Source organism: Mus musculus, chromosome 4 (assembly GCF_000001635.26).
Source record: "Mus musculus strain C57BL/6J chromosome 4, GRCm38.p6 C57BL/6J".
In the NCBI taxonomy this organism is placed as follows: domain Eukaryota; kingdom Metazoa; phylum Chordata; class Mammalia; order Rodentia; family Muridae; genus Mus; species Mus musculus.
Window position 1 is genome coordinate 107,051,179 of NC_000070.6, and position 140,943 is coordinate 107,192,121.

General features: G+C 48.7%; 5 protein-coding genes across 39 annotated transcripts in view; 3 read left to right on the plus strand and 2 right to left on the minus strand.

The window, feature by feature from the left end:
• Positions 1-4,695: 4,695 nt before the first annotated feature.
• On the minus strand, positions 4,696-15,688 carry Mrpl37 (mitochondrial ribosomal protein L37). The gene is made up of 7 exons (NM_025500.2): positions 15,272-15,688; positions 13,409-13,592; positions 13,207-13,322; positions 10,705-10,890; positions 9,305-9,462; positions 6,194-6,397; positions 4,696-4,926 (listed from the first exon to the last, which is right to left on the minus strand). The coding sequence occupies exons 1-7, from the start codon at positions 15,615-15,617 to the stop codon at positions 4,849-4,851; spliced, it is 1,272 nt and encodes a 423-aa protein (NP_079776.1). The 5' UTR covers positions 15,618-15,688; the 3' UTR covers positions 4,696-4,848.
• On the plus strand, positions 15,652-36,829 carry Cyb5rl (cytochrome b5 reductase-like). 32 transcript variants are annotated; one of them, XM_006502959.4, is made up of 11 exons: positions 15,778-15,863; positions 17,434-17,645; positions 17,918-18,033; positions 18,938-19,369; positions 19,692-19,840; positions 22,695-22,782; positions 26,498-26,602; positions 26,845-26,970; positions 29,713-29,916; positions 32,083-32,237; positions 32,949-34,650. In XM_006502959.4, exons 4-11 carry the CDS (start codon positions 19,349-19,351, stop codon positions 33,064-33,066), a joined length of 966 nt encoding a protein of 321 aa, XP_006503022.1. In that variant the 5' UTR covers positions 15,778-15,863; positions 17,434-17,645; positions 17,918-18,033; positions 18,938-19,348; the 3' UTR covers positions 33,067-34,650. The 32 variants fall into 32 exon arrangements, 28 of the variants coding, with proteins under 28 accessions (XP_006503013.1, XP_006503010.1, XP_030109289.1 ...); XM_030253430.1 differs by lacking the exon at positions 17,918-18,033; XM_030253431.1 differs by lacking the exon at positions 15,778-15,863 and having other exon boundaries at positions 17,536-17,645; positions 17,918-18,018.
• An 8,883-nt stretch (positions 36,830-45,712) lies between these two features.
• Positions 45,713-63,045, plus strand: Cdcp2 (CUB domain containing protein 2). 2 transcript variants are annotated; one of them, XM_030253566.1, is made up of 6 exons: positions 45,713-46,608; positions 51,291-51,638; positions 53,881-54,216; positions 55,540-55,893; positions 58,542-58,720; positions 61,621-63,045. In XM_030253566.1, the coding sequence occupies exons 1-6, from the start codon at positions 46,530-46,532 to the stop codon at positions 61,945-61,947; spliced, it is 1,623 nt and encodes a 540-aa protein (XP_030109426.1). In that variant the 5' UTR covers positions 45,713-46,529; the 3' UTR covers positions 61,948-63,045. The 2 variants fall into 2 exon arrangements, with proteins under 2 accessions (XP_030109426.1, NP_766461.1); NM_172873.3 differs by lacking the exons at positions 58,542-58,720; positions 61,621-63,045 and having other exon boundaries at positions 55,540-56,570.
• Positions 63,046-82,983: 19,938 nt separating this feature from the next.
• Positions 82,984-127,188, minus strand: Tceanc2 (transcription elongation factor A (SII) N-terminal and central domain containing 2). Of its 3 annotated transcripts, XM_017320351.2 has the most exons (6): positions 127,060-127,169; positions 126,387-126,526; positions 125,296-125,446; positions 114,370-114,511; positions 96,337-96,530; positions 87,637-88,621 (listed from the first exon to the last, which is right to left on the minus strand). In XM_017320351.2, the coding sequence occupies exons 4-6, from the start codon at positions 114,470-114,472 to the stop codon at positions 88,433-88,435; spliced, it is 486 nt and encodes a 161-aa protein (XP_017175840.1). In that variant the 5' UTR covers positions 114,473-114,511; positions 125,296-125,446; positions 126,387-126,526; positions 127,060-127,169; the 3' UTR covers positions 87,637-88,432. The 3 variants fall into 3 exon arrangements, with proteins under 3 accessions (NP_079893.1, XP_017175840.1, XP_006503337.1); NM_025617.2 differs by lacking the exon at positions 125,296-125,446 and having other exon boundaries at positions 82,984-88,621; positions 127,060-127,188; XM_006503274.3 differs by lacking the exons at positions 125,296-125,446; positions 127,060-127,169 and adding an exon at positions 126,762-127,007.
• Positions 127,189-127,451: 263 nt separating this feature from the next.
• The window catches only part of Tmem59 (transmembrane protein 59), a 22,367-nt gene continuing 8,875 nt past the window's right edge, over positions 127,452-140,943 (plus strand). The window contains exons 1-4 of the mRNA NM_029565.3: positions 127,452-127,739; positions 134,600-134,705; positions 136,441-136,535; positions 139,357-139,509. Coding sequence (NP_083841.4) covers positions 127,551-127,739; positions 134,600-134,705; positions 136,441-136,535; positions 139,357-139,509 — 543 coding nt within the window. The 5' untranslated portion in view covers positions 127,452-127,550. The remainder of the gene's footprint in view (positions 127,740-134,599; positions 134,706-136,440; positions 136,536-139,356; positions 139,510-140,943) is intronic.

Below are 140,943 nucleotides of genomic sequence, written 5' to 3' on the forward strand. Positions count from 1 at the left end.
CTGGAGAGATCCCCTTGGCTGCCTTTTTTCTGGAAGCTGCAGTCAGAGAACCTGAGTCAGGGCTGTCTCTTTACCTGAGGACCTGGCCTAGGCCTGTCTGTAGGGCAGCAGAGGGGCTGCTCTAAGACTGCAGACCTCAGGAGTCTGAGCTCTAGGCACTTCGAGAGTCACAACTCCTTTTTTTGTTGGCCCTGACTCTTCAGTGGAGGAGAACCATCTGATCTCCAGAGGTGTGTGGCTTTCCAAGCCGTAGCTGCGGGCTGTGCAGGGAAAGGGGGGCTCGAGGGAACTCCAGCCCTGGGCTCACTGAGGGCTTAGCCTTGGACTTGGATGTTGGGGGCCGTGTATTGAAAAGATAGTTTAGTCTGTCTGCTGATGGGCAGAGACTTACTTCTGAGGTTCCTTTCTCTTGCAGTCACCCACTACACCTACCTGCTAAGCATCCTGTTTTAGACCTGGAAGGATGGTGCTACCCCGGGAGACCTGCTTTTGTGGGTTAAATTGAGTCAACTAGATAGTAAAGACTATGGTGTTGGGCCCGTGTTAGTGACCAACTTGAAGAGCTGTTGGCATTTGAATGACTGACGACTGGAAAACGGCTTAGGTCATCTAGAGAATAGATCAAGGTGGGTCCTCTGGAGTTCTCAGAGATGGGAAATGGAACTGGGAAACAGCAAAGGAGGGCATCTGGTGAACCCCCATAACCCCCTGCCCAGCCCTTGATTCCCTGGCAGTTTGTCACCTAAACCTTGGATCTCATCGTGCCTTCCTATCTGTTCCCTGGGACCAAGCCCCCAAAGCCCCAAAGGCTCCTCAGCTGTGGCAGCTGAGTCCCCAGGCCCTGTGCTGAGTCTTCTCCAATCCAGGGTCTGGCTTCTGGCTGGTGCTCAGTGGGTGTTTGCAGAGGAACACTGAAGGCTGCTGAGTCAGTCAGCCCTGGAACAGGCGCAGGACGACTGTTCCCAGTGTTCAGGCAGGACCTTAGGTGTGGGGGGGGGGGGGGGCGGGTGGCCTTGGTGAATATCTGTTACTGCAGATCCATAGGAGACTAGTTCTTGTCAGTGGCAAGACTAGGAACTCCTGGGGACAGGGACTGTGGCTCCCAGCTTGAGTCTCCCAACCCCAGCACAGTACCTTGCTCACAGTACATAGTACTAGAACAGTGTGAATGGCTAAGTTGCCAGGGATGTAGGGAGCCTCAGGACTCCAGTCCTGACACATTTGGAGGTCCCCACATCGGTCTGTCTGGGTTAGAAGCACCTGCTCTCCACAAGCTGAACTCCTGAAGCCGGGCATGGTGGTGCACGCCTTTAATCCCAGCACTTGGGAGGCAGAGGCAGGTGGATTTCTGAGTTCGAGGCCAGCCTGGTCTACAAAGTGAGTTCCGGGACAGCCAGGGCTATACAGAAAAACCCGGTCTCAAAAACAAAAAGCTCAACTCCCGAAAGATGGAGCCTAAATGGGTCGGGTGAGCAGTGGCCTGAGGTAGTAGATTCATGGAGCATGCTCTCAGGTGGCAGCATCCTCGACAGGAAGTGCTGGCCTTGCTCTGTCTGCCCTGTGAACTGAAAAATGGGGCCAGCCTGGGAAGGAGACAGCAGGCTCTCCTAGGTTCATCCTCCCCACCTCCAATCTTTTTAGGGAAAGCCCCTGCTGGGAGACTGTATGGCCCAGCAGGTAGAGCTGAGGCCCCAGCTACCAGATGGCATTCCTTTAGTGCCTTAAGGCTCTTACCCACCAGGACACCTGAAAGTTGAAAGGATGCTTGCAGAGGGTGCTTCCCCATGGGGAGCGGGAAAAGCCAGCTAGGACCTGGCTGTTGCATGTGTTTGAAGAGGTCTGGTTCCCAGGACCCAGGGTGGGTGTAGATGGCAAAGTGAAAGATACACAAACAGGCACTGGAGTTAGGGCCAGCTCACTCTAACATCAGACCTGATTTTGGCTGAATTGCCACCTCTAAAAGGTCTCTGGAGGCTTGGCTACCCAGTCGCTTGTACTTCCTCTTTTGGCAGAGATGCTCCATTGCAACTCTGCAGGCTGCTCCAAACTTTACCCAGCTCAGAGCTCACACTGTCTCCAATGCTTGCCCTCCTCTCCATTCAGGCCTTTACCCTGTATCACTGACTCAGAGACTGTCACTCCACGTACCCTCTCTGGCCTGGGAGGGCAGTGCTAACATCATCCTCAGCCGCCAGTGATTCACAAGTATGCCCCCTCCTGGGAACTGCCTCCTTCCAAATCTTATGGTCTCCTAGGCAGTGGTCAGTAGCTGATGTGGGCCAAGGTGGTGCTATCTTGTCCCAATGTAGAGGTTTTCTATGTAGGAATGCAAATCCTGTGGCTGCAGGGCCTATTTCGTCTGCTCAGCATCCACAGCCTTGGATCAGAGGTCTGGCACATACTAGACACTCAGGGAACTATTGAGAATGGATCTCATGGCTGCCAACTTGTCATCCAAGACAAGGAAGACATCCTAGAGTTGGCTGTAAGTAAATTCATGTCTCTCGAAGCTCCCAGGATGGGAGTGGGCAGTTCAGGTTTCCCCGTACCCTCAGCATTCATACGGGCATATTAAAAAGACAGTTTTTGGGTTCTATGCCTGCTTCAAGGGACTTGAATAAGTAAACTGAGCCTGGGTAGCTCCCTCCAGCCTTCCAAGTGAAATCACAAGGGATCTGGCAAGCATCGCCTGGGACCACCGAGGACTAGCCTCAGAGAAAAGTCAGCAGAAAGTGAACCCCTTTCAGCTGGGGCTTCTAAAACCTCCAAAGTGATCCGAGGAAAGTCTGATTAGCTGCAGCCCACCAAAGGTGAAAGATGGTGTGCAGGAGCTTAGTGCCCACTCTGCAGAGGACCTGGGGCAGCTGGATCCTGAAGGCTGTGGGGATGGCCTCCTCCCAGGCCAGGCATAAGTCCTGTGAGACTAAACTGAGCCAACCTTTCTCCCTCATCCTTAAAAATAAAAAAACCAGTATCTACCTATTTTTGAACTAGAGATGAGTGTAGCCCAGGCTGAGCAGGAATCCCCAGTGTAGGCAAGGATGAACCTGAACATCAGACCTTCCTGCTTCTCCCTGAGTATCTGGATCATAGGTATATCTCGGCTGTCAGAATGAAGGAGCTTTTCAATTGGCTGGGCACATTCACTATGAGACTATTATTTTGGCCCCAAGTGTGACCCTGCATCCCCTCTTCTTTCCTCCTCTACATAGCACTTCTTCCTCCACCCTCCATGTTCCACATTCCCAGGCACCTAGCCTGCCAGATCCCTCCATCTTTCCTATCCCCAAGTCCTGCAGCCCCTGCTAAGCCCCAAAGCTGGCTGAGGTGAAAGAGCACATGGCTCAGAGCTACTATTACCAAGCTACTAGGCCTCTCTCTGCTCTTCCCATAGGAGACCTGGGTATTCAGAGCCACCTCACCCAAGGCCTTTCTTCTGCGGGAGTGGCAGTTACCCATGTATGAGCCATGTGGCTCTCAGGTTCTAGGGACCCCACTGGAGCCTCAGGTGTGATCACAGATGCAGTGGGCAGAGCCATCTCTTCCATTTGTGCTCCTCACAGGTGCTGGGCCTAGGCTTTCTCCCAAAACACCCACAGGGTCTGTCCCCAGGTGTATACCAGGGAAGCTGACTCAGAACATCAGACGGGGGAACATGGGGACAGTTCTTATGGTTTCTCATCATGCCTTCCACATACCCATCACTCAGTACTTTTTTTTTTTAAGATTCATTTATTTTATGTATACAAGTACACTGTCCTTGTCTTCAGACACACCAGAAGAGTGTGCATCAGATCTCATGACAGATGGTTGAGAGCCACCATGTGGTAGCTGGGATTTGAACTCAGGACCTCTGGAAGAGCAGTCAGTGCCCTTATCCACTGAGCCATCTCTGCATCCCCCCCCCCAACCCCCCCCCCCCCCCGCGCACAATGTCAAGCCCATGAAGCAGAAAGCCAGGAATCTCTAATAATGAATGTTCTCTCAGAGCCTCTACAGTCACTGAGAGTGTTTACACAACCTGAATAGCCGAGCAGGTAAGAGCACTGGCTATTCTTCCAGAGAAGCCAGGTTCAGTTCCCAGCACTCACATGGCAGCTCACAACCAAACCTTTCTGGGCACTAAGCATCCATTGGTACACAGACATATATACAGATAAAACCCTCATATATTAAGAAGAAAATATTCCGTAAGAGCTCAGCACAGGCTTAGAGTACCTGCCATGAGGGAGGAAGACAGGCAACTCTAGAATCTCCCAAATTAGAAAGGTGAGCAGAGATGTGGCTCAGTGGTACAGTGTTCTTCGTAGGTTCAAGCCTCTGACAAGGAAGGGACAGTGTGTGCCACACGTCCAACAGTACTCTGGATGCTAACGGAAGAGAAGAGCAAAGCAAGGCAAGGCTGGCTACATAGCAATATCCTGTCTCAAAGACAAAGGAAAAAAGGAAGGAGAAGAAAACACGGGAGGAGGGGGGGGTGGGAGAGGGGAAGGGAGGGGGGATGGGGAGAGGGAGAGACACCCAAAACTCTAAAGGAAGTAATATTAGCTTCAGGATTTGGATGAAGAAACTCAGGCATCGTCTGAATTCACATGTGTGCAAAAGCATAGCTGCCCCAGGACCTGGTCTTTAAGAGGCAAGAAGGCATACGGTGTGGTCTGCATACAGCACATACTAATATCTCACAGACAATCTCACACCAATGCAATACTAAGACTTTATTTCCATAGAGACACCAGACCGTGGGAGAGTGGAAGGCTCGCCCAGGCTCCAGCACCACCGTCCCAGGACATGAGCTCTTCTGAGGCAGGAAGGTAGTAGGGCACCAGGCTCCAGAAAGTTCTTAGTTCACACAACACCATGCAAGTACAGAGCTAAAAACTTCCTGAACGTCTCCGGCTGGAAATCAACAGGCCCAACAGGTTCCTGGAAAAAAACACAGACCATTAGGATTCTACTACCATTTCATGGCAGCAAAGGAAATGGATCACTTCCTCAGAGTCACCAGTGCCTGGCGAGTCACTGTCATCTCCTGCATCATCTCTCGGTGAACAAGGACACCAAGGAGCCGGTGCTGCATATAGGCAGGGTTCCCAGCACCTGTCAGCCATGTCATCTGCTGACACTGCTCTGACCTCACTCCAGCCACCAGGGAATGACAAGAACCCCCAGTCTACTATACTGGTTTGCAGGTTCCTCTCTCACTGCTGGAGGCCCAGGAGGGATGTAGATCTGGCTCCTAACCAAGAAATTTCCAATCAGGTATTTCACTGACAAGAAAATGTGACAGATCTCATTACAGAGGCAATAGGAAGAGGCCAAGGTGTCTGTGTGTTTGACTGACTCACGGACTTTCACACACGAGGGCAAGTAGGAAGAAAAAGGAAGGAGGTTTAGACAGAAGAGTGCATTCGATAGCACAGGGGTACGAATGAAGGCAAGGACCAGGGCAAGATTAGAACCCAAGCCCATGGTGGTGGGGCTCAGAAGCTGAAGCTGAAACTGCAGAGGTCAAGTAGGAGCTCTGACCCACCATGGAGTTCATAATCTAGGAGAAAGACTAGGGGGAGATGGCACCAGCCACTGATGGGGGTGACTGGCAACTGGGTGTGCCACAGGGGGGTGGGGCCAGAGAAGGGCCCAGACTGCTACAGCATTTCAAGGGGAGACACATTGTCTGGCTGGAGAAGTACCACGGAACTGATTTAAACTTGAAAGGCCATTCAATCCCCCAAGTACACTGGCCCTGCGCGGGGCTTAGCGGGCCACACAGCCAACAGCACCATGCTCTGTCTATCCTGTCATCCTCAGAGTGCTTCTCGTTACATCATAGCCTGAGCTGGTTTAGACATCTTTACTGCCACTATCCAGTCATCAGGGTGGAATCTCAGCCAAGCCCCAAGTGTAGCAGAAACAGGGTCACAGGAGAACATCCACATGGCTGTCAGGGACTTCAGTGCCCTCTGGGGAGTTTAGCAGTCCCCCAAAAGGCAGCAATATGACTGTGCTGTAGCAGGGCCCAGCAAGGCCCTGAAGCAGGTGGGGAGCAGACACAGGAACATTCTCCCACAGGAGGAACCGAAGGCAGGGCAGGCGATGTGAGTGCTCAGTCCCTAGACCCCCTACCAGACCAGGCCCAACTGCCAGGAGTCAGCGCCCTGTTGTAATCACCAGCTGGGGCACCTGGACTTACCACCACCACCTTTTTTTTGATGACTGGGCGACACCAGAAGTGCCGGTAAAGGAGCTGGTCTGAGTCTGTCCATACCAAATTCTTGACGCCCTCGCTAGAAGCCAGATCTGTGGTGTTCAACTGCAGCACCAGGAACTGGAAGACACGGCCATCAGTGCCCACGCTCTGCACGACTATTGGCTGCTCCAAGACTTTGGCTGTGTTCTAAGGAAAGTAGACAGACATACAAACGGAATAGTGCACACAGGTCAAGCCCACGCCTCCCTTTAAAACACCCACTTGCTTCCGTTTTATGGCTTCACCTCAGAGCAGGTAAGGCAGAAGACAGAGCTCCACAGCCCACAGCCCAGCCTCTCTTCACCTGACTAAGCACCTCCTCCTGTAGCCTGGCCGCCCTCACCTTGCCGCCCTCACCTAGCTTGGCCTTCTCTGCCTCAAGGATCCCAGAATCTGCCCTGAAACTCCAGAGATAACTCCTACAGCTCACTGGCGATTACTGGACAAGCCTTGACGTTCAGGCAGACGCGTTGGGAGGTTAATGGTGGGAATCCTTCAGCTCGCCACCTTACCTGATAAGAGTGATGGGCTATCAAAGGCTAGTCCAGAGGTTTACCCTCGGACCTATCATTCAGTTCTCACTCCATCTGACAGATGAGGAGACAGACTCAACATGGTAACCTGACTTGTCTCCAGTCACAGAGAACATGCTGCCATCAGTCTTGCTCTGGAGGCTCTGGCATCACTGGGTACTTCTGAAAGCCCTACTGCCTGCTCTGCAGTCAACCGAGTTTCACTTGCTTACTGCAACTTACAGTGGGCCGTTCCTGGGGGATGTCCTCCCGGCACGTCACGGCCAGGGCCTGTCTGATCTCATGGTAACAGTAATGACACAACAGTTACGAGAGCTCACCCAAATGCCCAGGTCCCCTGCCTGACCTTACTCACCGCTCTCATAAATACAAGTATATGCCTGCTTCTCAAAGAAGCTGAGGTTTGGAGAGGTTTGTTCAAGGGGTGGCCTGAGGCATGAGGAAGTCAGGCAATCCCACTGTTCCAGTCTGCACGTGGTAGCCCAGCATACCTGACGGGAGAACCTCTTCTCTTCTGTTTCTTGTCTGAGCAACCCTATGGCCCGCCTCTGTACACTTCGTACCAATGCAGCCTGCTACTGGCCTAAGAAGCAGAGCATTCATACTGCAAAAATGCTGATCTTAGCCCCTCCAGGGTTCACCTGACTTTAGGACTAGCTAATGGAAGTCCCAAGTGTGGGCCACACCAGGGCTGCTGGTCTTATAAATACCTGTTCTTAGCTGCATAAGAGATAAATAAAAAGTGAAGTACATCTAAGTGTTAGCCGAGATTCCATATTGACTCTTCTATCTCCCTCTACAGATCAATAAAACTGCAGGTAGTACATACATTTCTCAGCAATTTTACCTTTTACATGGGGGCTCTTCCCATAACTGCGCAACTGCACAGCCCCAGGACCGATTTGTACCTGGAGACGGTGGGGAGGCTGTTTCTCCTATCTATCTGGGTAGCAATTAGTCAGCACTGCTGGGCAGGCCCTTCTGGCAACAGCTGGCAGACTGCACTGAGCCTGTGGGCTGGGACGTGGGAAGTGGTTGCTTCCTTCCTCCGCCTAAACTGAGGGCAGCACATCCTTTTGAAGCCATAGGAATCACAGATCAATCTCTGCTTTCTTACTCATGAGCCGTGGGCTCATGGGTGATTTACCTAAGGTTACAGAGTTCAGGAAGTATATAGGAGAAAGAGCCAGTTGCCCACCACCCCTCCCACATCAAGATCTAAGAAGGCCACACGAGGAACCACAGCTGCCAACTTTTCTGGTTCTGTTTCTTACCATGATGGGGACTCTGGGGGCTCTCACATGCTGGAAGGGTACTCTACCACTGAACTATACCTCCAACTCACACAGGAGCATAAATCAGCCTCACACTTTAGTGTGGGGTTTCCATACTAAGCTTGCATGAACTTCACTGGAGGGCTTCTTAAAGACTGACTGACTGACTGACTGACTGCCTGCTGAGTCCCACCTCAGAGCCTCTGATTCTGTGGGTCTGGAAAGCCCGTGTCCCTCAAGCTCCCCCATGAGGTCCTGATACCCCTCCAGAACTCTAGTTTAAGAATCACTGACATCAACAGCTTGTTAATATCTGGGATGTGTCAGGTGATCACTATAGGACAGTTAATCTACTCCCCACTCATGCAACCAACGAAACGCAGCCCCGCCAATACCCAGAGCAGGCAGGGTGGGTGCAATCTGAATGCCCTCACTCTCAGGAGTACTTTGGGCCTTAGGTTCTAATTGGGACCTGAGAGAACAGCAGGAGCTCTCAGAAACGTGCCTGTGTTTCCACCCCGGTACCCCAACCAGGCTTTTTCCCCATTTTGAGACAGTTCTCTATGACAACCTCTCACCCTCCAATCTACACCAGCTAGGTCTTGGGACTTCAACTTAATATTAAAGACTACAACCAAGTGGTATCTTGGGTCCCTGAGCTGAGGGTGCTCTGCTTGGGCTATCTGCAAGGCTTCACTTCCTAAGCCTCCCGAGAGTGCTGTGTGCTCCAGTTCTGACCCTGCAGAGCACACTGGCCCTGCAGAGCACACTGGTATATGGCCCTGCAGAGCACACTGGTATATGGCCCTGCAGAGCCCACTGGTATATGGCCCTGCAGAGCCCACTGGTATATGGCCCTGCAGAGCCCACTGGTATATGGCCCTGCAGAGCACACTGGTATGTGGAGCCCAGGCAACCACAGGCTTATGAGTAGGCTGTCCCTTGTTCCTGTCCTTTCCCCATGCTTCCTGCTGGAAAATGCAGGATGAAGTGATTATTCCCTGTCATCCTCTGGCATACTGGAAAGGGGAGATCTAAATGACACCTAGAGAGCCACTGTGTCTGGACAGAGCACCAGCCCCAGGACAGGTCAGCAGGTTGCTACAAGTTAAGCAGAAGTACATATTCCTACAATTCCTTAGTCAAAACCACAGTCAGTTTCCCCATGCCATTCTTCCTGGAAGTAGTCTTTATAGCAGGAGGCCAACTGGAGAGAAAGTAGTTTCATTTCTTCTCCACACACATACCCCATAGAGGAGCCTGGCCTGGGCCAGGGCATTTGCGAAAGCAAACAGGAGCATCTTAGCCCTTAGTTGTTCTGGAAGAAAGCGTTGTGGCCGTAAATTGGCCTTTTCCAGGAAATACAAGGTGTGGGGATGGGGGTAAGGATAGCCCTCCTGGAACCCTGCAAGAGAACAGACAGAAGAGTGAGGAGACATAGAACACAACCAGGCTCACAGATGTCGGGATGGCTACTGAGGAGCTCAGGCAGAAGCCAGAGGTGGCTGGAAAACCCAGAATGCTTTCAATGTTACTATCTGGCTAATCCCAGACGATGCTTGCCAACCTGCAGCAGGTACTTCCTACACACATCCTAACTCCATCCATTTGTGATTATCTAAGCGCACATGACAGTGATACTAAAACATGGAGAGCCATGGCTGCTACGAAGGCAGAAGGCAGTACTCTATCAGGAACAAAGGACTTGGCAACTTCAGACAAGACTGAGTGTTCACTGTCATGTCATGATCCTATTCTGAGTGGCTATGAATAAATCTCTGGTGAGCTGGGAGCTTCTAGAGTAGGTGCCTGGAATGGGTGAGTGTGGTGAGGAAGGAGAAGCCGCTGGGGACATGGGCTCTGAAAATCACAGAAAGGAGAGCCCAGGCTTCCCTGCACACCATGATCCTTGAGGCTGCTCCACTCAGAAGCCTGTGTGCACTGAGCTCTAGACAGGAAGTGAGGGGAGCGCAAGTGGAGGCCATAGCTGCCTGTGAGGTGCTCACAATGTAGAGGGGAAGATCAATCACATCCAAGCAGAGATGCGGCAAGGCAGTGTGACTCAGGGACCGACCGTGAGAAGATAAAGGAAAAGGCCCTGATTGATACTGAAGTCTGTCATTTCTGGGAGGAAGCAATTCCTAACGTGAAGTGCAAATGATTAAGAGTTAGGAAGCAGGCTAGAGAGATGGCTGAGCGGTTAAGAGCACTGGCTGTTCTTCCCGAGGTCCTGAGTTCAAATCCCAGCAACCACATGGTGGCTCACAACCATCTGTAATGGGATCTGATGCCCTCTTCTGGTGTGTCTGAAGACAGCTACAGTGTACTCATATAAATAAAATAAATAAATCTTAAAAAAAAAGAAAGAAAAGAGAGAAAGAAAGGAAGGGAGAGAGAGTGAGACAGAGAGACAGAGAGAGAAAGAAGCTCACCAAGATGCCAAGCCTTCTTTTAAAAAAAAAATTAAAAAAAAAAAAAAGAGGAAGCACAGGCTGCCACACAGATTCTAGAAGGTAATGCATTTGTATTATCAACCCCCAGGGCTGTTAAGTTTATCTTTCTCTAAAAAAAAAAAAAAAAAAAACGGAAGGAATAAAAACATATCCCTTTCTCCACACTGCTTAAAATCCAAAGCTTTGCTCCGTACCTGTGTCATCTTTCACTTCATAAACGTGGCATTCTTGAAGATCGATGGTAGGAGATATGGGATAGAAGGTTTCAAGAACATGACTTCTGGTAGCTTCAACCTCCTCCCTGGAGGCAATGACGGGCAGGGGATCCTTGGCACTCAGTATGGTACTACTAGTACCTCGGACCTGAAGGAGAAGAGACTCTAAAATAGGGAAAAAGAGATTAGTCTAACTGGGTCTTTGTACAGCTCTCAGAGTAAGAAGCCTTCACTACACACAAACCTTGAGTCCAGTCTGTTATAGGTTCTCTGGGTGACCAACCTGGTCACAGAGCACACACATGGCATTGGGACAATAATTCTGAGCCCCCAAGAGATGAGGAACTATCATATTCTTTTCTTGGGGTGCTCTTCTGATAAATCTCAAGGCTCCTGACTCCTGGGCATCTTTCATCTTCCATCAACTCCAAGCCAGGGATCCAAAAATAAGCCAGAATTAACCTTTCCTCTCGAGGAGCCCTTTAGGCAGCAAGTGTTGCTATGGGAAGCACAAGCCATATTCAGACACAGCCCTCTGCGAAGCCCGGAGCGCCTCCTGAAGGAAGCAACTCCTTAAGCCTGGGCAGTTGAAGCACCTAGGAGGCAGAGGCAAGCAGATCTCAGCGAGTTCAAGGCCCGTCAGGCTGCACAGTGAGAGTGCTACAAAACAACCGCCAAGGGTATCTGAAGTAGGAGCAGGTGGACCAGCTCACTCTCCATCACCGGGCTGGACTGTACATGTACGTGTTCAGCAGCAGCCTGGCCTCTGGCCACTAGAAAGTCCACCTCCATCCTCACTCGTGCCATCTGGGTCCATGATCAAAGCTGGCTTCAGACACTGCCAAACGCCTCACTGTTTCTGGTGAGGGCAGGAGCCTGCCAGGCACTGAAAATGAAGACTAGCACGCAAGAGCATGGAGGCACAAACCAGGGTGAGCTGAACATGCCACAGAGAGCAAGAGGCAGAGAAGGAGACGTGCCGTGAGCAGGGGCAGAGGAGATTCTTCAAACCCAGGCAAAGACCCAAACTCTTCTTAACAACGGAGCGAGAAAAGCCAGGCGGATCACAGAGCCTGGGGGAAGTTGGATTAACATGTATTCTACAGGTGGTCAGAGGAACACACACAGCTAACTAATCACTGAATTGTGGATATGTGAGTATGTGGAAATGTCACCTGTACTGTTCCCATGGGGAAGCCACATGCCACTACCAGACGAAATGTGTTTGGAGAGACTGTTGTCAGCACCCTGAGTGGCTCTGAGTGGCAACTGCCCTCTGCAGGTGCCTGGGTTTCAGAAAGAGTCAAAGCTCGGTGTAAAGGTGATAGATTAGGGCTGTTGTAAGATTAGAAAATGGTTTGGTCGATGGCATGTCATTTAATTAGCATGCAGTCTCCCAAGATATGTAAAAAAAATGAATGTTACATCTGCAGACAGATAAATTCTGCAGTAATTGCACCTCAAGATTAGTTTCCTAAGGCACTTCCTGTTTCCTTACACAAATGCCTGGACCTCTCCTAACCTTGGGTTTTAGATTCTCCCCACAGATCACTGTAGTGTGGTTTCTAATTCAATTCCCTCCACATCTCTCCTCCAGTGACAGTGCAAAATGGGGCAGTTTAATTAGAGGTAATACTTGACAATGGGCCAACAAGTACTCTCCATTAATGAGGTGCACTAATTTCCTTAGCGGTGCCATTACCTCTGCCAGGCTGACTGCTTGCCAGAAGTCCATATGCAGAGGGGGAGATGAGAAAACCGACTAAACTGATATCCCAAGTCCCACATATTCCACCGCGGGGTTCCCTGCTCCCTAATTCTATCAGTTAGACTCCTGGACTGACACTGCTGTCTGAAACGCCAGCAGGCACTGCCAAGCACACAGCATGTGCAGATAGGAAAGCTAGATACCAAAAAGCTCTACGGGACAAACTTAGTGATCTGGGGAGGGGGTTGGCAGAACAGGTGACACAGCTAGGGCTAGGTGGAGGCCACAGCACAGAGGGCCTGTTGTCCCATGACAAGTGACAGTGCTGGGTGATTTGCTCTGTGCATACGTGGCCCTGGAGGGTGCAGGAGTAGGAAAGGGAAGCAAAGCTACAGATTTGGTGAGGGAGAGACCAGTGTGCCCCACCATGTCCCCGGCTGTGGCATTTACACACTCCCGCATGCTCTGGGGACTCAACAGACACAGTCAGCCATCACTGGTGGAATAAAGTCTTAGAAGCAGGTAAAAACAGAAACGAGAAAGTTGGGCCTGGTGGTGCAGACTGGAGGATCACAAGTCTGAGGCCAGCCTGTGCTATGCAGTGAAGGGTATTTCTGAAGGAAGGGTGCTTCTGAACCCAAAGAGCATGTAGCAGGATGAGAGGGATGGGACCTGGTGGTGGGGCTGACAGTAAGAGAGATTAAGACACACAAATAAAAAAGCAACAACAACAAAAAGCCCAGCAAGGCCTTCTGGTATATAGGGTGACCTACCGCGGTTCCAGGTGGTGGCTAAGGTGCAGTTTTGGGCAGAGGTCCGCCTGGCTAGAGAAGGGTGCTTGAGAATCTGGGATTTACACAGCTGTATGAGGCTGTCCACAATGAGTGGGCTTGGAGGAAAGAAGAGATATTTGGAGACTTAAAGCAACATATAACTCCCAACACTCCTCAGTTATCTTATCTGGAGGAAACTTACCAGTAAGTCTCTCTCTTGGGGATGTCCTCAGTGGAGTGCCAAAGCCGGGCATGGGAGATGATATCCAAAACACGCTGTTCTTGGTTCTCTATGTGATTAGCTGGATCATCAACAAGACTAAGCACTTTCTTGGGGAGGCCTTCTATTAACTTGGTCTTAGTAAGCCAGAGAGCCTGCTTCATCCCTGTGGGACAACCAAAAGAAGAGAGAGAGAGAGAGAGGAGAGGGGAGGGGAGGGCTCAGGAAGAGATGTTTATGCCTGTCAGGGAGCACCAGAGAAAAGGCTGCCTCAAGGGACTCTGGTTTTGTTTTTGAGATATCTGAAAACCGAAACTTCCAGGTGGTAAGAGCAGAATACGGGGAATGAGTGCTTAAAAACAGGAGGAGTTCAAACCATGCTCAAGACAGCTGAGTTCCCTGCTGACTCCCCACAGAGAAATCAAAGCTGTGAGACTAGTTCAGTGGATACCAGCCCTTCAAATAAAATCCCAGCTCTGTGATGTTTTTCTGCTAGCAATCTCAAGCCATGTTTTATGGCTCTCTAGCACCTAACAAAATATAAAGTATTTAGAGCTGCCATTTACTGAATGTCACCTCCTGTGCCATGAACTTACCTACAAGTTAGATGGGATTCTGACATGAAGGGGGAAACTTGGACAGACTGAGTTTGCTTCAAGTTGCCTATCTTTAAGGTAATACAGGTAAGAGGAGAACCTGAGACTGTCTACCATAAAGTCCACAGTCTCTCTATAACCCCAGTCTGCTTCTCAGGGCCATATCTCACAAGGGTTTATTGGGATTTTATAAGACCTCTCTGTACATTGAGAAAGTGTAGGATAGAAAATACATTTTCAGACTGGTTCAATGAATGCAATCTTAACTTCTGATCTTTTTTCCTAAAGCACGGTTTCTCTGTGTAGCCCTGGCTATCCTGGAACTCACTCAGTAGACCAGGCTGACTTGAACTCACAGAGATCTTCCTGCTTCTGCCTCCTGAGGGCTGGGATTAAAGGCATGCACCACCATCTCCAGGTGCAATCCTAACTTCTGAAACACATCCATCCACTAGGCATTCGTTGTCAGGGTAATGCAAAGGGGTCGTGTCTGTGAGATCCTTCACAGCACCTCCTGAGTTCACAGAAAATGGTTAATGGCCAAAAATATCAGCTTGCAGGCATAGAAGTGGGCCTTTTAGGAGGCTGGCCTATGGCTATCGATTTTTCCAAACTTATGACTGATTCTCTTAATTTGGCTCCAAACCTTGTTGGGTCTCTGTATTTCCTAGTTATCCTTTGGAATCTCTGCTCCCACAGACTTCAGTTGTTTTTGGTTTTAGGATCTTCCCTATCCTCATCCTGATCCTGAGAGGGTTCAACTCTGGAAAACAGTTCCTGACACTCCTCTTAAGAAACAGAATGACTTTGAGACATTGATGTATCTCCCCCGCCTCCCCACAGGGTTTCTCTGTGTAGCCCTGACTGTCTTCGAACTCATTCACTCTGTAGATTAGGCTGGCCTCCAACTCAGGAAAAGGCTCAAGACATTCTGACCTGTTATTAAGTGGGTAGACTTTTGGGTGCAAATCCTTTCTTTGAAAACATATCCCAGGCCTATTTTAACAAAAGACACCCCCAGAAAAGGAGCGTTGTAGACCTGCTTTATTATCACCTCTCCACGCATGGAGACAAATCCCCTCCTCTCTGCACACATTCTCCATTGCTCCCTTTCACAAACACCTTGATCTGACAACTCTTGGAAGCCGGGTGTTACTCTATTCTACTTCCAGAGGAAGAAACTTCCCCAGGCTCGGGGTCACTGCTGAGCCTGGGACAGCGTCTCCTCCCGTTTGTCCTGAGACCTCACCCTCCAGGAGTCGGCAACGCTGGTGGAAGATGTAGCAGGGTTCTTCCTTGTACAGAGTCTGTTCGTGGATCGGGGCGGCACGGTGGAAGCGTGGGTCATTCCAGCCGCGCTCCCACGGCGGGAAGATCGGCCTCGCCAGCCACGGGACGAAGTGCTTCTTGCCCTCGTAGGTAATGGGCTCCAGACCGGGGATCTCGTACACCCTGTCCAGGGGGCGAGGCTCGGGCTTCCGCGTGGAGCGCACGCCCCACTCATACGCCCCACGTTTCGGAGTCCCGTAACCTCCGAGGCCGAGCCTTCCAGAGCCAGCGAGTGCCCGCAGAGCGGGCCCGGACGCCAAGGCCATACCGACTCCGTTTCTACAAAACCTCTACCTGGACGCCGCCATCTTTGCCCGTGCAGGGACTGCTGGGAGCCAAAGGGGCGGAGCGCAATGACGGGTTTTTGCGAATGACAGACACTTCACCCAATCACAATTAGAATATGCTTGCTTTGTCCCCGCCCCTCAGGCAGTTCCCATCCTTATTGGTGGAACCTGGAAGGTGCTCTTTGCTTGGGGTTTCTGAAGTGCCACACGTGAAGAAACTTGCTGGTAGGTAGGTGAGCGCGGTGGTGGAGCTCGCGGCCGGCGCGGAGGAGCGTAGGGACCTCAGATCTGTACTTTGCACGCCTTTGACCCTTAGGCATTTAGAACGTGAGAGGGCCCGGTCTCCTCGCTGTAAAATTAGGAGTTAAAATGCCTTAGCGGGTCCGACGCCTCATGAGTTCTGGAACTGCCATCCTTTCCGCCCTTCTCAGCGTTGCCCACACTTTCCTGGCTGCGGCTTCCCAGAGCCTGCGAGTGGCCCGGGTACCTCTTTCTATGCCAGCTTGGCGGCCGACTGCTGGCACTGCGGCTCGCCCGGCGCCGAACGCGAGTTACTTTTGCTCTGCTGCTGCTAAGTTTTCCGATTCCCGGAGGCGGGTCCAGTGCACTGGCTTCTGGCAGGCTCGCTGCGGGGGTCAGAGTGAGGACTGTGCTAAGTAAGCATCGGGTGGGCATAGGTTGAGGGACCACCGAGTGAGTACATGAGTGCACGACGTGAACGGTGGCAACACACACATGCTTCCTGTCCCTTAGGTCTTTTCTCTTGTTTGACCACTGTCAGAGTTGCATTGTTTAGTGACCGGCCCGTGAACTCTCCCTGGCTTCTAGAGCAGTTGCGTGACACACACTTTAGGTTAACAAATGAATACATAGTAGAACAAATAAGGTGCTTGGTAATGACAAGGGGAACACTTGAGAAGGTCTCTGAGAGGAGATGACCTTTCAGCCAAGGCCTGAAGAGTAGGGATAAGCATCCAGGGCGAGGCTGCAACAGGGATTGTGCCTCCCAGATGGGAAGGAACTTCATCTTTAAAATTGTGCATGAAGTGGCCACCTTGTCTACCAGTTTCCAAAACGACTGAGACAATAGGACTATTTAACCCCCATGAATGCAAAAGAGGCAGAGGACAATATGACTAACACTCAGACTACCCAGCAGTTTACAGTTAAAGCATTTTCATTTGTCTTAGTACATCTCCTTCCCAAATGCTAAGAGTAATTGCCATAAAGAGAGGCACCATTCACTCAGTTATCTGATGCACAGTACAGATGGAGTGACTGGATGAGTATAACACCGTGCTAGGTCTTAACAAGGACAGGGACCGTGTCCTGTGCCTTCTGCCTTACAACACCAAATCCTGTACCCAGCTCCCGGACTATAGAGGGAACGAACACTCACCAGGCCATGGGAGCTTCCTGTATGCCAGGTGTTTGGCAGAATACAGAAAGAGTGAGACACCAACTTCATTCTCACTGGTGGCCCAGCCTCAGAAACACACCAAAGTCAAAGAGCTCCTGCACAGTAGGAGAGGCCTTCTGAATCCAAATTCCCCGCCTCTGCTTAGATTTACACACACACAAAACCCCAATAGTTATAAGCAGTAAGCATGCCCCCAAATGACAGCAGATCCTCTGGTTAAGCCATCCCTGTCCCTATAGCCTGGTGGGCCTTGGGGAGAGTGTGAGAGAGAGAACAGAGTACAACCCCCACATCTTCTTTCTCCCAGGCGGACAGCAAAGAGAGGCCTGGCTTATTCACTTGTGTCCTCCCCCCTCCCACCCCCTATTGCCCAAGCCCCACTGACAATGGCTGAGACGGAGGAGGAGGAGGATTCTGAGGCTTGGCTGCGGTTGAAGCCTGTGGAGCCCTTGCCCTCCCAGTGCTGCGGCAGTGGCTGCTCGCCCTGTGTTTTTGACCTCTACTACCGAGACCTGGAAAGATGGGAAACAGCCCGAGCCAGAAATGACAGGAGCCTGCTGAGTGGGAAGCAACCACCTGAGAGCCAGGTGAGGAGTCCAGAGTGGCCATATCTATCTGGCCCTGCCCCGCCCTGCCCTGCTCAGTGCCCCTGCTATGGGAAGCCTTCCCTGACTAGTCAGTGGTGAGAAAGAAGTCCTTATAATGGAAGCAAATAGATCCAAGGACCTGAAATCAGCCTGTTAGCTATGTGGATATAGTCTAAGTCCCTTAACCTTGTGCCTTTATTTTGCCATCTATAAAATGGACCAAGTTATTTGTAATGTTTAACGCCAAACCTAATGATTATTTCACTCAACAGATATCCATTGAATACCTGTTATACACCAGGCCCTATAAGCCAATGAGGATTTGTGAGTGAGCAAGGCATAGTCCTTGCCCTCAAAAGAGCACACTAACTTGGTACGATACAGACAGGTAAATAGGGCGTGTTGCTGTTACTCTGGAGCCCAATGGCTTTCTCTTCCCTTTCTAAGCCTTCGTTCATTTTACAGTAGTTCTGTTCAGTATGTAGTGGCTCTGTAATCACCTGTGGTAACAGAAAATTACGCGGTATTACAAAATTTGGTAAGTCTTACAAAACAGCTCTTTTTTTCTCTCTCTCTCTCTTTGGATTTTCAAGATAGGATTTCTCTGTATAGCCCCGGCTATCTTGGAACTCCCCTCTGTAGGCTGGCCTCAAACTTAGAAATCCACCTGCCTCTGCCTTCTGAGTGCTGGGATTAAAGGTGTGCGACACCGCCACGCAAAACAGCATATTTCAATCTAATAATTTTATCTTTTAAATTGTAATGAAGTAATAATAATTTACTAATTTCCCTAGTAATTTACATTTTGGAAATGCATACACAAAATTGGGTGTGGTGGCGTACTCTTTTAATCCCAGCACTTAGAAGCTAGAGGCCGGAGAATCAAAGACTCAAAGCCAACCTTGGCCAACTAGGAGTGAGGTCAGTCTGAGCTACATGAGACCCTGTCTCAGAGGCAGGGGGTGAGGAGACAACAGGCAAGCAGGCAAGCTGGGTGGTAGCCGTGGTATTCAGAGAAGGCTTCCCATAGAAGACACAGGGAGGGCTTGGGATGTTAGGGGCAATGAGCATGAATTTGAGTCCCTGCTCACGGTTGACTGTTAGATTTCCACTAGGGACTTCTCAGGCCATGCTCACCTGCTGCAGCCTTTCTCTCTCTACCCTCACAGCTTCTGTGATGGCTGTCAGGTGTCAGGCAGGCTCCATACTGTGACTGTCTGTGACTCTAATTCTCACATCCCCAAAGGAAGTTTACTGAGGATCCTAATCAGGGCTACATATTATGGACGCAGGTTAACTGAGGGATGGACCTTTCTCCCTTCTCCTGCCTCCTGGGAATCAGACAACCTGACTGCCACTGGGTATCATGGCCTACTCATCAGCTACAAGACCTGAGACCTCCCTTTTCTCTCTGAAGCCTGTAAGAGGAACCCCCACTTAGCTTCATGAGCCTGAGCCTTCTTTGGAACTCCCGCCATAATATCTGCCTCTGCTGTTAATAACTCTGTTCTCAGAAGGACAGTCTACCCCAGCATTCCTCCTGAAATCCAAAACCTGAGACGTTTCAGGCCTCAGCGTCCCCATATGTGATACAAGGATGTTAGACTGGATCGTCTCTAAGGCGCCCTCAGTTTTTCAACTCTCTAGCTCTGGAACTGACTAGATCTGAAGGATGAGCAGGTGTTTTGTACAGGGGATACACTATGAACAATAAAGACCTTGAGGTAGGTGTGCAATGACAGGTGGCTTTGGGAGGGGGAATGAAAGCCTAAGGTCTGGTCTCTGGCAAATAAAATGAAGCTTGTAGTTGTCTGCTGCACCCTCGAATGTAGGCTAAGGAGCCTGGGCTTGGTCCTACAGTTGTGGGGAGCTACAGAAAGCTTACAAGAAGAGTAAACTCCATGTACTATGTATGCTGTAGATCAAGAGGAAGCCAGGGCCAACTCTCTGTCACATCAGGAGATGACGCTCATCGAAATCAGGGAAAGGAGCTAGGAGTGTGTTCCTTGGGTCTGACTCTTGAGGTCAAATCTTTTCCTCTTATAGAGCTGTTCTGCCAAGCTGAGTCCAGAGACTTTCCTGGCCTTCCACATCAGCACCATGGAGAAGGTCACCAAGGACACCTATCTTGTCCGGTTTACACTACCCGGGAACAGTCGGCTCGGCCTGCGTCCTGGACAGCACCTCATCCTACGGTACATGCAGGTAGTGGGAGGACCGATGTCTGCCGCCCTGCTTTGCCATTGACCAGCTGAGTAGCTGGGGGGCTTACTTGGCCTTTCTTAAGCCCTTGTTTGCCTGCTTCAGGGTGGACACAGCAGCATAAGATTCAGGGCCCTGGGTGTGGAGCTCAGTGATGTTTTTTGTGATATATAATGACACCAGCACTTTGATAGCACTTACTAGCCAAGGCATAGTTCTGTCTATTCACATTCATGAACTCATTTAACCTTCACAAAGTCCCCAGAGGACGCTAAAGTTAGAGAGTTTCAGGAACTTGCTAATACAGGAAATATTGGATCAGGATTTGAAAGCAAGCAGTCTGTCTCTGGAGCCATTGTAATTAGCATCTGATGATAGAAAGGACACTAAGAGTAAAGAACTCGAACATATAAAAGGTAGAGGCAAGAGAATTAGAAGTTTAGGGTCAGGCTGCAGAGATGGCTCAGTGGTTAAGCACACTGACTGCTCTTCCAGAGGTTCGGAGTTCAACTCCAGCAACCACATCGTGGCTTACATCCATCTGTAATGGGATCTGATGCCCTCTTCTGGTGTGTCTGAAGACAACGACAGTGTACTCACATAAAATAAATAAATCTTTAAAAAACAAACAAACAAAAAAAAAGTTTAGGGTCAGCCTTGACTATATCTCAAGTTTGAGGCTATTCTGGGCTCTATATCTTATCTCAAAAACAGAAATGATATAATAAAAGAGGAAACAAGCAAGCAAACAGAAAAGTTTCCCCGTCTCACACAGCCACCAAGACACGGGATCCAGATTGCAGCCTAGACAGCCTGGCTGCTGAAGTACACTAGTGTCCTTTCCTCTGCGCTTCCTTCTGACCTGTGTGTCCCCAGCATGAACATCCCCACCTGTCCTGGGAGAGCATCTTTCAGGCAGGCAGGGGTGCGTATGTGAGGCTCTCCAGAGAGATGAGTACTGCAGACATGGATCTGAACGATACCACACACCCAGACAGCATTCAGGAGCATAGTCATATGTGGGAAGGAAAATGGGCATAGGGCTGAACCCTAAGACACCTGGAGCTTATGGGGTTGGCAAGAAGAAAAGAAACCAACCAACAAAACAAAACACAAAACCCACAAGGCGTGGCCTGAAGACGAGGCAGGAGGGGACTGGAAAGAGCTTACTGCTGGTCAGACTGACCGCTTGCTTTCAGGTGCTCTGGCCTGTGACCTGGCTGGTAATCCTTGAAGTTAGCCATTCCAGCTGTCAGGAGCAGCCACAATGCAGGTTATAATGCTCTGCAGCTCTCCACCCATAAATTGGAGTTACCAGTACGCCCCACCTGTAGGCTGACTCCCCACCATCCTCTCTACCACCCAGTGACATTCCTGATACACGTGACCGTGTCACTCAGTAAGACAGATTCTGGTGCTCCTCGTTGCATCAGTACCTGACTCCAGCAGACTTCTGAGTTCACAGATGAGCATGCTCACGCTCTCTGAGACACAGCAGGCTTTCCCTGCTTCAGTAAGTGGTGTCACGCTCTCTGCTTCTGAGTCATGTTTGTTCCACTCTTGCTTTCTGCATGTACTTCATAAGCATTTCCTACATTCTGTCTAGGGCCTCTGCATGCGATGCATGTGGACAGGGCCTTTCAGTCTTCGTAGACACACTTCGTAGAGCAGACTGTTGTACTCACAATAAAACCAGAGAGTGGAGTTCTCAGTGTGCCTGCGAAGCTGTCAGGATTTTTGTTATTGTTTGGGTGTCGGGTTTTGAGTTTGTCTTTTATTGTGGTTTGTTTGTTTTTACACGGTCTTTATGTACTTCAGGCCAGCTTCAAACTCATGTTTTTCTGCCTCAGCCTCCCAAGTGCTGGGACTACGGGGTGCACCACCATGAGTAACTGCCTGAGATACTTTGGGGAGCAGAACTAAACTTGGATTTGGAGCCATGGGCCAGATGCTTGCTATGCAAGGGCTTTCCTTGTCTACACACTGCAGTCTGCATTTACAACAAGATGGTTTTTTGTTGTTGTTTTTTTTTACTTTTTATTTTTATGTATATGTATGTGTGTTGAGGGTATGTATGTGCACTGTGTGTGCAGTGTTCATGGAGGTCAAAAGGTGTCAGATTCCCTGAAACTAGAATTACAGGCAGTTGTGAGCCACTCAGTATGGGTGCTGAGAACCAAACCAAGATCCTCTGCAAGAGCTATGCGTGCTCTTAAGCTCTGAGCTATTTCTGTAGCCCTGGGTTGTTATTTCAAGTGAAATTATGTATGTAATATGCCTGATACGCACACAGTAGGTGTTCATACCTCATAGCTGTCATCAGGACTCAAGATTGCTCTCCTGACCCCAGTGTTGGTGACATTGTAAAAAACAGTCAGTACATTGGCAGGGCTTTGGGCTCAGGCCCTTGGAGAGCTCTCCCAGTTCTCATGCTTGCTGTCTCCTGTAATGTTCCATAAGCTGTCAGCAGCCGCTTTTCTCTGTGTTGTTTGTAGTGGAGAGGGAAACCACAGTAATGACCCACAGACTGCTCACAGCATCGGTGTACTCTCTGATGTACTATTCGGTCGACGTCCTGTGAAGTCACACCACTAGGACCTAAATGGCTACCTGTACGTTACATGAGGTGCTGCTGAGAGATTGTAATGTGCACAGGTCTCACAGGTAGCTAGCATGGGTAGTGTGAGCTCGCTGTTCTTCCTCTGCTGTTCCTTACCTGTCCCTTGCTGAGGACAATGTCATTCTGGTAATGACTGGGATCTGCCCTTCAAGTCCATTAACCTGGCAGGGGAGGTATCATTGTTAAATGGCTGACTACCTGACTTCCTGTGCACTTGTACTTTCCAGAGGTGTAGTAGATGGCTTAGAGATTCAGAGAGCCTACACTCCCATCAGCCCTGTCACTGCAGAAGGATACTTTGACGTTTTAATCAAGGTGAGTCAATTCTTTTTTTAAAAAAAAGATTTATTTATTTTATGTATATGAATACATTATAGCCATCTTCAGACACACCACAAGAGGGCATCAGATCCCATTACAGATGGTTGTGAGCCACCATGTGGTTGCTGGGAATTGAACTCAGGACCTTTGGAAGAGCAGTCAGTGCTCTTAACCTCTGAGCCATCTCTCCAGCCCGGTGAGTCAATTCTTATTGAAGATTCTGTAAGGTGCTATGAACTCGTATCTCCCTCTCTGGCTTGCTTGGGGTAGAGGGCTTCCCATCTATTGGCTGGCATGAGAATGGGCTGGCTTGAAGGAGCAATCATTTATGAGGGGCTCTCGGAGGAGGATGCTATGCCCAGAGGGCATGTTAGTGGGAGAGTTTAGGAAATCCCATACCTATCACCTTTTATGTACTGGTAGAAGGAGAGTACTGAGCTGAGAAGTGGGGAGGAAGTCCTTGTACCTGTGTGTGCTGTCACAAGGGTCCAGCCTGACCCGGAGGACCCAGGACAAATGATCAAATCAATACAGTGATGTTAGTCATGAGAGTAGAGACCCAGCCCAACAAAGGGAGCTATAAACAAGGAACCCAGGCCCAGCTTCCTGGTAGATGAGTGTTTGAGGACTGAGTAACAAGAGAAGTATGTGGAGAAGGCTCTGAGCGCTGGGACAGCACAGCAGAAGAGGCATGAAATGGGAAAGGCTTTTGTCCTGGCACAGAAGGGGGCAGGATGCAGAGAAACTGGGCATGAAGACCCTACAGACAGAACTACCCTGACATCCTCTCTGGGAGGTTGTCCTTGAAGGAGGAGTGTGAAGAGATGGTGATAAGGAATGAATGGCATTCCAGACTGAGCACTGCTAGCCAGACTTCGGAAAGGGGGACAGGAAACAGGCCTTCTGGGAACTACGTTCAGCCCAGGTGGAGGAAGAAGAGGAGGCCTGTGGGGCAGCTGGGCCACTGAAGAGTTGACAGGGCTGAGTGAAATGGGTTGGATACGGAATGCCCTTGGAGACCCAAGATCTGAGCAATAAGTTACAGTCACAGAGGCCCAGCGTGAAGAAACTAAAGAGGTTGTTTATGGACCTGCTGACAGTTGACTTCCAGCAAGTGACGCTCTGTGTGTGCCAACCTGCTGTAGCTCTGCTAGGCACGTCCAGCCTTTTGCCATCACACCTCGCTGTCATCTACAAAGTTCATGCTCTGGAACAATTGAATTAGCAAACAAAACCCCAAACAAAAGTACTGATAATGCTTTAAAATAAGTTTCAATTTTGTGTCAGGCCACTTTCATAGCTATCCTTAGCTGCTTGTGGCCATGAGCCACAGGTCTGACATGCCTGCACGTGACATTTCCCTCCTTAGGATGCAGTCCTAAGGAGCATCAAGAACAGCTTTGACATCCAAGCCTCCTTACAAGGCTGTGTCATTACCTCGTTCACTGGTCAGCAGGCTGAGGCCCAGAGGACCCAAGGTGGGAGAAGGAGTGATATGGGTGCACAAGCCCCTGATTCTGAGGCCTGGAGCCGACTTGGGCTCCTGCTTTCTTGCCTGCTTGCAAGCCTGAATGTTTATTCCTTCCCACATAAGCCTGGACGAGCTCCCTTCTGCACGCTACTGTTTGTCTGGGAGATTCCGCAAATCCTCTCCAAATGGCCTGCTTCCCTGTGCTGCTTGTCTAGGGCGCTTCTGCTGAGAGGATAAGCCTGGAGACAGCTCTCCAGAGCAGCTGGAGCCCTCCCAGCTGCAAGGCTGATTTTCTCCTTCAGAGCAGTATCTCATTATCCCTAAGCCACTGGCTGGAAAGAGCTGGAAATGTCTTTGCAAATTGGGAAGGCACTGGGAATTTGTGGGTTGACTTTCCCATGAGGAAACTAAGGAGGGCTCTGTTTTCAGGCACCTGCTAGGCACTGGTTACACTGCTGGTAACTGTTGTCATTTCAACTCCTGACCTCAAGAAAACCATATTATCCCCACTTTACCAATGAAGAAACTGAAGCTTAGGGGCCTCTTGGGTAGTAGGACAAAAGCTGTCTTAGTTTTTCTTAAGCATTTGCTCCAAACCAGGCTCTCTGTGGCAGAAGAATCTTTTCTTTGGTGCTCACCAGGGCCGCCAGGGCCATAGCTAGGGTTTTTTGTTTTTGTTTTTCAAGACAGGGTTTCTCTGTGTAGCCCTGACTGTCCTGGAACTCACTGTGTAGACCAGGCTAGCCTTAAAGTCAGAAATCCACCTGCCTCTGCCTCCCAAGTACTGGGATTAAAGACATGTGCCACCACTGCCCAGCCATAGCTAGGGTTTTGATTGTTTTGTTTTGTCTTGTGTTTATGGACAAGTGGTGAGCCACCATGTAAGTGTTCAGAATTGAACCCGGGTCCTCTGGAGGAAGAACCAGTGCTCTTGACAGCTGTACCACTTCTCTAGTTCCTATTGCTGGAGCTTAAAATGTGCCCCCACACAGTTTCCAGTAAAAGCTCTCCCTCCCGCTCATCTCCCAGGTGAGCCAGGTCTTCCTGAACCTCATGCAGACAGTGTTGGAGGTAGCCATGGACACTCAAAGGCAGGTCTGACACCAAAATCTAGTCTGTCCTTCAAGCTTTGGACCATCCCAGCCACCCTTCCATATTTGTGTCTCAGCATCCCCTGAGTCTACCCCATGGCCATCTGTTCTTCCCAAGGGAAGACCTGGGCTCTTGAACCCTTCCCCATGCTGACTCGAATTCCAAGAGTCTTTGCATGTCTCCCCACCCTGGGAATCCAGTTTTGTCCAAATATAAGTTTCCACCTCCAAGAAGACAGCCTTATTTCACTCCATGGGCTCACAGTTTCTCCTCATGGAGTGTAACGCTGTCTCTACTGTGTTTATGTCTGAGGTGTGTATATACAGCCCTCCTATACTTTGGGCCCTTTCAGAGGAGGCCTGACAGCATAAATTAATTGATTGGAATATTTAATGCCGAATGTTTGTGGCTTAGGCACTGGATGTCTTCACGATGTTTCAGGCCCATCTGTGTGTCTTGCTACCCCAGCATGGTGCTCAAAACAGTGCAGGTACAGTGTAGATAGTGTAGACAGTGCAGGCAGTGTAGACAGCTCACCTACTTAGTAGTCATCCCACTAGGAGGTGGTTTAGAATGAGCCAGACACTGAAAACTGAGTCCAGTGTTCAAATCTACTTGGCTTTAGTCTGCTCAGAATTGCAGAATTACAAGTTTATTGCTGACATTTCAGAAGTGGGAAGGTTCTCAATAAAAATGTGGATCTCCTCTATCTCTTGGAAGACTCCTGAGATCTGGCAAGATGTGCCTCACAAGCTACAGACTAGCTCCTGAGAAATAGCGTCCCCCTTAGAAGGAGCATCCCTTGGTAGACAGAACACTGTCTTTCTGACACTGCATGCTAGTTGCCTTTAGTCACTGCCCAGTTCTTTGTTGGGCTACACTCCCTGAATGCCCCCCTCAGGCATTTCGTTGTGTGACCTCTCTGAAGGTTGGTAGGTCCATTGGAGTCTCAGCTCAGCCTTACCATCTACCTTGTGTGGCTAGATGCCAGTGTGGACGATAGCTCCAGCATGTGGGGTGCAGAGGAAGCAAGGTGAGAGTCCCCCAGGAGGCACTGAGCATGCAGAGGGAGTTTCAAGCGTGAGTTGGGGAGGTTTGTGCAGCAGTCCATGCCTGTCCACTGACTGTCCCTGTGTTTGCCTCAAGTGCTACCGGACTGGGCTGATGTCCCAGTATGTGGAGTCATGGAGAACAGGAGACACAGCCTTCTGGCGAGGGCCTTTCGGAAGCTTCTTATATGAACCAAAGAAGGTCAGTGCCAGCACCTTCAGTCCTGGGGACCTTCCCCAGGTCACTGTGCTGTTCTTCCAACACTTAAGTCCAACCCCCAGAGTGTGTGAGGCTTAGACAAGGCGGGAGATAGACCGGCCCTAATAAACACTCCAAAACTGCTGATGGCTGCCCGTGCCTCAGTTCAGGCTTGAGGACTTAGAGTTCAGGATCCTGATGCCCTCTGTCTCTTAGATGCCGCTCCAATTGCACCTTCTCCTCAGGAAGCTACGTGCAGCCCACACTCACTGCTAGACTGGAAGGCTCTTGCCTTGTCCCCACAGCATGCTTTCCCAGAAAGAGCTGGTCGTTTCTCATCAGCTGCCTCACGCCTGGGAAGAAGTCCCGTCGTATGTATTGAGACTCTTGAGAGTCCTTTGACCCAGTAATTCCATTTCTGAAAGTCTATTACAGAGAAAGAACCCAAAACAAAACAGAACCAAACCCAAGTGCTGCTTCTTGTGTGTGTGTTATGTCATTTTTATTTATAACAACAAGAGACTAGAGGCAGCTGAGTGCCCACCAGAGAGACCAGTTAAGTCCCACTGGGTCACAGGTTCTTGATAGGACATTCTCCTAGATTTTAAAGATATGTTTTTAATGATGCTCTATGCTCATCCTATAAGAGCAAGCGACAAGTGCTAAGTACAAAGCAATATATACCCAGTAGGGAAACTAACTTGAAATGCACAGGAAAAATATGAAATATGTGAGATATTAGCAGGTTTGGGAGGGATTATGGGCAATTTTCATTTTCTCCATTATGCTTTCCAAATTATCTGGAATAAACACCTATTACCTTTATAATTAGGAAAACAAAGCCAAAACCAAAACAAGCGGAAAAGAATGAATCGTGCTTGCCTTGCCATTCTTTTTGTTTAATTTAAAAATAGCTTTTATTGTATTTCCCCTTATTATAAATGCAAAACATGTTCACTAACAAAAAAAAAAATCATCAGAGACAGACAAAAGGAAGAAACCCAAATGCGCCTGGAACCCCAGGACACCAGCCTCACTTGTAAACCCTCTCCCACACATGGGCATATGTACACACACACACACACACACACACACGCTTATATGAACATCATACCAGCCCTGTGAGGATGGGGTGTAGCTTAGTATAGAACACTTTCCTAGTAGCCCTGGGCTCCGTCCCAGTAGAGATATACCTCTGTACATACTGCCCAGCCCTCTGCAGTGCACCCTGTGCGGGCTCACCCAGCCCTCTGCAGTGCACCCTGTGCGGGCTCACCCAGCCCTCTGCAGTGCACCCTGTGCGGGCTCACCCAGCCCTCTGCAGTGTACCCTGTGTGGACTCACTCAGCCCTCCTGGCAGCTTGCCAGTGATTCACCCCCATCTTACACATATAGGTGTATATGCTATCCTTCTCCAGCAGTGTTCTGGAACTATCCATGCTCAGCTCTGCACTGTGTCCCCCTATTCTGTGTTCCTGCCTTTAAGAACACAGTGTGGATGTTGTTTCTTTCCCTGGCTCGGAGCAGATGGTCTTCTGACCATTTGTCCCATGAGGGAGCCTCCCAGTGCCTGTAACCTGCATCCTTGGGACATCAGAGCCTTTTGTTTCTCACCTAGATCCAGCAGTAAGGGCCAGGGTAATGCCTCCCACATTCAGATGGCCACCAAAGCTTTGCCAGGGCCTACTTTGCTCCTGGAGAAGGCCGAGGATCCCACCCTCTTTGCAGTCCTACTCTGTAGTTGTCTGATTACACACAGATGTTAAATCAAACATACAAATGCCTGTCTCTACCTTCATGCCATAGGCAGACACTAGCGTCTGTCCGGGAGGAGACTGGTAGTATTTGCCAGTGTATGAGGGAGGCACTGGCACAAGGGGACAGGAAAGGAAGAGCCCCCCCACCCAGCCCAACTCAGGGAAGGCATCCTAGAACACAACCTGAGCAAGAATGAGAGAAAAGGAGGGGTGAGACAGAGCAAAGGCCTGGAGGTTACAGGGACCACTGTGGCAGAACAAGGTGACCCAGCTCAGGATCTCAGGCTTAATCAGGGGAGAACTGAACTGGATTAAACCTCAACTCCACACCAGGCCTTTATGTTACCTCATCTGGTCCTCAGGGCAATTCTGAGCTAGGAGCTATTTTAGGAAAATTCTCTCATTGTTCTCCACCAGTGAAGAAATTGAGGTTCAGATTAGGAAAATAGTTTGCCCAGATCACATGGTTGATGCTTATATACAGATGCCTAACCTCAGGAATGAAAAGGTGAAGATTTTTCAGTGTGGGTCAGACATTAACCTTTAAGATACTAACTTTGAGAGCAGGGTGGTGGGGGCACACAACTTTAATCCCAGAACTTGAGAGGCAGAGGCAGGTAGATCTCTGAGTTTGAGGCCAGCCTGCTCTATAGACTGAGTTCCAGGACAGACAGGCAGACAGGGTTACAGACACACACACACACACACACACACACACACACACACACACACACACACACCAGGACAGACAGGGTTACACACACACATGAGAGAGACAGAGACAGAGATAGAGATAGTTAGTTTGAAAAGGCCTGCCCTGTTTTTTAAGGAACCTAGAGGAAATAGGAAATGGGCTTACTGAGGAGGGGTTGATGGTATTATTAGAAACTTCCCTTACGGTGCCATGCTAGGCAGAAAGAGGTATTCATTACTTCATTTACTTCAGAGAGGCTCAGAGTCCTAAGGCTGGGGTCCTAAGACGTTTGTAGAGCTCCCCAGGGTCAGAGGAGGCAGTCTGGTGAGCAGGCTGGGATGGAGTTGGAAGGGACAAGGCTTTGGTGTGAGAGGAAGTGGCTTTGGGAGGTAGTTGAGTTCCTTGACAGCTGTCAGCAGAGTCCTTGTAGAGTAATGTTAAAAGGCAGCCAATCCCCTTTGAGGTTGGGTTTTGCTCTCTAGGAGGCTTTCCAGGCTGTTCACAATCCATGTGGCTTCATGCACCAAGGGAAGAGGCATGGCAGAGACGGGTGGGACACTTGAGAAAAGCATTGCTGCCCAGCTTTGGCAAGACCCAGAGAAGACCCATGTGGGGTAGTGTGAGAGCCCGCCATCCACTGTGCTGTCCATCCTGCTCTCTAGTACGGCGAGCTCCTCATGCTAGCGGCTGGCACAGGCCTGGCCCCCATGGTGCCAATCCTGCAGAGCATCACAGACGACGAAGATGATGAGACCTTTGTCACCTTGGTCGGCTGCTTCAAGACCTTCGAGGGCATCTACCTGAAGACCTTCTTCCAGGAACAGGCCAGGTTCTGGAACGTGCAAACCTTCTTTGTCCTCAGTCAGGTGAGCCCAGGGTGGGGACCTCTCCCCTAACGAACTGCATTCCCTTTGTGCTGTCCTGAGAACTGGCTGTAGGCTCTGTGCCCTGTGCTATGTTAGTAACCCCAGCTGCTCTGTGTGGAATGTAGGCCTCCCCAAGTCCATCATACAGAGGAGGAAGCAGGCTTACAGAGGTGCTGGACCAAGGGGGAGCCAGGACTGGGCCTGTATGCCTCACACTCCTGAGCTTGTAGCTGCTGCCTTCAGCTGTGTCCCATCCATCCCCTGCGATCACTTGTGTGGAGTCAAAGCATCAGCAGTCCTGTTCACACCGTCACGGCTAAGAATGTGGGCTCACATACGCCATAGGGCCCAGCATGAGGCTGGGGCCTGAGCAAGGGCTTCATGGAGACTGGCTGGGCAGTGCCTTAGTGAGGTCCCTGCCACCTCCACCTGTTCCTCCACACAGCTGCAGAACAGCTACTGTCAGACTCAACGAGCTGTAAGTTCTCTAGCTCTAAGCCACCCCATGTCCTGCTCTCTGTGTCCCCATCGCCCCAACTCTCACCATAGCATGGCATATCTCAGACCAGGCCTTCCATTACCATTGTCTGCTTTCTAGGGGGTCTAATCTCACTGCTTCCTGTACTTCTTCGGTTGGGGTTCCCTGCTGCCCTATTTCCTTTTGCTTGAGGGTCAACTTTATATACTGCAGATACCCCCTCCTCAATTTCCTTTATGAGAAAATTCTGAAAACTCTCTGACAGCTTATATGATCCTCAACCAAATGGCTGGGGCTAGGAAACTGGATTGCTGTCCCCTCTAGAGCTTTGTAGATTCAGAGTCTACAGATCTGTCCACTGATGGAAAGCTCTTTGAAATGCACATGGGAGGGTATGTTTGGTGAACATTAACAACAGCAGAAAGTGCCTAAGGCAGGGCATAAAACAGAAGGCTGGTGTGAAGCAGAGGGGAAGAGGGAAGGCCACATGCCCTACAAAAGCCTGGTCCAGGAAGGGAAACAGGGCACAGGCACCCAGCAAACTCCTTGCCCTGGCTGCTGCCTGGCCCTCTTTCCCTCGGTCCTCAACCACATGAGAGATGCCAGGACCACAAATGAAGGTGAGACACTCCCTTGCCCTAGGGGCACGCACCTGTCTACAGGGACAGCTGGTTCTGCTGTGTCTTAGTTGCCTTCTATTGATAATAAAGCCCATGACCAGAAGCAGCTTGAGAAAGAGCAGGATTGCGTCAAGCCTTCGTCTAGTCCATCTGGAATGGAAGTCATGGCAGAAGCTGAAACCTGAAAACAGGAAGCAAAGCAGAGCCCATGAAGGAATGCTTCTCCCAGCTTGTTTGGTTTACTTCCTTGTATAGTCCAGGGCTCTCTGCTCAGGGATGGCACCACCACAGTGAGCCAGACCCTTCCACATCAGTTGCCAATTAAGAAAATGGGTTGGCATGATGGTACACACCTTTAATCCCAGCACTTGAGAGACCAGAGCAGTCAGATCTCTATGAGTTTGAGGTCAGCCTGGTCTACATAGTAAGTTCTAAGTTCTAGGCTAGCCAAAGCTATACAAAAGTGAGACCCTGTCGTGTGTGTGTGTGTGTGTGTGTGTGTGTGTGTGTGAGAGAGAGAGAGAGAGAGAGAGAGAGAGAGAGAGAGAGAGAGAGAGAGTGAGAGAGAGAGAGAGAGAGAGAGAGAGAAAGGGGGGACGGGGAGGGAAGGGGAGAAGGAGAGAGATTGAGTTCAGAGCACTTCAGTCCCCACTACAGTCTCATGAGGTTTGTACTGCTGTCCTGTCTTTCGCAGATGGGGAACCTGAGGTAACAAGGTAACAGCAATAGAGCTGGGTACCAGCTCAGCTGGTCCTGCACAGAGACCATTGTCTTAGTCCATTGGGATAGTACACATGCATGCTGGCCAGCATGTAGGGCAAGTGGGCTCAGGAATGCTGCAAGAAAGAGGTGGCACTTGAGCCTGGACTGGGGCTGGAAAGTTATTTGAAAGTTCACTTCCGGCCCTGCCAGGCTTTGATGATGCTGAAGGTTGGGCAGGGGAATGGGCCGGCTGGCTCAACAGCAGGAGTAAGGGTGACTATGGTAGCTCTACTCCTCCACATGCGCTCAGCACAGCTTGCCCCTTTCCCTTGCCTGAGCCTGGCAGCACTCCCTCTACTTCCTCAGCTGTCCGTCCTCCTGCGCTGCCTTGCTCCTAGCCCTTTGCTGGCACCTACTGTTCTCAGGACTTCCCAAGCCCAGTGGCCTCATGACCTTGACAGCTCCATCTCCTGGCCTTCCCTCCTCAATGCTGGGTCCTGGTGTCACTGGCAAGCTTGCAGGTACAACTGTGCTGTGCTTTTCTTGTGCTAGCCTTTGTTCCTGCTGTCCCCTGCCATGTGTGCTTGTTCCCTCCCTTTCCCAGTGTCTACCCACCCTTCCTGGATCTGCCGATGGGAAGTCCATCCCTGGGTGCTGCTATTGCTCCTGCTGTCACAGCACCTACCTACCTGCCATTGTTTAAGGGCTCTGCCTCACTGAGGAGTCCCCAGACTCGGTGCATCTTGGGGTGCACAATTCCGTAGGGCCAGTGGAACCAAGGGCGTGGGGAGAACTAGGAAGTGGGAAGGAGAGATGGGCCAGTGAGGTCTCCTGGCTCTACCCTTGAGGTTCCACGAGAATGGGAGAGTGTTTGGGGGAGGGTAGGAAGAGCCAGGTCACCAGAGAGTGCTCCTTAACAGCCCTAGGGGACCTGGAAGTCATCCAGATGCCTTGAAGTGAGGCTACAAGGCCTGAAAGCACCTGGGGCACTAGGAGCTCCTTGGCCTTCCCAGGGCTGTGTTCTTCCTCTGGCCAGCAGGACCATGGCTCTCCATAGGCTAGGCCTTCATCTCTTAGCTCAGAGACTCAGAACTCAGCATGATGGTGGCCGTGGAGGTAGGAGCAGCTTTTGGTGAAGGGTTTCTCCCATGTACTGCAGTGGCAGAAAAGAGCTGGCTAGGTGAACGTCTGGAACCCCCAGGAGTCATCGCTGCTCTCTCCTGTCTTCCCAGGAGGTCTCCCCAGAACAGCTTCCCTGGAGCTACCGTGACAAGACCCATTTTGGCCGCCTGGGCCAGGAGCTGGTTGCTGAACTGGTGGCCTGCTGCCGGAGAAAGCCGTTTACCTTAGTCTGTGGCTCACCTGCATTTAATGAGGACATGGCTAGGTGTTTGCTGTCTGCTGGCCTGACTGAGGACTCCTACTTCCTCTTCTAGCCCTGGCCTTGGGCCTTAATCAGGGGTACAGAGAGGAGCCCAGATCAGAGTCAGAAGACATGGAGTCCAGGCCTGGCCCTGCTGCTGACTTACCCAGAGACCTTGGGCAAATGTCATCACCATGGAACTTCCCTTCCTGTCTGCTGCGTCCTGCTGTATGGAGGGAGGCCAGCAGTTGTCAGGGAGTCAGGGAAGACTGCTCCAAGGGAGCCAAGCAAGTGGAGTCCTACTGAGCTCAGGCTGGTGGGGGTTGGGTAGGACAAGGGGTGAGGAGTCTCTTGTCCTCCCAGAGCCCATCAGTGCTGGGAAAATGACTTGGGGAAGCTCAGAGCTCTGGGAGGACCTTAACTTCTGTGCCTCCTGTGGGGTGGACCTGACTTGCTGAAGGCCTGGAGTCTAAGACCTGACCATGTTCTCAGATCAAGGCACTGCCCTGAATCATCTCTGTATCCATGACAAGTCTTTCCTGCCATGATCAGCCTCACGCTCAGTTTCTTTCCTGGCTCAGGAGGCCAGCTCAGAGTCCTTTTCCCACAAAAGAAGAGGAACAGAGGCAAATGCCCCTCCCTCCTGCAGGCAGCCACATAGCCCGTGCCTTCAGCTCTCGGTGCCCTGGCGACGGTTGCTATGGAGATCTAAAGATAGAGCAGGAGTCAGGAGACCTGGGTCCCTCTCCCAGCTCTGCCCACTGAGTGGCTGCTGATCCAGGTCCACCCAGCCCCCACCTCCACCTCCTCTATCCTGAACGGGGCATGCCCTCTCCAGGGAGCTCACTGCCCCTGGGCATCATGTTGACTTAATGAATTCTGCTTTCCACAGCCTGGGCCCCAGTGTGCTGCGCCAGCACAGGCCAGATACAGGCAGTCCCAGACTTCTGATGCTCAGCAGTGGAATGTTAGAAGCTGGGAGCCAGGAGCCTTTAGGATTAGGCATTTATAACTATGGAGTTGCACTCTCCTCACCTCCCCCAACCCCCATAGCAGAGCTCAGATGCCAGAGAACCCTGTCCAGCAGACTCAGTGTACAAATGGGTGAACCAAGGCCCATGAGTGACTCACCCAAGGTGAGTCTGAGACAGCCCTCCCTACAAGCTCCCCATCACCCCCCCCACACACACACACACACACACACACCTGTGGTTGTACACCATGCTTTTCAAACTGTGCTCCACAGGCCACTGGGGAACCTTGCCTGGATGGCAGCAGTAAAGGTGGCTGGAGGGATCCCCAGGTCCCCTTCAATCACAGAGGTCTGTTTTTAACCTCATCTTCATGGGGCATAGAGGAATTTTTGTCAAAATTGCCTTTTCTACCCCACCCTGAAAAATCACAACAAAGAAACCCCTGTTCACTGCATAGCCATGGGGAACAGCTGGGTGATGGGAAGCCTGCATGTTGCACCCCAGGGGCTTGGGACCTCTGTCGGGGTTCTACAGGGCATTCATTAGGTGTGACTTCTCAGAACCAAGTGGGCAAATTAAAGCTGCATGAACATTGGTCAGGACACTTTGTTTTGTCTGGCCCAGGTCCTCAGCCTCGGGGTCGTTGTTCTTTAGAGTCTCAGGCTCAGAACAGTGTGACAAAACTGAGAGCCAGAGCTCCCAAACAGGGTGCATGGGCTCTCCTTGCCCAGCCTGTGACTTGGGGCAAGACACATGTCATCTATCCCGGCCTCTGAGAACTTCACCAGTGTGCCTTGGTGGGTCTTAGTGGCAGTCTTCATGGATGCCCCTGGGGGACTTGAAGCTCAACTGTCCAAGGAAATAGCAGCAACGTGCTAGGCACAGCCTTTCCACTGGAGAGCTCCAGCCAAGGCAAGGATTAGCTAGCATACCTCTGAAAGGGGTGAATATTAGAGAAATGGTGTTCACAGTGCAAGAGAGTGGTGAGCAGGGCTTGAGCCTGTAGGAAAGACAGGGACACTCCCCAACCCCGACCATAGAAGCTTCAAAAGCAATGCTTATACTCATTCCTTACAGGGTCAGGGAGGACCCGCTTAAGGGGAGAAGCCTAGGGCAATTCCCCTAGGCCTCTCTCTGTACCATTTTAGGTATTTGATGCCTAGACAGATTAGGCCACTCAGAGGCAACTGACATCCCCTGTCCTGGGTGGGTTGCCTTCCTCTTCACCTCCCTCAGTGTAGAAGCTGAGCAGCCTGGCTACTAGTGGGATTGGTTATCCTGAATATTGGCAAGGGCACAAATGTGTCTGAAATGCCAGGATGCCAATCTCCTGTCACCTGGGAACTCAAGAGCTCACAAAATAGTGGTTGCTGTGCCTGGCAAGGTATAGGTGAGTGTAAAATAGGACTAATTGGGATTCATGAGGTCGTCCCACTTGGTGGGTGGGCCCTGTCAGCTGGTCAGTTCCTCATGATAATACCTGGCTCTCTGTAGGCTGTTGGGATGGAGTTTCCCCTGAGCACTGCCATTATGTGATAGTGCAATGGCAGGGGGACAGTCAGGACCTGAGCATGACCGGAAGGCCTCAGAAGACCAACAAAGAGCTCACTTCTCTGTGAGCGAGACAAATTAGCACCTCAAGTTATTCAGGTACTGCCCCTCTGTTCAGTCTGGAACCATAGCCCGAGCCTGCGTGGCCTCACCCAGCCACCGTGTTCCCATCACACAGGGTGCTCAGCACCTCCTGGAGGTAGACAACCTGAGGCATAGCAGAACTTCCGAGTGCTTTGCAGGTGGCAGGACTCTTCCACAGCAGGAAGTCATGCCACTGTAGTTACCCCAGATTAGAGACCGAAACAGCCTCTGAGCCACCAAGATCATGTAAGGGGGCACAAGTTCCAACATGCGTTGTTGTAACGGTTACATGACACGTGAGCACACCTGGAGGTCCAGGTAAACACTCTGTACCTGTGTGGTGTGAGACGGCCAAGGCTACAATTAAGAAAAAGCAGAGTGGGAACCATGCAGTTCTCCTTTGTTTGTTCTTCTCTTTGTTTTGTTTCAGTGCTGGGGACTGATTCTAGAGCCTCGAGGATGCTAAGTTAAAGACCATGTGCTCCACCACACCTAGTTCCAGTGGCGATCCCAGTGGGATATCAGTCTGCAGTTAAAACGAGTGGATCGGGTCTCCATGTACCAGCATAGAGTAAACGTTTTAAAAGTCATAATGGAATAAGCTGCACATAGTAAAAGGACAAGTCCAGGGCTAGCAAGATCCCTTTGCAGCTAACAGTGCTTGCCGGCAAGCCAGACAACCTGAGTTTGAACCCTGGAACCCACAGGGTGAAGAGAGAGAGTCAACTCCTACAGATTGTCCTCAGTGTGTACACACACAGACTGATAAAAGCAAGAAGATTTGGGGTTGGGACAATACTTGTACTTGGGAATTATAAAACTCTGAAATAATGTTTTCTATTGAGATAGCTCAGCTGCAAGCACAGAACCTGATGGAGAGATGAAATCCAGGTGTTGGTTCCCTGGTAGCTGCTTTGTTATTTTCTTTTCCCCAACCTGTGTTTAAGAACAGTTCTAGGGCTGGGCAGTGGTGGCACACGCCTTTAATCCCAGCACTTAGGAGGCAGAGGCAGGCAGATTTCTGAGTTTGAGGCCAGCCTGACCTGCAGGTCTACAGCGAATTCCAGGACAGCCAGGGCTATACAGAGAAACCCTATTTTTAAAAATAAAAATAAAATAAAACAGAACAGTTCTACAGTTATTAGATTGCAAAACAGTATCTACTGTACCCAGCCAGGTACACACAGCTAACCCCAGCACTTGGAAGGTGGAGACGGGAGGAGTAGCAGATCACAATTATGCCTGGCTCACAGCAAGTTTGAGGGTAGCTTGGGGTACTTGGGAGGCTGTCTCAAAAACAGAGCAAGACAAAATGACCCTAGGTAGCTGGTCCATATACGCAGACACGATGGGCTTCAAGTGTTCATGGGCTCTCCCGCCTCCTGATACAATCGCCCCTTTATGCCTCCAAGCTCTTCAGGAATTCACTGAAGTGTCTCTGAGCTGTGGTGCCCCAGGCCTTCTAGGTGTAGAAGACAGTACTGCAGGCGGTGATGTTCCTGGCCCCCAGACCTGGTAGGGGGCCTTGATCTTCCTCGTTTCCACAAGAATTCAAATCAAAATGACTGGGCAAACCCCTTAGTGGTATAGTCTTCCCCCACCCCCTTTTTAGCCACTTTTAAAATGAAGCAGTCTTTGGTTCAAGTCTCTTCCTGACTATGCCCCACAGCAAGTAGCTTAGCCCCCGTGAAGCTCAGTTTGTTTGCTCATCTCTATGATGGGGATGTAACCATCCCTCTATCCTAGTAAGGATGAGGGAGATGGTTTGCACAGCTGGATGTGGGTGCCCCAGCCTGTATTAGTAGATTTTTACCACTGAGAGAGCTATCCCAGAGAAACAGGAAAGAGTTAAAGAGTTTCAGTCCATGGTCAGCTGACTCCCCTGCTTGGGGTCTAAGGCTAGGCACAGCATCTTAGCAGCAGGTGAGAGAGAGAGGAGAGAGCTTTCTACCTCCTCACAGCCAGGAAGCAGCAGACGGGAAGGGGTCAGGACAAGATGTCCCCCAGAGATGCCCCAACACCCCTGCACCCTCATGACCTGCTTTCTCCAGCTAGGTAGTGCTGAGGTGTCTAGCATCTTCTAAAATAGCATCACACATGGGGATCAGACCGTCAACATATGGGGACAGTTCATATTCAAAGCATAACAGGCCCAGTCTACCTCCCACCCTTTCCTCTCCCTGGTGCACCGCTGGCTGCGGGCTGCATTTCTTCCGAAGCATCACAGTCAATAATTCTCTGCACACCCAGCGTGATACTGCACTCCCTACTCAGATGCTGAGGTGAGAGGATCTCATGAGTCCAGTGTTCAAGACCAGCCTGAGCAACATGGCAAGACTCTATGAAATTTTCTTTTCCGAAAACAAAAACCTACCCAACTATCACCTTAATTCTTCCCACCCCACCCCCGTGCTTTGGAGGACTTTGACCCCAAATTGCAAGAGTTGAGTCATGATCACTTATCACCCATGATTTTATTAAGATGTAGACAACTGCCACTCAAAGCTACCAGTCTGCACATCCCACGGGGCACTGCTCATGACAGTCAGGGGCAGAGATGCTCTGTAGTATGTGTCGCCATCAGACCCTGCATCGTACTCCTTCAGTTGGCACGAACTGTGGAAGCTGCTGGCCTTGCCCAAGTGAGTACTGTTCTCATAGCTGGTACCGAGGGCAGACTGGGAACTGAGTTTCTTTGTCATATCTTAGTATGGAACTCCCTGAGGGTCCCAGGGTCCCCACCCCGAAGGGCTCAATCTAAATAGGTGGCATGTACCAGTACCATACAGAAGAATGTAGGGTTCACATGCAGGGAGGTGGCAAGGCTGTGTGCATACAGATCCCACTGTCCCTGTCTAGAGGCCACCACATCAACATGCCCAATGCTCCCAGTGATAGAACATACTAGCTTATATGGGATGGGGTGACCGTCTTGACCAGATCTCAGCTCACAGAATGGTGGCCAGGCAGGTGGACTGAGAGGATGGTATGCCACACCAGCCGGCTTGGAGGGCAGGTGGGCCTGGATTAGCCCCTCCACCTGGGTTCAGGGGACTGTCACCTCTGGTCTGGCTCACACAGGGGTACCTGAAAGAAGAGGGAGATGGGCAGGTTGTTTGCTGCAAACAATTAAAACCTGGACCTAATATGTTAGATGCAGACCCCTGAGCTGGAGCACGTGATTTGAACACAGGGTGGAAAATGAACGCAGAAGCTGCCCTAGAAGCTGCACTGTGTGTTGAGCTGTGGCTCTGACCCCTTCCCCTCACCATGCCCCAGCCTAGCTCTTAAATACTCCTGGATGCTGCTGACAGGCCAACCGTGGTTCCCCTGGGACTGTGTCCTTAAAGATGAAATTCTGAAAAAGGGGAATGCACCAAAGTGGATCACATCCACTGAAGACCCACTACAGTACTGGGTTCTATTTAAACTCCCCTCTCCCTCTCCCCCTCCCCCTCCTTCCTTCCTTCCTTCCTTCCTTCCTTCCTTCCTTCCTTCTTTCCTTCCATTAATATAGGGTCTCACTATGTAGCCCTGGCTGGCCTGAACAAGCTACATAAACCAGGCTAGCCTCACACTCACAGATCTGCCTGCTTCTGCCCCCCAAGCGCAGTGTTCATCAGGCCTGACTGAATGCTAGGTTTTGAAAATGATGTTCTGAGCTAGGCTCGGTGGCATGTGTTTTAACCCCAGCACTGGGGAGGCTGCAGCACATGGATCTCTGTGAATCTGAAGTCAGCCCGGGCTACATAGAGAGTTTGAGACCAGCCCGGGCTACATAGAGAGTTTGAGACCAGCCAGGGCTACATAGAGAGTTTGAGACCAGCCAGGGCTACATAGTGAGATCCTGTCTCAGAAAAACAAAACAGAGATGAGAAAGATAGCTCACTGGCTAAAACTCTTATTCTCACAGAGGACCTGAGTTCCATTTCCATTACCCACACCCTGAGAGCCAAGCATTCGTGTGATAGACAGACAGGCATACAGGCAAAACACCCACACACACATAAAATAAATCTTTAATAAAATAAAACACAATAAAATGACATTGTTTGGTGCTGCCTCTGCCCTAAAGCCAAACGAGCAAGCATTGCAGGTGGCCTGGGCACACAGACAGTAAAGGGCGATGTGGATGGCAGGATCACTCTCATCTCAGAACTCATGCCAAGTAGCTTCGAGATGTGCTGCAGAATTGTCCCACTAAAGGACAAGGAATCTGAGCCACTTGCTGGTAGAGGGCACAGGCTCCTGGTACTTCTGGCCTCCCTGGGTGGGCTCAGTGTTGACTCAGCCTCTGGGTGGAGACACTGGAAGGCAGGAGTGTCCACAGAAACCCTGCAGGTGCTTTTGGTGGACGGTGGCACACACAGTGCCTTGGGTGCCCACTGACCATCTTGTTTAAGGCTTACTGTTGGTAGAGAACAGGAGAGTCTGTTTGACTGTCACCTAGCCCCTGGAGATGTCCACTATCTCCTGGGGGGAGCAGCAGTTGTTCTTACAGCAGGTGGACAAGGCCTGGTATTCTGCCCAGTGTCCAGTAGATGCTCAGTGAGCCTGGGGTTCTTCTTTTTTTCCTGTCCTCTCTGGGCCTCAGTTTCCGCAGCCAGAAAATGGGGTTGCACTTGCTCCCTGCAGTTCCCAGCACCCACACTGCTGCTCCTCTGCCAGAGCTCTGGCCACTGACCTCTAGAGCTCTCTCGTGAGCCTGTGTGCAGCCAGGAGGCTGAACACTGCTGTTTCTGTCTCTGGACTTGCAAGAGTCTGGCTCCCTTTCTTGATGGAATACTTGCCAAAGGCCTGCTGCTGCCCTGGTGGGTGTGATGAAGGTCCTGACAGATGGAAGCACTCAGGGAGGGAGTCTGTGGAGGTCTTGGCCCCGTTACCTATGGCATGTATAGCTCATTACCTAGAGTCCGCACCCCAGCGCAGACCTCTTGTCCACAGACGAGCTTGCATGGGACAGAGTAATCACTTCGGTGAAAACAAAGGCCTTGGACTCCAAGGATGGCTCGATGGGGGAGGCGCTTGACGTGCACCCGTGAGATTGGATCCGCAGTGCCCTTGTAGAAAGCTGGGCGTGACTGAGCGATTGCCTGTGACCCTAGCACTTGGTGAGCACGGAGCTGAGGAGCAGAGTGCTGAGGATCATGGAGAGGCTGAGAACAGGAGGGTACAGGGGTAAGGGGAGGTCCCAGTCCCATGATGCCTCTCCTTACGTAAGTGAACTTCCTCTAATCTACCTTGGCTTGTTAGAGGGCCCAGCTTGGCCAAAGAAGCAGGACTAATGGGCTCTCAAAGAAGGAAGAGGAGAGAAGCTGGACCAGCTGGAGGCCCCCTTTGTGCCTCCTCACCCCCGCCTCCTGGCTCTGGAAATACGCCATCAGGACCCTTCTGCCAAGCTGCCCTTTGACCCACCTGGAGGTCTCCTCCCCAACCCTGCCTTATGTCCTTGATCTGCTACCCATGTGGTGTGATCCTTGACATCTATAGCTCGGAACGCGATGGGGCTCCTAGCACTTACCAGAAGGCTGGGGTGAGAGTAAACAGAGCAGTCTATGCAGTGCGGTGTGGCGCCCTGCCCTGTGTAAGGTGGCTCTGGTCATCACACCTATGCTGTAACCACACAGATGCCTTCCGATGTGTGGCTCGTTATGGAGTCACTTCACCTGAAGGAGCGGGTCTTCACAGTAGCCCAGGGCACTGGAGAATGGTTAGGGGAACCCCCCCCCTACCTTCATTCATGTAAAAACTGAGGCTTGGTAGGGGAAGGACTCGCTCGAGGCTCCACAGTGGATCAGAGGCAAAGCCCAGTCACTGCCTTGCCAGCGAACCATGGGTAATACAGGACCCCAGTACTGTTGGGGGTTGACAGCTCTTTCTGACCACCCCCCAGCTCTTGCCTTTCCCAGGACAGTGTGTAGCCACTCTACTTAGCCCCAGCTGTGATGGGAACAGGCCTTCAGGAAGCTGGGACTCAACTTTCCCATCTTGGCCCTGTAGTTCCCTTTCCTAAAGGGTGGACTCATTGACAGCCTATGGCCACCAAGCTGGGGTGAAATGACTGTGATTCCAGCCCCCTCTTCATTTCCTTCCCGTGGGCCCAGGAGCTACAAGCTGAGGTCATAAAATGTACACTCTTATCCAAGGGCTCTTGGGAAACCTTGTCCTTGTCCTGCCTGGACTTTAGAGGTGTCATCTGCAGTGTGTGGCTTTCACACCTAAGCCTGTGGGAAAGGGAACAGGGTGGAGTGGTTGTGAAATAAAAACAGAAACTCTGAGGTAGTTTTCTGGGCCTGGGGTTGGGGTGTGGCTCCCAAGAATGTGAGGACCCAGCAACTCCTTGGACCACTGTCCATCATCTGGGGCTCCACCCTAGTCACCACCAGCCCCTGCCCCACAGAACTCACCTCCCCATCCCCCCTCTGCTTTGTCTTGAACCCTTCGCTCTTTCTCCTTTATTCCCCTCCTCTGTTGTGTGGGAACACAGTGCTGTGCAGGCCCTAAGACTTCCTATCAGGCTCCAAAGGGAATTTGGGGTAAGAAGCTGCTATGCCTTCCTGTTCCCACCCCTTAGCCTCTGCACTCATGGCCAATGTCCGGAGATCTCTGGGGTCCCTGTTAAGGGAGTTATGTGGTTCCTGTGGTCCCAACAGGAGTCTCTGGGGCAGACAGGCCTCTCTGTCTCTGCTCTCTGCCACTGTGTGTCTCTAGGACTCTGTGGGATAGAGAGGCAGATGCCCCACAGCACTCATGCTTTCCCCTGGGCACCATCCCTGCACTCAGCAATCAGTGGCAGATACAGGCATGAAGATAAAACTGGCTTAGAGAGCATCCTAGCTACAGATGCGCATCCCAGTACACGCACGGAGATGCATACGGCCTTGGCAATGAGCAGTGTGAACACCTAGTTTCATAGGGATGTGTACAAGCTACAGGTGTGCACACCTGGGGAAACACAGAGCTTCCCACCAGCGGGTGCTGTGTGACATAGAAAAAGATGAATGTGTGCAGAAAAGCGTATGGACCCCAGCACCTGGAAAAGCGCATGGTCCCCTGGGATAACCATACACATGCATCATAACATTTGCAGAGAGACTGATTGATGGACATGTAACATGCCCATATAACCAGAGGGTGACGTACATACACTGACATCTGGGTCCATGCAGATCTAGAGAGAAGTCCTTCAACATGCAGGGAGCAGATGTCTCCATAGCGACCGCAAGGTGTACTCCACGTATGTGCACGGGGATGAACATGTGTGGAAAGAAGCAGGTCTGCATGCCTAGGTATAGGCAGTCACAGAAGGGCATAGTCCCACTCTGTAAGTCCTGTCACACAGAGATTGGTGCCCTTAGTATCTGGGGCATTGACAGGCATCAAAGTGGGCTGGTGTGCTCACAACTGTGTGGAGCTGACCCCCCCAGAGATGGTCATTTGGTCTCGTAGACCCTGGTGCTGCAGAGCCAGTCAGGACAGGGTGGCAACCTTACACCAAGATAGCCCTGGAAGTTTAGAAATAGGTCTTCAAGCATCAGCCTCCTTTGGTACACAGGCGCACTAATGAATACCCGTGCCCCCGTGTGATAGTCGGTGGGCAGCTTAGGCACACCTTACAGACCAGGCAGGTGGCAACCTTTGTTCCTTCTCAGCTACCTCCCCTGGGATCAGTCGAGAAGCCCTGGCTACATTCTGATTGGAGGGAAGGGGCAGTCAGGCAGCAAGAGGCCCCACCCAGAGGTCACTTCAAGGAGAGAGGGCTTGTAAGGAAACAGGAAGACCAGGGTTGCACATCACTCAGAGTTTCCATGCATGGGCTACAGACAGAAGGGCGACTGTGCTCCAAGGAGCTTTGAAACTTGGCCCATGCTGTCCTTATGGTACATAGTTCTCAATTCACAAGTGTGGAAGGGCCAAGGTCACACAGCTAATAACTCCCACATGGTCCTACTTCTAGAAGTCTCAGGCTTAACCACTGCACTGGACCATCCTGCCACGGGGAGTGGGGGCAGGGCCTGGTTGTGGCAAAGAAGGTTTGTGTGTTTGTGTCCCCAGCATAGTCTTTTGGAAATTAGTGCTCTTATAAAAGAGACTACCCTCACTCGCACCTACCCCAGCACGCGCGCGCACGCGCGCACACACACACACACACACACACACACACACACACACACACACACTGCTTCAACTCCGAGAGCGCCTCACCTCTCTCACCACGGGAGGAGGACTCGGCCAGTTTCCTGCTTTACCAGACACGTTGGTTTTGGACTCCTGTCCTTCAGAACACTGAGGAATACACATGTACTGTTTATGGGCTGACCAGCCTGGGGTATTTCATTACAGGTGAGTAGGAGAGCAGGGTTAACAGCACGCCTTTGGCCCAGGCACACATGGGCCCAGAGGGAAAAGGGCACTCGTTGGCTGTGGGCCTCGGAACGGTTCAGAGCAGATATGTCTGCTGAGCATCTAAGATGTTTGAGATGAGGCAGAGGCAAAGATGAATGTCTTAGGTTTCTGTTGCTGTGATAAACACCAGACCCAAAGCAACGGCGGGGGGGGGGGGGGGGGGGGGAGGGTTGATTTCAGCTCACAGCTCACCGTCCATCGATGGAAGTCAGGGCAAGAGCCCAAGGCAGAGCTGGAGGCAGGGACTGAAGCAAGGGCCCTGGAGTCTTTTTCTCATCCTGTCTCCCTTCCCTCTCTGCAATCCTAGGATTGCTTCCCAAACACACTGCTCAGTCTAAGGTCTTCTTGTGGTAGCGCTCACCCCAGGACCTTGACACAAGCAGGGAGCTTCAGCTTGCTCCCCTGTCTCCTGTGAAACCTACTGTGTGTTGTGCTGGCTGAGAGGCTATGTGCAAGTGAACAGCACCCCAGTAAGTGCCCATTTATCACTCTGCCTGGTTTTCACTCATAAACCATCATTATTTATTATTATTATTATTATTATTATTATTATTATTATTGACAGAGTTTCTCCTCTGGCTGTCCTGGATTATTATTATTATTATTATTGACAGAGTTTCTCCTCTGGCTGTCCTGGAACTCACTCCATAGAACTCAGAGGTCTGCCTGCCTCTGTCCCGTGAGTGCAGGGACTGAAGTCACGCACCACCATCTCCCAGCCCCCCTCATTCACACAGGCAATGCTTGATAAGCAGCTTTACTTCTAAGCCTGCCCAGCAAGTTCCTTGCTTTTCCATCCTGCTCCATGGAAAAGCCAGTCTCTCTGCTCTGACCATTCCTGATGCCCTTTGCTGAACACCTTCCAGGTGGCCTCCTCTGCCAGCAGCCTAGGGCTCCCCTGGGACTGCCTGACAAAAGGACGGGCCAGAGGCGACATGTGCTCTGGCAGATGGACAGCTGGGTTCCTCTTGGGTAGATAAAAAGCGTACTTGTTGTGGTGTGGTGAGCCAGGCTGGTAAGACATCCGTTCCTGGTCTCATTTAATCCTACCGGAGAATAGCAGGCTGCAACTACCTCTTTCTGTGGAGGAAGCTGGGCCTCAGAGAGAATGTCTCACTTTCACAGACCCCTCAACCTGGCGGTAGGGCAGCCAGGACTGACTTCAAGCAATCAGAAACCACAGGCCAGGCTCTGCCCTTCCTAGGAAAGTGGGCACCTGTCCCATTTCTCATCAGTGCCCCCAGGCCTAGAACAGGCTCTGCACAAATGCAACGATTAGAAATAAGGGGGTAGGGGGCTGGGAAGAGATGGTGAAGTCATTTCCACACTCACATTGAGGACTTGAGTTTGATCCTTAGCACCTATCCACCCCAGTAAAGAATTTCAAGCATTTATTTCAGCAGTTGGGAGGTAGAGGCAGCCAGATCCCTGGGGCTCATGGATCAATTCTAGATTCAATAAGAGACTCTGTTTCAAAAATCAAGGTGGATGGTTTCTGGCAAACAGCACTCAAAGTTGGTCTTTGACCTCCACACATCTGTACCCCCCTCTCACCCACACCCACCCCCGTGGGATGGGCTGACTCAAAGGGAAAGACTCCTGGAGGAAAAACCAGATCCCATTTGCTGCTGGACACAGCTCCCCTCAGGACTCTTCTGCAGTCCCAGCTCCCAGCACAGAGCCTGGATGCAGAGCCCTGTAAATGAGTCTCGCGAACCAGTGAAGGCACGGTTCCTGCTCTGGCCACACAGCAGGCTGCGGCCCACGGCTATCACATTAGAAGACTCCCAAGTGCCGATGCTGCTGTTCCTGATGCACTCCCGTCATCAGCCGTCCACAGCTCCTTCTCCGTCCCTCTGAGCTGAGTTCTCACATTGGAAGGAAGCTTGTTCTGTCTGTCCCGAGAACCGTAGGCTCCTTTTGACTCCCTCGGGAGTGGAGAATGGGGAAAGACAGGCGTATGCGCCAGCTGAGCACTAGCTGCATACGTTAGCACGTGCAATCTCATTTCTTTTTCCCAGTAGCCCCAGAAGCAGGGCTGCATGGCTGTGCCAGCTGGATCAGAAGGCCAAGAGGGAGTGAAATGGCTTGATCAGGATCCCCTGGCCAGTGGGAAGCTGAACTGGGATAGATCTGGCCCTGGAATTTAGAGGCCCTTTCTCCACTGTCTTCTTCCAGGCCCAACCTGCTTCCCCTTCCTGATACAGGGTGGCCATTGCAGTTCTCAGTAAGTGTCAACCTGGTGACACCAGATCCGTCACCTCACTGAGGAGTGGAGGAAGCTAGGATCCGTTTACTAATTCAAGGGCCCAATGAATTATTCACACCACCATTTACTTGGAGGCCCTTCCAGCCTCACCTCTCTTTCCCCTCTCAGACCCTTGGATCCTGACCCCTGAACTCAGCCTTTGGTGCAGGGAGCCCCTGGTGAGGAGATGCTAGCTGAGCTGGGGGCCTGCCTACTGCTGGCAATGGTACTGTTGGACTCCGATCCTGGGACCCAAGCCATGGAAGGTAGGTGATCTGGCCACTCACAACGGGGCTGATGGGAGGAGGGTGCAGAGGAAGCAGGGGCTCAGGAAGCCCCAGCCAGAAAGCAGGGGCCACTTTGGAGACCCGGCTGAGTTGAATGTGTGCTGGCTCCTGAGACGTGACTTCTCCAGATGAAGGAAAACAGGGCTCGAGCGAGGGCTTAGGTACAAGGCCACACCATTGTGGCTCATGAAGGGAGTGGCTCAGAGGTGCGGAAGGTCCGCCCACCTCGGGAAGGACCCTCTGAGATCTGGGAGCCCGCCCGCGCCTCCTGCTGCAGCCCGCGGTGCCAGCTTCCTCGCGGTGCCATTTGGTGCCTCTGGTGCTCTGGCTCCAGTGTGTCTGTGTCCTTGCTGGGAACCACGAGGTTCTCTTTCTAAGAATGCCTTGTCCTGCTGTCCCTCTGCCTGGGAAAAAGTTTTTCCTGAAGTTTCTTAGAAGGATTCTGTTTCTCTCTCTCTCTTTTTTTTTTTTTAAAGATTTATTTATTTATTATATGTAAGTACACTGTAGCTGTCTTCAGACACTCCAGAAGAGGGCGTCAGATCTTGTTACAGATGGTTGTGAGCCACCATGTGGTTGCTGGGATTTGAACTCCTGACCTTCGGGAGAGCATTCGGGTGCTCTTACCCACTGAGCCATCTCACCAGCCCTGTTTCTCTTTAAAATAAGTTTCCAATTACATTTATTGTGTGTGCAGGGGGCGTGGGCAGAGGGCGCATGCACACGGGCATTCTGCATCCACGGGGGTCAGAGGGCACGCAGTGGGTCAGAGGGCACGCAGTGGGAGCTGCTTCTCTCCTTCCACCACGTGTGTGTGGGGGTGGGGGGTGGGGAATTAAATTCAGGTGGTCAGGCTCAGTGGTGAGATCCTTTATCTCTGTTCACCCTTAAAGTTTAAGTCATGTCACTTCCTCCGTGAAGTCCTCCCCATCCTTGGTTGGCCTCTGATGCCCCTTCCCCAGACACCCAAGAGCTCTCCGCGCAGACTGTGATCCTAGGATCCTTGTGTCACTCTGACCCTGCAGATGCTTTCTGTGAAATCATTTTATTGTTCCTCAACATGTCACCTTGCCGGGGACTGGAGGGAGGGACTCAACAAGCTGCTCCCTACAATTTGTCTTCCCCACGCTCAACTAGGGCCAAGCGGGAAGAGGCAGCTTGCCAGTCACTCTATTGTTGGCACAAAAGGTTTGGGCACGCTGGGGTCTCAGTCCATGCTATTTACTAACCTCAAAGGCTTGGGTGGCTTTGGCGTGAGCCTGAGGGTTAGTGTGCCTGGCTGGAGCTTTATAAGCAACATTTACACTTGTGCTGGTGCCCGGGGCCACCTAGGCCACAGGAATTCCACTCTGACACTAATGTGGTCAGCGTGGGAGAAGGACCAGAGTGGATACTGAAAGAGGTCCGTCCCCCCACCCCCCCACCCCCATCTTCTGGCCATAAGGCTATGAACCAGACGCCATTCATGGCACTAGCCTGCTCAGACAAGGAGGAAATCACGTGACCTGGCTCCTGCACGGCCCTTGCATTACCTCTGTCTGCCTGGCAAGACCGAGGCTAGCGCCAGGTTCGTGGCTGAGGTCCGCAAAGGGTGAGTTATGCTCCCACCCTCCATCTTCACCAGTCAGTCCTCTGTGGATCTTGGTGCTCCCCTAATACTGCCACCCCCCTAACCCCACACGATACAGCACACCACAGGTGTGACTTTACTCCGCCTGCCTGACTCTCCTCAGCCCTACCCGTACTGTGAGCTTGCTTGGGAGAGAGGCTTAGTCCAAATCAGCACAGACCTGCTGTTGTGCCATGCCCTTCTCGAAAAGACGTTATTCAAGTGTGGAACTTCATGGCGTTAGGAACATTCTTGTTCCTAAACCAGGCAGGTCATGAATTCAAGGCCAGCCTGGTCTACAGAGTGAGTTCTAGGACAGCCAGGGCTACACAGAGAAACCTGTCTGGAAAAAACAATATACAAAAAAAAAAAAAAAAAAAAAAATCCAAAACCAACCAAACAAAAAGAGGAAAAATGAATGTTTCTGGGGCTGGCAAGAAGGCTCAGCACTGGCTGCTCTTCCCTGCTGTTCCCTGCATCCATGACATCAGGAAGCTCACAACTCTCGATCCAGGGGATGGAGCACCCTGGCATCCATGGGCACCGACACCCATGCATATTCTCCATACAGACACACTTGAGCACACGTAACTTAAAACAAAAATAAATCAAGAAGAAGGTGGAGGAAGAGGGGAAGGAGGAAGAGAAGGAGGAGGGAGAGGAGGAGGTTCCTTTGTGGGGCCAGTGAGACGGCTCAGCAAGTAAAAGCATTTGCCTCAAGAGTCTGAAGGCCTGAGGTCGATCCCTAGAACCCACAGAAGGTGTCCCGAGTCTGCGCATGCATTCTGGGGTGTTTCCCCCATCTCCGGGATGCACACACACATCTACACACATAGCAATAAATAAAATCTACATTTTAAAGATTTACTTACTATTTTTGTTTTATGTGTGTATTTTGTCTGCCTGTGTGTCTGTGAACTCTTTGTATGCCTGGTACCTGTAGAAGCCATCAGATCCCTTGGAACTGGAGTTACAGACAGTTGTGAGCAGCCATGTGGGTGTTGGGAATTGAACCGAGGTCCTCTGGAAGAGCAGGAAATGCTCTTAACCACGGAGCCATCTCTCCAGACTCAAAATTTAATTCTTAAAAAAATTCTTAAAAATATGTTCTTTTATAAGCTGGGGTGGTAGCTCGTTTGGTAAAGTGTTTGCCATGCAAGCAGGAAAACCTGAGTTCAAGATCCAGAAGCCATGGAATAACGCCATGTCTGTGGCACTGGGACTGTGGGAACAAGCAGAGTCCTGGGCACTGGGTGGGCAGCCTGGCCTACTCAGTGAGCTCCAGACCAATGAGAGAACGTGTCTCTGAGGAACAACATCTGAAGCCTCCACGAGCACACACTTGCACACACTGATGCTCCTTTAGCTGGGGGCAGTGGCACATGCTTGTTATCCTAGCACCAGGCACCAACCCAAGAGGATCTAAGTAATACTGAGGCCAGACTGGTCCACAGAGTGAGTTCTGGGCCAGCCAGAGCTCCATAGAAAAAGTCTGGCTCAAAACAAACAAGCTAATAAAATGTGTTTGTTTCCTTTTTAATGTAGGGAAAGTGGTGCGTCTCTGTAGTCCTAGTCACTGGGGAGGCTGAGGCAAAAGGGTCACTTGAGTCCAGGAATTCATACACAAATACACACACACACACACACACATGTATGTGCGTGTGCACACATACACTTTTCATCCTAGCACCCCGAAGGCTGAGGCAAGATCTGCAGTTCAAGGCTAGCCTAGGCTCTATAACTAGCTGAGGTATCAAAAAATAAAAAAATAAAAAAGAATTACTCTATAAATAATGGAGTGTATATTTATTTGTTTATTTGTTTGTTTGTTTGTTTGTTTGTCTTTTTTCGAGACAGGGTTTCTCTGTATAGCCCTGGCTGTCCTGGAACTCACTCTGTAGACCAGGCTGGCCTTGAACTCAGAAATCCACCTGCCTCTGCATCCTAAGTGCTGGGATTAAAGGTGTGTGCCACCACGCCAGGCTGCGCTTATTTTATACTTGTTAAATTAGCTCTTTGGCATTTCATACACATATACAATGCATCCGGATCACACACTCACTCTCCCTGACTCCTTTCCGCCTCTGTCAAGCCTATGCCTGCTGCTGTGGTGGTTGTTATCAAATCATCGTCTCTCTATGTAGCTCAGTCTTGCCTGAAACTTACAGTCCTCTTGCCTCAGCCTCCAGAGTACTTCCCTTACGTGTGTGTGTGCTGCTACACCAGACTTGTATCTTTTTAATTGTGTTTTCCAAAGGCTTGAACCAGGTGTACTGGCACACACTTGTAACCTCAGCATTTGACAGCCTGGGGCAATGGAATTACAAATTTGAGGCTAGTCAGTGACACCCTGTCTTAAAAACCAAAACAACAAAGACTTATCTCTGATTTTCAAAAGCTCAGCAGCATTGAGTGTGCTTCCCAGAGAATGCCTGTGTGGCCGGCCACCGAGGCTTTGGCTTTCCCTCCTGCCAACCTTTTACTTGGCAATAGCACATTAATGATGCTATCTAATCTAGCATTCCATTAAAAGTTGTCAAATCTGGTTTTATAATTGCCTTTCATTGTGTCCCTTTAAGTTATTGTTTTCTATTTATTTACTTATTGTTTATTTACTTATTTTTGAGACAGCGTCTCTCTATGTGGCCGGCCTGGAACTTCCTATGTAGACCAGGTTGCTCTTGAACTTGCAGAGATCCGCTTGCCTCTGCCTTCCTAATGCTGGGGTTAAAGGTGTGCCCACCACTCCCTGTTCTCCCCAGAGCTTCTCTCTCTCCTGTCTGCTTCACATTCTGCTTTCATTTATCATCTTCCACCAGAGCATCGTTATTCCTGCTGATCTCCCAGCACTGAGCACTGCCCAGTGTTCAATGTTTGTTGCATGACTTGAAGAACACTTCCCCAGTAGCTGAAAGATTTGTGCATGCTTGAGTGAGCACAGGCAAGAACCCAGAGTGATTCAGGACCCTGTACTGTTTGCTTTCCAGCCGCAAGGACCCAGACTTGCCTCACGAATCCAATGACTCTCAACCACTCTTTTCTCTTGCTTCAGGTGTCAAGTGTGGGGGTGTGCTCTCAGCGCCATCTGGGAACTTCTCCAGCCCAAACTTCCCAAGTCTGTACCCCTACAACACGGAGTGCAGCTGGCTGATCGTGGTGGCCGAGGGCTCCTCTGTGCTGCTCACCTTCCACGCCTTTGACCTGGAATACCATGACACCTGTGGCTTTGACTTCCTGGAGATCTACAACGGGGCCTCTGGAGACAAGGGCAATCTGCTGGGCAGGTTCTGTGGCCAGGTGCCCCCACCGCCCTTCACCTCCTCCTGGCACGTCATGTCTGTCGTCTTTCACTCAGACAAGCACGTGGCCAGCCGAGGCTTTTCTGCAGGCTACCAGAAAGGTCAGGGGGGCACTCGGCAGGAAGGCTGGCCCGGGGCAGCTGCAGGGGCTGGGGGGTGGGCAAGATCAGATGCCTCTGTGTCAGCCCATGCAGGACAGCCACAAATGCCCCTGTCCACAGGTGCACCCCGAGCAACCCTAGGGCTCAGGCAAGACAGCAGCCCTGTTGAATTTAGAAGCATGGAACTGTGGTGTGTTAAAACACAAGGTCAAGAGGCTCCTCTGACAGAGCGTGGGAACCGTAGGCCTGGGGGTTTGCAGGACATTAAGGTATCAAAGTCCTGACAACACATGAAATGCTTTCCAGCATTTTTACAAACAGGAAGAACTGATAGCAGACAGAGCTGTCTGGTTAATCTTTGAGATCGAAAAAGATAAAGGCAGTATTTTAATGATATGCATTCATTTCACAATTCACATTTGTGTGCATAGACATGCGTCTGTGTACATGTGCGTTTGTTGCATGTGCGGGCGTGTAAGCTGAAAGTCAATCTCAGATGTTGTCCCTCGGGAGCCGTCCACCTTACAGAGACCTGGGTTCTCTCATTAGGCTAGAATGGTTGCTGGCCAGTGAGCTCCAGAGAGCATCCTGCCTCTGCCTCCCTAGCTCCAAGATTACAAGCTCAAGCCACCATTCCTGACTTTGGTGGGGATGCTGGGAGTGAAACTTGGGTCCTTATGCTCAGTCAGCAAACACTTTAACAGCTGAGCTCCTGCCCTGGTCCCAGGCTCACATTTCCAACATGCACTTGTGAAAAGCCGGTCCCTAAAAACTGTGGGTTGATAGACTCCCCTGGGCTAAATTTTTCTGTATAAGATGTGTAACTTTGGCTTCTGTCTTTTATTATATTGAAAGCTATTGGGCTGGGAGAGTGCTCTGTGGGTGACTTTTGGATCCCCAGCATCCACATGAGATACAGAAACAGCCATGCACCCCTGTGACCCTCCTGCTGGGGCTCGTTGGCCATCGAACCTAGCTGGAAACTAACAAGTTTCAGATTCAGAGAGAGACACTGTCTCAAAGAGACAAAGCAAAGACTGATAGAGCAGGATAGCATTCCTTCTCTGACCTCTAAACATACATGCACCTGCATGGGCGTGAACATCCACACATATATGTAAGAACATGTAAACATATGTAATCCACACATATATGTAACATACATGTTGGAAACGCAGCATAAGAATGAACTCCTGAGTACCTATCTGCTCAGGTTGTAGATATTAATTGATGGGATATCACAGACTATCTCCACCTACCTTCTCATCTCACAGGAAATCTGATGCCCAGAGAGGAAATACTATTGCCTACCATGACGCAGTTGTGCAGGCGGTCCTGGGACAGGGAGCCCGGGCCTCAGCTGCCAGGGGTCGTGCGCTGCTCACAGAATGGCAGCTCATCTCCTGGGCTCCAGTTCTGTCTACTAACTGCGTGACCTGTCCATGTGTCTTGGCTCTTGTCACCTCAGTGTTGCCTGCCAATCTCCATGTCTCTGAGGGCTTTGACGGTGTCTTTTCTATTGCTGTGACAGAACCCCATGACCGAGACAGCTTATAAAGGAGAATGTTTGATTTAGGGCTCACGGTGGCAGAGGGTCGGAGTCCACGGCTTGATGGGTAGCAAGGCAGGAGGCAGGAAGGCACAGCTGGAGCAGTAGCTGAGCGCTTAGCCCTGGGCCCACAAGCTTGAGGAGGAGAGATAGCTAACTGGGAATGGTATGGGCTTTTGAAACCTCAAAGCCTGACCATGTGACACACCTCCTCCAAAAAGGCCACACCTCCTACCCCTTCCCAAATCGTACCACCAACTGGGAGCAAAGTATTCAAATATATGAGCCTATGGGCATTCTCCTTCAAACTACCACACAGTGTAGAATTCCCCATTGCCCTCCACTCCTGGAGTGACATAACTTAGGTCTATGCTTTGCTCTGGCCTGGATGTTCCCTAGTGGGGTTCAGCAGCCCCCTTTAACACACTTCTCCATCTTATCTCACCCCCTTACTCCCACCTGGGGATTCTGGGCCTTCAAATAAACCCCTTGTGCTAGGGTCTTTATCCCCCAGGCCTACCTGAGTGAACTCAGGCCTAGACAGATAAGTTACTTGGCCTCTCTCTGTAAAAGGTGGGTGCCATGTGGGTCAGGGTTCAGATCTGTGCCTGCCACCCGTGTGTGTTTGTGGAGCAGCGTTTTGGGTGTCTGGCTCCCCGGGGAGGAGGTCAGCTCAAGTGGGCTCCCTTGCAGATGTGTGCGGCGGTGTCTTGACCGGCCTGTCAGGGGTTCTCAGCAGCCCTGAGTACCCCAACAATTACCCCAACAATGTGGAGTGCCACTGGCTGATCCGCGCCTCAGGACCTGCTGCTGTCAAGTTGGTGTTCGTGGACTTCCAGGTTGAGGGCAGCGACGAATGCATGTATGACTACGTAGCTGTGCTTGGAGCGCCTGGCCCTGCCCACGGGCACCACTACTGTGGCCGCACCAGACCCCCCACCTTCGTGTCCCTGGGCCATGAGCTGCAGGTGGTCTTCAAGTCTGACTTCAACATTGGAGGCCGGGGCTTCAAGGCCCACTACTTCTCAGGTAGGAGGGGCCAAGGCTATGGTAGCGCCTGTGTACTCCTGCCTGCTGCTTTGCTTGGGGACTCAAGCTTGCTTGTGTCCTTGGGGTTTGGGTTTTCTGCACTTTCTCTAATGGCTTAGCACACTCTTCTGGGCCAACGCCAAGGCCTAAGCTGATCATGTTCTTGCTCAGATGGGATCAGTCCCATTTAAATGCCTTAGAGCAGTGGTTCTCAACCTGTGGGTCGTGACCCCTTTGGGGATCAAACAACCCTTTTGCAGGGGTCACATGTCAGATATCCTGTATACCAGATGTTTACATGTGACTCATGACAGTATCAAAATTACAGTTATGAAGTGGCAACGAAAATAATTTTATGGAACTGTGCGGTGGTGGCGCATGCCTTTAATCCTAGTTCTTGGGAGGCAGAGGCAGGAGGATCTCTGAGTTCAAGTCCTGTCTGGTCCACAGTGTGAGTTCCAGGACAGCCAGGGCTACACAGAGAAACCCTGTCTTGAGAAACCAAAATAATAATAATAACAACAACAATAATAATAATAGTTATTATTATTTTATGGTTGGGGTCACTACAACATGAGGATCTGTATTAAGGGGTCGCATCATAGGAGGATTGAGAACCACTGCCTTAGAGAATTAGATACTCTTACATCTACCTCATGCCACCTTTGTCCAGCTCCCTGTCGGAGGGTGAGCTAGCTCCTTTTCCTGTGCCTGCTGTGCTGACGTGATGTGTGTATAGAAGAGTGGATGAGCTTCAGAGAATTCACAGCCCACTGAGAAAGATGGGTGGTACAGCAAAAAGCCAACTGCCATGAGTGCAAACAGGAGGAATCACAGGGGACTTCCTGGAGGAAGAATCAAGCAGAGCCTCAAAGAAGTCAGCCCAGAGGGCATGAATGGTATATACAGAGGGCAGAGGGCAGAGGGCAGGCGGCTGAGAGCAAGGCTGGCATGTAGGCAGAATGTTGGCTTTTATACCTGAGATAGACAAGGGTGTGAGGCACAGAGGAAAGGTCCGCCTGGCTCACAGTTGCAGAGGCCCAAGGCTGTCAGCTGTGGTCTTTGGGCCTGTAGTGAGGAGGAGCATCATGGCAGGGAGCAAGGAGTAGAACAAAAACTGCTCCCTCGTGACAGGAAGGAAGCAGAGACATAAAAAGGAAGGGACTGGGGGCCCTAGTGCCCACTTTTGAGGGTGTCCCCCCAGTGAGCCTCCCAGTAGGCCTGGTGTCCTAAGGTTTCTACCACCTCCCGGTGGCACCTCAGGCTGGAGACCCTGACTTATTTATCATTTATTTGGTGTGAGGATAACTTTCTTCTTCCCAGGAGAATGCCAGGAGGTGTTCACAGCTGTGCGTGGAAACTTCTCCAGCCCACAGTACCCTGGCGCCTACCCCAACAATATCCGTTGCCACTGGACCATCCGCCTGCCCCCCGGCTACCGGGTCAAGGTCTTCATCCTGGACCTGGGCTTGGAGGAGCCCAATAGCCTAACCAGAACCTGTGACTTCGACCATCTGGCAGCCTTTGATGGGGCCAGTGAGGAGGCACAGCTGCTGGGGAAGTGGTGTGGGCATCACCTGCCGCCGCCTGTCACCTCGAGTCGCAACCAGGTCCTGCTCCTGCTGCACACTGACCGCAGCACCTCCGGCAGGGGCTTCTCCGTGGCCTACATCGGAGGTCAGCTGGGTGTGTGTCCTTGGGAACTCTGCGGCCCCTTCCTGTGTCCACTGAGACACAGCCCCTCCACTGACTCCTCCAGACCCCACTCAGTCGCCTACCCTGGGGACCTTGGAGGCCACTCCAGTACGGCCCTCATTTATTTCCACTGTCACCTCTTTTCATAGCTTCTGACTCCCTGATTCCTAATTCCCCCTACCTCGCTCCCTTTCCCATGGGCTCTCTGCCTCTTGGATATTTGATCCAGTTTCCAGGACTGATGCACACAATATGCCAAGTTATCAACAGTCAGGAGGCAAAAACACTGAGATGCCACCAGACTTGCCTGCATCATTCAGAAGTGCTAGCTGGACAAAGGGTACTAAGGTGTCCTCACCCAGCAGCGTGCTAGCCAGGCAACCCCTGTATGGGGCCAGGGACTCGGAATTTCCTAAGGGCACCGCTGAGATCCTTATGTTTGCAACAGAACTTCTGCAGAGCACGGGCATCCTGTCCACAGCCAAGGCTGGGAACGGACAAGAGAGGTGGCAGCCACGAGAATCCCGTTATCCAGAAAGCCCGAGCCTTCCAAAGCGCTCTCAATGCTTTGTCCTGGGTCCCTGTGGTTTCAGTCACGTGGCCATGCTTTTCTGCAGAGGTGGCTGGGAAGCTGGTATTAAGGTTTTTCTAACTTTGGTTATGTGGACTCGGTACAAAGCTTGCAAGTCCCTGAGTCAGGTAAGGAGTAGGGGCTACAGGCTCTGCGGACGTCTTTCCCTCATACACTCCGGCCTGGCCTGTTCAGCAGTGAAAGGAGCCTTTTTCCTCATCCCTGGCTGTTGAGTAGCTAGGGAACCCTGGGAGTGGATTGGAAAACAGTGGCTACAAGCTGGTGGCCCATAGAGACCCTTCTGGTCCTGGTTCTGTGAGAAGAAAAGATGGGGTTCTTGGCACAGCTTCCTTTGATTCTCCATGGACAAGGAGAATGTTGTGAGACCAGGTGCCATCTGGGTTCTGCCCAGTGACCTGGAGTCTCCCCTTAGCTCTCCTGATTTTCCCACCTGTACAGCAGGAATTTGGATTGAAGGGTCTTCCGGGCCAGCTTGCCTCTGAGAGCCCAAGTCTCCAGCCCAGACTGGGCAGCGCTAAGTGATTTAGACCGCCTCTTCTTGCAGCATCTTTGGAGATGAGGGTGGGGGTGGTTGTCATTCTGGCTCCTGTTCCAGGACCTTCTGTGCTCCCTACACAGCCCCCTGTGGGAGTCGAGGGTCAGACAGGGTACTCACACTGGACCAGCACCAGATGGGGCCCAGGCTGTAGGCAGCCTCTCCACAGGGAGGGCAACCACGGCATCAATCAGGGGTGACACACAGTTCAGTGCCACCGAGATCATCGTGGGAGACAGCGGACCCATAAATCCCCGCCTGCCCAGACACCCGAGGTTGAAATATGTCCGAGACATTTCCCGGAGAGGGCTGAGGGATCCAGGCCTCTGCCTGCCAGGCTCCCTTTTTCTTCCAGCCAGCGACCAACCCCCACCTGCCTCTGCCTTGCCTACTCCCTGGCTCCTGCAACCCCAGACACTCAGAGTCGCACTCTCACACAGCACAGGGCATGCTGGGAGCTGACTGATTTGTAATGAGCAGACTGCCCGCCCACCTCCCTCGAGTCTGAAATCCAAACTCAGCCACAACGGGCAGCTTCACCTCTCAGAGATCTGTTTTCAAAACTGAAGTGGCTTGTGGTGTGCCCACCCTCCATGGCCATCACAGGAGGGACAACAGGGTTCCCCCACGCCCCCCGCACCCAGATTCTTTTCTATCTTAGCGTGATGGTCCTTCACAGCACTCCTGTGCATCTCCACATTATTTGTCCTGCACATGCCGTGGTGTGGCAGACTTCTTCATGTCGTCTGTGTCTGTGTCTGTGTCTGTCTGTGTCTGTGTCTGTGTCTGTGTCTGTGTCTGTGTCTCTGTCTGTGTCTGTGTCTGTGTCTGTGTCTGTGTCTGTGTCTGTGTCTGTGTCTGTCTGTGTCTGTGTCTGTGTCTGTGTCTGTGTCTGTCTGTGTCTGTCTGTGTCTGTGTCTGTCTGTGTCTGTGTGTGTCTGTGTCTGTGTCTGTGTCTGTGTCTGTGTCTGTGTCTGTGTCTGTGTCTGTGTCTGTGTCTGTCTGTGTCTGTGTCTGTCTGTGTCTGTGTGTGTCTGTGTCTGTGTCTGTGTCTGTGTCTGTGTCTGTGTCTGTGTCTGTGTCTGTGTCTGTGTCTGTGTGTGCTGTGCAGAGTAGGCCATCAGTAGCTGTGTTTACTGAATGATAGGGTGAACACCCTGCCGTGCGGCAAAGCGATAAGCACTCTTATTGTGGTGAAGAACTAGTTTCCAGTCACTCCCATGCTCATTCATTCATTCATTCATTCAGCATTTCCTCAGCCTGCCAAGCTCTACACTGGCCTCAAAGGGACAGAAACAGTGGTACACTACATGCCTTAAGAGCTCACAGATCGAGGTTTCGGGGGAGCAATGCACGCAATATATCTCAACTGAGTCCTATAGTATTCCATAAGCACCTTCTCTAGTCTGGAGTTCTGTTCCGTGTCTACTGTCCTTCCAGGAGGCTTGGGGGTAATGGTTCTGACAGCAGCCCTAAGGTCTCAGATTCCGCCCTCCTTTCCAGTGGTGCCCATGAATGTGAGCTGTTCTCGCACGGACTTCCAGATCCTGATCTCTGCCCAGGCACTGGCCCCACTGGAGCGGACCAAGGTCTACCTGGGTAGCCGGAGCTGTGCAGCCCAGGAAGTTGGCAGTAACTTCCGGATCCAGGCCCGCTTTGACACCTGCGGTACTGAGTCTCAGGTAGGGGTTGGTGGGGAGGGAGGTATAAGAGATGGGCTCTGAGCCTTACTGAAGGGCACCTGCTGTCCTCAGTTTCCCTCATGGCTCTGATGGTGCACACAGATATGGACTCAGGCTTACTGGCACCCCACCCCCACCCCATAGTGAACAACCCTAAATTTCCTCCCTGCTCCTCTCTTTGAGAGCCCCCGGGGGAGAATGGAACCCCGATTTCTTTAATATGCACAGCTATCCCCCTGCTCACTGCTCACCCATCCTCCCCAACCTGGTGACTCCAATTCATCTCTGGGCTCCACAAACAAATGAGTTTCAAGTAAGGATCCATCTCCCTCCAAAGGCTGTGGAGCTTACAAACAAGATTTTCCCACTATCCTTGGATTTTGGAGGCTGTGAGCCCAGGCTGGGGTGGATGGGTGGTAGGGGCCTGAGAGAGTCCCTGGGCAGTGTAATACCCCAACACCCTAAATTATGTCCTTAGGAGAATGCAGGGGAGGGGGTGCGAAGAGAAGGAACAGTGGTGTGCCCCTGTTAGAGTCCCCAGCTCTGAAACCTGGGTGTCAGCAGTCTGGCTTGGCCTGAGGCCCCATGCCCTGCCACTTGCTTCTGGCCCCTGCTGTCCTCCGCTCAGCCACTGTCCTTTAGAAGGGAGCTGAGGAACATCTGGCTGCCAGTCTGTCTTCACCTTGCTCCATGCCCTGAGGCCCCTAGGGATTTTCTTGGGACAGAACCACATCCAGTGGATGGAATGAAGGAGACAACGTTCCTAAGGGCTGGGAAGGTGGGTCAGTCAGGAATGAGCTAGCCATGCAAGCATGGGGACAGGAGGTCCATCCTCAGACCCATGTTCATCTAAAAAGTAAATAGAAATGTTTAAGGTGGGGGTGGTGGCGCACGCCTTTAATCCAGCACTTGGGAGGCAGGATCTCTGTGATTCTGAGGCTAACTTGGCCTACATAGGAGGCTCTAGGCCAGACCAGACCAGCCAGAGCGACTTAAGCAAGGCATAATGTATGCTAGGGAGGTAGAGACAGGCCCTCACGCTCCCCCACCTCTACCACGTGCGTTCACTCCAGTCTTTACTATGTAGATGACCAGCCTCTCTTTGGTTCTTCTTCACTCACAGATCCTACCTTGCTCTGTCCCGTATCATGATTCTATGTCTCAAAGATCAAGGCTACAGGTCCCCTTAAAGAGCAGGGAACAGGTTGACCAAAGCAGACCAACCAAGGCAAGCCGGCAGAGGCAGGCCGACCCAGGCAAGCCGGCAGAGGCAGGCCGACCCAGGCAGGCTGACTGAGGGATGCAAAGGCTTCTTTGGGAATGTGAGATCCAGGGCCCTTCGGAAGCCCAAGCTTGGGAGAGGAGCCACTTCACTACATGTACGCCAACTCCACACCCGACACCACACTCCTCAGACTGCCCCACGCTCCTCAGGCTGCCCCACATCAGGCTGCCACTTCTGAGAATGTCTGAAATAAGAAGCTGCCTAAATGGGAGGGAATACACAGGTGCAGGAAATTGAGAAATCCCATCATCCAAGACAGCGTGGCCCCCTTGGGAAGGTGTGAATGGGTGTCATAGTGTTTAGGGACTTTGCTGCTGGGCACGATGACGCACCTAAAAACCCAGCTTCTTAGAGGCTTGCCCTACATGTCTCACCCACATAGGGCAACTTGACCCCTGATTCCCTCTTCCCTGGGGTGAAGGGTGCAGTAGGCCAGGCCTCTCATGCCGTGTTTTTCAGACTCTCTTCCCAGACCTAGAATGGGTGGGTCATCTAGGGTGGTGGCTTTGAGTGACCAGAACCTCAACAAACAGTAGGGCCCCTGCTTCATACATCACTGAGAGAAAGACTCCCGAGGAAAGGTCACACAATAGGGACACAGCTGACAACAAGCAAGGCAGGGCCTCACTCTAGGCAGATGACGGCCTCTGGGCTCAGGGGACACAGCTGCAAAGCACCAAGGGTGGGAACTGAGCAGCTACTCTTTGGTCTGAGTGACGTGTCACATGTGATAGCATACGTAAGAGTTGGGCAGGCCAGGGTAGGAATATGGCCTCTGTGGATTGTATGCTGCATGGCTTCAGACAAAGGATTTAACCTCTGGGCGCCCCAGTTTCCTTGTCTGTAAAATGGGAATGTTAATGATACCAAGAAGGCTATTGTGAGAAGTAAAGGAATTGATACACTTAACTGGAGCCTCAATGGCCCCAGTTCCATAGTCTTTGTTTTTGAGACAGGGTATCAGGTAGTCTTGACTGGCCTCAGACTTACTATGTAATTAAAAGTGACCTTAACTCTGAGGTCTCTTCTGCCTGCAAGTGCTGGCACTAAAGGCAGGCACCACCACATGTGGCCTAAGCATTGCCAATGGAATCCAACTCCATAGCTGCTGGGTTTGTGTTTTTGCTGGTACTGAGGATTGAACCAGGAGCCTCACACACACTAGTCAAGTGCTCTGACCCTAAGCTATGGCTCCCAGCCTAGGTATTCTTACTGTCGCTGTCTTTCATTCACCCTAACTCCTTGAAGCCAGAGCAAACACCAACTCTCACATTCACCTTTCTTATAATTATTTTAATTTGTGTGTGTGTGTGTGTGTGTGTGTGTGTGTGTGTGTGTGTGTGTGTGTTGATCAGAGGACAACTCGTGAGAGTTAGTTGTTTTCCTTCTACTGTTTGAGTTCCAGTGACCAAATTCAGGTTGTCAGCCTTAGTGGCAAGCTCCTTTACCCACAGAGCCAACTGGCTGGCCCTGCCGCCCCCTTGATAGATGGGGACTCTGAGGCTGAGTGTGAAGGAGTCTGTGGCTAAGCTATGGAGTCAGGCCAGTGTCTGTTGAGAGGCACTGGGGGAGCCTAAACTTCCCTGGGCCTGAGCACGACTGTGTGACCCCACAGAGAAGAAATAACACGTCCGTGATCGTCAGCGTGTTGTACATCGACTTCTCCACTGCTGGGCACGATGACATCCACGAGTATGAGGTGCGCTGTGAGCCGCGGCGCAAGGAAGCATCTGCCCACCTGCTGTCAGGGTCTGATCTGCTTGGGCCCTACGCTGCCACTGCTGAGCACCTACAGGAGGCCCCACCTGGAGATGAGGCAGAGGTCCTGGAGGGCCCAGGGACCATGGTGACCCAGGACACCAGTGATATCGTCTTCCTGGGCCTCTGCATTCTAGCCGGAGTCCTTATGATCATTGCCATTGTGGTCCTGATGCTGCTGTGAGCATGTAAAGAGCAGCTTGGGGGACCCATAGCAGGGCAGGGTGGGGCTTGTTCACTTGTGGGTGGCCATCAGTCCATTGTGTTCCTCTCCGAGCCCATTTCCTAGGGATCACTGCTCTTGCCCTGCTCCTCACAGGCTCAGAGAAAAGTGTGTGTGGGTAAAGGCTCTGAAGACTATAGCGATTGCTCTTAAGTTAATTCAAGAATGTTCTACTACAGGAAAGCTCCCGTATGTGTTTCTTGTGAGCTTGGATAGTTGGAGTCACAGGTGGCACTGTGAATACACAGACCCATCCTGTTCTTTACCAACTCAGGGCACAAATAACGAGACCTTTTAGCTTCTCAGACCTTCATGAGTAGGAAGTCTAGTATCTATGCAGGGACTCCTCCCTCCTTAAGTGACTCAAGTGAAGACCCTCTCTAAAGAACTCCACTCCTGCCTCCAGGAACCGGGAAAGAGAACCCAAACTCTGGCTAGTGCGGTTATTTCAGCCCCTGCCATACCATTGAAGACTGGTCCTGTGCATCCTAGTGGGTGCTTGCTCATAGCCGTATCAATGGCCGCCGGCTGCGTCCGGTTCCTATAGATGCCACAGGTAGACTGGGCAGCATGCTCAGGGGAGAGGCTAGAGCTGAGGTGTTCCTTTTATGTTGGGACTTGTGTTTGAATGTCTTAGATCTTTAGCCAAAACATTGAAGCCACATGTGTCTCCATGCTTGCTCTGATGTTCAAACCACCATCTCTTCTTCACTCAGGAGATGAGTTCTCTTTGGAGCCCTCTGAACCTTTTTCTACTCCTTAGAGCTGCTCCAGTCCCTTAGAGCTGCTCCAGTCCCTCAGAGCTGCTCCAGTCCCTCAGAGCTGCTCCAGTCTCTCAGAGCTGCTCCAGTCCCTCAGAGCTGCTCCAGTCTCTCAGAGCTGCTCCAGTGTCTCAGAGCTGCTCCAGTGTCTCAGAGCTGCTCCAGTGTCTCAGAGCTGCTCCAGTCCCCAGAGCTGCTCCAGCCCCCGTCACTGCCGTTTCTATGCTTCCATCATCAGATTAAAGGGACTTCCTGCTCTTCCCAGAGAGGATCTTTAGGATTATTATGCAAATTAGCACAGCCTTCTCCAGAGCTCTACTTGATAGCAAGAAGTGGAACAATCTTGTTAATGGAAAATAAACAAACGATATATTTATAATCTGCCGCTCATCCCTGCTCACCTTTATAATGCCTAATGATCACTCAAGGTGTCTTTCCGCAATAACTGTGATCTCCAAAGTCAACCCGCTGACCACTAGGATCAGGTTACAAAGACGGAAGCCCCATTACAGCACAGCTCATTCGGCAACCCATGGACCATGCACCAGGTCCCAGATTCTGCCGGCTGTGCGAGGCAGCACACAGCAGCACACAGGCAGGTGGGACTCCTGCCTGTGAGATGTGTCTGGAGTGGGTGGGCAAGCAGAACTGGAGAAGAAGGGGCAACCAAGCTGGGACCTTGAAGAAAAGGCAGAGAGTGAAGAAACCTTGGAGGAAGAAGTGAATTATGCAGAGGAGAAAGAGTAGCCTGGATGCAGAGACAAACCAGGTTGAGTCCAACTCCTTCACCCCGTTAACGGAAAGTCTGGGCTAACTGCTCTACGGTTCCCATCTTGTGGAGGGTGTGTGATATAGTGAATTAGGGAAACCAGCTGGCTGGCAGAGGTGTTCCTCCAGGGGAGTCCTCAGTTAGCCCCCGGCCTCTGAACCTAGCCCTGACCTCACTCTCTCAGTCTCTTGAGTTGATGTGTTAAACACTCGGCCTTGGTTTCTGTCCTGCTTTTCTATCGCTGTGATAAAACGCCATGACCAAAAGCAACTCTTAGAGGGGAGGATTTATTTTAGCATGTTGTTTGTAGGCCACCACGAAGGGAAGTCTGGACAGGAACCTGGAGCAGGGGCCATGGAGGGGTGCTGCTTACTGCCTTGCTCTCCATGGCTTTCTCAGCCAGCTTCCTTAAGCAACCTAGGACCCACCTGCTCAGGGATGACACTGCCAACATTGGTCTGGGTCCTCACACACCAATCATTAATCAAGATAGTGCCCTATAGACTTGTCTGTAGGCCGATTAAAGGCATTTTCTTAGTTGAGGCTCCCTCTTCCCAAATGACCCTAGTTTGTGTCAAGTTGACAAAACCACAGTTAAAAATCAAACAAACAACAACAAAACCAAAAAACACCACCAAAACAAACAAACAAACAAACAAACAAACAAACAAAAAAAGGTGCAACTAGCAGTTTCCCTGCCCTAGAAAACTGGGCACATCCTGGATCCTCTCCAAGGGAGGCCTGGGGTCTGTGCTCTGTGGTGTGGGCTGTGTACCACTTGCTGATAATGTGTAATTCTCTCACTTTAGAGCGGAGGGAACTGATGGAGTGAAAGAAAAAAGTGCTTAAGGACACGACTGTGGCACACTGGTGTTGGCTAAAGAAGGAAGTCCTTCCCATCACCATCCCTAGCCTTGTCCTCTGGGTCCTTGTCCCTCCTGTCCTCCTCTGTTCCCTGCACTTTATCACTGATATAAGATAATGTCCCCACAAGTCACCCTGCACCCTGTGCCTGCTTTGCTTTCTCCCTAGGCTCTACCTAAAATGTATTTGCAAACCATGGCATGTGCACAAGGAACCCAGGCAGCCAGGGTTCCCTGGGGAGGGAACGCAAGGCTCCTTTTCCCCGATACCCATCTCCAGTGCAATGATGAGCAAGCCCCCCAGGACCCAGAAGAGCCCTGAGTGGATCCTGAGGGACGCAGGAGACCACACAGGAATAAGCAAGGATTGTCCTCTCCTAATCTAGGGACAATCAGAGTCCAAGTGAACAGCTCACCTTGCCTAAGTGCTGGAGGAGCTCAGAGGAGAACCTGGGCTTCGCTTCCAGGAGAGACTCACCGGGCACAGGACAGGGAGCAGCATCCAGGACAGGGACTAGCACACGCCAACGCAAGGGGTCCTGAGGAGCACACCATGCCTGGGGTTGGGAAGAGGGAGGGGTGAGGAGGCTCAGCCGTATACTATACTAGGTGAAGTCAAAAGGCAAGTGAGCTGGAAGATTGTTTCAGGCACCAAGATGGCGCCTCAGAACAGAAGTGTTCCCTGTGCCACAGGCCTCTGAAAGACTGCTGGACCAAGAGAAGCAATGACTGATACAACCCACCATGTTCTCTCTTGGTTGGCCCCATGCATGCGACTTGCAAGTAAATCAGTTGGCCCAGGGATCTGAGGCACGGGTTCCAGCTGCCTCAGTCACATGTGACCTTGGTTTATCTATCCATCTCCAAGAGGCCTTTCCCAGCATCCTCAGGAGCCTGGCCAGGCTGGCTGATCACAAGAATCTGCTCACAGGGATTCAGGCCAGAAGAGACAAACATTGGGAGGTGGTCCTGTAGCTGGTCCAGGCTTGTTCTGGGGCTTGCTGTCCGGGAAGCTCTCTGAGCCTCCACTTCCACTTGGAAACAATAGCAGGAACGTTTGTTGAAATGCACTGCAGGCCACACATGGCTCGAGATTTTTGTTTGTTTGTTTGTTTGTTTATATTTACTTACTCATTTTAATTTTCTATCCAGTAACTATTCCTGTTCTTTCTTTAAAAACAAAATTCAGGCTGGGCAGTGGTGGCACAGGCCTTTAATCCCACTACCCGGGACGCAGAGGCAGGTGGATCCCTGTGAGTTTGAGGCCAGCCTGAGTTCCAGAGTGAGTTCCAGGACAGCCAGGGTTACACAGAAAAAAAAAAACAACAAAAAAAAACCTGTCTTGTAAAACCAAAGAAAACCAAAAAGCCAGGAGTGGGTGGTAACCAAAAGACCCCCAAAACAGACAAAAATGAATTCAGGAAGGGCCAGAGTTTCATCCCAAAACTCACACAGTGGAGGGAAGGAGCCAGCTCCCAAGGGTGGCCTTCTGACCTCCACACCAGTCCTGTGGCATGCACATGCACACACTTGTGCACACACACACACACACACACACACACACACAGGCACACATGCACACGTACACACTAAAGAATAAAAAAGCAAAACCACCCAGATAGCTAACCAGTCGGCAGAGCCCAGATCTCAGGTGTGCTAAAAGAGCAGGTGGAGAAGCCAAAGGGACAGGTGGATCCCTGCCATAACTCCGTGCTTCATGCCTGTCACTTGCCGACTCTCCACACGGCAGTTTCGTTCATTTAGTCTTCTAGGTAACGTTGTGAGGTGAAGTGAATACTGAATACTGTTGAGTCTCCTTTCCCAGGTGAGAAAACAAGACACTACGCTGAGTGACTTGCTTCGGGTCACAGGTCACAGGTCACAGCTCCCCATAGGTGAAGGCGAGTCCTGAGACCAAGGGTCATTCTGGACATTTCCCTGGTTTGTTTATTTGATTGATTGATTGATTGATTGATTGATAGGGTTTTCCTATGTAGCCTTAACTGGCCTGGACATTGCTATATAGATCAAGCTGGCCTCAAACTACAGAGCTCCTGAGTCTCCTGCTTCCGTCTCCTGAGACCCTTTGTACATTAGTAACTGCTTAGGCCTCACTGCAGAGGGGCCATGGGACAGAGAGGTAGAGCTCACCCATACCACATCGCCAATAAGAGGAACAGATAGGCCTTGTGTGCATTTCTTGTCTGAGCCCCTTAGCCCTTGCTCAGACTTGAAAGTTTTGTCTTGGCACAGAACTCTGTGCAGAGAGTAGGGTTCCAAACACTGCCCTGGGTCACAGAGACCCACTCAGAGGCCAAGGAATGAATCTGGTTTCCAAGCCTCCAGGGAAGCCTTAACAAATGTCCCAGGTGACTTGTCAGAACTCAACACTATTTCCATGCCAGGTTTCCAGGAACTCAGGGTGCCCTGGACTGGTTCCCATGCAGGCCTCCAGAATACCTGGGCTTGGCAAGGGCCACCCGTGTCCTTCCCCAAGCCAGTGGTGTTTGTGAGCCTTCATCCTGAAAAACACTCCAAGCAGACTTCCTCCTAGCGTCTGCAGCATCTGCAGACCTTGGGGTAGCAGTTCCATCTTAGTCACACATGGACCTAGACCATGACTCAGTGGCTCACTGTGTCCCTGGCCACACTCCCAGAGTGCATCAGCAAATGTCCCAGCAGCTCCACACTGGGACACACAAGCAGTTTACCCTTCTCCCCAATCCTTATAGCCACCATACTTTGCAGGCAAGGAAGTTGAAGCTTATAGGCTAATGGAAGCCACATACTTGCTCTGAGGGTGGAAGGAGGAAGGAATGGGAGCCCCAATTCAGACCCTATTGGGGGCTCAGTCCATGAAAGCCGTGGAACCTCCTCCACCCCGCCCCCACCCTCTGTGCCATCTCCCACCCACAGAAGGCTACAGCAGTAGCTTTTGCTCATGCCTGGGGTATGCCAGACCCTGAGCCCAGTGAGTATCCAGTAGTCCGTGATAGCTATAAGTGCTTTGGTGAGACTTACTCATAACAGTGACACAAAGTCAGTAAGTACTGTGACCAGAAGAGGGGCCCTAATAATGCCCTGGAGGGGAGGAAAGACCCCTAAGAATAGGGGAGGCCTGTGCAGGGTCCTGAGAGATGACGCTGGGCAGGAGAAAGGGAGAGAGCATGGGAACGGAGGGCATCTTAGGCAGTGTGCGTTAGCAATGGGAGACCGGAAAGTCCAGGAATTCCAGGTTTGCTGGTGGCTCAGTGTAGGGTGGGGGGAACTGAGGCACTGATGCCAGAAGGCTTCTAAGGGGCAGAGAATGGCTGGAAGCAGACTGCCCTAAGGGACCTAGGGTGGTCATGCCAGTCCCTAATCTCCATGTGATGTCCCCGGAGACACAGGGAACCCCATTATAAATCCTGCACCCAGGTATATAGTAGAAGCCCCCACAAGAGGGAAGGTTGCCTGGAGGCACTGGACTCAGACACAGGTCATGTGACTGCCAGAGTCACCCTGTCCCTGAGGCAGTCTTGTACCCTTTCTCCTTGCTGGGGGGGGGGGGGGGCGACTAGCTCACCTGATCACTGTGGGGAATGATGGGAGAGAGCCAGCCCTTGGGATTCCCCTGGCAACTTTGTGGACTCGGCCCCACCCACCTCACCTGGTCCCGGGAGTTTCCCTGCCTGTGAAGTCAAACAGAAACAAACCCAAACAGAAACTGGCCCACCTCTGAGCACCAGGTAAGCACCACCCAAACCTGTGGGGCCTGTGTGCTTACCTTTTGGCTGGCCTCCAGGACACAGAAGGAGGCTGTTTGGATAAAAGCCCCTCTTACTGGTAAGCATGTAAGGCCTGGGAGTTTGCAGCTGGCAAACCGCTTCCCCAGATGTCCTCCCCTTTGGTTCTTACCCCTGCCTTGAGAGGGGGCCTCCTGAGCCCGAGAGGTTACAGAATGGGCTTGAGGTCACACAGCAGTTAGTGATAGACTTAGGGCCAGAGACATGAGACCTCGGGAGAGATGCCACTGGCCATTGGTTAGATGGCTCCAGCTGACCAAAGAGTCACAAGATCCAAGTGGCCTGAAGGTACAGAGGGTGGTCTCTTAGAGACAGACAGCAGTCACACACAAGCAAGGGTGGTCTCTGGGAGGAGTAAGCAGAGGTCCAGAGGCAGCAAGACGGTGGACAGCAGGGAACAAGGAGGGCTTCACTGGGGCTATTGCATGAACCTTCACTTGTCAGGACTTTTTTACCTTTGTCCCATTTCCCAGCAGCCTCTGTTCCACTGTCAGTGTTCAGATCTGTCGTCCCCCGTCGTTGGAATCTACAGAAAGTGAAGGCCATGTATAGTTCACTTTCTTGTTGTTGAGCCCAGCACAGTACTGGGAGGCAGCAGACTAATGAATGGAGCTGGCGAGATGGTTCAGCTGGCAAAGGGCTTGCCACATAAGCCGAGTTTGACCCCTTAGAACCCATCTTAAAAAGCCGACTGGCGGTGCATGCCTGTAATCCCAGTGCTGAGGAGGCGGACACAGTGGTCCCTGGGCTTTGCTGGGGAATCAGTGAGCTCCGGCCTCATCGGGAGATCCTGTCTGGAAAGATGCAGTGGAGAGTGATTGAAGAAGATACCCAATGTCAACCTACACACGCACATACACACACAAACACAAAATCTCTCTCTCATACACAAACCAAACATACACACGTACACACACACACACACACACACACACACACAATCTTACATACACACATAGTCACACATGGTCACATCCAATCTCTCTCTCACGCACACACAGTCATTCTGTCTCCATCTCTCTCTCCCCCCCCTCTCTCACACACACACACACACACACACACAGATTCATGGCAGTGGTAGGGCAGACATCAGGACATCAGAGTTAGAAACGGAGTTCTGAGATAAAAGTGTCTTCCCAGAATGTCCCCATTGCCCCAGTCCCTCAACTGTTCCTCATGCCCCCATGGTAGGTGGAGGTGAATCTAGCCTTAGGGAGTAGACACAGTGAGGTTTACCCTTGGTCACACAGCCAGGGGCAAAGAAGCTGGAACCAGATAGGGGTGTCAGGGGGTACAAGAGCACGCTCCCAACCACAACTGAGCTTGGAGCTGCCAGGTACCTGTGTGACAGTTTGAGGACCCCTACCTGGAACTGAACCTTCTCCTCAGCTGTGGAATGGTAGGGACACTGAATAGGAGGTTTACTGGGTGGCCGATGCCCAGGCCAGCCTTGTGGTCATAAACAGACACATGACTGTGTGGCTCGCTACTGCTATGCATGAGCATGACCAGCCAGTGTGGGGCAGGGCCTAGGTGTGAGGGCCAAGTGCTTGTTAGGGTGTGTTTGCATGCGTTCAGAAGTCCGATGTTATCTTCCATGTATCCGCCTGTAGGCCCGGCCTGTTTCTGTCTAGGAAATTCCATTTCCCACATACCTTGCTTGAGGCCTTCCATGAGAGTGCAACAGAAACAGAGAGAAAGGGAGGCTGCACCCAGGTGTGTTCTGTGCCTGTATGTATGTGTCTGCACGTGTGTGTGTGTGTGTGTCTGCATATATGTGAGTGTATACACGCTCTTTCTACAAGAGGCTGAGTTCAGTCTCCCTCTGGCCCCTCTGGCCCTGACCAGCATGCTGTTGGGGTACCTGGGAGTCTAAGAGGAAGAAGAGGGTCTGGGAGAGAGGAGGCAAGCATGTCCTGGACGGTGTTCCTGTGTTCCCAAGACAAAGCCAAGCTCTGAGGACTGAGCAGCACCCTCCAGTCCCACCAGCCCACCAGCCCGAGGCCTGAGCTAGGGGTGGACACAGCACCACCTTGTGGGCCACAAGGAGAGGTCAATGGCTCCACTGGAAAGCAGCCAGCTACTCTCAGGGATGGGAGGGTGGCCTAGGGGATCCACTTATTGCTCACTGTCTTTGCATCTGGCTCCTTTCCCTCCCAGCCCCCCTGCATCAGCCTTCCTCAACCTCACTACCTCCAGTCATTGTCCTGAGTTCATCCAGCCTGGGGGATGCTAAGGGCAGGGAGTCCAGTGATGGAGAAGGGACCAAAGACTTCCCAGGGAGGAAAATCGCTAAGTGTAGTTTCAAAAGCTGAACCGTGAGGCTGGAGAAGGGGGAGAGTGGGAAACGCCCTAGGCAGAGGGAACAGCGTGTGCGAAGGCCCAGAAGCATTACAGATGATTGCTCGGTAGCTGAACTGGCAGGCCTTGAGAACATGGGTGGAGTGGGACTGAGAAACGAAGGGGGGCTGGGCCCCAAAAGGCCTGTAGTGCCAACCCGGGGAGCTGGACCATATGGGGCCATGGCAGGGAACAGGATAGAGCTAACGAGGTCAGAGCAGCTGGCTGAGCTGAAACTCACATAACGTACTTTTACTTGTTATTTACTTACATTTACTCCTGTTCACTTATTTCATATTGAGATGAAGTCTTGCTTGTAGCCTAGGTTGGCCTCAAACTCTATATCCTCCTGCCTCAGCTTCCTGAGTGCTGGCATTGCTGGGGTGTGTCCCTATAACTATCAGTTCGCATGCTATCTCCATGGGTTTATCAATTCTGGACATATTTCATATAATTAGAATCATACACCACATGACCTTTTGTATCTAGTTGTTTTTTTTTTTTTTTTTTTTTTATGAAATGCTTTGAGGTTCATCAACACTGCAGTATTATCATTACTTGGCTCCCGATCTGGGTAGCTCAGGGGTAGAGAGCATTGGCCCAGCTTGCTCAAGGCCCTGAGTCCGGTCACACACACTGAAGTAAATAAAACAAACCAACCACTTCACCTCGGTGTGGTAGGATGCACATCTGTGATGCCTGCACTCAGGAAATACAACAGTCAGTCTGGGCAACATAGAGAGACCATGTCCTTACAGAGAAATCGTCCCTGGGGCTGGAGAGATGGCTCAGTGAGAAGAAAGCCTGCTGTGTAAGTGGGAGGGCTGAAGTCTGGATCCCTAGAACCAGTAAAGGCCAGGTGGGCATGGCAGCTAGCCTTCACTCTGGTGCTCGGACAGTGGGGTGGGCTCTCCTGAGCACGCCGGCTACCCAGACTAGTGGTAGGCAGGCTCTGGCTTCAATTGAGAGGCCTACCTCAATGAATAAGGTGGAGAGTGGCTGAGGAAAACGACCTATGTCAACCTCAGGTCTCCACACTCGTGTGCACACATACCTGCAAACCAGCATATATACATACATGCATGTGAAAAAATGAAAAATGAAATTTTTATGAATGAATAATACTGGTTTTCATTAACTTGTGGTGGATTATATGAGATAAAGCTATGAGAACTGAGTCTACAGCACGGTGGACACGCCTAACTTAGAGCTGAGGTTCACCGTGTGGCTGTCTGGGAGCCGTGGCTTACTGGTGCTGCCCTGGCATCATGAGAAAGCATTTGAGCTGTACATCACCAGCCTAGCAAAGACGGGATTCAAATGTCAAAGGAAAGTTTCTACTGAAGATTACTTTCTTAAAAAAAAAAAAAGATTTTATTTTACTTTTGATTATGTGTCCCTTTGTGTGCGCATATGAGTGTAGTTGCCCTCAGAGGTCAGAAGAGGATGTCAGAGCTCCTGAAGCTGTTGTTTACCGGCCGTTGTGTGTTGCGCGCGCTCAACTGGCCAGGAAGAACGACGCTGCTACAGGATCCTTCTGCACACATTTATTCAGTCCTGTTTCTTCTTGTTTATATCTCCCTTGTTTATATCTCCCCTGTTTATATCTCCCCTGTTTATATCTCCCCCGAACCCTGGGCCTCTCACTCCTTTTATACTCTCTCTCATCCACGAACCGCAGGCCACGCCACCTCACCAGGCACGCAGCTTCAGCTAATCAGGGCAGCAGGGGCAAATCTCCACCAAATTGGATTCACCTGTATCCTGGTACACCTGCGCAGCACTCAAGATGTTTGTGTCTTATATGAGGAAGTCAGGTGCAAGTCATATGACTTAGCTGCAGTCCCTGGCGCCTTTGGGACTGCCGCCACACCCGCTCCCCACAGTTGTGAGTCACCCAACACGGGTGGCTGGGAACCGAACTCAGGCCTGGTGTAAGAGCAGTCAGTGCTCACTCCTAAACTACTGAGCCATCTCTCTGGGCCCCGGTGTCACTTCTATGTTGTCACATCACTGAAAAGCCAGAAGTCAAACCATTGTTTGACTATCCGTATCCCATGGTATGCAGAAGGCAAACTGCTCATCCATTCGTGATAAACATTTGGGCTGCGCAGGCTCCCTGAGGACGCCTCCTGTGTCTCTGCAGTGGTGCTTTATTGTTCAGAGTATAAGGTCCTTCATCAAGGGGCGTGGCGGGTGATGGAGAGGTGGAAAGCCGGAACAAGAAAGAAGCCTTGAGCTGTGCTGAGGAACCTGGGTCTGGATGATGAGCCAATCACCTGGGAGCCAGTGCAGAAGCTGGAGGCTGAGAGCTAGCGGGGGTGCCATCCTGCTGGCCCAGGTGACTCTCCGAGGGTGGCTCAGGGATAGCAATAAGTCTGACTCCCTCTCCTGCACCCCAGTATAAATCTGGGGCAGACAAGGAAGCATGACTCAAAATGCCAGTCACTGTCCAGAATGACAAAACAGTAGTGTGATCCCAAGAGCTGTTACAGAGAACGCCACGGTGTGAGAGCTTGCTAGAAAGCTTTCGAGCCTGGGTCTGGCTCAGTGGCCTCGCCTGAGTTCTTCCTTTCAGGCATTTATGGAGCAGCCAGCTCTTCGGAGAGAGGGTGTGTCCTCCTTACTGCCCTTCACAGGTCCAGCCTCCTATTTGCTGCTGTGACCAGGAGCCTGTGGGTATGTAGAGGGAAAGCTCCCACCTCAGAAAGTGCTGACGAGAAGCCCACCCCCTTCCCCCACACCCGTGTTAGGTGCCTCTGGGAAGTGGGTAGGTGAAGAAAGGATTGCTCGAAGCTTCCAGCTGCTCTGCCAGAGTTGTTAGAACTCCAAAATAATTTTCTTTCTCTCTCCTAAGCTGAGATTTTTTTTTTCATAAGTCCCAGATGCACCAGATGGGAGGAGGAGACATGGGAGGGAAGCTGTGAGACTCTGGAGAGATGTGAAATCCAGGGCTGGCCCTGCAGCCAGACAGCTTGAAGGAGAGTCTGGGAGACATGAGAGAAAATCCAATCCCACCTGGTCTGGGACTCACACCCGAGCGAGCCTGAGACAGAACTCCCCACGGGCTTTGCAGAGCACGGAGTGCTGGTCTCACCCTCAGAGCTTCTGATTTAGTGGGTCTCTGGTGAAAACCAAAGGTCCTCTTTGCTGTACCAAGTGATGCCTTTGACACAGGAGAGACCCACTGGTTCTGTTGCTTCCCCCTGGAGCCTGAGTATCCTTGGCTTTGGAGAGAAGCTCATAGGTTCTGCCCTGGAGATGATAAACTTCGAGGCTCAGATGAACAAGCCAAGACATAAGGAACTTCTGATAGCCAGCTGGACTCCCTGCTTGCCAGGAAAGGAAATCCCACCAGAAGTGGCACTGACCAAGGTCACATGGTTAATGTGAAGGTAACATTAGGCAGATCCCAAGCAATCTCTGCCTTTCTCTCTACTCCTTCAGTCCATAGAGATTCTTCTCGTATCTCATCTTTCAGGTGTCAGGAAAACGTGTTGGGGTTAAAGGCTGGCAGTTCCTGCTCCATCCTTTAGGGCGTGCCATTTCTCAGCATTCTGATCTAACATCTTCCATGTGCCAACCCTGCCATTCTCCCTGGAGACTTTCTATGGCTCTCAGAGCCCTGTGCACACAGGAAAGATACCGGGGAGCTGGCATCTATCCTCCTGCAGTAGGCCCTAGGCAATGACTGGTGGATGCATGGCCTGACTTCCTCACCATCTGGCAGGGACAGCTTTGAGGTGTGTTCTGTGCTATGACCCAGAATTCCTCTGTGAGGCTGAGCCCGACTGGTCATGCAGAAACTGTCTGGAGGGTATTCCCTTTGCTGGTCTCTCGCGTCCATAACGAGCCTAGTCACTTCTCATATAAGCCACTTGTTTCAAAGCCTCATGCCATGTTGTATTAACTGGGGACAGTGATGGCTGTGTGCACCAAGCACCTATTATCTGCCAGGTGATGTGTCCATGTGACCTTGTTCGATCACCTTCCCAGTGGTCATCATCACCTCAATGTCACTGTCACATAGGATGTCCAGATTCAGAGAGGGGAGGTGACTTGACTGAGCGGTCACTGATAAGCATTTGTCACAACAGGGAGGCTCCACTCTCTGTGTCTCCCTAGGACTTAAGAGTCAAGGCACCCAACCTAGTTCCTGTGGCTCCTGGAGAAGAGGACGTGGTTTGGGATCCCGGGAGATGCCCATGGTTTTCCTGTGGCAGCCAATGGAGGCAGCAGCATGCACCACCCTCCAGCCTTGTTGACTGACGATCCAGTAAGGATAACTTAACATCTACAATAGCAGGGCCATTTTGAGGCTCTCCTGGAGACTCAGGAGACCTCTGAGGAGAGAAAGTTCCTACCTAGGAGCAGCAACAGGATTCCATTTTGCAGTCACAGATGGCCGAAGCTGCAACTTCGTGTTTCGGGCTGTGCCAAAACATTGCTAGTGTGTTAGGGGGACAGAGCACAGTCTTTGTCGGCAGAAGCACGGGATTTTACTTTCCACTTCAGTCTCAAAGCATGGTCCGAAGCAGACATTCTTGCCGTATAAAGAAGCCTGTGTTGGTAATATTGAAGTCATAATTCATGGGCAGTTCAGCAGTTACCCTCGATGGCACCAAGTCCCACATTTCTGGGCAGAAGCTCTAAAAGTGCCCCTCCACTCCCCTGTTTGACCTCAGTTTCCTCAAATGTGACAAGGGAGTCGGCCAAACACAGAGTCATAGCCCTGTGACCTTGTTCTCTCTGGGGGTCCCAGGTTTGACAGGACCTGTGGCTTTCCCTTGGGTCTACTTGGCAAATCCTGGCAGGTCCCTGCCCCAGAGTACAGATCTGTAATTGAGCCTTCAGGACCGTGGTGACAGGCTCAGCTGTAAATCCCAGTTGGAAAGCCGCTGGAGAGATAGATTATCCAGGCTCTTCCTGAGATTGGGGACAGCCTGTGTCGGGAACTCACGTGGGGAGCTGACAAAGGCGTTCCCTGGGGTTGAGACACTCAGTGGAGGGCTCCGATCGACAATGCTTGTCAATACAGAGATGGCATGAGGTCAGCCTGCCGGGCCCAATGCAGATGCTGGCTGGAGGCGGGCATCACTGAATGAAAGTTTTGCCTATTGCACTCTGGGCTCTGGCTTAGTGTCCTCCAGTCATGGCTTTCCTTCCAGAAGGTGTTCTTAGGAGAGGGCTGAGAGAGAATCTCTATAGACAGGTTAAGAGCGAAGATGGTGGAGCTGGGCGTGGTGGTGTGCCTGTAATCCGGGCACTTGGAATTGGCAGGATGACGACGAGACGACTTTGACATAAAGGCTTTCAGGTTTGCCTGGGCTTTTTTTTTTTTTTTTTGCAGGCTGGTGTGTGGTGGGAGGGACAGACGTGAACAGATGGGAGGGGAGCATGGGGCCAGCTGCTTTCCTAAGGGCTGAGTGATTTACTCTGGGCATTAAAAACAATTTGACACAGCCGGGCTTTGCTACGAACCACAGGCCTTGCTTGCTTCACTCAATGGGCCCCGAACCTGTTGAGTTAGGCAGAATGATGTCCCTCCACGCTCACAGACACCATGACCCCCAAGAATCCTGGGGAGGGAAGGAGAGGGGAGGGAAGAGCCACAGAGCTGCTGTCTCCACACTGGGCTGCACCACTCTGTTCACTCTGGTCTCCTGTGGGCAGCCATGGGAATAAAGGGAAAACACAGGGGCGTTAGGGCCCAGCAGACAGGGTCTGTGTCTCAGCACCTTGTGGTCTCAGGGAAACAACTTCCTGTCTAGTTTCTGCCTTTGTAATACAACATACGTCAAAGGACTTTGAAAGGATTAACTGAGATACTGTAACTCTGACTCTGCAGTGTATACAAAAAGCTCCTTGTGTCTGGGTTGGGGACACAAGAGTGCAGAGACGGGAAGGAGGGAAAGACTGGGAGGGGGATAAGGGGGAGGGAGGGAGGGAAATCGTATCTTTTTGTAGTCTTTAAGACATGTAAGGAGTTTTTTTGGTTTATGTTTATTTTTGTTTTTGTTGAGACAGGGTTTCTCTGTGTAGCCCTGGCTGTCCTGGAACTCACTCTGTAGAGCAGGCTGGCCTCGAATTTACAAAAATCTGCCTGCCTCTGCCTCTTGAGGGCTGGGAATTAAAGGCTGACTGTAGGGAGTTCTTTATTCTGATAAATTAGTAAAATTGCAGAAACCAAGATAAGGTATAATAAGTTCTTCCTAACACTTGACCAGGACAGAAGTTTAGCCTTTTTTTTTTTTTTTTTTTTTTAAATACATTGTATAAACTGTTCAGAGCTGTGTCTTCTGTGGAAGGGACTCTTCAGAAAAGCTGACTGCTGCTCCTGACAGCTGGAGAGAGCACAGAGGACTCGGGCCAGCTCCACTTTGCTCCTAATGACTGGGATAAGCAGCCAGACCAAGCTGGCTTTGCAGAAGATGAAGGCTGCCCAAGGGTGCGAAGGGTGCTACAGTCAGTCCCATAGCCAGCCTTCTCTGCAGCCTCCTGCTGGGTCACCTTGGGCAAGTCACTCTGTTTGGAGCCATCAGTTTTTCTTGTCTCAAACAAGGATAATGCCCCTTGTTTTGCTGGGCTTTGGCCTGGTGCGGGACAGATGGACAGAGAGTTAGTGAGGCCAATCAGGAGGTCAAGGTGCAACCCTTCCCAGTCGGCCCTATGCTGTCTCTGCAGCCGCACCTAAGCCGAGAGCTGGACTAACCAGTTGTCAGAGGGCTGTGGGCTGTGGCAGAGGACAAAAGCTGAGTGTAACTAAAGGAGCTTTGCCTTATCCACTTGCCCCAGGGTGCTTATGCTAATCCCATTCCCACCAAAGCCACACGGACTAACGAAGCTGCTTCCACTCCCGGCTCCACGCCATCTGTCAGCAGACCGGCTGGCTCCTCCAGGACAGCCTGGGTCTGAAACCTTGTGAGCCACCTGGAGGCGGGCTGGGCCACCAGGGTTTCACGGGGACTTCATTCATTGCAGTGGGCTCTGCTGAGCCACACGGGGCTGAGTCACTGGTGATCTGGGGAAGAGAGAGAGATGCTCAAGGTTTCTTCTCTCTCTCTCTCTCTCTCTCTCTCTCTCTCTCTCTCTCTCTCTCTTACACACACACACACACACACACACACACACCACACACCCATACAATAAGGACAAATAACTTTCTCTGGGGAGTTCAGTGGCATTACGCGTCCTAGGACAGAAAATGAAGCCAGGGCTGAGGAAGGCTATGGACTGGGCCCAGCCTGGCTTCCTAATCCACACATTCGCTGCAGATGTGCGGCACCCTGATCTGTACAAGAGTCTGCTGTAACACAGAAGAGATTCAGACAGTTCCCACCTGGGAGAGCTTCACACTGGGGCGGAAGAGCAGGCAAAGGCTTGGGGTGCTGCCAGCACTGTCATCAGCCCCTGGTCTATTACTAGGAGTTTTCTTTCTTTTTTGTTTTTGTTTTGGTTTTGTTTTGTTTTGTTTTCGAGACAGGGTTTCTCTGTATAGCCCTGGCTGTCCTGGAACTCACTTTGTAGACCAGGCTGGCCTCGAACTCAGAAATCTGCCTGCCTCTGCCTCCCGAGTGCTGGGACTAAAGGTGTGCGCCACCACGCCCGGCTCAACTGTCTAATTTTTGACACAAGACTCCCACTGAACCTTCAGCTCATTGATTCAGCTACACTGGCTGCCTAGTGAGCCCTTGGGGTCCCCCTCCCCCGATTCCCCAGTGTCGAGATTAGAAGGACAGGGCTTTAAAAACAAAACAAACCAACCAAACAAACAAACAAGCCTAGGGATGCCAGGATCTGAACTAATGCCCTTATGCTTGTGTGGCAAGCACTTGACTAGTGACCGAACCATCCCCCCTCACTGTTGACTTAAGTGACAGAATAGATTTCCCTGGAGACTGGGTCTGTGATCGAGGTGTTGGCAGGGCCTCCTGAGGCCTCTCTCTGCTTTGCACACAGCCATGTCCTTGCTGTGGTTTCCACAAGGTCTCTGTGCAGTTTGCATCCCCGGGCCTCTTTCTGTAACAGCAGCGTCATACTGGAGCAGCGCATTTGTGTAAGGCCTCAGTCCGCCCTGATCACCCCTTCCCAGGACTTTTTCAAACGTGGTCAATTCTGAAGCACAGAGAGGTGGGACTAACATGTAACTTTAGGGGGACACTATCCGTTTACAGACATGTGGTAAGACAGTGGGCAGACGGTGAGAGGTCCGAGAAGGGCACTGAGTAGGGCAGTGGGCCTTTGGTCCAGCCACTGGAGAAAAGGGTGAGGAAGAGGAGGAGAGCTAACTCCCCCTGGAATGCCCCCTGGAATGCCCCCCGGAATGCCCAGGAATGAGGAAGGGATACTTGCTGGGGTTGAGATGGGAAACAAATGTAGACTGTGTTCATAGGATGTTCTCGAGGGCTTGCAGCTCAGAGGCCACTTTCCAGCATAAATAAAGAAGACAGCCATTAAGGATGTAAGCTCTCTTTCAGGCGATGAGATGCCCAGACATTTAGAAATGCATAAATACCAGCCCCTTCTGTACCCTAGACCAGTAGTTCTTCTGCACGTTGTCATGACCCCTAACCATAAAATTATTTTGTTGCTGCTTCAGAACTGTAATTTTGCTAGTTATAAATCATAATGTAAATATCTGATATACAGGATATCGGATGCTCGACCTCCGGAAGAGGTCACAACCCACAGGTTCAGAACCGCTGCTCTAGAACGTTTCATCAAGTTGCCTCTCCAGTTAGGGAATCGAGGCCTGAGAGTTGGGCTTGTCTGAGGTCGCTGGGTAAGTAACAGAGTGCCTGTGAGCAGTCTTCTCAAGGGGCGTCACAGGAGCTGGGGAGAAGCCTGCGCACAGCTTAGCCTGCATGGTCACTGAAGAGTATGGGCTACATGAGCTAGTGAGCTTAGCTCCGCTGTGAAAAACAAGTAGACTGGATCACAGCCCGATGTGCAGAACAACTAGGACTCCATGATGATTCGACTAGATACCGTGGGGGAGGGGCAGGTCTTCCTCAGAGGAGACTCAGGCGTGAGAAGCAGCTGCGGGGGCGCTCCAGGATGTGGGTTGCGCCCACCTCTGTTCCCTGGCTCGGGAAAGCAATGTGGCTTTAGGGACTTGCCCCTAAGTCAGAGAGGGAAACAGTCCCCAGGGAACTCTCCTCAGACAGAGAGGCTCCCACCAGCAGGGATGCTGTGTGCTTGCTCCTGGTGGGCTGGGACTTCATTGTGCTGCTATTCTTGCCCTCAATGATCCCAGCCTAGCAAGGAGCAAATTCTCATACAAACCAGACTGAGGGGCCGTCTGCAAAGCACCCAGCTAATGTTGCCAAAGCCTGGAAAGGCTGTGGGGACAAGAAAAGATGGAAACTGCCCCAGAGCAAAGACGGCTGCCGAGGCACGAAGACTGAGTGCAGAGGACCCTGGTCCAAATCCTGGATTAGAGAGGGAACATTAACAACCATAGTAATGCACCAATAGTGGCCTCGTCATCGTCATCGTCATCGTGACAAATGTCCTACCTGGAGGATACTGACTGAGATGCTCAGTGGGAGAACGTGTTTACCACCAAGCCCCATGATCTGAGGTGACCCCTCAGATTCACTTGGTGGGAGGAGAGATCTGACTACTGAAAGTTGCCCTTTGGGTTGGTGAGATGGCTCAGTGGGTCAGAGCACTGACTGCTCTTCCAAAGGTCCTGAGTTCAAATCCCAGCAACCATATGGTGGTTCACTAACATGAGATCTGACGCCCTCTTCTGGTGTGTCTACAGTGTACTTACATGTAATAATAAATAAATCTTTAAAAAAAAGTTGTCTTCTGACCTACACACACACACACACAAATTTCATTCATTCATTTGTATATTTATTCATTTATTGTGTGCATTGGTGTTTACCTGCATATATCTGCGTGAGCGTGCCAGACCCCCTGGGACTGGAATTACAGTTTTGAGCTGCCAATGTGGGTGCTGGGAATTGAACCAGGGTCTTATGAAGAGCAGGTTAGCTCTTTTAATCGCTGAGCCAACTTTCCAGCTCATGGTTTGTTTGTGTTTGTTTGTTTGTTTGTTTGTTTGTTTTGAGACAGGGTTTCTCTGTATAGCCCTGGCTGTCCTGGAACTCACTTTGTAGACCAGGCTGGCCTCGAACTCAAAAATCCGCCTGCCTCTGCCTCCTAAGTGCTGGGATTAAAGGCGTGCACCACCACCGCCTGGCCAGCTCATGTTTTTTTAATATTAACTTTTTTTTTTTTTTTCCGAGACAGGGTTTCTCTGTTTAGCCCTGGCTGTCCTAAAATTTGCTTTGTAGACAGACTGGCCTCAAACTCACAGGGATTCATGTGCCTCCGACTCTCAAGTACTGGGATTAAAGACATGTACCCACCACCACCCAAGTATATTCTTTCTAGGGAGTTGTTTGTACACAGGGATAAATATTTCCTAGAGCAAGGGTTAGCAGAGTAAGGCCTATCCCCAAATGCAGCCCAGCTCTTGTTTCTGTAAATAAGGCTGTTAGACACAGCTACATACATTTATGCATTCTCTATGGCTGCCTTGGTACCTTAGCAGCAGAGGAGAAACAGAGCGTAAAAGATTTACTACTAGTCCCCTAAATTTTTTTCCGACCCCTTTTCTAGAGTTGCTACTAGGTCCGGTTCTCTGAGAGTGGACTCAGACAGCAGCACACAGGAAGTTCCAGGGGTTGCTCTCAGAATTCAGGAGGGGCTGCCGTTGGGCCTCAGTCAGTCCTGTGACTCGTGCCTCAGGGTCCTCTGCAAGCACTTCAGGTCTGCATGACTTACACGGGGGTGTGAGCTACAGATTATCAGCCCTGAAGTTATCAGAGCCCGTAACCTCGAATCCTGCTCAGGCCATGGCCTCTTAACATTTTAGGACTTATTTTTATCCCCCCCACTCTCCCCTCTCTTCCCTCCTCCCTCTCCCCCCGCCCCCCAGTACATGTCTGTGTGTTTGTGTGTCTGTGTGAATCCGTGCCATGTGTGTGCTGGTGCTCACTGAGGTCCAGAGAGGATGTTGAATCCCCTGGGGCTGAGTTAACAGGTGTCTTGAGGTATCTGATATAAGTGCTGGGACTAGAACTCTGGTCCTCTGGAAGAGCAGCGAATGTTCTTATCAGCTGAGCCATCTCTCAGGCCCCTGCCTACTTTATTAACTGGGGAAGGTGTATCAAGAGGCCAATTCAATCAACTGGGTACCAAAGATGTCGCTTCCTTCCTGCTGTCTGAGCTTTGCATCAGGGCCAAGTGTAATTGACATCTTTGGCATATAGTAATATAGGAAACCGGATGGTCTGTGCTCAGGTGATCTGTCTCCACCAGAATTCTTGACCAGTTGGAAGATGTTTTTTGTTTTGTTTTGAGAGATCTACATAGCCCCGACTGTCCTAGAACCACTATGTAGACCAGGCTGGGCTCCAACTCCGAGAGATCTGTCTGCTCTGCCTGCTGAGTGCTGGGATTGAAGGCGTGTGCCAGCACCGTTGGTCATCCTTGGCGGTAAATGGAGTGGTCTTGCTTTGGATCCCCAGGGGCTACATTGTAGCTTTCCTGTGGGGTCTTGTATACCCTGTAGGTCATTTTTTTACTCTGCCAACCATCTCAGATAACACAGGTTCTACCAGCTCAGAAGGCGCACTCAGCACGGCAGCTTGCAATAGAGTCTGCACCTGCTTGTAAGCCCTTTTCTGTTCTGGACCCTATAATACCTGGTAGCTTTGTGTCAGCCAAACCTGGCGAGGCTTACTGGCCTGGGATTATTTTCTTAATACTAGGAGTATTAAGTACCGGTGGCTGTCAAGACCCTGAATCCTCACAGAGTTCCCTATTCTCTGCAGTGCGTGCTTCCGATATACCAGTGTTTTGCTTATCTGACCCAGTTAGCTGAGGTCTTGCATCTACTGGGTCAGCATGTTGTCTAGGTGGAACAGGTCATTGCAAACTTGTATTATGAGAGGGCTGAGGGCAGGCTGGTAAATGTATACCGATAAACGCATACTGATAAACGTTGACTGTGGGGTGAACTGTTTGTCTTCCTTTCCACAGCCCAGTGGCTACATACCTGGTACCCGAAAACATGCTGATGTGCACATCTGGCCCAGATACAGATGCAGATGCTGACAGAACTACCATTAAGTTTTGCTGTTGTTGTCTGGGATTCCTCTGCTTTGGCAGCAGCTAGAGCTGTGGCTTAGAGATGAGGTGACCTCCAGGCCTCCAGCCCTTAAGCCTCTAAGGATGGCATCCATCAGTGTTCACTGGCAGGGCTGAGCATCTGCTAGAAGTTTTGTTGGCTGGGCCACGTGAGATGGTCCAGCAGGTAGAGGTGCTTGCTGCCTAGTCTGACACCCTGAGATCCACCCGTAGCGTTGGTAGGACAGAATCGCCTCCCCTAGGTCGTCCTCTGACCTCCACCCGCACATTGTGGCATGCATTTCCCAATAAATAGATATAAAAATATTTTTGTTGGCTATTTTATTGCCTTTTCTTTGAATTCCCATAAATCACAATCAAATGCCTTTAAAAGAAATGGTCTGTTTAGGACCAGAGAGACGGCTGAGTATGGTAAAGGCAGTTGCCTCCGAGCTCAACGGCCTGTTTAATCACTGGTACCTACACAGTAGAAGGAGGGAACCGACTCTTGCAAGTTGTCCTCTGGCCTCCACACGTAAACCACAGCATGCACCACCCACACTCCAAATCTGAGTGATTTAAACAACTTTTAAAAGGACATCAGTTTATCATCTTTCTTTATCAGACGGTGAACTTGAGGCTAGAGTCGGTTGTATTTATCCCATGACCTCTGTACCTAGCACATAAGAATTCAGCACCAAATGAATGATTCTGACAAGATAGGAAAACAGCATTGCTTTGGACATCATGGTCCTGTTGGACCTGGAGACCAATCTAGCCTATAGATAATCCTGACAGCAACTATATCGTTTGGGGGGAATTTAAAAGGAAACACCATGTCAAGCTAGCTCTCCTCTGAAGCTTGTGTCCCCTGTTCCCTGTGTCCCCTGCACCAGTGGCAGCTCCCCAGCCTTGTTTCCCTGCATAGGCTGATGCTTTCTGATCGCAGTAATGAGCGGTAACAACTGGACCCTCGTCCCACGTGGGTGGAAACACATTGCCTATCTCAGGGTGAAGCTCGGAGGCCTGAGGCGGCCAGGGAAGAAAACCAAGGTTGACAGCTCCCAGTTTAAGAACCTGATATTCTATAAATGAAAAAAGACCAGCTGCCTGTCCCATCACCATTGAATGCGGTAAGTGAGTTATCTAAGCCTTCTGTTATTTATCAAACCCGGAACTCCTAATGATATCTGTTTGGGCAACTCTAAACTTCATTTGTCAAAAAAAAAAAAAAAAAAAAAAAAGTCTTCAATTTGCTGAATCTGAAGTTGGTGAGGTTTTTTTTTTTTTTTTTTTTTTTTTCCCCCTCTCTAGGCCCTAAATTGTAGAGTGTTTTTCAAAGGTTGTTTCTCTTTATCTATTTCCAGAAGAACCATTTTATCTTGACTGCCTCCCTTAAAACCTTCTCTGGTCACCTATACCTGAGGGCCAATTGGCTAACGCATTCAGGACTCCTGAGACATGTTTTTGCACACACCTCTCCTCTGTCCCTGCACTATATCCAGTGATCCACTGCGCAGAGCGGGGCTTCCTCACGCTGCCGAGACCCCTGGCCATGCTTCCAGCCTTGCTGTGGAGATGAACCTTCTGGGACCCTTTCCTCCTCTGAGTAGCTATTCACTCGCTTCCCCACCTCCTCAACATGTAAAACAAATGTCTACAGTAAACACCCGACAGGCCACATTGTAATTATTTACTTACCGGTCCTCCCTGGACTAAGAGCCCCTCAAGTGGAAATTCTATCTCGTTCGTTACTATCCCTAGTGCCACTCTAGTCCTTGGCATACAGAAGACACACAACATTTATTTGTTGACTGAATGAATGAAAATAAGGAGACTTAGTCCCTACCCAAAGGACCAGGACTTAAGACTTCAATTTAAGCACTGGAAAAGGATCAATAAGCTCTGGAGTGGATTCTAATGGTATGGTTCCTCTAGCAACTGAACACATGTATTAGACAGAGAACACCCAGCCTTACAGGAGCAACCCTTTCATTTCTAACCATCTGGAGCCTGCAAGTACTTCTCAGCAGGAGGGCAGGCAACCAGACCAGAGCTGGCTGCAGCTTCCTCCTTTCCATGGGCTCACAGCAGCTCCAGTAGCACCCGTGGAAATTCTGTTCATGCATCAAGGAGAAAACGGCCACCAAGAACGCAGCTGCTTTCCTTATCGCCAAGACATCTTACCCTCCAGCTGACACCGATGACATCTTTTGGGTAGCAAGCAATTTGTTCTTAACTCACTCTGGACCCCTAAGTTAGGAGAACTCCTGGGTCGCTTATGAAGAAGGCCTTCTCTTCCCCCTCTCTCCTTCCCCTCGTCTCCTCCCTAGAGCCAGGTATCACCAACTTGACCAATCCAAATGCTTTAGAAACTGCCTGTTGCAGGATATTTGATCACACTGTGAGATTGCTATTTGCTGAAAAAACAGAAACAAAACCAAAAACCTGTTTCTAGTTGTGATGTGGCTCAGCCCTTAGCACACACCATTAATCCCAAACAATGAAGGCTGGAGTTAGTTTGTAGAAGGAAGCATGTATGTTTGAAAGTGGCATCTAATTGAGTGATAAAATGATGAATCAGAGAAAGGTTTGACAGAATAGGATCTGCCCAACTCTCATAAGAAGAGAGAGGAAAGGGAGGCTACTTAAGAGAGCAGTACAGAGAGAGAGAGGTGGAGGAGGGAGGGGGAGGGAGAGAGGAGACAGTCTGGGAGAGTTTTACAGAGACAGGTTGCAGAAAGAACAAGCTAGACACAGGAGAAGACAGAATGAGGCAGAGAATGAGAAGGAGCCAGAAGATTAGAACAGATGCTAAAGTTAGTATGAGGCCAAGCAGAGCAATTCAGGAGAGGCCGTGAGAAAAGTCAGATTGAACCAGTTAGCATGGAGAGGAGTTTGACCCCGAACAGCTAAGTTGAATCAGCCAGCCAAGTCTCAGAACAAGAAAGGGTGAGCTTATTCAGCAGTAAGTCTCAGAAGCGAAAACATTTTAGGCCTAGATTAGATTGTCAGAGGCTAGAAGTGTCCAGGACAGGTGTAGATTAGCAGACAGAGGCAGTAAGCCTCAGAGAGGACAATTACAACAGGAACATGAAAGTCACACTTCACACTTGCCCGACATGCTGTCTCCCGGACAGCTAGACCTGTCACTTGTCCCTCTACTTCTGCGGCTTTCCACAGTTTGCCTTCTCTGCTGAGTAAGCACCTCAACCATGCAGGTATCCCTTCCTCCAGGAAGCATCCCTGATTTAATTAGACCCGCTCCTCTTTTCTCACTGCGGGTTGCTCAATTATACAGTCAACAGCTATGGACACCTAACTGGCACCGGGCTCTGTTCCTGGTACTGGAGACTCAGAAGGGAGGAAAACTCAAACACTACTTCCAGGAACTGGAAGCTCTCCAAGTGGGGAGAAAGAGTAGAGACACAAAGCAGCAAATAAGATTTAACTTAAAAGCCTCCCAGCATTTAAGGGGCTGAGGCAGGGGCAGCTCAAGTTTCAGGCCTGTGTGGGCTGCGTGGCAAGACCACCTCACAACAGTCATGCGAAATAACTGCGAAGAGTGGTCAGCGAAGACAGGGAAATAAGGCAAAGGCTCTTTGTTCTGCGGCACTGGGGATCTAACAAACTCAGGGCCTCGTGTAAGCGAGGCAAGCGCTCTCCTGTGAGCTATGTTCTCAGACCTAGACCAGGTTAAAGTGCTACAGAATATTTGTAAGGAAGAGAAACTGTACTTATGGTTATCTGCGGGGCAATGGACCGACCGTGCCAGGAAATTTGATAAGGTTGTGTGGATTCGGAAGCCCGGCACCTCATACCAGAGGACAGTAAGTGCTTCACCTGTTCCCCTGTCATGTGACCACGACACCCCATGGAGAGGATTGGTCATGTAGGTGCAGCATCCCAAGTCCTTCCACGTGCAGATGAGGCATCCCTAACATCTCAGACCAAGCCAATAGAAAGCATCTGCTGTCAGACCCTTAATCCACCCCAAAATGTATATTACATAAGACCCTACCCAGAAGGCATAACACAGCGGTGTAAGAATTACTCCAAGGGTCTTCTGAGAGCTGCTGTCATACAAGAGCTGCTGTAACACTTCCTGCTGGAAGCTTCCCGGGCCCACTGTGGTCACTTCCCACTCAGTGGTCCCTGACAAGGTCCCCACTCCCTGCGCCCGCCCTCCCCGACCCCATGTGGTTGAGCTTCTGCTCCCTGCATGAGCAACAGTGGCCCTCCCTTCTCGAGCCAGCAACCTGCCCCCTCTCCCCCTCCCCCCCACCCTGGGGTAGCAAAAGCAACACTCCTGGACAGATCCAGCTAGGCAGGAGAAATGAGCAGGGGTGAAGAACTACAAGCCCCCTATCACTCATCTCAGACCAGGGAACACTTGCAATGCAGACAGCATCCTCCCTGACCCTTCCATCCTTGCTTTGCAAACAATCCCTTTCCCTTTCCTTCCCACATTCTCTCCCTCTCTCTGCTTCCACACACCAGTTTACAGTCTTCCTCCAGCCTTGCTATCTTTTTCAGGTTCTGTGTATGTGTTTGCGTGTGTTTTGGGACAGGATCTTACTATGTAGCCCTGGCTATCTTGGAACTCACTATGTAGAACAGGCTGGTCTGCCTCTGCTTCCAAAGTGCTAGGATAAAAGGTGTGTGCCACCAACCTGGCCTCCCTCCAGTTCTCATCCCACCATGAACTTTACCAGCTGCCTCCTTTCTACCCCATTTACTCTGTCCACGCTCTTTCCCTTTTCCTGCTCCAACCTCCTCTTTCCTCCCCTCCTCCCCGCCCCCACCCCCCTTTTGGAGACAGAGTCTTGTTATATAGCTCCAACTGGTTTGGTACTTGCTACATAGCCCAAAGTGGCCTCAAACGCATAGCAATCCTTCTGTCTCAGACCCCTGAGTGCTGGGATTACAGGCAGGAGCCATCATGCTCAGTTCTGTAGTATGCTTCATGGGGGAAACTATGCCTCTTGTTTTAGTACATCTCAGTTTATTATTACTTTTTAAAGAGCAAGTACCATTTACATAATCATCCAAGCAGACACATGTAGATGTATTTCATTGAAAATCTTCACGTATGCATTTTTCTTCTTACAGCAGTAAGTCACTGCAAGAGAAATTTCATTATGCATCTTCAACAGAGGCTGTATTCAAATGAACCCCGAGGTGCAGGGAGGCTTCAGGCCAGCTCCTCATTAGAGGCCTCAGCATGGGGGCTCAGGAGCCCCTCCCCGAAGGTCTTCCAGGGAGAGCTGAAAGGCTCAGATAAGTGAGCGGTGGCAAGCAGGGCTGGTCGCAGGCTCCAGTGGGCTCACCCCTGGGGTAGAGCAAAGAGAGCAGACGGGAGTTCTGAGAGGCTTCGGAGCTGTCTAAACTCAGGGGGCTGGAACCGCGTGAGGAGCAGCGGTAATTGAGTTTCAGTTACCTGCAGGGTGGCGAAATAAAGTGGTAACTTCATCTGCTGACATGGGGGAGTTTAGAGGTGTCCTTGGCAAGCTCACAGTGAAACCTGTCACCCTTCCATTGTGCTGGGTGATGGTGACTGGATGGCACTTCCCAGTGACAGCCCCGTTCATCCCGTCAGGCAGCGCCAGCGCAAGGCAGCTAATGAAGCCGCCCCCACAGGCCTATCTCCCAGGGCTCCCCACGTTCTGTCTGAAGGAATGGCACCATGGGAATATCCAGCACAGCCAACATCCGCATCACCCAAACTCAAAAGAGGCTTTGAATGGTGGCGCGAGGCCCGGTGCTGGGCCCGTCCCCGGGTCACTTTTTGTGGGTCTGTACAAACGTGCCGACCGGCAGCGCTCCGCTCTTCACCTGCTCCCGGATCTCAGCTCGGTGCTTTAATGTGAAGACCAGAGCGCGTACCGTCCTCCGGTAGGGCCCGTTAATGAGCCGGGAGCAGAGATGAAACGTTTCCCGCTCAATATTTTCAACCAGTAGGTGATCCATCTGAAAAACAGCAAAATTATCAAATTAGGGCCTTGCGTTGCATAAGGATTAAAGCAAGAGAGGCTGGCGCTCTCTGCTCTGGGGCTTCCATTAATCAACTGAAATTCAAGGACATCTACTTCCTGTCACAAGAGAAACAGGAAGAGCAAATTAATTCCACCCTGGCAATTAAGGAACAAGGCCATGTGCTTTGTGACAGGGACCTCATTCACAGCCCCTGCCGGGTGGTAATATTTGCCATTATAACAGGAAACCGGCACCAGGCCCTGTGCTTTACCAACCAGGAAGCGGGGGCCCAAGGATAATAAATCAGAGTGACGATGCGTACCTCTTTGTTTTAAACGTGCCTTTTAACTTCATATAACATCTTAGATGTGCTGGTCTGGACCCTGGGATGCTTACAGAGCAGTTTATAAATCATGCTCATGTTTAATATTCGTAACTGATTATCACGTTTTACATCTGAGGAGGAGTTTCACAACTGAAGGGGCAGGGCTGGACACAGCCTGACTCCAGAGTTCAAGCATTCTTCCCTTCAGCAGAGACACTCCTTGGCTGAGTCTGGATGGGGAAGCCAACCGGACAGGGTCTCTAACAGTGCGGGTGATCTGCCCCAGGTCCAGGCCAGGCCGAGGTCATAGACCTAATCAAGGGCAGCCTCTGTGGCTGGTCAGGGACTTCCAACCAAGCCCACTTTTCCAGGCCCACCTCCTAGTAGCCAGGGCTGCCTTTCCCTAGGAATCACTCTGCTGGTTTATGTCAATTTAACACCAGGTAGTCATCTGAAGGAGGGAGCTTTAACTGAAAATGTCTGCGGAAGGTCAGGCTGCAGGCAAGTCCGTATGGCCTGCCTGCCTGCCTGCCTGCCTGCCTGTCTCTCTCCCGCCCTCCCTTCCTCCCTCCCTCCTTTTTTGTTTTTTAAAGAAAGGGTTTCTCTGTGTAGCTCTGGCTGTCCTGGAACTCATTCTGTAGACCAGGCTGGGCTCACACTCAGATCTGCCTTCCTCTGCCTCTGCCTCCCAAATGCTGGGATTAAAGAAAGGCATATGCCACCACACCTGGCTGTAGAGCATTTTCTTATTTTGTGGTAAGGCCTAGTCCACTGTGGGTAGTACCACTCTGGGTTGGTGGTCCTAGGTTCTGTAAGAAAGCAGGGTGAACAAGCCAGGGGAGGCAAGCCAGTAAGCAGCACCCCTCCATGGCCTCTGTGTCTCCTGCCTCTGGGTTCCTGCCCTGCTTGAATTCTTGCCTTGGCTTCCCTAAGTGAACTGTAATTCAGGGTGTTTCATCACAGCAACAGTAATCCTAACCAAGACACTCTGCTATGTTGGTATGTCAAGTTTAAGCAACCCCTACTCCAACACACACACACACACACACACACACACACACACACACACACACACACACAGGGAAAATAAAAAAACCTTAGTGCAAAGACTGAGAGTTCTTTAGGCTGCAACAATGTCCTCAGCGTTCCTTGATCACTGTCACAATACACTGCAGTTCCCCTGGTAAAACATCCTTCCAAATTGGAATCCTATTTACTTATGTACTGACTGGTGCTGGACACTGAACTGGGAACCTTACACGTGCTAGGCACAGGCTCCAGCACTGAGTTGTAGTCACAGCCCAGACCAGTTCATTTCTCTCTCTTCAGCCCTTCTTAGGCACTTAGTGTGGCCACGACACCCGGCTCAGTAAGAGTTTCTATTGCTGTGACAAACACCGAGACCAAAGCAACTTGGACGAGGAAAGCGTTTATTTGGCTTAGGCTTCCACATCATTGCTCATCATCAAAGGAAGTCAGGAACCTGGAGGCAGAAGCTGGTGCAGAGACCATGGAGGAGTGCTGCTTACTGGCTTGCACGCCCGTCTTCCTTCTATCACCCAGGATGAAATCCATTAGTTACCAAATGCTAAGGTTTGCTTAGCTTCATGTGCAAGGAAGCTTTTATAAAAAGGGGGCGTGGTTATCAAAGGAAGAGGGCATGCTTCTGTTTCCACAACAGGTCACAGCCATGCCATGGGAATGAAGTACACACACACACACACACACACACACACACACACGCACATTCAGATAGCTTTGACATTCAGATAGCTGGACCCTCATATATGCACCATTCAGCAGTCACTACTCTCTCAGGTCTGATCTGGGGGATCCAGCGCAAAAGATCCTATTCTCCTCTGGACACTCACAGCATAGAAAGATGGCACGTTCTCAGACATCATGGCGGTAGTGCCTTTGATCCCAGCACTCAGGAGGCAGAGGTAAGCAGATCTCTGAGTTTGAGGCCACCAGCCTGGTCTACACAGTGAGTTCCAAGACAGCCAAGGCTACACAGAGAAACCCCTGTCTAGAAAATACCACCACCACCATCAGAGAGCAAGAGAAGAGAGGCTATGTAACATATATAGATAACGTAGGGCATCATAGATAACCACAGGGCATGAGCGCCAGGCACAGTGGTGTATATCCTAACTCTTAGGAGACCAAGGCAAGACAAGCCAGTTCAAGACTAGCCTGAGCTTTAGAGGAAGATCATGTCAAATATAAGCAAACAAAGCAAAGGGTGGACCTGGGGCAGCATGGCCAGGGCTGTGCTGGAGTGTAACGGACAACAGGCGCACCTAGGAGTTCTCATGCTTCCTGCTAAGTCCAGGGCAGTCGGAGTAAAGACAGAGATGCATACAAAGTGCCACATACAAAGCCCCGCTGTTTAGATAGCTTCCCTGCATGAATGAAAGCTACTTTTGACTGATCCAAACCCGTTCAGTGTTGATTCTGTTCCAGCGGGTCCTAACTTGGTGCTTTAGGTGACAGACGGGTGCTTCTGAGTCTCTTTGGGACCCTGAGAAAGAGGGATCTTTCTGTGAGGTGTATCTGCTGACTGGGTGGGAATGGGAACAAGACCCACCACACCCCCCAACCAAACCTGAGGCAGTTACTGGGTGCAGTCACCAGATCCTGTCTTTGTAACAGAGATCATGGTCTCTGTGCTGGTTGGTTCTTTGTGGGTTTGACACAAGCTGGAGTCATCTAGGACGAGGGAACCTCGGCTGAGGGAACGCCTCCATCAGACTGGGACGTGTGAGCCAAAGAAACCCGTTCCTCTGCAAGCTGCTCTGCACCATGGTGTCTATCACAGCTACAGGAGGCAGACGAGACAGCCTGTCCCACTGGGCTCTGCTTCCTGTCCTGAGCCACGCTCACCACCAACTCTTACTGCTTAGTTCTCTCTCCCCATTCTGCATATTCTCTCACCACAACTTGCACTTCCTTGTAAGACCCCCCAAACCCTAATCCCAGACTAGAAAGGGGATGGCACCTAGCACAGATAACCAGGGGTTGATATGGCCAGGTGTGGTGGTCACCCTCATAACCGCGCCTTCTGTTTCAACACTTGTGCTGTTTTCTTTTTTCTTTTACTTTCTTTTACTTTCTTTTTTTGTTTGTTTTTTTCGAGACAGGGTTTCTCTGTATAGCCCTGGCTGTCCTGGAACTGTATAGACCAGGCTGGCCTTAAACTCAGAAATTCACCTGCCTCTGCCTCCCAAGTGCACCACCACGGCCTGGCTTGTGCTGTTTTCTTAGTTTTCTTAGGATGGAGAAGCTGACTTGCTGCTGTTATCTACTGGTGCCTGTAGGCGGACCGTGTATTACTCAGTTGTCTAATTCTGGACCAACTGGCCAGAGCTGGGGGAACACAGCGAGCTGTGTCTCAGAGGAGTGGGCTTGGTAAGACATGGCTCCACACTCAATCACCATGTCTGTGAACTCTCTTGACCTTACCTCTGTGCGAAGACTCCACAAGCTGCTCTAACTGTGTGTTTATTCCCCAGCAGACAGTGAGCACCTCTGGGCTGACCTCGTACACAAGACTCACTTCCTAGTTTTCTGTGCCCAGCGCAGATGTAGGTGCATAGTACGTGCTTGACAAATACCTGTTGAGTGAATATTGTTTCTCCCCGTTCACACTTCCCCTTTCTCATAGCAGATAAAATGTAAATTAGAGTTCCATTTTGTTTTCTAGTTCATAAAATCCTACTCCTCTTATAACAGCGGGCTCACCTGACATCTTTTTCATGAAACCTCGAGTTCCCAGATCATACTGTTGTGTGTGCACACCAACTGCTCCCAAGGGTCACTCTTTCTGCAAGCCTTATAGTTCTATTTGTCACTCACAAGCTCTAAGCCAGGGGAGGGGAGCTTTTTAGAACAGGGAGGCAATTCTTCAGGCTTGTATGATCCCCTGGCACCTAGCAGATCCCATATCTGTTGATCTGTATATTCATCGGAGGCAAACTTTAGTACAACTGGGTTTGTACACACTTCCCTACACTTCTTTTTGACCACTGGGCACATTTGTGAGAGAGCTGGTCAAAGCCAGGGGCACAGTCTGAATCCATGAATCCATTAAACAAAGAAAAAAAAAAAAAAAACGCCAACAGTCCTGTGTGAGAATATACCCCTGAGCTGGACCTCATTAGCACCATCTGCGACCAACTGGGCCACCAACCAGTGTCTCAACTCTTAATGATATGGCTCCCTTTAGAATCAGGTTCATTTTTTAAAATAACATAATAGGAAAATGATCCCAGGCCGTGTGTGAGGTAGGAAGGAGAGTGGATAATGAGGAAAGGGACGTAAGAGAATGAGTCGCCAGGGGATGCTCATGTGAGGAGAGATCTAAAGGACTGGGGAGAACAAAGGCCCTGGAAGGGAAGGGGAAAGGGAACGGGCTGGCTTCAGCAACAGCATCGTATTCGTCTGGTCCATTATTCCAGGAACAAGGAAGGAATCCATGAACATGGAAAGCAAGGTCTGCAGCGTGATAAAGAGTGAACCTTCGGGGGGGGCGCATTCTTCACACATGACTTCCACAGTTCAAGCATGCGCCGAAACAGAAACACGGGAGATTTGGGATTTGCAAAAACACATGCTAGGATAAATGGAAAAAGTTTCGGTTGCTGGGCTGGCAACTTAGGTTTACTACTGTGTGATGAAGCGCGTTTACAGAGCCCTGCTGTCTGATGCAGGCAACCAACACTGGTGACTGTCAGAGACGAGGGTCAGGTGGGTTGACCTGACCGCAGTACAGAAATGACAGGCGTGAAGGTTAACTTATGTAATTATGTAAAAGGATTTGTGTCAATCTTTTGGACATACCAAACTAAAAACTACCATCAAGGCTGTTTACGCAAGGTAGACAGGGTGTTTGTTTTTCTTTTTTGAGCCAGGAAGAAGCATACTTTTTTTGAGTAAGTTACATACTTCAAATTTTTGAAATTTACTCCTTGAGAACAAACCCTCTCAGCTCTACTGAACCTGATATTCTTTCCAATTATGTCAGAAAGCACTAACGAATGTATCACTTTTTAAACTTCACTTTGCAACACTTGAGCGCTTACCACTTGATGTGCCATTTAAAGGATAATTAATGGATAAACTAAAAGGATAATTATTATGGAGTTTAATATAGCAGGCAAACTGCTCATTAATCCTTACAAGCATGGCTTCGTTATTATCATTTACTTAAAAAGATACCACAGGGAACTGATATTTACCACCACATTAACTACGTATTATAGACCGCACTGTATGTTTCGGCAGTAATCCTGGTTTATTTAAAAAATAAGCTTTATTTAAAATATCGAGTCTGTTGGCTAATCGATACTCTAGAAAATTACTTACAACTTTCACATTTTCTCTCTTCATTATTCATCTCAAAGCTTCCTTTAGAAAAAGTTAAGCTACCTTACAGCATAGTGAGTCTCTGCACTGTCAGACAGACAGTAAAGCTCATATACATGAGAAATAAAGATACACAGAACAGGACATATAAGATGATAGTAATGGAGATTGAGCAAGGTTCACCAGACAACACAAATATAAATAATTATGTCAATTTTCTGGGAGGTTATTTAAATAATCAATAAAAATATCTTATGGGACATTTGGCAAATAATTTGCCCTAAATAAATCTTGGATAACCATAGCTTGTCTGACATTTCATTAAAAAACTATAATAATTCACCATAAAAGAAAACACACCAAAATGTTAACAACATTATCTCTAGGTGGCAGGTTCAATGGTAAAACTGGTTTTTTCTTTCTGTATCTATTTCATTTGGTATTTTAAGTTTTCATTTTTAAAAACCCCAAGTCCTTCTTTAAAAGTGTGGACAATAAACTGTATGTCCGTTTGCTTCCTTTCCTGGAGAAACACTTGAGACAAAAAGGAGATGCAGCGGCAGACGTAGCGTGTAAGCCAGGCTCTGAGTTCCTTCACTAAAGGGTTTGCTGTCATCTCTTCGTGGATGGGCTGTGCATGATGTGCGTGGGCACATAGGGTCCACATGGAGGCCAGGTCAGGGAACAACCTTGTGGAGCCACTTCTCTCGTCCCCTCTAGATGTGTTTCTGGGATCCTGGTATCAGGCTTGGACTGGCAGTACCTTCACCCAGGGAACCACCAGGCCGGCCCCAAACTCCTATGTGTGCTAATGTATTCTTTAAGGATATTTCTATAAGGAGAACTTACAGTAGGAAAAATGTGGGTGCCATATGTATTTTGACAACATTAGCTTCTTTATTTTTTGAGGCAGGCTCACTATGTAGCCCAGGCTGACCTGGAACTGAATATGTATCTCAGGTTGGCTTTGGACCTACAGATCTGTATACCTCTACATACTCAGAGCTGGGATTAAAGGTGTGTGCCACCACACTGGTTCATGATTAATATTATTAATAATGAACAAAATCTTGTCCATATGTCTACATCAAACTAATCATCTGGTCTCCAGGCTATGGGGTTACAGGGGATGTGGGGTTACAGGGAATATGCCTGTGGTGTTGATTCTATGCCACAGATCTGAAGGTACAGGGCTTGACCAATAATGAGGGAATAGTCTTTTTTCTTTATTGCCAGTGATATTTTACAACACTTCAAAATTTTTATTTCAATGGAAGAAAAAGAACTGAAATGGAAAGAAACCAACATTCATTTAAATGACTTTTTGTTAGTTTTGAGACAGGGTTTCTCCGTGTAGCCCAGGCGGTCCTGGAATTTGCTCTGTAGACCAGGCCGGCCTCAAACTCACAGAGATCCTCCTGCCTCTGCCTCCCTGTGCACCACCACCTCCTGACCATCAAATGACTTCTAACCAGTGGCACCACAGACTATTTCCTTATATAAACTGTTCATTTAAGTTTCCCAAGAACTTTAGGTGGTAGGATTCCGAGTCTGTCACAGGTGAGCATGGGCCTCAGCGATGCTGAGGAATATGTCTGAGGTACACAATGGACATGTGAATTGGAGCCTGGGTCATGGTAGTTCCAAAGCCAACATGCAACACTGTCTCCCCAAATGCTTACAGATCCAGATTCCTTAAAGAATAACCTACCAGTTGAATTTAATGTGTTGAATAGCTCAACATTTTCGTGTATGTGCATGTGTGCATGCGTCTGTATGGTCAGGTCCCTGGAGCTGTAGTTATGCAGGTGGCTGTGAGCCAACCAGTGGGGTGTTGGGAACTAAACTTGAGCCCACTGCAAGAGCATCAAGTGCTGCTCTTGACTGCTGAGACATCTCCAGCCCTGAGAATAACTACAGACTGGGCCTGATGAAGGCGAGAGCCCGTCCTGGGAACACAGGCTCATTTCATTAGGAGCCCCACAATCCCACAATCACAGTTCAAGCAGGACCTTACCTTCAATTCCAAGGCTTCTGAAAGTAATTTCTGGGCATTTTTTCTAAATGACTCAGTTTTTGGATCGCTCCGGACTTCAATAGAAGGTCTGTCCAAATGTTTTTCAATGAAAGTCTTCCACTCAGTGTAAACTTCTTTGGCAAGACCAGCCACCTCTGGGTCCGAGTGCCTGCGCATCTTGTTCACAGCATGACCTAGAACAGGCAGGAGAGAATCAGAGGACATACAGCTCTGTCTCCTGGAAGGCACAGTGCTGCAGGATAGCCCATCACACTCTGGAGCCAAGATTGTGTTAGTTACCAGAAAAACCTGTTTCTAGTTGTGGTGTGGCTCAGCCTTAGCACACACCTTTAAGCCAAGAGCTTTCTGTTTGAATACTGTAAACAGGATTTAATAAAGTCAACCTTGGATCAAGAGGAGGAGAGCAGCTGACAGGAAGTGAACGGAGGATTACTAAGAAGAAAACAGAGTAAGAGGGAGTCAGGAGGACGGATAGAGACGCACAGGAGTAGAAGGGAGAGACATCAGTCTGAAGATATTTTTTTTTGTACCAGGCATGACATTCCTACTGGGCTCCTGGCTGAGGCGAAAGGTCAGCTGTGTGCTTTCTCTGCCTCTGAGATAGCAGGCTTTCACCCCTGTGTCTAGCTCCTGCATCCTTACTGGTAAAATGAAACAACTGAGGTTTACACAGGTCTCGACAGGCTGCTGTGTGGCCCTGAGGAGGACTCACATACTCAAAGATGCAGAATTCTGTGCAAGCGAGGTGTGTTTCATGGAGGTGAAATGAGACAATCCCTGGGGACTGAACTGGCCAATGTAGCAAGTCAGTCAGAAAGAACAGAGAAGGCGGGCATGGCGGCCTATGCCTTTAGACCCAGCACTCAGGAGGCGAGGCCAAGGCAGCAGATCTTGCGGAGTTCAAGACCAGCCTGGTCTACGTAGGGAGTTTAGACCAGTCAAGGTTAGTGAGAGCTTGTCTCAAACAACAGCAGAAGGGGAAGGTTCCAAAATTGCAATAAAAGAGAATGAATTCAACATTTATCTTTTTTGGAATCTTACTATATATATATATTTTGTTTTGTTTTGTTTTGTTGTTTTTGTTTTTCGAGACAGGGTTTCTCTGTGTAGTCCTGGCTGTCCTGGAACTCACTTTGTAGACCAAGCTAGCCTCAAACTCAGAAATCCGTCTGCCTCTGCCTCCCAAGTGCTGGGATTAAAGCCGTGTGCCACCACTGCCCGGCAGGATTCTTACTATATTTTAAGAAAAAAAATTTACTATTTATTAAAAGACTATTCTTGGTGGGCATGGGTGTTACATGCATGTTTCTGCAGGTAGTTGATTGTGTGGGCATGCATGAAGGCTAGAGGCTGGTGTCTGGATACCTTTCTGAACTGCTTCTCCATTTTATCATTGCTACTTAACTTACTATTATGTGTATGAGTGTTTGTTTATGCTCATATTTGTATTTGTGTACCATGTATATACTGGTGCCTGTGAAGTCAGGAGACGAGATCAGAGCCTTTGGAACTGGAGTTACAGTTGGCTATGAGCTGCCATGTGGGTGCTGGGAACCAAACCCAGTTCCCTGCAAGGGGAAGAGCTCTTAGCCACTGAGCCTTCTCTCCAGTCCTTCTGTCCTTATTTCTGGAGACAGGATCTGTTTTGAACCTGAAGCTGACTGCTTCAGTAAGTCTGACTATCCAACAAGTTCTGGGGGTCCTCCTGTCCCCAGGAGGCAGCTGCCATCCCTGGCTGTGTGAGTTCTGGTGACTGAGGCATAGATCTTCATGCTTGCACAGTAAACACTTCACCAACTGATTCTCTGTCTCTTTGTGTGTATCTCTCTCTGTCTGTCTCCCTGTCTCTCTCTCTCTTACACACACACACACACACACCATACCCTAAAAGAACACTATTTTTTAAAAAATTGGATATTTTCTTTATTTATATTTCAAATGTCCCTTTCCCAGTTTCCCTCCCTCCCTCCCAGAAACACCCTATCCCATCCTCCCTCCCCCTGCTTCTATGAGGGTGTTCCTCCATCCACCCACCCACCCACTCCCACCTCTCTGCCCTCGATTCCCTTACACTGGGGCATCTATCAAGCCTTCATAGGACCAAGGACCTCTCCTCCCATTGATGCATGACAGGGCCATCCTCTGCAACATATGCAGCTGGAGCCATGTGTACTCTTTTGTTGATGGCTTAGTTCCCGGGATTTCTGGGGGGTCTGGTTGGTTGATGTTGTTGTTTTTCCTATGGGGTTGCAAACCCCTTCAACTCCTTCAGTCCCTTCTCTAACTCCTCTACTGGAAACCTCTCGCTCAGTCCAATGGTTGGCTGTGAGCATCCGCCTCTGTATTTGTAAGGCTCTGGCAGGGCCTCTCAGGAGACAGCCATATCAGGCTCCTTTCAGCATGCACTTAAAAGAACACTTTTTATTCAACTAATATAAACAGAAGACATTTATAGGCCCTGATAAATGATGCAGTCAGAAAACAACGACCAGTACAAGGAAAGGCTGATGGGGACTTGGTGGGGGTGGGGTGTACTGCCATCGTCTGTGTCCTGACCCCTATGAGAGGGGCTGAGACAAAGGACCTGACATCTCTCCCTATGACTAGTTCTACTCCCCTCTCTCAGAGAAAAATAGGAACCAAAGTCCACGGACCACTCAAAGCTACCTCCCAGGCTCCAGGAAACCTGTGCGAGAGGAAGAAGCTAACACACGGACATTCTATAAGACAACAGACAGGGTTGCTTCAGCCAATGGCACTGTTTACAAAAGGACAGCTTCAGCAACTGAGTCCTGGTTACCAAGTGGATGTGTGACCTAAATCCTGGACAGAACCACATAAAGGGTATTTTGAAATAAACAAGAATATGGGTATACACTGAATATTAAATTATACTAGGGAGCTGTTAATTTTGTTAAGCATGAAACCCACGTTTGGACTAACTACAAAAACATGTAGGCGTTGCAGAGGTGTTCACTGACGCCTGTGCCGGAGCCATGGAGTCTGCTGAGCTCAGGAGCCCCTGCGCTGTCCATCCGAGCAGCGAGAGTGGACTCGGCTGCTCCTCAGTACTCCTTCTGTGAGATCCATACTACCCCACTGTCACCACCCACAGTGTCACTACTGATGATGGTGTCACCACCCACAGTGTCACTACTGATGGTGACACTACTCATGGTGTCACTACCCATGGTGACACTACCTACAGTGGCCCTACCAGTGGTGTCACTATTGATGGTGGTGTCACCACCCATGGTGACAAATCTCCTTATTTTGTCTTTTTAATTTTTTGACATTTATTTACTATGCTTAGTGCATGGCATGTTTGTGTGGGTGTGGGGTCTTCTTTGCATATCATGGCACACATCTGGAGGTCAGAGGACAACTGTGGAGTTAGCTCTCTCGTCCACCATGTGGGTCCCAGAGACCAAAGTCAGTTTGTTAGGCTTGGTAACAAGTGCCTTTATTTGCTGAGCTATCTCTCTACACTGTATTTTCTCTTTTAAAGAACCCCCCCCAAAAAAACCCCATAAGTTTGATTACTTCGCTATTCTATTTAAACCCTTAAGTCCTGCAGCCAACTCTTCGCAGGAGTCCTTTCCCAATCTGCCATCCTCCCACCCACTCCCTAGCTGCATTTCCAGCTGCCCTCTTCCGCCATCCTACACCAGCTGCTCGTGAGCGCCTAAGGTGCTTGAATATATTTTGTCTCTTTACTTTGAAGCACACATCCCTATAAGCATTCTGCCTGGAATGCTCTCGTCCCTCTTCAGCTGGTTAGCTTTCAGCTTTTAAGACTCATTCAGGACCCATTCTTCAGGAAGTCTTCCTTAGTTACCACAGCCTTGCTGGCACCCCACCCTGCACCTTGTGATCAGAATGATCACTAGTTTGCACTGTACCTATCTGCCAGTCAGCTCTTGCTCACCAAGAGAGCCTCTTGAGGTACACACTCGTCTTTGGGCCTCCATTGGTGAGCACAGTAGCAAGAGCAGGCTGACTTCAACCCTCAGGAACACATATTTGACTAAAGCACTTAACACACGATCTAAACAATACAGAATATACCATACAGAAGGCTGGAAAGAAACACACGAGTCACCAGTAGACACAGAAACACCAGCAGAGAAACTGATTTGCAAACGGGGGCGGCAACTCGAGGTTGTGAGGTTAATACTTGGATTGGTGGCAGGACACCAAAAGCTCCTATCCTTGGTTACATCTCAAGTTTGAGAACAGCCTGTGCTACATGAGACCTTATTTAAAAGGAAGAGGAGGAGGAGGAGGAAGAAGAGGAAGAGGAGGGGAAGGAGGAGGAGGAAGGGAAGGAGGAAGAAGAGGAAGAGGAGAATGAGGAGGAGGAGGAAGAGGATGAGGAGGAGGACGAGGAGGAGAAGGAGACTGTAGATTTAACAGGATCTCAATTTAAAAAAAATTCACAGCCGGCAGTGGTGGCACACGCCTTTGAACACAGTACTTGGGAGACAGAGGCAGTGGAATCTCTGAGTTAGAGGCCAGTCTGGTTTACGGAGTGAGTTCCGGGATATCCATGGCTGCGCAGATAAACCTTGTCTCAACAAATACACACACACATACACACACACACACACACACACACACACACACACGCACAAAGAAAGAAAGAAAGAAAGAAAGAAAGAAAGAAAGAAAGAAAGAAAGAAAGGAAGGAAGGAAGAAAGAAAGAAAGGAAGGAAGGAAAAAAAACTAGAGTAGATAGTTTTTAATAGAACACAAGTATTTCTAGCCTAGCTTTGGAACTATACTGCACAAGAGCATAGAATACTACTGTTTACCAGAGGGATTAATCTACTGCAGATAGCTTCTAAGGTATCAGAGCACATGATAAAGCAACATTACTTAAAGTTACACTAAAACAAATGGGTGGAGCTATGAAAGAAAATAAGGCTCAGGAACATAAATGGTTAAGAATCTAATATAAAGTTGGACGTGACAGCACGTGCCTGCAGCTCCTCAGGAGACTGAGGCGGGATGGCCAATCCATCACTTAAGCCCAGCAAGTTTGAGGGCAGCTTAGTTAACAATGCGGGATCCCATCTGAGAGGGAGATGGAGAAGCACGGATTTAATATGTATTAAGAGAGTTATTGAACAAAGGGAAGCAGAGAGTTTAGTTTGAGCATCAGTCAAACCATCTCCCCAGTTATGCCAAAGGCACAGCCCCAACCTGCTTGACTCACTCACTCTTCTCAGGACCTTTGCCAAAGGCCATTTGTACAAAGTTCTAGGCCAGGCACAAGTAATGCAGGGCTCGAAACAAACAATCGCCACTCGTAAAAGGTGCTGTGAGCAGAACCCTGGGGATGAAGAGAAGATAACAGTACAACAGCAAGTGTAAGCTCGTGCTTAAGCAGTTACTTATGAAGGGTTCTCATCTGCCTTCGGGTATCCGCACTCCTCTCTCACACTGGGAGACAAGCGCAGTGCTCATTAGACTCATCTGAAGGTGTTTTTCCAGCTAACAAACACTTCTGAAACAGGCATCACCGAAAAGCAGAGCACTGCACTCTCCTCTCTAGAGGTAGCCTCCTGTCCTTGTGACTATTAACTCACAGACAGTTCTTTATGCTGTTGGTCAGTGTTGTAAATGCGAAAATCACAAAGATGGCCGGCTAAGAGAGGACTAAGGGCGAGGACACGTGCTGAGAATCTTCTAGGCTATGGTTGTAGTTTCCAGCACCAAAATGAGAAATAGATAAAAATACAAAGCAAAAGATGGCATTGCAGGGCTCAGGCACTGTGACAGCCACAGAGACTCTATTTTATGCCCAACCCCGGGGACAGAGGTGAACAGTGACAATCCAGGTCAGCTTTCGCTCACCCTGTCAAAGTGTGCAAAGAAAACACATAAACAGAAACATCCCCTACGTGCTGGCTGAAGCAGGAAAAAGCTAGGACCAACCTCTGAGCGCACCATCAAGGGGCCATTCCAACGATGACAGCGCACAGTCATCCGAGCTGGAATAAGTAAGCTGCACACACAGTACACACCTGAGTAACCCAGCTGCACACACCAGTACACACCTATGAGTAACCCAGACTCGGGAGGCGGACGCAGGCCTGGGCTATACAGTAAGACCTGGTCTCAAAAAAATCCACACTATAAAAATGGTACAAACAGCCGGGCAGTGGTGGCGCACGCCTTCAATCCTAACACTTGGGAGGCAGAGGCAGGTGGATTTCTGAGTTCGAGGCCAGCCTGGTCTACTGTGTGAGTTCCAGGACAGCCAGGACTACACAGAAAACCCTGTCTCGAAAAACCAAAAAAACAAAATAAAAGGTACAAACAAACAAACAAACAAGCAGAAAAGGCAAATACTCAGGTAGCTCTCCATACAGACCCATAGATAATCATTTCTCAAGTAAAGTTAAAACAGCAGAAGAGTACATTTAGCGTGAGCCAATATTTATTTTAAAATTTACATATGTAGATACATGTAAACACCATATTTGTTTATATACAGAGAAAAAAGTCTTTAAGGATTTATGACAAAATTATTACCAGAGGTGTCTTCTGAGCGGCAGGCCTCTGTGTCAGCACTTCAACTCACACACTAAGAGGCTGCACACGCACCCTTAAGAGCAGCAGTGTGTGGAGCCCGGGCCTGCCCACCACCTGGTCCTCACTGTATCTTCTGCTCTCTAGAAAAGGCACACTGGTCTCCAGGTTTGAGGGAAAAAACAAAAGATGTAGTCTTTTGTGTCAAACCCGGGGCCTTCTCTGTCCCAGCACGAGTTAGCCTCTGTGGCACCAGAGACTGTGCCCTTCTTCCTTCTGCTTTTTTCTTCCAATCCTTCTTGGATACTATCTGTCACATCTGGGTCTGCTGCCTGCACATTCTCTGACTAACCCTTAATTACTTGAGGATCCCAGCCTGGACACTGTCCCTGGCTTCTTTCCCAAGTAATCTTACCTACTCCTGTGGTCCAACCTCTGACTGAAAGCAAGCATCTTCCAAATATGTGTATCTCTGGCCAAGGGTTCCCCTGGGCATGGGACCACATCTCCAGCATCTTCCTGGACACCTAAACTCAACATTTTTGTCACACTCATTCATGTTCTCCTGTCCGCTCACTCTAAAACACAGGTCTACGCTTTAACACTTCCTACCGCCCTTCCTCTTCCTCCATCTCTCTCCGATCCTACCTCCCAGACTCACATTCTAATTGCCTTTCCCTGGGTCTACTCAAATGTTACATGCTTACATTAGGAGGTGAAAGCAGTATTAGATACTCTAGGCGGGGCTGGCGATGTGGCTCAGTGGTAGAGCATTTGCTCAGCATGTCATGCTCAATTTCTGCCCCTGACCTGGTCCTTTCCAATTCATCTTCTACCTGAAGCCGTAACACTGTTGTAAGGGAATCTGGTGAGGATACTGGTATCACTCAGTGGTATAAACACTGGCCTTGTAAGAGGGAGAGAAAGACATTGAGAAAAAGGGGAATGGGAATAAAACAGTGAGAGAGCATATGAATCGCAACGTGCCCTCAAGTTAACGTCTAAGAATAGCATGAACGCTCTGTATGTCTGGGGCCACTGGGGCCTAGACCCTTCCCTGTGACACCCTCTGCCATCCCAGCTCTTTCACAGAAATTAAAAATTTCATGTCTGCTTTGGCTCATGCTTTCTGGCTTTGTCACATTTCTGAGTCTTAGCGTACACAGCTCCTTCTGCCTGGAATATTTGTTGTTGTTGTTGTTGTTGTGCTAGAGATCAAACAAGGGTCCTTATATTTTCTGGGCAAATGTTCTACCACAGACCTACCTAGAACAACTAAACACTAACTCTCTGCTCTAAGTTGTCAACATCCTGAGGGCAGAAGCTTACTCTAAGTGGTATTATTCCCAGTCCACAGCACAAGGCTATCACAAAAGAAGTAGTGTTTGCTGAATTGAGTCAAACCATTTTTGTTACTTGTGCATTTGTTGTTGAGTTTTGTGCTAACACTTAGATATAGATGCAGCTGCAGAAGCCCTACAGTAACAAGGGCAATTCAAAGGCACTGAGGCGGTAACGCTGTGGACTCTGCTTACCCTCGCTCCTGCCCACCTCACCAGGCTCTATTCTGACCAGTCCTTTACTTAACAATAATTAAACAGCTCTAATGTATCTTTTTATGAATGGTAAGCTGGAGCTCAGTAGAGTCATTTGCCCAGGTCTCCCAGCTAGGGAGTCCTGAGAACAGGATCTAAACACAACACCATGACTCTCACAGCCTATGTGAGGGCTTCCCATGGCGGCCTCTGCGGCCCTACTGAGATGATGAAATGCACCTTCTTAGAAATCTCCAACTAGCAAAGGATGGCCCCAGAAACAGCTGGAGGCCAGAGGGCTTGACAACCATGCCAGAGCAATGGAGTCCCTGCTTTTTAGCCTGCAGGGACCAGCATATCCCACAGAGCTCCCACAAAAGTGATGCTCAGAGCAGTGCAGAGGTTAGCAGGTGTCAGTCTAGGAAGATGACCGAGGAAAAGCAAGGCTAAAAGCCAGGTATGGAGGGAGGGGCACAACACTGCTGACAAGAGGCGAGAATCTCATCCATCACAAGAGTGAGATGGGCAATCTGGTTGTCTGGGCAGCAGCAGAGCGAGCTTGAGTGCCTAGTTTGTAGACAAACATGAGCTGAATCCAAAGGGAGTGTTAAGGTAGTAAGAAACTATTTTAGGGAGTTTCTTTCTTTCTTCCTTCCTTCCTTCCTTCCTTCCTTCCTTCCTTCCTTCTTTCCTTCCTTCCTTCCTTCCTTCCTTCCTTCCTTCCTTCCTTTCTTTCTTTTCTTTCTGTTTTTCGAGACAGGGTTTCTCTGTGTAGCCCTGGCTGTCCTGGAACTCACTCTGTAGATCAGGCTGGCCTCGAACTCAGAAATCCGCCTGCTTCTGCCTCCCGAGTGCTGGGATTAAAGGTGTGCGCCACCACCGCCCAACTTTAGGGAGCCTCTTAGCACTGCACAAGTCTGTGGTGGTGCGGCCAAATGTTCCCTACTGTTCACACTGGAGACCGCTGGGGGCCTGCCAGGGAATGGCGGACGCTTTAGAAGGAGGGACTAAGTGGAAGATCATGGTGATGCACCTTTGAAGGAAGGTTGCTCCTCTGTCTCTCTGCTTTCTCACCACATGAGATTCGAGAGCAGCATGAGGTGAGGAGTCACACAGTCTCCACCATGATCTCTGCTTCCCTACAGCTTGGGAGCAATGGAGCCAAGTGAACATGGCTGAAACCCTGACCCTGGTGTGCATGGATCTCCTCTGCTTTAAACTGGTATTCTTAGGTATTGTCATGGCGATGGAGAGCTGACCAACAGAGACTCTAACTTAACTCCCGCAAGCCCAGAACAACCTTTAGAAGATGCAACAACAATTCCTTGTCTTGCAGGTAAAGACCTGAGGTCCTGATGGCTAGTAACTTGACAAGCATGGCGGAAAGCAGGGCTGGTGTCAAGGGCATACAGAAGCAGCCCAGGGTTCGCCCTATTCTCTCACCTCTGGTGATCAAACAGTCCTACCTTCTCTGATTTCAATGAAAAAGAGAATGAGGTTCCATGACCTTTCCCCAAGGTTACAAGTTGGTCAGTAGCTACATCAAGGAAGTTAATGATCTGCAAAAAGTCATTATTTGCTCCATGAAGTTTATATTTTAAAGTAAACAGTGTCACTGCTGGTCTTGTGACCTGGGTCAGGTCCCCTGGGTTTAAGGTTAAGGGTTTCTACATCCTAACACATTGTTAAGACAAATTCCCCACAGGAAGCAGCCCTTTGCTGATTTAACAAACACTACTAAATACCAAGTGTATCCCAGGCCCGGGCCGGGCACTGGTCAGAATGCTGAGCAAAACAGGGCCCTGCACTAAGGATCTGCAGATGGCACTAACACACTGACTCATGATGCTATTTACGGGCCCTGGAATCTCACTGAAGAGGGTCTCCAAAGGCCCTAAAGAACAAACAAGTCAACTCAACTAACCCGGGAATACCACAAAAGAGGCAGTGCTGTCCCTGAGTGTTGATAATTACTCAAGGAGAGAAGACTACATAAGGGAGCAAGAACATGGAAGCCTAACAGTGAGCACAAGTGAGGGTGTGGGAGACAAAATGGTGCCCAAGAAACACTCGCATCACCTCTGTGACGACAGCATCACCTCCGTGACTGCATTACTTTAAACGGTAAAGGGGCCTACAAGTGTGATTCAGGTTAAGGGTCCTGAGATTAGATAAGCCTTGATTTCCCACTGTGGGCTCAAGGTAATCACATGAGCCCCTTGAATTAGGACATGGTATCTGTGTGGAAGAAGCAGAAAGGGGGGTCAGGGAGACTCTGGGTGTGAGGAGAGTTTTAATTCACTCATTTGAAGATGGAGAAAGGGGACTGCAAGCTAAGGAACACAGGTAGCTTTTAAGAAGGAGCCTTCAGAAGGCGTGTGACCCTGCCAACACCTTCCCTTCAGCCTTGCAGACCTTAAGGTGTCGGAAGTGGAGAATGCAGTAAGGAATGTCTCAGTACTGTTGCTCATCATTTGCCTGTCTGACTCAGAGCAAGTTACTTTAAATTCCTGAAGCTTCAATTTTCCCATTTTCAAAATGGAGAAAATAATTATAATGACTTTACAGGACTGTTACATGGGTCAAAAGTGTCATGGATGTGACAGCACTTTATAAATATAAGTAGCTATTTACTGCAGTTAGCCAATCATGAGTTAAAGTAGCGAGGCACCTCTGAAATCAGGTCACTAGAACAGACAGACCCATTTCCCTGGACTCTCTCTCACGTGTAGGCCTGCAGGTGGGCCTGCCCACCTGCCTGCCAGCCTTCCTCCTTGCCTCCCTCATCTTTGGTTTGCTCGATGCCCCTTGCCCACTGCTCACTCTTCAAATGATGAAGAATCCACTCACAGAGGCCCAATAACTGCAAGGCTCAACGTCTTTTCAGCTTCCCTGACCACGTTAGAGGATCGGGACCACTCATTTCCAGTGTCTCTGAAGACACTTGTCCCTGGTCCATGTGGCACTTCCCGGCCTGCTTTTCTCCTGCTCCCACAGTCTCTTGGCCTCTCCACAGCTGCCCTTCTTCCCACTTTCTAACAATGAATTTCCTTCCAGGTTCAAGTCCTTCCTTTAACTCAGAGAATTCATTCACTTTTGTGATTCCCAGAAACTCACTTCCAATATGTATTTCTAGTCTAACAGTCTCATTTGAGCTGGACATTTCCATTAAAATAGTTTTAAAGAATTCAAAATGCAGGCTGGGTGTGGTGGCACACACCTTTAATTTCAGTATTTGGGAGGCAGAGGCAGGAGGATCTCCGTGAATTTGAGGCCAGCCTTTGTCTACAAAGTAAATTGCAGGACACCAGTGCTGTTATACAGAGAAACCCTGTCTCAAAAAAATCAAAATGATAAACTCTTACCAGTAAATGAACAAAGAACACAAATACTTGAGAGAGAGAGAGAGAGAGAGAGAGAGAGAGAAAGAGAGAAGAAAAGAGAAAGGAAAAGGACAAATGGCTGACAAGCCTATTACAAACACTTAGTCTACTTAGTAAATGAAAATAAGAATTTATTTCTCTGACCTATCTATTTTTTGGCCTATTGGATTACTGAGAGTTTAAGAAAGATGTAGGCATGCAAATGAAGACAACATTCCTAGGATGTAAGATTCCCACCCACATGGAGACAGGAAGCGCACAGAGCAGTCTAGATGAAGGCCTTGGGTAGGCTGCTCGAGGCTGGGCTGCCCTTCCTGAAGAAGCATCGTTGCTGGGGAAAATAGAAGCAGAGCTGGAAGGCAAGCAGAGCATGGAGAATGCCGCCAACTCCTGGCCCTTCCCTCTCTTGGACAGGCACATTCTGCACTCAGGTTCTGTAGCAGTGAGGTGTGAGGCAGCACACACAACAGCACGGCCCTGCTGGCACAGAGACTGCTCAGCACATAGAAAATAAAGAGGCAAATAATTAAATAAGTAATTACAAACCAAGATAAGAGCCGGGAGGGAAACCAGTTAAAAATACAGAAGTAGCAGCCGGCTCGGTGTCACTTATGCCAAGAGAAAGGAAAATAATCAACGGTTTCAAATCACAGGTCTGGAAGATGAGAACCGAGACAAGACACTGGATTCGGACAGAATAAAATCACTGTGTCCTGAGAGAGAAGTGAGAGTGTGGGAGAAGCCCTCTGGGAGAGAGAGAGAGAGAGAGAGAAAGAGAGAGGCCAGAGAAGGGCACTGTGCCCAGCCAGCATTTAGAAAGGGAAACGGTATCTGGGAAAGGGGGCAAGGACAGCTAACGGGGAAGAGGAGTAAGGAAAACCAGTAAGGACAGAGGAGTTGCTGAGCCACACCCACTCCCACAGCTGGCCCTTGTGACATCCAGCTAAGGGCTATCTGTGGAGCTGTTTCTCTGCTCCATTCTCAGTCCTTCATGCTTGTACCATGTCTCGTCCTGTGACCAGAGCTACACTCTGCTCCCATGGGTCACTCCCTCCCTCACACCTGTTGCGTGTTTGTTCACTGCTAGCCTTTCCCATGAACCATCTCCATCTACCACCACACAAAGGACTTCTGCTTCTTCTCTGGGCTTTGTTTCCTTTTGTTACTGTTTGTTGTTGTTGTTGTTGTTGTCTGTACCCAAGAACTCACTGTGGAGTCCAGGATAGCGTCAAACCCACGGCAATCCTCCTGCCTTAGCCTCTTCAACGCTAGGACTATAGATATGACTTGCCATGCTCAGCTAGGACAGAGACCTTTATCAGTGTCGATCGCAGGCATCCATGCCAGTGCCTGGCACTCGGCAGGTGTTGCAGCTTCACTGTGATGCAATACAACACTGTGGCAAAAGTAACTTAGGGAAGAAGGGCTCACTGGGTTGCAGGTCACAGTCCATTGCTGCCAGGGAGTGAGGGAAGGAGCTTAAAGCCTCACGACCACAGTCAAGAGCAGAGAGCATAAAAGCCAAGTCCTACCTGCTTGCGCTCAGCAAGTTCTCTTTACCATCACAGAGTCCAGGGCCCCAGACCAGGCAATGGTGCCTCCCACAGCAGGTGGGGGCTTCTTCTACCAACTATCAGTTGGGACAATCTCCCAAAGAAACGTCTAAAAGAAAGTGGATTCAGAAAATTCCTCGAGGCTCTCTTCCCACATGATTCTAGGTTGAGCTGACAGTTTAAAAGTAGCCATCATAGCAGGCACTGAATAACTACTTGTTGAACAAATGCCTGGACGTCCACCCATGCGGTCTCCCTTCCCCTGGTATCCCTCACCTTTACCTTCTCTTAGCCACCGGAAGCTCCAGTCATGCATCCTATAGCTAACTGCATCAATGGTTACAAGTGTATTTGTTTAACCTTATAGGTTGCTAATAAGAGATGCTACGAAACACTTTCATGAATTACCCTGAATTAAAACCAAAACCAAAGATGAACAGGCTTGTTTGTCTATTCATTTTGGCCGTGCTGGGGATTGAACCTAGGGACTTGTGCAAACTATACATGAGCTCTACCACTCAACTACATTTCCAGCCCAGTTTTCTTCCTTGTGGGATTTCTCTTAGCCTATTACATAAGAAATTAGGATGAAACCCCCAGTAGAGAGGAGACAGGAACTCAGCACTGTCTAAGCTTGCTGGAACCCAGAACCCTTCCTTCAAGAGTTCTGGGAAAACCCATTAGAAGACACGACGACGCTGGCCATAAAGTCCAGACGCGGCTGACTGTACAGCTGTCTGATTTCTTCCCAGGCAGGCCCACCTAGACCTGCTGCTGCCACCCTCCCCAGCCATTCATGCTCTAGTGCGCTGTTTCGGGACTTCAGGTTTTCCCTTCCTTCCTCAGGCCTCGGCCTGAAACGAACAGGAGCTCATTCCGACCTACGGAAAGCACGTGTCTGTGAAAACCCTTCCCACTCCACGGAGAGAGAAGAGTGCCGTTGCACCCCCACGGGCTCCAGTGCTCGGCCTGACTTGCGTCTTTTCAAAGGTCAACTGTAAGTATACAGTCACATGCTTCCTTTCTAAGCAAGACCTGAGGATCTTACCAACACAGACCAGGCATCACTCTCTGGCATTCAGCATAAGGCGCAAGTTAAGGTCCTTGATATGTGTCAAGTGAGTGAATTATTCCAAGGCCCTTGCTGATTGTCACACTGCTCATTAGTTTAACAGAGACCTCGCCCTGTAAGCTTCCTACGATGCTAACTCCTCCCACTCGACTGGATCCTTCTCATTAGTGTTCAACATCCCTTAAAACCCTGTTCCCATCCATTTCCTTCCTCTTCCTCTTTCTCTTCCTGTCACTCCTTCTCCTTCTCAGAAGCATTTTTCTTTTCTGCGCCCCTCCTTTGCTCCTCAAGCTCCTGCCCCCAACCTTGCTTCTGAGACTGTACTAAAATTACTAATCACTTTTTTTATAACCTATTCCATTTTTAGACTAAGCTTATTTGACACAGTGATAACCTCAGATATGACTGACCGTACCTCCCTCAAAACCCTGCCTCTTTCCTTTAATTCCAATGACAACATTCTCTTCTGTTTCTCAGTATGGTCCTCTAAACCCCTTAAATATATCTGAGTGCATCAGAATTTTGGACTTGGCTCCTTGTTTTCCTTACAGTTACCCTGCAAAGGCTTATCTATTTCTGTCTCCTCACTACCTATATGTTAATAATAATAAATAATTCCCACTGAAATGGTTATAATCTTTTTCTTTAGTTTCAGCTTTATCCATCCAATACCTTTTCTGTTTGGTTTGTTTTGTCTTGTGAAACAGGGTTTCTCTGTGTAGCCCTGGCTGCCCTTGACTAACAGATTTCCTAGACTCTTCCTCCTGACTGCTGGGATTAAAGGCTGCATCCAATATCTTTTTGGACATTTCCTCTGGGATGTTCTATGGTTCTAGAGGAAATAGGAAATATGAAAAAATGAAAATGGCTTTGAAATAAAGAGCTCTGGAGTTCCAGGACAGCCAGGGCTGTCTTGAAAGACAAAAAAAAAAAAAAAAAAGAAATAACGAGCTCATGAATGAGTTAGAATCAGCAGAAGAGAGAATTGGTAGTTTGGAAGAAATTACCTAGAATGCCAAGAGAGACAACAGGATAAAGACTATGGCATAGAACTATGAAGAACAGGGTTAGCACCGTTCTTCCTGTAGGCTCTCAGGAGGGACTAGAGAAGAGAGAATGGGGATAAGCCAGGAGTGGCAGCTCAGGCCTGTGACCCCAGCACTTGAGAATCTGAGGTAAGACAATCACAAGTTTGAGGCCAGCTTGGATACATAGTGAGTTTCAGGCCAAGCTGGAGTACACAATGAAACTCAGTTTCATAAAAACCAACCAAAGAAACAAACAAACAATAAATTTTGGCTTCTGTATCGGTTGTTGTTTTATTTTCTTGTTCTTTTTGTATCTCTGGCTCTGGGGACTTCAGCTGCTGTGAGGCGCAGCCATAATGACAGGTCTATGTGACAAGGAACTAAGGGCCTTCTCTGAGCAAGCCTCTAAAGTGTGCCTCTAGGAAGGCCCTCGGATGACTGAAGCTCTAAGCAACAGTCCGATAACAAGCTTTTCAAAGACAAGGAGGGGTGGGGTACGCCTCTGATCACAGTTTTTAGGAGATGGAGATAAGAGAATCACTAACTGTAAGAGCCCCTACCACATCACACCAAACCAAACCCACTCTGAGCCGGAACCACTCCAATACACTGGCTCCTGAATTGCTGACCATCAGGGAAACTATGAGAAACAATACTTAAGCAGCTACATTTTAGGGAAGTTTTATATAGTAATAGATAACTAATATATTGTCAGATTGCTTATGAAAAGCCGTCTCCATCTGGTTCAGACCGTCTCTCAGCTGCATTTCTTGCCATACTCTCTGGCATATTACATTTTAAATACACCTAACAACTCAGAGCTCTTGGAACACGACCATGTTCTCTCCCGCACCTCCAGCCTCCACTCAGCTTCCAGGACGCATCCTCTGCCTGACACATTCCTCAACACGCTCTTCCCTGCTTCCACACACTTGGCTAACTTCTCCCCATCGTCAGAGCACTGTCTTATTAAACTGCCTACGTTTCCGTCAGATGTAAAGCTCCAGAAAGAAGGGAGCAATTCCTGTCTCCCTTATACCCCATAGCTCCCAGCACACAGAAGACACTCCGTAGATACTTGGTGCTTACATCCCACAAGGTAGGGAGGCAGGAAGGCTAAAAGTTGAAGCATAAACATTCTCAGGAAGTGATCCAAATAAGCTTTTTATCTGATATAACTGTAAAGGAACCAAGAACCCTCAGCAGTCCATGCAATTTCAAGTTTAAGGAAGGCTCAATAAGGTCAGGGTTCAAAAGTTGGACGGGTTCCAATTCCTGCTAAGTCAAACCTCTTGGTAGTTCTATTCCGGCCCTTAGCTGTATTCTCTAGATACCTGACACACCCATTCTTGAAAACACTCACCATACTCGGCGGTCAAACAAATGGTTTTTCAAAATCCTCCCCTGTTCCATCTTTTAGGACAATCCTAGCTTATTATGTTGAGATTTAAGATCTGATCACATATGGCATCTGTGGTATATGTCTAAACAGGATCACATACATACATATATGCATCAATAAACACATCACAAAATATTAAACACTAGTACCCTCTACTGGTGGAAAGACCTTACAGGCTCATGTGAATGGTCACATTGCCCTCTAGCGTCCACAACCTATAAAGACAGCAAATCCTGCAGCAGATGGGTAGCATCTCCTTGGCTATAATGATAGGGTTTTATATTCTTTAAGCATCTAATTTCCTCAGATTCTGGTTTATATTACAGGGGTGCAACTCTAAGACTCTTGGGGGCTCCCTGGGGACTCTGTAAAGCTCTTCCCAGCTGTTAGTGACAGGGTGATGCTGCTCAGAGGTCAAGGGGAGGCAGAGGAGGCGATGGCTGCACTGGGGAGGGCAGGAGCAGCAGCTGTGAAGGACTGCCCTGGACTCCCCGGGGAGCTGAGAGCAGCTCGAGGAACACATGTTGTTCTTCCCGTGCATATTATCCACAGTTGTGTGCTGTACTAAAACGGCAACTCAACGCACTCCCTCCCTCACCTCTGAAATCTCTCCAAAGCTATAATAAATGACATGGTGGCAAATGTTGCTATCGTTTTGTTTTATAAACAAGGCTTCGCCAGTTATTGCCACTGATGGCAGATTAAGCTGAGTTTCTTTCAGGATTTAACTGAATCACCACCTCCTCTATGAAGCCTTTCTGAAGTCCCCAGATTGTAGTGACTGCCCTATCCTTTCCGATTGCATGCAGACTCTCCAGATCCAGTGGACAGAGGGTCACATGTGCTTATTTATAGCTACAGTGGGGTACCACTGCTGTATGTCTACACCACCGCCTCTCTACCAAACCCTCAGCTCCTCAAGGTCACAACCAAGTCTTAATCATTTTGCACAGTCAGCATCAAGCACACTCCAAATGTTACCTGTATGTAGTCTATATGGTAAGCACAGATATTGGACATATGCTTTTAAAACCTTATATAATAATAGTTATCTTATGCTAGCAACTCCGCTAACTCTAATCAAAAGGTGGGAGAGATATAGTAAGGTGGCCTGACAACTTGAGTTAGATCCCAGGACTCACATGTTGGAGGGGAAGAACAAACATCCACTAACGTGTGCTCTGACTGCCATGTGCACATTGTGGCAAACACACACCCAAGCCCATCCCCAACACACAAGAAAATGAAAGCAGAAAGTTTAAAAGATTGAGGACTGTGTTTTGTGTACTTCACTTCAGTTTAAAAATTGTTTTTACTATATATTACTATATTTTACATATGTCACTATTTTTTACTATAAATCCCCAGCCTGAGGCTAGTACAGTGTTCTAAACAACGGTCCCCTCCAGCAAGTGTGGAAAGCACAGATGGGTCAGGTAACTCATGGTGTACAGGAAGAAGGGAGACACTCTGGAAGTACATCTCAGAGGCCAGGAGCATACCTATCCTTGTGGATCTCAACACCTCCCTCGAGGGCATTTTCTTCTTTAATTCTTGTAAGGCAGCAACTAGGTTTTCTTTGGTTTGATCAGGAAGCTCCAACATAGTTTTCCATCTTTTTATGTCTTCTATAACCACAACTCTCTGCAAAAAAGAACAGTTATTTGGAAAATGGAACCCTTTCATTAGAAAGACATCTGCCTCCACCTGAGCTAATGGCTCTCCTATTGACATATGAATTATTGATTATGACCTGAACCAAAGCAGTGTGTCTGATGGCCCCAAATGAGGGGTAATTGCTTAGAGGCAGGCCTGCTTACTGCAGATCTGGGGAGTTGCATCTATTAGGAAAAGTGCAACTTTTCATCTCACCGTGCCGGGCACCATGGCACATCCCCCATGAGAGGTGAAACAGGAGAGAGGAATGAAAACGGTGAGTGCTAAGGCGGATCACCCTCACAGCTCACTCAAGTGTCCTAATTTATGCACAGAGCAGAGAAGCCATAAAGCCATGCTTACTTCAACAGTAAAAAAAAATTACACGAACAGTTCCCCACTTCCCAGAGGAGAAAACTCAACTTTTTTTTTTTTCCTGAGAGAAAGAAAACTTCTTTTTAAAAAAATTTCAAACACACAAAAAGGTACAGAGAGTAAACCACTACTTAATGAGATTATAATTTTACCATTCCTCATAAAATAAAGCATTATGAAATTTAAGTCCCTTTACACCCTCCGCAAACACACCTCCCTCCATCCTTCCCAGAAGCTGCCGCCTTAAGGCTGATCCTCACGCTTCCATTCAACGCTAGGGATCAGGAACATGGGGGAAGAAGATGGGAAAGCTTCTATACTGTTATGTGATTTTTCTGTAATTTTGATATAGTTAAACTAAGGACTTCTTAGTAAACAAAATTGGCAGACAAAAAGTAAAAAAGTAAAGTAGCTTTCATAATTGAAAATTAAATATCTTCGAGCCGGGCATGATGGCACACCCCTTTAATCTCAGCACCCAGGAGGCAGAGGCAGGCAGATCTCTGAGTTCGAGGCCAGCCTGGTCTACAGAGTGAGTTCCAGGACAGCCAGGGATACACAGAGAAACTATGTCTCAAAAAACCAAAAGAAGGAAAAGAAAACAAAGACAGGAAGAAGGAAGGAAGGAAGGAAGGGAACAAAAGAAAGAAAGAAACAAACAAACATCTTATCTTGGATGTCTATTACCCTGGGAGAGGGCAGCCGAAGGTCAGGAAGGACCTAGAAGCTTTGAGGGCTCTGGTAGTGTTTATCTTGATGTTCACATCATGGACGTTCCTCACCACACTTGGCACGTGTACAGTGTTTCACATAAAATTGCAATATAGCCATGCCATAAAGATAATCCCCATTAAAACGTTATCTCCTTCCCTTGGGGGAGAACATGGGGTCTGCTTCTAGCTTAGAAGCCAAGGGTGAAATGACGGTTCACCTGTACCCTATCTCCAGGCTCCCAGCCTGCTAGCATTAGTTTTGCTTTCTGGGTTCAATGCTAGGAGGGGAGCAAAGAAAAGATTTGATGTCACCATGGTTTGGGTGTCTCTGAACTGGAGGGCGTTTTTAAAGATGACTCTTCCCTGATAGGATGACTTCTGCAGGTCCCTGGAAGGCTCTCTGCTGAGAACTTACCTGAAGCAACTATTATTATTGGTGATGATTCTTGTAGCTGTCACTTCACACACACACACACACACACACACACACACACACACACACACACACACACACACACACACACACACAAATAAGAGCAGGGAGGAGACCTACAGGAAAGGTGAGCAAGATAGAGTAATAGAATACATGTGACATGAGAACAGAAGGGTTTTTTTCCCCTGGGAGGAAGAGGTTGAGTTAGAATGGAAGGACAGTGGGAAGGGAATAAGGAAATATAACTTAATGTATAACAACACCATAATAAGAGTGGTGAGACAGCTCAGAGGATTCAGGCACTGCCAAGTCTCAATCCCTGAGTTTGATCCCTAGAACCCATAGGGTAGAACTCTGACCTACACAGACACACACACACACAGACACACACAGACACACACACACAGACACACACACACACACACACACACACACAAAATAAATATAAGAAACATAAAGAAGAAGAAAGTGTAGCAGTGAAACCCATTGTTTTGTATGCTTTCTAAATACAGTTTGGGGCAACCTTGTCCACAGACTTTCCCTGGATGGACCCCAGAGCCCTTCTAAGCATCCTGTGAACCCAGCCACTCTATTTAAAGCTGGGCTACCCAGCATTCTCTCCTACGATTGCCCAGATCTAAAACCTTCCCAAGGATGGCAGCTTCCACTTCTCCCTCTGGCATTAGCCAGCAACTGTCTTTGCACTTTCGCAAGCACAGGTCTGGTCTGGGTGTTGACCAACCCCAGGAAGAGAGCTGAGTTCTCCAATTGAAGCCACCACAGAAGACTCCCCCTTTACACAGAGGAGTGAACACACTCGCCTCTTCTGTTAACTTCCACCTTCTTTATGGCCTATGGCCGGTGGTGGGCTCAGGATTCTGATGCCAGTCTTCACATACTGCTGGCACATGTCTCAAGAGATGATCAAGATTATCACTTGGAAACGCCACTTTACATCTACTCTGTCCTCAGCCCTAGGAGACTCAATCAAAGCTGAGAGAAAAACCTTTTCCTATGTGCTATTGCAGTATAAACTATTAAATGGTTTAAAAAAAAAAAGTCAGGATGGAGAGATGGCTCAGCGCTTAAGAGCACTGACTGCTCTTCAGAAGGTCCCGAGTTCAAATCCCAGCAACCACATGGTGGCTCACAACCATCCGCAATGAGATCTGGTACCCTCTTCTGGTGTGTCTGAAAACAGCTACAGTGTACTTACATATAATAATAAATAAATCTTAGAAAAAAAAAAGTCAAACCCTAAGCCACATAAGAAGCTACTTTCTATTGAAAGGTATAAATATCAAGTTTTTTTCATTCAGTATATTTTATTGATGCTTCCATAGTAACATATTGTTAGTTGACCTACTATGCTCAAATATTGAATAGTAATCCTACTGTTGTATATACACATCTTAGACTCTTGCAATCTATTTCCCTAACAGGTCCTGGGAGTTTCTCCCCTGTGTATTTCTGCTGTTATAAACTCTGTCTCAGGGAACTGCTGGCTTCCCTGTCCGCTGTCTCCACCTGTTACTCTATCTTCTCTGTGTCTTCATGCTCTGAGGAGCGAGCGGGTGCTGTGTTGGTTTGCTCTCCACCCCTGTCCCAGAGAGCCCAAGGATCTAGTGTACAATAGCCTTATTTACTCCATCTGTATTACACACTAGAAATATTTTTTCCTTTACTTTTTGTCTCCTTTCTTATCATCTGCTAAACAAACAACATTCGTTTTGTTTGGAGATGGGCTCAATGCACCCTACATTGGCCTTAAGCTTTCATCCTCTTGGCCTAACTTTTAGATCGTTGGGACTACTGGTATGCACCATCACCCTTGGCTCTGGGTTTTCTTTATAGTTTTTTCTTCATAGTTTAAAAGTAATTGTACTTCTTTCACTTAAATATTACCATTTTTAGAACACATGTTCAGAGAAATCTGGGCTGATCTTACAGCTGTCTTTCAAAACTATTGCTTTTTCATACTTCTTTTATTTCTGTGTGATGTATTCTAAATGATTTCCTTATTATTAAGCTTTCAATTCATCATTTTCTCTTTAGTTACTAATCTGTTTACTTTTATTTAACCTGTTCAGTATGTTTCTGCTTCAACAAACATGTATTTTTCATTGGATGAATTGTTTCTCTTTTCACTCTTATTTCTATTCCTTTCTTTTTTAAAATCTTTGCGAACATTACAAACATGCTTAAGATTTCAGATTATTCTGATCCCCATCTTTTGGGATGGATAATTTATTACATCTATCCATTCACTCACTGCCTTTAGGGTTCATTTGAACCATGACTTCTTCCCTAAAGAGAGCTGCTGGGGGCTGGTGAGATGCCTCAGAGAGTAAGAGCACTGACTGCTCTTCCGAAAGTCTTAAGTTCAAATCCCAGCAACTACATGATGACTCACACACCTGTAATGAGATCGGATGCCCTATTCTGGTGTCTGAAGACAGCTACAGTGTACTTATCTATAATAATAAATAAATCTTTGGGCCTGAGCAAACAGGGCCGACTGGAGCAAGCAGAAGTCCTAAAATTCAATTCCCAACAACCACATGAAGGCTCACAACCATCTGTACAGCTCCAGTGTGCTCATAAACATAAATAAATAAAGCAAGCTTTTTTGGGAGTCTTGTGTGCTCTAGGATGTGAAGTGTCCTGAGAGAAGCTCACATCTGCCTGTGTTTTGGACTTTCCTGCTTTACATTAGACTTCACACCAACACCTCAGTTTCTATGCATGGGGAAAGGTATATGGTTCTTAATGCATTCCAGTCAACTCTTCTTTTACCTAAGGCCCCCAAAAGATGGCAATCTTTACACTCTTTTCTTCAACTGGCAGGCAGAGTTTTTCTGCTCACCATTCATAAACATGGTAGGCTTCATTTAGTTCCAAATTCCACTGAGAGCATGGGGGTCAGCTTCATCTCCCAGCCAATGAGGGTCTGAGGCCTGCCCCATACTGAGATCAAGATCTAAGCATTACAGCCTCTTTCAGCACCCCCAAACAACTCAGCTTCACTGTCCACTTACAGCTCCAGGTTTCAACTTCCTGTCTCTCCTTAGACCTTAGGATTTCTCTTTCTTATAGTCCTGGCTGTCCTGGAACCCACTATGTAGACAGACTGGCCTTGAACTCATAGATCCGCCTACCTCTGACTCTCCAGGGCTGGGATTAAAAAGGTATGAGCCACCATACCTGTCTTATTAGACTTTTAATCTAGTACCTATACATGGTTGGAAACAGGTTAGGAATCCCAAGTCAGATTATTTTGACTTATGGAACAAAGTAAGTCCAAACATTTTTTTCCCTCCAAGACAGGGTTTCTTTGTATAGCCCTGGCTGTCCTGGAACTCACTCTGTAGACCAGGCTGGCCTCGAACTCAGAGATCCACCCGCTTCTGCTTCCTAAGTGCTGGAGGAGGCTTAAGTCTAAACTTGATATAAAAGGTCTTCCATGGGGGGCTGGAGAGATGGCTCAGTGGTTGAGAGCACTGACTGCTCTTCCGAAGGTCTTGAGTTCAAATCCCAGCAACCACATGGTGGCTCACAACCATCCGTAATGAGATCTGATGCCCTCTTCTGGTGTGACTGAAGCCAGCTCTAGTGTACTTACATATAATAAATCAATCTTTGGGCTGGAGTGAGTGGGGCAGGAGAGAGAAGAAAAAGTGTCTGAAGACAGCTACAGTATTCTTACATATAATAAATAAATAAATCTTAAAAAAGGGGGGGGGGGGCTGGGCAGTAGTGGTGCACACTTTTAATCCCAGTACTTGGGAGGCAGAGGCAGGAGGATTTCTGAGTTCCAGGACAGCCTGGTCTACAGAGTGAGTTCCAGGAAAGCAAGGGCTACACTGAGGAAACCCTGCCTGGAAAATACAAACAAACAAACAAGGTCTTCCATGACTTGCGATCCTGTCAGTCTCTAGATACAATCAGCAGCTGCCAATGCGGCACTTCACACCCACTCCCTAGGATGGCCTTCCTTTGCCTGACAGCCATTGTCTTTCAGAGACTCTCTGCAGCATCAATTTTTCCTTGAAGCCTTTCACAGCCTTGGACCACATTCCTCTTTGTGTCCCATTTACTGTACCTATACTTCTGCACACACTCATGAACAAGACTACCTTTTTCACCAGACTATAACTTGAGAGTCCGAATAACTTTTTCTTACTTTATCTGCCATCCTCAATGCAAAGAAAGTAAAACGAAGCAAAACTGTTATAATAGTTTCAGGTCTGGAAAGTAAGGGCAGAATTCTACATATCAAAGAAATATTTCCCTATAGCTATTTTCACTTTTTTGGAGGGCACAGTATGGTCACATACAGCCAGGTCCCTAGCCTTGAACTTGCTAGGCAGCTGAGGATGTCCTTCCAGTTCCACCCTCAGAGTGCTGGAGTTACAGTGCTATAGGCCTGCACCTCCCCTCAGAGTGCTGGAGTTACAGTGTTATAGGCCTGCACACCCCTCAGAGTGCTGGAGTTACAGTGTTATAGGCCTGCACACCCCTCAGGGTGCTGGAGTTACAGTGCTATAGGCCTGCACCACCCCTCAGAGTGCTGGAGTTACAGTGTTATAGGCCTGCACACCCCTCAGAGTGCTGGAGTTACAGTGTTATAGGCCTGCACACCCCTCAGAGTGCTGGAGTTACAGTGCTATAGGCCTGCACCACCCCCACTGTATCCATATAAAGAGGCCTTTCAGATTCTCATCAGATTACTTAGAACATAAACAGATACAGAGAAATGAATGCAGACCATAACTGGGAGAGCTATTCTGAGAATTGAACAGTTATCACTGGAAAGATACGCTTTTCATCTGGTCTTACACCTGGGGATGGCTGCAATGCCAGGTTTGAACACAGAAAACAATAACTCATAAGCAGTCATGTGCACACCATTCCACTGGCTGGGGCAGGAGACAACACACTGGCTGGTCAGCCCTACAAGGGAAGGTTCATAAAGCATTAGCTCTCTGGAGTGCTAAACCTGAGCAAACTGGCATATTCTCTATCTTTTAATAATAGTAAAAAGAAAAAGTGTTCTTGGAACTAATAGAAGAAATCTCTTCCTAAAGGAGCAAGATGAGATTACCCAAATTAACCTTTGCCATTTAAAAGTGCAGGACATGAGTTCCACCAAGTATCTCTTTTATTGAATGAGATAAGACTGTGGTGAAATTACTTGTAATATGCTGATAACAGAAGTAAAATGATCCTAAGATCATTTTTATGCCTCCCTAGCTTGGCACTCAGAAACCTCTACTTCTTTTTAGTTTTAGTGGGCAGACTATACAGACCCAGATTGCCTAGTGCAAATCCCAGCTCTGCCATGTGGTGCTGCACTGGCCTTAGGCAAACCACTTCACCTCTCTCTGCCTTGTTTTCTCTCTAATTATGTGTATGGGTTTTTGCCTGCATGCATGTCTGTTCACCTTATATATGCCTGGTGCCCTCAGAGGCCAGAAGGGGGTGTCAGATATCTGGAACTAAAGTTCTAAAAGGTTGTGAGCTGTCCTGAGTGCTGGGAATAGAATCCTGATCGTCTGGAAGAACAGCCAGTGTTCTTAACCACTGAGCCATGTCTCCAGCCCCTGGAATCTCCATCTGTAAATGATCAAACCTTTCACCGCTGTTACTATGACTTAAGAGTGAGTATCTGCAAAGTATTAGCATAACGTCTGGCCTATAAAAACAGGCTCAATAAATGCCATTATCATCATCATAATAACCCTATCTTGAGCTTTAAACTTTTTTTTTTTTTTTTACATTTTTTATTCTTTTATTTTGTGCATGCCTAGGTCATAGAGCATATGTGTTGGTCAGAAAATAGCTTCTAAGTTGGTTCCTTCTTTCATTTAGGTCCTGGTGGCAAGTGCCTTTACCAGCTGAGTCATCTTGCTAGTACCTTGGGGAAAAAAACAAAACAAATGAAAAACTAAAACCCACCCCCAAACCTATGGATCCTTTCTACATGTCAGTCATTTTGTGAGTTCTCTGACAATTCTGCAGACTGGGTGTTACTAGGAGTCATTCCTGACACTGCTGAGAAAAACCAGGCTTCAATTTCAGCAGATTCTCCCATTAAACCAGAATGCTAGTCAGCCACAGTGGCATGTGCCTCTGATCCCAACACAGGGTGACCAGGCAGGCAGATCACAAATCAGCCTGAGTCACTGCGATGCTCTGTCTCTAGACAAATAAAAACTAGAGCTGTGTACGGGAATAAGTGATTGGCAGAGAATGGATCTAGCAAATTCTCTAAACCACACACAGCTAAACACACCTTCCTTTTAAGCCGCTGCCACTGTGTAGATATAAAAAAGAACCCACGGAAACCCATGGAAAGAAGACAGGGAACACTCGTGGCTTTGTGTGAGGCCTCCCTTTACCTAGGCAAGCCTTTCTTCCATCCTTTAAGGTACTTGTCACATAGGCTTCTCTAACCAGTGAAACAGTCAGGTTTTGAAATGGGGGTCTCATACAGCCCAGGCTAGCCTTCAATTTGCTAAGCATCCAGGATGATCTTAAACTCCTTGATCTTCCTGCTTTTATCTCCCAGGTGAGGAGATTACTGGCATCTGTCACAACACTGACCTGTTCTCTTCTTTATTGCCTATATGAGAATTTTGTAATAAACCCCACTTTATATTACTATTACCTCTCATGCCCTTATTGGAAATCTCATGACGGCTTATATTTTGATCTCAGATTTGTCTTATGCTGGGCATAAAGTTGTTTCACAGTAACAGTTGTAGAACTATCGAGACTGTTATAAGGGTCTGGGGACAGATCAGTGATTCAGAGAACTGTCAGCTCCTCTGGAAGACCCGGGTTCAGTTCACAACACCCACAGGGCGGCTGACAATGGTCTGAAGTTCCAGACCTCTGATGATCTGATGCTAGTGTCTAGCTTCCACAGGTGCTGGATGTGCATGGTGCATACATACTCACAGGTAAAATACTCATATACATTAAAAAATGAACAAAAGTTTAAAGAGAGAGAGAGAACTGAAGATGGGAGGGTCAACTCCCTTTGAGGAGGCAGAAGACATTTCAATGCTCAATTTTAACAAATGCTTGATGACTTTAATATATACCAGACACTAATACATTCAGAGGTAAATATCTCAGAGTCCCTGTATGTAACTTATGAGCTAAGTTTCCAAGGAAAGTAGTTCTTGATTGAGTAGAAAAATGAGAAATTAACTCTATAAAAAGAAAAAGATTTTATAGGAAAAGGGACTAGCACCAACTCAAAAGAAAGCCCTAACAGCTTAAAAGAGACATGCAGGAAGAAAAGGATGGATGAACAGACGGACAGATGGACGGATGGACAAATGAAAGAAAGAGAGACAGAGAGAGACAGAGACAGAGAGAGAGAGAAAGAAAAGAAAGAAAGAGAGAGAGAAAGAGGGCATAGCCAGAAAGTTCTCACATAAATGAAGAGCCACAAGCATAAGTCATGCTGGAGCCAAACAGGAAAGACCTCATGTGTAATGACAAAACTTGTAGAGTTCTAGGTGACCTGGTTGTTTAGAAAGATATCCTACATGTCCAGTCAGTAGGGACAAAACCAAGAGGGCACACATGTTCACGAAGCTCAGAGTGCAGCAGGACACACACACGCAGTTTTGAAAAAGCCGAAGTGTGTGCAGTAAGAGGAGCATACTTAAGTTAGATGAACGACACAAAGACCATCTTCCTCAGATCAGAGTGGTTTTGTACCTGGGAGACGGACAGAAGCATAAGCTATGGGAGGCAGTCCTCTCCTGCTACCATGGGGTTCTCCAGACTGAACTAAAATCTTCAGGCTTGGCAACAAGCACCTTGAACCTGCTGAGCCATCTTGCCTGCCTGGCTCCAGCATATTCTTCATCACTATACCATAGTGTTTCCAAGACAATGGAATAAGTAAAGATTCCTAGCAAAAGGATTATAGATGTATGGGGGCTGGTGATCTAGATACAGCTCCATACTCAGCATTCAAGAGGTTTAATCCCCAGCTCTGTCCTCACTCCCAAAACTGTCTTGGCAGGCCCTCTTCCTTCACTGCTCTCTAATGCAGGTCTGGCGAGTCTAGAAGGGCACCCAGGAAAAGAACATCTCTAGGACCTAAGCTAAGTACTCAGAACACTGCCTTACCACCACCGTTTGCAGCCCCAGATGCCCTCTCAGCCTTAGATATCTAGACTGGAGGAGCAGGGGTGTCACTTACACACAGAGTCTTGGGATGGATATAGTCACCTTGGTTAAGCACACAAAACAAGGCAGAACTCATGGATAGAGAAGCCAAGGAGGAAAAGTCAAAAGAAGCCAGAAATGCAGGAAAGGCAAAGTGACCAAAAGGACTCTCTGCAAGTTGCTCCCAGTATATCACAGTTCATTTAGCAGTCACATGACTGATGCTTTCCATTTGGGGGTGGGTGGGTGGTAACGGAGGCTGACTGGGGACCCTTCACACATGGCAAGCAGGCACTCTACTACTGAGCTACACCCTAACATAGCTCTTTCTCTTTCTCAAAAAAGTCTTGCTCTCAACCCATTATGTTCTTGAATGCTCCATCTTTCTTTTTTTTGGGGGGTGGGGGGGGTGGGGTGGTTTCGAGACTGGGTTTCTCTGTGTAGCCCTGGTTGTCCTGGAACTCACTTTGTAGACCAGGCTGGCCTCGAACTCAGAAATCCGCCCGCCTCTGCCTCCCGAGTGCTGGGATTAAAGGCGTGCACCATCATGCCCGGCACGCTCCATCTTTCTGCCTTAGCCCTCTAAGTGCAAGGCTACCGGTGTGCTTGACTGATTATTTGTAAATAGTCCTTGCCCCTTCCTAACTAGTTAAAATCAAGCTTAGTTCCCGCAAGCAAACAGCACATTTAAGTCTCTGTGGTCCAGGGTGGGCCTGTGGAGCCATGAGTCATGAAGCCCTGTGCTACAATTCTGGCCAAAACACTACATATAAGGTGTCGGACCACTATAAAGCATCACCATTCACACTGCACTAGGTCTGTCTAGAGCAGTGGCTCCCAACCTTCCTAATCCTTTAATACAGTTCCTCATGCTGGGTTGATCTCCATAAATAATAACCATAAAGTTATTTTCATTGCTACTTCATTACTGCAATTTTGCTACTGGTATGATTGTAAATACATAAATATCTGTCTTTTCCCAATAGTCTTAGGTAACCCCTGTGAAAGGGTCATTTTACCCACTGGTATATAGAATCCTACTTAAAAAATTAATATACCTGAGAAAAACTTTTCGGATGGAGAGATGATGGCTCAGGGGTGGTTGAGAGCAGGTGTTGCTGTCGGTGTTCTGAGTCTCACAGGTCATTTGGAGAAAGAGAGACACTGCAGGACATATTAAGGCCTTGCTGGCAGGAGGAGGTCCAGCCTCTGTGGACCGAACCACAAAAAGCCATGCAAAAGCAAAAACAACAGGGCTGGAGAGATGTTTTGTGAAGGAAAACATCACACCCCTGCAAGTTTAGCCTTTATAGTGTACTGTTTGCAATGCTCAATAATGCAGGATGTTCTAAGTGTCCCAGAATTGTCTTGTGACCAAAGGCTGTACAGCTCCTTCAGAAAAACAAGTCTATAGCTAACAGAAAACAATCGCTGTCAGCTTGATTTCTTAAAGGTCCAAGTACTTCTAGAACACAGCCACTCATTCTGATGTTTACCCTAGACAGAGTGAACAACAGCTATTTCATCCTAATGTTTTCCCTAGATCCAATGATTCTACTAGAATTCCTGCCACATACTGCTCTTGCAGAGGACTTTAGTTCAGTTTCCAGGACCTCAAATTTCTACTTTAGGTAGTGCACAATCACTATCACTACAGCTCCAAAGAGAGCCAAAGCCACTAGTGACCATATCCACACACAGACACAGACACACATAAGAATAAATCTTGGCCAGGAATAGTAGCACAAGCCTTTAATTCCAGCTCTTGAGAGGTTGAGGCAGGGGGATTTCTGAGTTCTAGGTCAGCTTGGTCTACAGGTGAGTTCCAGGACAGTCAGGGCTACACAGTGAAACCCTGTCTTGAAAACCAAAATAAATAAATAAAAATTCATCTTAAAAAGAAAAAACTTAACAAAGGGGGGTAGTGATCCTGTCAGCTAGCAACCATACCCTAAAGCCAGAATTGGATTAATTCAGGGTAGCAGAGGTACAGGAACTGATAAAAGTCTGTACAGGGTATGTAAGAAAGAAAAATGGTCCCTGAAGGGTGCTTAACAAAAAGTCATGATTCCCTACAATGGAACCTGTTGGCCCTATCTCTTTATGACAGTCCTGTGCACATTTTCTCTGACCCCACATTCCTTCTCACCTTCAACGACTCAATCGTGGCTTGCTTGTAAACCTTTTCTCCGAGTTTCTTCTTCGGGCTATTCTGGATCCTAGGCGTTCGAATGACGAATTTATCCATTGCTGGGGGCTCCGCCTACCTTCAGGTGCTTGAGGAGTATTCTATTCAAGAAACAGGGTGAAACTTTATTAAGGTTGAGATGTGTATTCCCAGAAGTGACACGACTGGATTTTCTAAACACGTCTGAATTATGAAGGCTTTTGGATGGTATTTACAGGAAATAAGACTTCTTCTCGAAAGAGGAAATCTCTTCTGAAACTATAATTAAGTTTACTTCCTGGGTTAAGTTCCTAAGATCCAGAGGGGCATGCTAGGGAGGGAGTTGGATTCCACTACCCGGGGTAATGGGGTGACTTCTGAAATCCTTTTCCAGTTCAGGTTGAGTTGTGATGAAGTTAGGGTTCCACTGGGCTCAGTGAACCCCTCTTTACACCCACTCCGCGGCAGCCCCAATCCTAAGAATTACTCTAAGGCCCACAACAACCATCTCCAGACCCCGGCGCAATACAGAAGCTGCTTCAGAAACCAGTGTTGTGTGTCAGAGAATCCCAACCCTTCCACGAGCAAGGCCTTGGCCCCAGCACTAGGAGGCCTGGAAAGGGCTTATCCAATCAGAGCTCGACGTGAGACCCACCGGGAAAATCAGCCTGCCTACGCTGTTTGGTCTCTTGACTCCTCGGGACCTCCACCCGGGCCGCGCGTTGTAACTATTTGTACACTTCTTCCGGGGCCCAGTTCCTCGCTGGTGACCCGCAGGAACTACACTTCCCAGAACGCACTGCGAGGCGTGCGGAAGCTGTGGTTGAGGGAAGCAACACCCCTCAGCTCGCTCCAAGCCGCCGAGAACTACTGGCCCCAGTCGGCCTGGCACGGAGAAAGGGGCAGGCGCGGCTCTGAGCCCAAGGCTGAGATGGTCGGCCGGGTCCCCAAGCCCGCCCACGAGAGGTTTTCCGTCCCAGAGACCGGCCAGGAGGCAGCCGATTGGGCGGACCGGGGCGGGGCCGAGGAGCTCTCGGAGGCGGAAGCGCGGGCCGGAGGGGCGGGGAAAGGGGCTGGCCCGGAAGAAGGAGAAAGCCTGAAAAGAAAACAGCAACAATTCGAGCTGCTGTGACAGAGGGGAACAAGATGGCGGCGCCAAAGGGGAAGCTTTGGGTCCAGGCCCAACTGGGGCTCCCGCCGCTGCTGCTGTTGACTATGGCGCTGGCCGGAGGCTCGGGGACTGCAGCGGCCGAAGCCTTTGACTCGGTCCTGGGAGACACAGCGTCCTGTCACCGGGCCTGTCAGCTGACCTACCCCTTGCACACCTACCCGAAGGTAGGCAGGGCCCATCCGTCCCGAGTTCCCCTCATCCCTCGGTGCCCCAGCTCGCGTCGTTCCACCTCGGGGTCAGCGCCGGGGCCCTAGTGGTGAAGCTGTGCTTCAGCCGCTGCCCACTCGGTGCAGCTGCAGTTTTCCTTGCTCCTGCGGAAATTGCCGGAAGTTTGTGCTGCAGGTCTCGGCGATAGGCTGGGGGTTGGGGGGGGGGACACAAATGTGCGGAATCGGCGAGCCCTTGGGAGCCCGCGGGACCGCCAGGGAGGCGATCGCTTGCTAGGGTAGATGGAGGATGAACGCGAGGTCCTGACCTAACTAGCAGCGCGGGGGTGGGGAGGATGGCGCGGACGCAGGCGTGCACAAAATAGTGCCTTCCAGTCTGGGTTGATGGCGCGCCTCTCTGGGACGAAGCGCGTTGTGTTCCCCGAGTCGGAGAAAGCTTGACAATTCCTTTGCGGTCTGAAGTGTGAAGTCAGCCTCAGTAGTTACCAGACACCGTGGAAGGGAGGACTTCCTGTCTGTGTTGAGTGTGTGTGAGACGCTGCCGCAAGGGACTGGATGCCTTTGTGAGGCGGCGGTTGGGGGGGGGGGGGTCTGTCTTCAAAAAACAATAAAGTAAAATAAACGTCACTCAGTGCAGAAGATAAGGAATCGTGGAGTGGATCAGGAAATTCTACTGTCCTACGGAAAACCTATACTGTGTAGCTAGAGGAGAGACCGATCCCTAACCCTGGTCCCTGCCCGCAGCCGCTGCCTAGCCTTTAATTCTGCCTTCTTAAGTTGTTTTCCAGTTTCTTATGAATTCTGTTTACTCAACATTCTAAATTGCTTGGTGGTTCTCCCCACTCATTTTCCATATATAATTAGGGTTTATGCCCCTCCCCACCTGGCTTTGTAAGGGCTTTCGCTGATGCGCGTGGTTTTTTTTTTTTTTTTTTTTGGCCTTGTCTTCTGTATGCTATTTGCTTAACCATTGTGGCTCTCCCTCTTTGCCTTCTAAAGGTACAAAGTGACTAGAATGGCAGTCCCAGTGACTTTAGAATGTTCCATATTGACAAGTGCTTTCCTGTCTTTGATATTAAAAAGTGTAAATTCTGTACCTTCAAGCATTTTGTCCCCCTTACCCATCTGAGGGTCATCAATTACAAGCAAAACATAAACGGCGCCACAAGATTGTACTGAGATTAGCCTTAAATTTTCTTTCTTTTGGTTTTTCGAGACAGGGTTTCTCTGTGTAGCCCTGGCTGTCCTGGAACTCACTCTGTAGACCAGGCTGGCCTCAAACTCAGAAATCCTCCTGCCTCTGCCTCCCAAGTGCAGGGATTAAAGGCTTGCAGCACCGGCTAGCCTTAAAATTTCTAAGTTAGAAATTAATAAATAGTTGGGAGAAATGAAGAGCTGGGATGGTCATGGACACCTGTAAATTACAGCCTGCTGGAGGCTGAGGTCAGGGGTCACGGGTGTAAGGCTTGCCTTGCTCACCTCAGGGAGTAAGAGGAATTCTTTAGATGTCAGTCAGTAAAGCTTGCATCATCAAAAGATTCTACCCGAACCAATTGGCCAAGAATTAGGCTGAGGTTTGCTTTATGTTATGTTAATGTTTGGTTCCCTCTTTTAAGGCTTTCCTAGGAAATTTGTAGAGTAAGACAGAATACTGGGGACATAAATAATTTGAAAGATACGGATACCAGGAATCTTTGGATATTTCTTGGATGTGTTTGTGTTTGAGACAGGATTTGCCTACAGTTCAGGTTGGTTGTTCAGTCTCAGCCTTCCTGCCTCAGGTTCCTCGGTGCTGCTGGGGCTATACACACGCACCATGCCAATCAGATGCCTTAGGCATTATAATATTCACTAGTTGCTAATAATTGATGTGATATTGATAAGTCATTTTCACTAATTTATTAATGCTGTTCTTAACCAGAACTCCAAATCATTGGCTCCCTGTCTGTCCTGGACTTAAATTTGTTTTGTTTCTGAGGTAGGATCTCTGGTAGGATCCTTGCCTCACCCTCTGAATTCTAGGAATACCTGCATATTTTAGACTGTTTGTTTGAGACACTGTCTTGACATACAGTCCAAGATGGCCTCCAGCTAACTCTGTTCTCTTCCCTCTATCAGTAAATGTCAAGGGCTAAGATTATAGTCTTGTCTGCTGCACCCAGCTCAAAATTTACTCTCCTACTGGGCATGGTGGTGCACACCTTTAATCTCAGCACTCAGGAGGCAGAGGTAGGCAGATCTCTGAGTTGAGGCCAGTCTGGTAGTTCCAGGACTGTTAGGGCTACACAGAGAAATTCTGTCACAAAAACAAGAAAAAAGGAAAATTTGAGAAAACAAAAAAAAAAAACGAGTAAAAAGGTAAGTGCTTAGCCAAGATCCTATAACTAAGAAGTAGTGAAGTAGAAATCGAGTCTTCAAGCTGGCTGCCCTATGCTGTTGCCACTGAAGAATGAAGTTTTATTACAAATACTTATTTTACTGGTTTTTAGAGGCCCTCACTGAGTTACTGTGCATTGCGCTGCAGGCAAAAAGTGGTGTGTTAATAAGAAAGTAAATGAATTATAAAACTCACATTGTCTCTCTTCATCTGATAAGTGGCAGATAAAAATCTTTTCTAAATGACTTTATAATTATTTATTGTAAGGACATAGAGTATTGTAAAGACATAAAGTAGATATTCTAAAATTAATACATTTTGCCCTTTGTTCTCATAGATTTAGTTGTATGATGTCTGGGTTCAAATGTAAGGAACATAAGGCCTGTTGTTAATAACTAGTCTGTGGTCAGGTTTGTACACGACATGGGCTTCAGAGTCGTGCAAACCTGTAATCCATTCTGGCTCCACTGTTAACTGTATTCCTACCATTCAATTGATTTCTTAGAATTTAATTTTGTAAACTGTAGGAAAACCACATATTTGTGGAGCTAGTATGAAGATTGAAGATAATTTGACGCTTTCAGGGCAATGCCTAACACAGCCATAGGTGGCTATTTCTTCTCATACGGGTGCAGTCGGGTTTGTGCACGTTTGCATTTGTAGTACTAAGAAAGAGAATACTTTAGAGCAGGCATGTAGCTCATGCATGTAGTCCAGCACTTGGGAGGCTGAGGTAGGAGGATTGCTCTGAGTATGAGGCCAGCCTGGACTACAGAGCACAACCAGTTACAAACATTAGCCAAAGCAAGGCAGACAAGGTAGACCGACTTAGCTACATAACTAAGGGGAAGAAATGGATATGAAAGCTATCTAGGTAGCACTGTTGTCCAAAGACCTTGTGTTACTTAGCTGATACTCATTATGGTGAGAAGCAACCTTTCCTTGCTCGGTTAGGAGATTATATTTCCTATAAGCTTGTCAGTAACTTGAGATGCATAGAACTGAAATGTTTACCATATTTGAATTTATATTCTGTAAAATACAAAATGTTTGAACTAAGAATATTATTTTTTTTTTTTGCTTTTAAAAAAATAGTATTTTTATTTTATGTGTATGGGTGTCTAGCCTCCGTGTTTGTCTCTATACCAGGCAAGTGCAGTGCTGGCAGACACCAGAAGAGGATATGGATTTCTTGGAATTAGAGTTTCAGACAGTTGTGAGCTGCCATGTGGATGCTAGGAGCTGAGCCTTTGTCCTCTGGAAGAGAAGCCAGTCTCCTAACCACTGAGTCATCTCTCCAGCCTACTCTTTTTTTTTTTTTTCTTTTTTTTTTTAAATTGGATATTTATTTACATTTCAAATGTTTTCCCCTTTCTAGGTCTCCTCTTCGGAAACCCCCTATCCCATCCTCCCTCCTCCTGCCTCTGTGAGGGTGCTCCCCCATTCACCCACCCAACCCCATATTCCCACCCTGGCATTCCAGCCTACTCTTTATGGGTGTTATATAATACATTAAATGTTAACATACAGCCTGGTACATTGTGGGTGTTTATGACTATATTACTAATATAATCTCTATCAGTACATGATATGAGTTTATAACTTTCCTAGTGTGTAAGATTAATGTGAGAGTATCCTTATTTACAACTTAGATGACACTGAGAATCAGAGATTAGTAACTTGCCTAAGGCTGTACAAAGTGATAAGGCTGAGCTTTTGGGGTTGATTCCTGACCCACTGGAATGCCATGTGGTTTCCTGACGTTGGTTCTGGGTGTCTTTTGGGGTTGGTTTAACAAAAGAAAGCCTATCTGAGGTAGGTGTATTGGCACAGTGAGCAGTCCCAATATTCGGGAGCTGAAAAAGATGGGCATTAAGCATCCAGGCCAGCTTGGGATGTAGAGCAAGCATAGCTCTACATCTGGTAAACTGTCATCTGGTATAGTTCATGGTAATGAGCTCTTCCCTGTGCAGTCCAGGGAAGTATGTGGCATTCCAAAGCAACTACTGCAGTTAGAACCTGAGAACCAAGCTCACAAAGTGAGCCACCTCCAAAGCTGTACAACAAATCCTCATGTAGGACTCACAGCCATCCCTTCAGATGGGTTATTGCTGCTACATGGGCTTTACTAGTGCTTCTGCTGGGAGGGAGTGTACACCGCAGGCTGGGAGGGAGTGTACACCGCAGGCTGGGGGGGGAGTGTACACCGCAGCAGTAATGGCTGGAACGTGTGCATGTTTCTTCATTGGTGCCTGACAGTTTGTTTGTGCAGAGTGAATCACACAGAAAGGTACAAGGACATTAGGGTTTTTATTAAATACCCTATTCATCAAAGGAAAGAAAAGCTTGTTGATATCATTGTTTATAGTCTCATTATGCACATAACTATTTTCTAAGTGTGAAGAACTCTCCTAAGAAAAGAGAAAAAAAGTCCTATTTTGATTTTCACCTATAGCTCTCAATGCTTGTAATTATTATTTTCTGCTTTTAAAACATTTCTCTATAAAAGAAAAAATATTATTGTGATTGTTATTATTACTAATATTTATTTATTAAGCACCTCATGTGTCTCATACATTTTAGTAAGATTAGCAGATTTGAGATTTCAACAGGTAAAGTAACTTGCACAGGCTTTGGGTTTTTTTTTGGGTTTTTTGGTTTTGGTTTTGGGTTTTTTTGTTTGTTTGTTTTTTGTTTTGGTTTTGGGTTTTCCAGACAGGATTTCTCTGTGTAGCCCTGGCTGTCCTGGAACTCACTCTGTAGACCAGGCTGGCCTCGAACTCAGAAATTCGCCTGCCTCTGCCTCCCAAATGCTGGGATTAAAGGCGTGCGCCACCACCACCCGGCTTTGTTTTTGTTTTTTAACCAGAAGAATTTGATTCTGGTCTAGCTGATTGCAGTAACTGCTCCCATATGTCACCCTGTTGCTCTTGTTTGTATTCTCAGTTAAAGTAAGCCAATTAAAAGTTAAAATAAAAACCCTTGGGACTGGAGGATGCCTCATTGGTTAAGAGCACCTACTGCTCTGGTAGAAACCCTAGGTTCTGTTTCCTGCAACTATGTGGCAGCTCACAACTTCCTGTTAACTCCAGTACTGGGGTTCTGATGTCCTCTTCTGGCCTCCCCAAGCTCCTGTGTACACATGAGCTCCACGCGCATACATACAAATTTTTAAAAAAATTTAAACATATAAAAATCCTTCCAGGGGCTGGTGAGATGGCTCAGTGGATAAGAGCACTGACTGCTCTTCTGAAGGTCCTGAGTTCAAATTCCAGCAGCCACATGGTGGCTCACAACCACCCCATAATGAGATCTGACACCCTTTTCTGGTGCATCTGAAGACAACTACAGTGTACTTATATATAATAATAAATAAATCTTTGGGCCAGAGCGAGAAGGGATTTAATGAGCAGAATTGACCAGAGCAAGCGGGCCGGGCCGACTGGAGTGAGAGGTGTTGACAACAAGCAAGCAGAAGTCCTAAATTCAATTCCCAACATGAAGGCTCACAACCATCTGTACAGCCACAGTGTGCTCATATACATACATACATAAATAAATCTTTAAAAAATAATAAATAAATCTAAAAAAACCCTTCCACATGAATATTTGTATAGATACCTCACCTCATCTTTTGTTTTGTTTTTTGCCATTTGCGCTATGAGGCTGGTCCTGATACTTTTGCTAATAAGCAGATGGTTATGCACGTGGATGCAGCAAAAACATACCAGTGACTCCTGGGTACTTGCTAACTCCTTTCTGCCTTATGCAGGATTCATACTGTCATTCTTAGTTCTATTTCTGATTTTTCTACCTGTTTGTTGTGGCCACAGAATATGCAGAAAGGGTAGTATATTTACCCACTTGGCTTTTTTCTTAGTGTCTCTTTTAAAATAAAGAAATAGGGACTGGGGATGTGGCTTAGTTATTAGGTTCTCAATGTCCAGCATCACATAAGCCAGGTGTGGTGGAGCAGGGAATCCCAGCAGTAGGAAGGTAGAGACAGGAGGATCAAAAGTACAAACTCAGGAACTGGAGAGATAGCTCAGGAACTAAGAGCACTAGCTGCTTTTCCAGAGAACCCACATTCCATCCCAGCACCCACATAGCAGTTCACAGCTACCTGTAATTCTGGTTCCAGGGGAGCAGATGCCCTCTTTTGACCTCCATGGACACTGCATGTAGGTGATGCACAGACATACTTGCAGGCAAAATACATAAAATAAAAATAAAGTTCTTTAAAAACAAAAGTACAAGGTCATCATTGATTGCACAGGGAGGTAGAAACTAACCTAGTGTGTGAGAGACCACGTCTATGAACAAATAATTCAAATTAGGAACTAAAACTTTTCTCTTTTAGTACAAAACTTATTGTATGGTTTAAAACAAACACTTAACTCTGCTTTCTTCTTGACTTTTTTTTCCAGCTGAAAGAAACATCTTATTTTTTGGTAATCTTCTTTGTTCTTGAACTTCCCAGGAAGAGGAGTTATACGCATGCCAGAGAGGCTGCAGGCTGTTTTCAATTTGCCAGTTTGTGGATGATGGGCTTGATTTAAATCGGACCAAGCTGGAATGTGAATCTGGTAAGAGGCTATGCTAATGACGTCAGCCATGCATAACTTTGGGGCTTTCTTTGAGTTGAGTTATGCTTTTTATGTATTTTTCCTAGAAAAGGTAGACATCCTGTTTAAACTAGTCACCCACCATACTGTAACTGTAAAATTAGAGTTTTAATAGAGGCTGCTAAAAATGGCATTGGCTTTAATCCATCTGTGATGAGACAGTGTTTATTTTGTGCTGTGGATAGGATTCCTTTGTTTAACCAAGCATTCTGTTTAGACAAATGCAGAGGTAATTATACAACTCATAATTCACCACTACCTTTTCATGGATGGTATAATTTCCCTGAGCCTCTCCATCAGTCGGCTGGTTGACAGAGCTCCAAGGTTTTTACTGAATCAGGCCTTTGACTCTGAAGTGTTTTAGAGTATTCTTTATCAGTCATGCCAGCGAAAATAACCCGAGGCTTTGTCACCACTTAACCACTCTTCTTACCTTTTGGTGAAAGAGACGTGTTTAATAAAAGACACCTACAGTCAGGACACAGGGGACATTTACCTTTGTAAAGAACAGTAATGGAATCTTGTCTGTGTTCCCCAACACACACAGTATACTCCATGTGGCAGGACACAGCTGTTCCCTGAGGTGGCTCTCACACTATTGTGTGATATTGTGACCTTATTTTTGTGGCTCAGGCTCCTCACTGGCCATATTTATATATTCATAGTGCTATGTTAGCTTATCTAGAGCCTCTGAGAAGTATGTTACTTACCTGAGTGAGAAGCAGTGAACTGGAGGATTCAAGTGTGTCTGACAGCCCGTTTCAGCTGCTTCTTGTCTTAGGAGTGCTGAGGATGGAGCCCAGGACCTAGTGTATGCCAGGCCAGTGCTGTGCCCCAGCCTACTACACAGCCCCAGCCCTGTTCAGCCTTTAAAATTCCTCATTGCAGAACATTTTCTGCTTCTATTTTCTTAGAATTTAGCATAATAGACTAATTAGTTTATTTCCCCCTTGCCATATTGATGCCTTTGTTTCTCAACTGAATAATCGCAAATATTTATATAAATAACTGACAAACATTGTCTCATTCTTATATTGGGTAGTAGTCTTTCCATTTCAGACTTGCAGCAATCAAACTAGGCTAAGTGGCACAAGTCTGTATTCCTAGTTACTTGGGAGGCTGAGGCAGGAAGGTTCAAGGCTTGTCTGCACTACAGAGTGAGTTCACAGCCAATCTGGGCAACTTGGGGAGACCTTGTCCCAAAATAAAAACAGAGCTAGAGATACAGCTCAGTGGTTGAATACTTGTCTAGTTCATATAAGGTCCGGGGGTGGGGGTGGGGGGATGGAGGCTTAGAAAAATCAGCAGTCAGAGGTTTAGTCCCTCAGCCCAGATTGAAGGCTACAGCCAAGATGATGGGTTTCAACTTGCAGTGACATCATAGGGACATCAGTCTGTTTCTCCCTTCTCCACAAACTTTCCAGCTGAGTATACCTTACGTGAATGTCATCATATAGCCAGAGCCCGGGTCTGAGATGAATCCGCTCGTTCATGAGACATTGGACTTGTAGGCGAGAGATGAAAGAATGCTATTAAAGTCTCTTCTGCCTTTGCCAAGTCTGGCTGCTCACGGAGAGGAAATACTGAAGTATGTCTGTGTCTTTCCAGTCCTAGAAGTATGCCAGATCTCTCTCTTTTGCAGCTTTTGTCTTCACCCCCTCCCCTCTTTCTAAGAATTTGTCGTTTCCTCTTCCAGCGTGCACAGAAGCATATTCCCAACCTGATGAGCAGTATGCTTGTCATCTTGGCTGCCAGGATCAGTTGCCATTTGCTGAACTGAGACAAGAACAAGTAAGACACAATCCTGCCTTTCCTGGCTGCCTGCTTATGTGCTTCGACTTGGGTTATTCAACATGGTCATTGCAAGCGTGGTCTTATTTTACTGTTAGATTTTACACTTAGTTTCCATTCATCAGCATTATGTTTGCAGATGGAAAAATTACCGGAATGCTTTCTGAAAATATTTTTCTATAAAATATTATATCTGTAATCTCATCTTGTTTTTTGTCAGAGTCTAGTGAGGTACCTCCATTTTACATGTGAAAAAAAAAAAAGCAAAAAAACCCCCCAAAACCCTAAATTGGCTTAAGAGAAGGTGATACTGGAGTCCCTCTCTTGAGCGCCTTTGCCACCGCCTCGAATCATCATTGCCGTCAGTCATCTGTATTGTTCAGTTCACTTTTAGACTGTTTTCAACTCAGCCCTTTCTAGTTCTTTCTTTATCCTGGGTCTGGCTATCTTTCTTTCTAAATGGAAATCTTGTCATCTTCCTACATTAGTAGTTCAGTAGTTCACAGGTACATACAGGGTTGAGTACCAACCGCTTCCCAGAGCCTAGCTCCCGAGAGCCTCTACTGCGTCATCTCCTCTTCCTCCTCCTCGGAAACTCTGTCCTGGGGAAAGGATTTTAAGTTTTATGTCTATTCACTCATTTGTTCTGGTTTTTTGAGACAGGGTTTTTCTGTATAACAGCTCTGGCTCTCCTAGAATTCGCTTTGTAAACCAGGCTGGCCTTGAATTCACAGAGATCTACTTACTTCTGTCTCCCAAGTGCTGGGATTAAAGACGTCTACCACCATGCCCTGCTGGATCTTAAGTTTTAGGAAAAAATGTTTTGTTTTGTTTTGTTTTTTTAAGATTTACTTATTTATTTCATGTATGTGTGTACACCATCGCTGCCTTCAGACACACCAGAAGAGGGCATCAGATCCCATTACAGATGGTTGTGAGCCACCATGTGGTTGCTGGGATTTGAACTCAGGACCTCTTGAAGACCAGTCAGTGCTCTTAACTGCTGAGTCATCTCTCCAGCCCGGATAAAATGTTTTTAATTAATTCGTTTTAGACAATAATTTTTCAATATTGTGCATAAGCAATATAGTCTGTATGAAGCTCAAGGTACAGTGTTTACAACTCGGAGGGTGTGTCTCTGTCCTTTGCACTGGACACGGGTGCAGATGCTCCCATGGGAACAAGGCTTTTTCTCCACTGTGCAGCCAGGGTTACTCATGCTGGAGTACTTTATATGTGTGCAAGGATGTGCAAATGGTTTTGGTTAATATAAGCACAAAAAGCTTATCTTCTTTCACTATATGATATTCCATACATATACATTGTGGTATCAAAAGCCCCTGTTTTGGGGGTTGGTTTTTTGTTTGTTTGTTTTTGGGCAAGATCTCACATAGTTCAGGTTGACCTCAAACTTGTTATATAGATGAAGGCCTTGAAGCTCCTGATTTTAGAATTACAGGGTTGAGCTGTCACGCCCAACTAAAGCAGCCTCTTGTTAGAGAACATAAAGTTCCTTCTGATAGTTTTCTTTTATAAGTGTTATACATTTGTGAGTATGTCATAAAATAAGAACATAAGATTAGAATTGCTGAAGTTTGTGCAGTTCTATTGAGAAATAGAGCAAAATTGTCCTCCATGGAATTTGTAAATTTTTTAAAATTTGACAAATAGTTCACATATTTAAAAAAATCCAGACTTCTAGAAGTTAGAATTTTAGAATAACTTGCAGTTGAACAAGCATCATCACTATCTAATTCCACATATTTCCATCACCCCAAAATAAAGTCTCACCCATTAACAATCACTTTTCTTCTCCCCCTCACCCCTGTTTGCGGTAGGCTTCCCTCCTTTGATACGCACGCTGCCCTGTGAGAATCCCACTCCTAATTAAAATATTCTGGTTAAACACAGGTGTACATTGATGATTAAAGTAGACACCGTGAGTAATCCTACTTGTAACCTCAGCTTTCAGGATGCTAAACCTGGATGGTTGCAAGTGGGAGGCCAGCCTGGGCCACACAGCAATGCCCTATCTCAAAAAAATAAAACCAGAAACACCTGGTCTCTGAGCTCCTTAAATCTGTAACCTCAGTAAATACTTTGGAGTGGATTTGTGATAGGTCTTATAGCTATCGCGTGGGAAAACTGGACCCTGAGTACAGATTTTCTTATTCTAAAAGCCTGTTCTTTGCATTTCAATAGTGGTGTGTCTCCTGATGTCAGATAAGCCAAAGCTGTCTGGAGGGCTCAGTAGTCTGCATCCCAAGCTTGTGCTCCAGGTCAGAGCCACTTAGTAAGAAACTAGAACTGGGCTTGAGCAGAGTTGTCCAGTTGGTATTAAGATCTTGTCAGCAGCATCTATCACTTAATACCACAGAATGTCCGTCAGCAGCCACGTCTCATATTTTCTGCATACATTTTTGCCTTTGATGTTCATAAAGACATGATTTCCACTCCCAGGAATGTTAAGGATAAGAATATGATTTCTCCTTTCCCATTCAAAATCTGTCTTTTGGTGGTCCATATTTAATGAGCTCTTAAGAGTGTCCATGTTCAGGGGCTTGGCTCTATTAGACTACAATCTGTTGCTGATGCAAATTAACTATGGTAAAGCCAACATCCAGGGTACTCAAATTCACCAAACACTTTCATACACAACCCACAACTTCTATCAGTATAACAAGCTTTGAGCCAAAGATGATTGTGACTGTTCATGAAGTTATCTGTAACCTCTTCCAGGAAGATTTGTTCTCTTGCATACACACACCATAAATAATATATTCCTTACTACTTAAAAGTGTTTGTTTGTTTGTTTGTTTAGCTCATGTCCCTGATGCCAAGAATGCATCTCCTCTTCCCTCTGACTCTGGTGAGGTCGTTCTGGAGTGACATGATGGACTCTGCACAGAGCTTCATAACCTCTTCATGGACTTTTTATCTTCAAGCCGATGACGGAAAAATAGTTATATTCCAGGTGACAACTGTGTTTTACACATTGACCTAAATTCAGCAATAGTCAATGTCATGTCTTACATGAGGGTCTTGGCATAGAACCATGTAATCAGTCACCTAAGTGCTTTTGTCCAGTAATGCTGCTTAACTGGCCTTCAGTGAAACCCGAGCAGCAGGACACAGTGTAATTTACCACCTTTGCTTCTTCCCTTGAAAGCATTACCTCAAGCTTAGTGGTTATGTGGTCTTCTTGATTTTATAGTGACTAAATTGATTAAGTGAGAAATTTAGACGGGAAAGTAAGAATTGTATAACTCACCATAAATAGTGGCATACAACACAGACACTAGGACATTAATGACATAATAGGAAGTCTATAGTAGTTCTCCTTTTAACTGCCTGTAAGAACATGGTACAGATACATTTGCCCTCTAGGAGGTAATTTTTCTTTTGTCTAATAATTGACAGTGTGATAAGATGTTAACAAGTGCTAATATAGAAAGTTATGTACAGTTGTCTTAGAGCACTGTAAGGGATCATTCCAGGATTCTGAGGATGCTAATATTTGGGGATGCTAAATTCCCTAATATAAAATGACATTGCATTTACATATAACCTACAAACTCCCTCCCTGTGCAGTTATGGGTCATTTAACAATACAGTATTCTTGACCTGAGATGGCTACAGTATCACTAGGTGGTAATGTTATTACAGCATTGCTGTTGACTATCTGGTCATTTAGCTGAAAAGTCATGCAGTGCGTGACTGCACTTTAAATCACCCCTGAGTTGCTTGTGAAATCTGCACAAATATTTGTCATATTGTATTGTTTGATGATGATGGAGAGGCCTACGCACACTCAGTACAGATGTTCCTCCATGATTGATTTAATCATGGATATGAAATACAGTGACATAGAACCCATGGGCATAGAGAACTGTGTTATCTGAAGTCTCTGAACAGTTTCATGAGGTTGTAGTACCCCTGCTGTTGATGAGGAAGCTGTGCACCCAGCTTGCTTAAAGTCATGCTGTCAGTTACTAGTAATGTTCAACTCAAACTCAGGGCATTTTAGGCTCCACACCCATAGAGCACCCTAACACCCTATGTCAGAAGTTCCTCATATATATTAGTCAGCCAATTGTGTTGTGACACTATCTTGCTCTCAAGAAGTAATCCACAGCTTTGAAGCATTATCGCTAGTTGAGTGGTGTGGCTACTTTCTGATCCTTAGTATTTCTGTGATTCTCAGTTTGGGACCTCTGTACTTAATTTGATGACAAGAAAACACAGTCTCTTCTTATATTTATGGATAAGTTCTGTGTCCTAAAGCTACTTACATAAAAGCATCCTCAGAAGATGAGAGATTATCTCTTTCTCTCAAGTCTATATCAGTTTGAGTATAACTTGGATGCAGAACGTCCCTTTCCAGAGGCTCAAAGATATGAGGTGTAGA

Bases quoted from the DNA above. Each gene is read 5' to 3' on its own strand.
- Cyb5rl (XM_006502946.4), top strand. From the start codon at position 15,755: ATGCTTGCTTTGTCCCCGCCCCTCAGGCAGTTCCCATCCTTATTGGTG. The intron at 26,603-26,844 runs GTCAGTGCCAGC...CCTTCTCCTCAG, and splicing joins TCTTATATGAACCAAAGAAG to GAAGCTACGTGCAGCCCACA. The intron at 32,238-32,948 runs GTACAACTGTGC...CTGTCTTCCCAG, and splicing joins TGTCACTGGCAAGCTTGCAG to GAGGTCTCCCCAGAACAGCT.
- Mrpl37 (NM_025500.2), bottom strand. From the start codon at position 15,617: ATGGCCTTGGCGTCCGGGCCCGCTCTGCGGGCACTCGCTGGCTCTGGA. The intron at 13,323-13,408 runs GTAAGTTTCCTC...CTTTCCTCCAAG, and splicing joins CCCAAGAGAGAGACTTACTG to CCCACTCATTGTGGACAGCC. The intron at 10,891-13,206 runs GTAGGTCACCCT...TCCCTATTTTAG, and splicing joins AGCCACCACCTGGAACCGCG to AGTCTCTTCTCCTTCAGGTC.
- Cdcp2 (XM_030253566.1), top strand. From the start codon at position 46,530: ATGCTAGCTGAGCTGGGGGCCTGCCTACTGCTGGCAATGGTACTGTTG. The intron at 51,639-53,880 runs GTCAGGGGGGCA...GCTCCCTTGCAG, and splicing joins TTCTGCAGGCTACCAGAAAG to ATGTGTGCGGCGGTGTCTTG. The intron at 58,721-61,620 runs GTAGGGGTTGGT...GTGACCCCACAG, and splicing joins CCTGCGGTACTGAGTCTCAG to AGAAGAAATAACACGTCCGT.
- Tceanc2 (NM_025617.2), bottom strand. From the start codon at position 126,485: ATGGATAAATTCGTCATTCGAACGCCTAGGATCCAGAATAGCCCGAAG. The intron at 114,512-126,386 runs GTGAGAAGGAAT...TCTTTTTTGCAG, and splicing joins CCACGATTGAGTCGTTGAAG to AGAGTTGTGGTTATAGAAGA. The intron at 88,622-96,336 runs GTAAGGTCCTGC...GCTGTTTTTCAG, and splicing joins CAGAAGCCTTGGAATTGAAG to ATGGATCACCTACTGGTTGA.